The 144,179-nt window shown below is 37.2% G+C and overlaps 7 protein-coding genes across 20 annotated transcripts in view; 6 read left to right on the plus strand and 1 right to left on the minus strand.

Moving 5' to 3' along the window:
• Nucleotides 1–4,314: 4,314 nt before the first annotated feature.
• On the plus strand, nucleotides 4,315–9,227 carry LOC115435339 (C-type lectin-like). The gene is made up of 4 exons (XM_030157667.1): nucleotides 4,315–4,397; nucleotides 6,610–6,960; nucleotides 8,949–9,150; nucleotides 9,197–9,227. The coding sequence occupies exons 1-4, from the start codon at nucleotides 4,343–4,345 to the stop codon at nucleotides 9,225–9,227; spliced, it is 639 nt and encodes a 212-aa protein (XP_030013527.1). The 5' UTR covers nucleotides 4,315–4,342.
• Nucleotides 9,228–34,820: 25,593 nt separating this feature from the next.
• dcst2 (DC-STAMP domain containing 2) lies at nucleotides 34,821–53,322 on the minus strand. Its single transcript, XM_030157668.1, has 15 exons — nucleotides 53,294–53,322; nucleotides 51,470–51,729; nucleotides 50,905–51,075; nucleotides 50,520–50,621; nucleotides 50,109–50,303; nucleotides 49,416–49,481; nucleotides 49,123–49,336; nucleotides 48,871–49,028; nucleotides 48,618–48,782; nucleotides 48,374–48,541; nucleotides 45,638–45,738; nucleotides 41,905–42,068; nucleotides 39,755–39,879; nucleotides 36,810–36,903; nucleotides 34,821–35,001 (listed from the first exon to the last, which is right to left on the minus strand). The coding sequence occupies exons 1-15, from the start codon at nucleotides 53,320–53,322 to the stop codon at nucleotides 34,821–34,823; spliced, it is 2,193 nt and encodes a 730-aa protein (XP_030013528.1).
• dcst1 (DC-STAMP domain containing 1) lies at nucleotides 53,321–63,256 on the plus strand. The gene is made up of 15 exons (XM_030158384.1): nucleotides 53,321–53,333; nucleotides 53,917–53,991; nucleotides 55,913–56,041; nucleotides 56,288–56,427; nucleotides 56,660–56,825; nucleotides 56,904–57,047; nucleotides 58,041–58,162; nucleotides 58,245–58,405; nucleotides 59,271–59,370; nucleotides 59,466–59,561; nucleotides 59,659–59,785; nucleotides 60,540–60,656; nucleotides 60,887–61,029; nucleotides 62,983–63,087; nucleotides 63,171–63,256. The coding sequence occupies exons 1-15, from the start codon at nucleotides 53,321–53,323 to the stop codon at nucleotides 63,219–63,221; spliced, it is 1,689 nt and encodes a 562-aa protein (XP_030014244.1). The 3' UTR covers nucleotides 63,222–63,256.
• A 3,631-nt stretch (nucleotides 63,257–66,887) lies between these two features.
• On the plus strand, nucleotides 66,888–95,871 carry adam15 (ADAM metallopeptidase domain 15). 9 transcript variants are annotated; one of them, XM_030157814.1, is made up of 26 exons: nucleotides 66,888–67,418; nucleotides 68,976–69,064; nucleotides 73,600–73,676; nucleotides 74,291–74,369; nucleotides 74,459–74,535; nucleotides 77,000–77,258; nucleotides 78,599–78,664; nucleotides 79,324–79,395; nucleotides 79,474–79,643; nucleotides 79,728–79,812; nucleotides 79,894–80,042; nucleotides 81,948–82,125; nucleotides 82,246–82,338; nucleotides 83,087–83,282; nucleotides 83,724–83,832; nucleotides 85,066–85,255; nucleotides 85,372–85,449; nucleotides 86,612–86,723; nucleotides 86,803–86,956; nucleotides 87,526–87,579; nucleotides 87,856–87,964; nucleotides 89,642–89,710; nucleotides 91,298–91,366; nucleotides 93,117–93,182; nucleotides 93,569–93,717; nucleotides 94,161–95,871. In XM_030157814.1, exons 1-26 carry the CDS (start codon nucleotides 67,247–67,249, stop codon nucleotides 94,225–94,227), a joined length of 2,988 nt encoding a protein of 995 aa, XP_030013674.1. In that variant the 5' UTR covers nucleotides 66,888–67,246; the 3' UTR covers nucleotides 94,228–95,871. The 9 variants fall into 9 exon arrangements, with proteins under 9 accessions (XP_030013674.1, XP_030013675.1, XP_030013679.1 ...); XM_030157815.1 differs by having other exon boundaries at nucleotides 66,888–67,412; XM_030157819.1 differs by lacking the exon at nucleotides 89,642–89,710.
• A 6,156-nt stretch (nucleotides 95,872–102,027) lies between these two features.
• Nucleotides 102,028–126,965, plus strand: LOC115435423 (semaphorin-4B-like). The gene is made up of 14 exons (XM_030157836.1): nucleotides 102,028–102,254; nucleotides 109,589–109,749; nucleotides 109,840–109,902; nucleotides 110,496–110,594; nucleotides 110,824–110,914; nucleotides 112,050–112,172; nucleotides 114,575–114,702; nucleotides 114,917–115,098; nucleotides 116,842–116,980; nucleotides 118,351–118,537; nucleotides 119,274–119,389; nucleotides 120,182–120,342; nucleotides 122,567–122,637; nucleotides 123,530–126,965. The coding sequence occupies exons 1-14, from the start codon at nucleotides 102,170–102,172 to the stop codon at nucleotides 124,246–124,248; spliced, it is 2,325 nt and encodes a 774-aa protein (XP_030013696.1). The 5' UTR covers nucleotides 102,028–102,169; the 3' UTR covers nucleotides 124,249–126,965.
• Nucleotides 126,966–128,625: 1,660 nt separating this feature from the next.
• Nucleotides 128,626–137,308, plus strand: LOC115435445 (membrane-spanning 4-domains subfamily A member 15-like). Its single transcript, XM_030157867.1, has 7 exons — nucleotides 128,626–128,717; nucleotides 130,971–131,228; nucleotides 132,828–132,929; nucleotides 133,229–133,285; nucleotides 133,944–134,129; nucleotides 134,249–134,374; nucleotides 135,787–137,308. The coding sequence occupies exons 2-7, from the start codon at nucleotides 131,004–131,006 to the stop codon at nucleotides 135,862–135,864; spliced, it is 774 nt and encodes a 257-aa protein (XP_030013727.1). The 5' UTR covers nucleotides 128,626–128,717; nucleotides 130,971–131,003; the 3' UTR covers nucleotides 135,865–137,308.
• Nucleotides 137,309–139,903: 2,595 nt separating this feature from the next.
• nudt17 (nudix (nucleoside diphosphate linked moiety X)-type motif 17) overlaps nucleotides 139,904–144,179 on the plus strand; it is a 7,755-nt gene continuing 3,479 nt past the window's right edge. The window contains exons 1-6 of one of the 6 annotated variants that reach the window (XM_030157863.1): nucleotides 139,904–139,977; nucleotides 141,851–141,952; nucleotides 142,033–142,149; nucleotides 143,564–143,747; nucleotides 143,838–143,863; nucleotides 143,957–144,049. In XM_030157863.1, the coding sequence (XP_030013723.1) occupies nucleotides 141,887–141,952; nucleotides 142,033–142,149; nucleotides 143,564–143,747; nucleotides 143,838–143,863; nucleotides 143,957–144,049 (486 nt within the window). In that variant the 5' untranslated portion in view covers nucleotides 139,904–139,977; nucleotides 141,851–141,886. Of the gene's footprint in view, nucleotides 140,048–140,557; nucleotides 141,953–142,032; nucleotides 142,150–143,563; nucleotides 143,748–143,837; nucleotides 143,864–143,956; nucleotides 144,050–144,179 lie in introns of those variants that run through there. The other 5 variants (XM_030157860.1, XM_030157864.1, XM_030157861.1 and 2 more) reach the window with 5 other exon arrangements.

The following is a 144,179-nucleotide window of genomic DNA, read 5'->3' on the forward strand; positions in this document are numbered from 1 at the left end:
AACAGCAGTGCTTCTACATTTTATCACTTTGTCACTTTGACTTTAAAAGTTGTTTCTTTGTGGTTCTCGTCCCATCTGGTCACTTTCTCATGCTTTGGTCAAAGGCCCTGTGGTGTTAGTTTTCTTCACCATGTGAGACTAGCAGAGTGACTCACTACTCCCTCTAGTGGTCACATAAATCCACCTGTCTGTGTAAATATATTAATTTCATCTCTCTACAATCCAATACATCGGCATTGGAAAAACTTCAGAGCTCTTTATTCTAAACAACCTTGAGATAATTAGGTCATATTTGAACATATAGCTCCTTTAATCTTGTCATTTGACTTCAGGTGACAAACCTGCATTTCAGCCATATGTTAGTGATAACACATTTCATTCCAGATGGAAGTAGAATGTGCTGTACAAAGTATGAGGTATAAGATGTGGTCAACAAGCTTGAATCATACCATAACTGAAGTGAAATTTTGCTTACTAGAAAAATAAAACCTAGTCTTTACAAAGAAAACTGACCGAAACTATGTTGTTTATTCTCAAAACAAACACAAATAAAGTCTATTCATCTCAAATGTGTTTGTTTTTTGTTAATTTGTTTCATACGTTGGTCATGTATTTTAGTGGCTATTACATCTATGTTTCAGGTATTTAGCTGCTGCAGTTTTCCACCAGCAGCTGGCAGTACATTACATTAGTGTTTCCAGTCTTGCATCAAAGAAGAGAAAGAAAATAACTTTGAATATGACTGTTGAATAGAAGAGTCTCATAGTGGAAGGTGATAAAATCTATGAAACATTTCTTAAGAGTGAAAATCCCATATGATGTACCTGGAAATTCCAAAACCATATTTCCCATGAGCATCACCTGTTTATCTACATGTTCAAGACATGGATGGATTTGATTTTAAGATTCCTCAAATATTAATGGTTCACAATGGGCAAGAATAAAATATCTTTGCAGAACATGGACCTTCAGTAAACAATAGTTTTGTGAATTAGATTTAATATCATGTATACTTTCAAACTGATCTTTTAGAGCTTCACCAAATAACCCGAGGAAGTGAATTTAACTCAGTTCAACCAAATAGAATAAACTGGACTCAAATCATAAACTAACTAATGTAGTGAAAAACATACTGAACATTTCAAAACTATAAGAACTACTTGTCAAAAATAACCACCCTGGTAGTTTGTAGAAGAAAATACTTGTAAAATGACAGTATTGATAGAATTATCTAAAATACAGGAAGAAACTGTATGTATGATACAAATTCAGAAAACATAAAATAATACATTGCAAAGAAAAAAATCAAAATAACATCAGCTGAAATAAGATCAGATGTGCTTTTATGATGACACAGCTAAGAAGGATTGTCTCATAGAAATATCCAGAGGTGAAAACATACTTCAGATGGTCTCCCATGCAAGATGCTGAGGAAGAAGAATTTTGATTTATGTATTAAATGCTTCCATCTGGAATGAAATATGTTATCATCAACATATGATATAGGTTTGTTGCCTGAAGCCAAATTACAAAATTAAAGGAGCTACATGTTTAAATATGACCTAATTATCACTAGGTTGTTTAAAGAGCTCTGACGTTCTTCCAAAGATGCCAATGTACTGGATCGTAGAGACAGAAATAATAAAACCACACATGATGAGGAAGTACATGGATCACGGTCTGTGCTCTGAAAGTCTGTTTCATTGGCTAAGCAAGTTGTCAATCAGACCTGTCAATGAAAGCCCAACATGATATCAGCAAACTGACATACAAATGTATTGCCTCCATGACTTATTTAATTGTCAATTCAGTTGTCTTCTAATTACTTCCTGTCATTGTCAGGAGGTCTGGTGTGCATGACAAGATCCAAGCACACAGGAAAACCTGCAGCCAAAGAACAAGTGGTTCCAGGCACAACAAACCCCGCCCCTCGTACGTATTGTAGCTTAGTTTGGTATCGATCCAGCTGATGTCATCATGTCTATGCATGTGCTGATGTCAGCATATCAACTGCCTCTATATATGTGCCAAGTTTGAAGTCAATTGAAACAAAATTGATAATATTATTGATATTTGAAATTTCGCCCATTCTAAGTAAGTGGGAGAAGAAAAAACATGTAAAAAATTCATTACAAAAGTTGAACTTTGACCTACTTTTCCCAAAATGTAACCACATCTATCCTGAGTCACTGGCAATCTCTAAAACCAAATTTGGTATGAATTCAACTAATAGTTTTGCTGCTACAGACATTTGAAATTTCTCCCATTATAAGTAAACGGGGGAAAAAAAGTATATTAAAAATTCATTTAAAAAATTTTAACTTTGACCACCTGTTCCCAACATGTAATCAGATCTATTCTTGGTCACTGGCAATATATGAACCCAATTTGGTATGAATTCAACCAATAGTTTTTCTACTAGAGTGTTAACAAACAAAGAAATAAAAACAAACAAACAAACAAACCAAACCCAAAACAATCCCCCTTACCTCCCCTTCAGGGGGTGGAGTAATAAGAATCTGCACAGAGGGCTTCAGCTGATGGAGGAGGAGGGACTGTGGAGTCTGATGGGAACCAAACAGATACATGGAAGACCCACATCTGCAGTGTGACAGAGATGGACAGGGTATTTAGGAGAAACAGTACATCAGCAGGACTGTTGACCTGCACAGGAAGTCCATCAGTCCATCCACTCAGACAGAACTCATGTTTATCACACCAACACTCAGAGCCTGTGTATGTGGACAGGACTCATGATTGTACAATAAAACATTAAACGTGTTACTGTGACTCTTTATCTGTCTACCAGCTGAGTGGTCATTTTAACAGGCCACATCTGACTGTTATTATGCTAATGTTCGTACTGATCATCTGGATTACTGCAATAGCATGTTAGATTTAAGGCATCACCACAACACCATATTACAAAAGAATACCACCGTGACTCTCACCATAAACTAACATGAACACAATATGAAATACTGAGCTTTTTAAATATGTATACAACAATAAATCAGTGCAGCAGAAAGCACGTTCTATATGTAAAGAGAAGTCTTTTGTGCTGGTGGTGGTTTGTTTAAAGGGTGAGCTGATGAGAACTATAATGACACCATTAATCAAATAACACTGAACTCATTCAGGCAACGCATTTGAGTAAGAAATTAGATTGAACTGAGAAAGCACCATCCAAACTTAATTTGAAAAGTCTCTTATCTTTCTGATCCAATTCCAAGTAAAAAAGAGAAGGGATCACTTTTACTGATGGATGTTTATAGAGTAAATCATTTAAAGTGGATACAGAAACTGTCATTAAAACTATAGCATGGTGTCAACTTAGTCAAACCAATAACCAAACAGACTTAAAAACTTGTAAACACTGCAAAACCATAAGAATTCCATGACCAACCAACTGCTGTCATCATGCAGAAGTAGCTAATCAGAGCTGTAGAGAATTGTGAACACTGTGGCGGTTTAGAGCAGAGTTTGAAGAAACAATTCTTAATGGGGCGGTAATGCACCTTAATGCAAGGTGCCACCCGCCGTAAAAACAAAAGAAGAAGAAGACGAAAATTCTTAGTGAATTGTGAGTCTCCTCCAGTGTTTATGTCAAACTGGTACACTTGACTTTTTACCACAGAAGCAGATATTATTGAACACAGCTGGTGATGTCTTTGACGCTGCTGTAAAGATAACCTTTCTTCATGGTTGAGCACTTTAATCTCATTTTAGCATTTTTTTTTTTTTTTATAGCACAGGTGGGTCCTATTGCTGGTTTGCATTCAGTATTTAGTTTGTTTGAATAAATCAGGGTCAGTGCTTTCTATGTGTTTGCATTCAGACATGAGTCCTCTGTATTTTAACCAAAGTGACTCTAATGAGGCTTTGATGCAGAAGAAGAAACAGGCTCAAAAGATGAACACTTCACTGACTGTGGGACAGTTTCACAGACTGAACCTCTTCATATAAGGTATGTTTTCTGTTTGAGACTGATCTGCTGTTTATTGCCTATTTATAATTTCAGTATCAAATGGATGAAACCACAGAGTTAACATGTCTTATCTAGATTGGTTAAATCAAATGTCTACTGTGTGATTGTTATACAGGTAATGAATTAAATTTTTTTTTTTTTTTTTTTTTTTTTTTACAATTGCTTCTTTTCATCTATACATTATTTCCTTCCTATAAATGTCATTTCTGTCAATGTATAAATTCATATTTCATTCTATAACTGTTTCTCTAAAATATCACAGCAGGCATTTAGAAACTTTCACCATATGCTTATGACATATTCACATTTTTGTTTCAGCTTTTTCTGCTGCTGATATTTCTGATGATAATATAAATGATATTTCTTCTGTCAGACATGAAGACAGGACTGTTTTTCCTCCTGCTGTCAGGTGAGGACACCTGTATGACTCATGTGTAGTCAGTGTATTTGCAATGAATATTCCTAATTGTTGTGAAATACAGTTGTACTGAAACGTTTTCTGACCCACACTAATAAATTTTACCGTTAAATAACAGTAAAATACTGGCAGCTAGAGTTGCCAGCATGCTACTGTTATTCTACAGTATCTCTACTGTAATCTACAACTACAGTTTCTTACCGTAAAAAGTATTACGGTACTGGGCTGTATTTCATATTCCTTTTACAGTAAAATACTGTTAGCCACAGTTGCTGCATTTTACAGTAACTACCGTATTCCAAGAAACAATATATTACTGTAAAATGTATTTAATGTAATATTTACAGTATAACACAGCAAAAAGCTAGGATTTTAACATTTCAAATTACATTTTAAAAAACAAAATCATGAACATTGCTAGAAAAAGCTCAAACAAGAGATGACCTTATAACATTGAGCTTTTATTAAATTCACTGCAACAGCAGCAGCATTGTGATGGAGCTTGGTTGGAGGCCTTCACACACAACATGGCTTTCATTGCTCATCATCCAACTTCCAGATGTGACTTCATCACCTGCAACTGATGGAGACAAGAACTGAGGTTAATGTCCCAAAACAGTATCAGATATATTGTTTACCAAGAACCTATGTAGTCACTGTAAGGTATGAAAATTGGTTAGGATGAACCCAAAATTCTGAGGGATACATTTATTCTATACTTTTTTCGTACTTTATTTAAATTTGGTATCATAAGTTATACTGCTACCACTTACGGCTGTTTTTGTCTTACAGTGGCAGACACTGTCATGGAAGGGCAAAAGCAGTTATTTTATTACTCAGATACAGACAGACAGCTAATAGGCAGACTGAATGACAGACAGACACAGACTGACACACATCCACACATAAACACATACATACAGACACTTCCAGCAGTATTAGTCTGGGACTGGCTGGAGGGTCAGGGTGAGCTCAGTATCAGCTGCAGTGGAAGACATTTGGACAATGGTATATCAGTTATGAATGACACTGTGTTTATAGAGCTATAAAGCATACACACATTAAATAATGCTACACATCCTATACAAACTGCCCAACAAAGAGGGAAAAATTAGCCTTAGTCACTTACTTTTATTAAAACAGTGGTTAATTATAGCAGTTAATATGGATGTCCAAGTTTGTAAATTCCACTTTACAGATTTAATGTTTTAGAAATGTAATCCTGGGGCAGTGAAAACCACGCAAATTGACACGCTGTTTAGTTTAACTGCGTCCACTTCACAGCTAGCTAGTACGCTTCAACTTAAATTAGCTGCATGTTAGCTACATAAGGCTAACACCCCCAAATATGAAGCAGTATTACACCGCCTGTTACACTGCGCAAGTTGCGTCCAGTGTGAACGCGGTTTATGGAGGCAGTTTAATGTTTAATGAACCCAAAATGCCACAGCATGGTGACAGTTCCACTGATAAAATCACATTTACCTGATAAATGAACAACTGGAGCAGGATGGAGCGATGGCAGTGTAGGTAGAAGGATGAAGGATGTGTTCATATTTTTAAAAGTAAACTTAAAACTTATCTTTTTAGGCTAGCTTTTAATTAAACTCTTACTATAAATTTTACTTTGATTGCTTGTATTTTTATTTGCAACTGCGGGACTGTGGGGGGTTTTGTTGTGAAGCACTTTGTGCTACATGTAACATGTATGAAAAGTGCTATAGAAATAAAGTTTGATTGATTGATTGATTGATGAAAGCATCAGGTGGCCTCTGTTCCACTGCTGGATGGTCCGGGAGAAAAGAGTCATTTTTTCTGTATTTATTTTTTTCCTTCTGTTTCGTAAAAGAACCACTAACCTTTGATGCAGTAAGTCTATAGTTAACATTCATTAGATTGAATCTTTTTCTAAAGGAGCTGGTGGGACTTGATGCCAGATGACTTTGTTCAGAGCAGTTCTGGGCGGACAGCAGTGGAGGAACTGAAGAAAATACTGGAGAATACTGTACAATTTTACAGTAGCTTACTGTTTTAAATGTCCTCCTTAAAGACCTCATTATTTACAGCATTATACTGTATTTACAAATAACAGTATGATACTGTACAAAATTTACAGTTTTTTTTTTTTTTTTTTTTACAGTAATTTGTTACAGTGTAGTCTTATCCACATGTCTGAGAACCGTCTTGTGTTTGTGTCGTTCAGGTGTGGTTCTGGTCTCCTGCAGCTTCACGAGACACTTCCGCTATGTCAATAAGCGGCTCACCTGGTCTGATGCTCAGCTTTACTGTAGAAAGCACTTCACAGACCTCGCCACCATCCAGGACTCTGATCAACTCGCCAAAGCCAACGTGGTGGCAGGGTCTGGAGTGGTCTGGCTCGGACTGTACAAACACTGGGAATGGACTGTGGAGCATGAGGGTGGCAAGCCGTTGACAGGGTTCAGAAACTGGGGCTCTGGAGAACAATTTAATAAACCTTTTGTGGTGATATCTGGAGATGGGAAGTGGAGCACCAGAGGACAGGACCAGCAGTATCCAGTTATCTGTTACAAAGGTGAGCAGCGTTCAATAGTTATCAATATTTTATCTGTCAATTTAGTTTTCATCTATTGACTACACTTCTAAATTTAGTCAGCATGTATTTGTATTTTTTTGTCTATTAATCTCAAGTGAATTATTTTTATTGATCAGGGATCTGATTCCTTGTAGATGCAGATCATCAGTCACCAGTGTTGGGAGTAACATGTTACAAAAGTAATGCAAAACAGTAATGGATTACTTATTGCTGTAATGCAGTAGTGTAAGGCATTAATCAATTTTCAGTAATATTTGACTCAGTACATGTTCAGTAGCACTTGTGTTACAACACACATTTTGCCCGTAATTTAATCAAAGGGAAAAAAAAACAAAACAAAACAAAAACAGCAAGACCGCGAGACCCTAGGGAGTCAAGAATGCAGCAGGAAAGTTGTGTTTCCTGTTGGTGGTCAGCAAATGGGTGAAGATGGCAGAGGATAGTACAGGACGTATGGTCTGTCAGGGGACGGTTTGAGTCTCCGGATGATATGAGTCATATATGAGTTTTTGGGTTTTTTTAAAAAATTTTTATCATCATTAAGTTGAATGTACAAAACATGCATGGCGTAAATTTTTTTTACAGATCAGAACAGGAAGGGGTACAAAGGGCAAAGAAGGGATTAACCCCCCCCCCAAAAAACCAAACAAATTAAAATGCTCCCAAAAACCTAATTCATAACACAAATGAAGATAAACAGAGGCTTGGGCTCATTAATTCGCATTTACTTAAGTTTTAATCCAGAGGCTTTAGAAAAAAATATCAATTATTTGAAGTATCTTTGGGATCTCAGATAGCTGCCTTATAAAGATGGTTGTATCGTCAGCTAGCTGCCTGATGGTCACAGGAATACCAAGCACATCAAGGGGAGCCATGTTTGAGTCTCTAATGAGAATAGAAAGCATTTCTGTAGCAGTTATAAAGAGAAAAGGAGAGATGGGGCAGCCTTTTTTGACCCTACGATGAATTGCAAAATGCTGTGTTCTGCCTCCAGGTAAAGAAATTGAGCTGTTAGCATTATCATAGAGGGATTAGTAATCCACAGTAGTACTGTTGTGTAGATGTTCTGGTATAGTAGGAACTGTGACGTTTTGGCACCGGTCAACACTAAATGATTGAATCACAGCCCTATGTTGTAAACACCTCCCTGTAACTCAGTCACTCATTCTGATGTACTCTGGCCTACTCAGGCCGTGACTCTGCTCAGGCTGTGAATGTGCGACAGGCTGCAGCCGGTGCTATTTAGTGGAATTCATTACTTAGGAGACACATTTCAATTTCAAAGAGCAATAGATGATCAACTTACCTCCCAGTAACATAAACACAAGGAAGAAGTGGGTTTAGCGCAGAAAGTGTACCCAGCGCTGGAGCCAGGTCAAACCCACCAATAGAAACTCTTCTCTCATCCATCATTGTAGGCCCCGCCCACTAAGTGCAGTTTAACTCGGCAAAACTTTTGATCTTGCAAGAAAAGAGGACTGATTTTCAAGCAAAACTTTTTAACTCACAAGCAAAGAGGACTGACTTATGAGCAAAATGGGTTTTTTTTTATCGCTACTTGTTTGTTGCTCTCAAATCTCTTTTTTGGTTGCAAATCTATTTGAGTGATTAATAAAGAAACAAATGTCTCTCCATACAGGCAAGGGGTATAGTTTTTGGTTCGGTTTGCTGGTAGATTTGGAAATCTACAAGCCAAAAAAATAAATAAATAAATTTACCGCCCTGACATGTTAAGTGTCCTGACAGTTTTATTTTAAATATAAGTTACAGACTTTGTCAGATGCATAAGAAGCCTGTTTCTCTTTTATTGTAATTAATGACATGTTTAATATTGTAAAGGATTGGATTAAACTATTCAGTGATTCAGTGGATGAGGTAGAGTAGTTTACATTAGAAAAGAACAAAATGTCAGACATCAAATTTGAACCTTTTGTGTCTGTTTTTGGTCTGTTTCTGTTTTCTTTCAGCAAAGACAGATTCTCACTTTCTGGTCCCAGACCTGTTGAACTGGGGTGATGCGAGGAGACGCTGCAGGAGCATGTCCGCTGAACTGAGCATTATCAGAGACCAACAGGAGAACATGATCGTGGCGGCACTGCTGACCAATCAGGATAAAGGTTTTAGCTACAGCCAAGCCTGGATCGGTCTGTCAAGATCCCGTTGGAAGTGGTCAGGTGGGGGCAGGGTGTCCTACACGAAGTTGGGGGGATATCAGGCAGATGTTCAACTACCACAGTGTGTGTTGATGTACTATGGCAACTGGTACATATCACACTGTGGCTCGAAACGCTATGTCCTCTGTTACACAGGTGAGTGACACCTGTCAGACACAAGTGACGTCTCTTTGTCCTTCACTTTATCCATTTCTTGTGCTAATTTGCTCAGATCCTTGTATGCTTATTTCAGACACATTATAAATGAACTGTTATGTTTTGAGTTATTTGTCGACTTGACCCTCAGTATTTCAGAGTACAAATTAGAGAGTAGATGATGAATGGGAAAACTGTGGGACGTCCCTCCAGAAGGAGGACCAGAAGGATCTGGACTCAGTGGGTTGTGTCTTGTTGTGTCCTCAGATGTCCCACACATGGATGTTAGGTCTGTGAAGATTCAGATGAGTCAAGGATCTGCAGATCTGAACGATCCAGCAGTGCAAGACTCCATCCTGCAGCAGGTCAGAGGTCAAGCCATAGTTTGCATAGTTGAGAAATTCTCATGTGTTATTTTTATTGCGGATTTCAGGGTTTTTCATTATTTTTTTTAAAATTGTAGTTTAGTTTTTGTTATTTTAATGAATATATATGTTCTTTTATTCATAAGAACTGACTAGTTTTTGTTGAGTTTTTATCTAATACATCCTGTTGGAGGATGAACTGAGTTTCAGAATCAAATTAGAGCTGAAGTTGATCCAGTTGATATAAACACTTGTGTTGATGCTTGTGTTTGTAAATGTTTCAGCTGAAGCAGAAGCTGGAGGAGCGAGACCTAAGAGCGGTGAAGCTGAGGTGGAAGATTCAGCCTGATGGGAAAGTTTTCCACAAAGAGGAGGAGGAGGAGAGGGTGTCCCCCAGTGGTGACTGTGAGGACATAATCTGAATCATCAGCCTGACGACTAAAAGCAGCAAACACTTATTTTTACACTTTGGAAAAACTGTAATTATTTTTATCAAAACAATGAAAACTACTATAACTTTTTCATCTTATTCTTATTTTATATTTAGTGTTAAATAGTGAAGTTTAGAAATTAAATGTGTAAAAGGGTTTAAAGGTTTTGTTTTGTTCAGTGACATGTACATTCTGTCTTGCACCTCAGTGTAGATCAGAGGAAAATCGCAAAAAAGAAAAAAAGCATATATTGTACGTCCAGATCAAGGTTGTTAAACTCATTTTAGTTCAGGGGCCACATTAAGTCACAGTTTGTTCTAAAGTGGGCTGGACCAGTAAAATAATTGCCTATGAATAATATTGTTCTCTTTGTTTTAGTGTGAAAAGTAAAATTAAATTATTAAAATGTAAAAGTGAATAAACTGAACAACCATGAACAAACTCGAATTTCTTCAGAAAAATAAGTACAACTTTAACAATACTATGCTTCAGCATATTGTGCATTACGACTCACAGATCACTGTGACTCTACACTGTGGCATATTACTGCTAACAGTTTGGAGACTGGGTTTGGCATTGCCATTATTCTTAGGTTCTTTTGCTATTACCTTACTGGTCTGACTCACTTGGGATCACATTGGGATGTATGTGGCCACTGAATTAAAATGAGTTTGACACTCTGGACCAGTGGTTCTCAAATGGGGGTACGTGTACCCCTGGGCGTACGTGAGATTTTAAAATATATTTAAAAAGTAGCATCCATGCAAAAATCCTTTAAAAATAATTATTAAATTAATTCAGCATTTCAGGAAAATACATAAGTTCATAAAATTAATTTTATATTCAGTAGGTTATTCAGTTTCATCGTCCTAAAAACCCAGAGTCTCCCCCATACCAGAATGGTTCCACCCAACCTGTCATATGCCACCTAGCATCACCTGTCAGTCACTTGAAAACTCAAACATTGGAGTCGTGGTAGAAGCGTAATTCTTTTGAAAACACGGAGGGACAACTGGCAAAGAAGGCCAAACCAGAGCCGGCAAAATTCCAGCTGTATCTTGAAGATTATGTTCTATTTGGATTTACGCCCCCAAGTTGCACCCCACCCAAGGCACTGTGTTTTTTCTGTGGGGAGAAACTAGCTAACAGTAGCATGAAGCTAGCACATCTGCAGCGTCATCTGAAGACAAAACATGGACGTCATGTTGGTAAGCCACCTGACTTTTTTAAGAGGAAACTGTCTGAATTCAGATCATCTCATCTCATGTAGACAAATCTTTATTTATAATTAATTATTTCTTTTTGAGAACAGATCTTTACTATGATCCCAAAGGAGGACACTTTATGTTGATAATTATTTTTATGGGCACAAATCTTTATTTATAATTAAGTTGATTATTTCTTTCTTTTTTTTTTTTAGTTATCTTTTTTATTTCCAAATAGTTCAAGAGAGACCACTACAAATGGAGTTCCAAAGTTGAATAAATCAGATACTGATGGCACAGCACTCTGTTTTAAGTCATTTTTTTCAACCAAAAATTCTTTGTGCTGGTTAGGGGGTACTTGGCTGAAAAAATATTTCACAGGGGGTACATCACTGAAAAAAGGTTGAGAATCACGGCCCTAGACCATATTCAGTGTAATTTTTGCACTTTGCAAATTTATCCCACAGCTGGATTGGAACTTTTGGTGGGTTGGTTTTGGCCCACATGCCGTATTTTTGACACCCCAGGTCTAGATCAAACTCATGCAGACATTTGTGTCCAGTGGTGAAAACAACAGCAGTGCTTCTACATTTTATCACTTTGTCACTTTGACTTTAAAGTTGTTTCTTTGTGGTTCTCGTCCCATCTGGTCACTTTCTCATGCTTTGGTCAAAGGCCCTGTGGTGTTAGTTTTCTTCACCGTGTGAGACTAGCAATGACTCACTACTCCCTCTAGTGGTCACATAAATCCACCTGTCTGTGTAAATATATTAATTTCATATCTCTACAATCCAATACATCGGCACTGGAAAAACTTCAGAGCTCTTTATTCTAAACAACCTCGAGATAATTAGGTCATACTTGAACATATAGCTCCTTTAATCTTGTCATTTGACTTCAGGTGACAAACCTGCATTTCAGCCATATGTTAGTGATAACACATTTCATTCCAGATGGAAGTAGAATGTGCTGTACAAAGTATGAGGTATAAGCTGTGGTCAACAAGCTTGAATCATACCATACCTGAAGTGAAATTTTGCTTGCTAGAAAAATAAAACCTAGTCTTTACACACAAAGAAAACTGACTGAAACTATGTTGTTTATTCCCAGAACAAACACAAATAAAGTCTATTCATCTCAAATGTGTTTAGTTTTCGTTTTTATTTATTTGTTTCATATGTTGGTCATGTATTTTAGTGGCTATTACATCTATGTTTCAGGTATTTAACTGCTGCAGTTTTCCACCAGCAGCTGGCAGTACATTACATTAGTGTTTCCAGTCTTGCATCAAAGAAGAGAAAGAAAATAATTTTGAATATGACTGTTGAATAGAAGAGTCTCATAGTGGAAGGTGATAAATCTATGAAACATTTCTTAAGAGTGAAAATCCCATATGATGTACCTGGAAATTCCAAAACCATATTTCCCATGAGCATCACCTGTTTATCTACATGTTCAAGACATGGATGGATTTGATTTTAAGATTCCTCAAATATTAATGGTTCACAATGGGCAAGAATAAAATATCTTTGCAGAACATGGACCTTCAGTAAACAATAGTTTTGTGAATCAGATTTAATATTATATAATCTTTCAAATTGATCTTTTAGAGCGTCACCAAATAACCCGAGGAAGTGAATTTAACTTAGTTCAACCAAATAGAATAAACTGAACTCAAATCATTAACTAATGTAGTGAAAAACAAAACATACTGAACATTTCAAAACTATAAGAACTATTTTTCAAAAATAACCACCCTGGTAGTTTGTAGAAGAAAATACTTGTGAAATGACAGTATTGATAGAATTATCTAAAATACAGGAAGAAACTGTATGTATGATACAAATTCAGAAAATATAAAATAATACATTGCAAAGAAAAAAATCAAAATAACATCAGCTGAAATAAGATCAGATGTGCTTTTATGATGACACAGCTAAGAAGGATTGTCTCATAGAAATATCCAGAGGTGAAAACATACTTCAGATGGTCTCCCATGCAAGATGCTGAGGAAGAAGAATTTTGATTTATGTATTAAATGCTTCCATCTGGAATGAAATATGTTATCATCAACATATGATATAGGTTTGTTGCCTGAAGCCAAATTACAAAATTAAAGGAGCTACATGTTTAAATATGACCTAATTATCACTAGGTTGTTTAAAGAGCTCTGACGTTCTTCCAAAGATGCCAATGTATTGGATTGTAGAGACAGAAATAATAAAACCACACATGATGAGGAAGTACATGGATCACGGTCCGTGCTCTGAAAGTCTGTTTCATTGGCTAAGCAAGTTGTCAATCAGACCTGTCAATGAAAGCCCAACATGATATCAGCAAACTGTCATACAAATGTATTGCCTCCATGACTTATTTAATTGTCAATTCAGTTGTCTTCTAATTACTTCCTGTCATTGTCAGGAGGTCTGGTGTGCATGACAAGATCCAAGCACACAGGAAAACCTGCAGCCAAAGAACAAGTGGTTCCAGGCACAACAAACCCCGCCCCTCGTATGTATTGTAGCTTAGTTTGGTATCGATCCAGCTGATGTCATCATGTCTATGCATGTGCTGATGTCAGCGTATCAACTGCCTCTATATATGTGCCAAGTTTGAAGTCAATTGAAACAAAATTGATCACTTTATAGACATTTGAAATTTCGCCCATTCTAAGTGGGAGAAGAAGGAATATGTAAAAAATTCATTACAAAAGTTGAACTTTGACCTACTTTTCCCAAAATGTAATCACATCTATCCTGAGTCACTGCCGATCTCTAAAACCAAATTTGGTATGAATTCAACTAATAGTTTTGCTGCTACAGACATTTGAAATTTCTCCCATTATAAGTAAATGGGGAAAAAAAGTATATTAAAAATTCATTAAAAAATTTTGAACTTTGACCACCTGTTCCCAACATGTAATCAGATCTATTCTGTATCACTGGCAATATATGAACCCAATTTGGTATGAATTCAACCAATAGTTTTTCTACTAGAGTGTTAACAAACAAAGAAATAAAAACAAACAAACAAACAAACCAAACCCAAAACAATCCCCCATGCCTCCCCTTCAGGGGGTGGAGTAATAAGAATCTGCACAGAGGGCTTCAGCTGATGGAGGAGGAGGGACTGTGGAGTCTGATGGGAACCAAACAGATACATGGAAGACCCGCATCTGCAGTGTGACAGAGATGGACAGGGTATTTAGGAGAAACAGTACATCAGCAGGACTGTTGACCTGCACAGGAAGTCCATCAGTCCATCCACTCAGACAGAACTCATGTTTATCACACCAACACTCAGAGCCTGTGTATGTGGACAGGACTCATGATTGTACAATAAAACATTAAACGTGTTACTGTGACTCTTTATCTGTCTACCAGCTGAGTGGTCATTTTAACAGGCCACATCTGACTGTTATTATGCTAATGTTCGTACTGATCATCTGGATTACTGCAATAGCATGTTAGATTTAAGGCATCACCACAACACCATATTACAAAAGAATACCACCGTGACTCTCACCATAAACTAACATGAACACAATATTAAATACTGAGCTTTTTAAATATGTATACAACAATAAGTCAGTGCAGAAGAAAGCACGTTCTATATGTAAAGAGAAGTCTTTTGTGCTGGTGGTGGTTTGTTTAAAGGGTGAGCTGATGAGAACTATAATGACACCATTAATCAAATAACACTGAACTCATTCAGGCAACGCATTTGAGTAAGAAATTAGATTGAACTGAGAAAGCACCATCCAAACTTAATTAGAAAAGTCTCTTTTTTTTTTTTTTATCAAATTCCATGTGAAAAAGAGATAGGTATCACTTTTACTGATGGATGTAAATGGAGTAAATCATTTAAAGTGGATACAGAGCTGTCATTAAATCTATAGCACGATGTCACCTTAGTCAAACCAACAATCAAACAGACTTGATAAATAATAAAAACTTGTAAACACTGCAAAACCGTAAGAAATCTGTGACTAATCAGCTGCTTTTGTCATGCAGAAGTAGCCAGTCAGAGCTGTAGAGAACTGTAAACACTGGTGGTTTAGAGTAGACTTTGAAGAAAAGTTTATTAGTGAAGTGTGAGTCGTCATTGATTTCTTTCGTCAAGTGTTTATGTCAAACTGGTACACTTGACTTTTTACCACAGAAGCAGATATTATTGAACACAGCTGCTGATGTATTTGATGCTGCTGTAAAGATAACCTTTCTTCATGGTTGGACACTTTAACCTCATTTAGCTAATTTCTATTTTTTATTTTTTATATAGCACAGGTGGGTCCTGTTGCTGGTTTGCATTCAGTATTTAGTTTATTTGAATAAATCAGGGTCAGTGCTTTCTATGTGTTTGCATTCAGACATGAGTCCTCTGTATTTTAACCAAAGTGACTCTAATGAGGCTTTGATGCAGAAGAAGAAACAGGCTCAAAAGATGAACACTTCACTGACTGTGGGACAGTTTCACAGACTGAACCTCCTCATATAAGGTATGTTTTCTGTTTGACACTGATCTGCCTTTTATTGCCTATTTCTAATTTCAGTATCAAATGGATGAAACCACAGAGTTAACGTGTCTTATCTAGTTTGGTTAAATCAAATGTCTACTGTGTGACTGTTATACAGGTAATTTAGATATACTGAGAAAATGTGATTAAAATTGTACATTTATGAAAGATATTTGATGGATATTTCCATTTCTGTTATAACGTCATGCATTTGCAAAAAATAAAGTAAAAATGTAAACACAATAACTTGTCATTGATATGCCTATAAAGTCCCATTCTGAAATGAAAGATGAATTTAATTTTTTTTTTTTTTTTACAATTGCTTCTTTTCATCTATACATTATTTCCTTTCTATAAATGTCATTTCTATCAATGTATAAATTCATATTTCATTCTATAACTGTTTCTCTAAAATATCACAGCAGGTATTTAGAAACTTTCACCATATGCTGATGACATATTCACATTTTTGTTTCAGCTTTTTCTGCTGCTGATATTTCTGATGATAATATAAATGATATTTCTTCTGTCAGACATGAAGACAGGACTGTTTTTCCTCCTGCTGTCAGGTGAGGACACCTGTATGACTCATGTGTAGTCAGTGTATTTGCAATGAATATTCCTAATTGTTGTGAAATACAGTTGTACTGAACCGTTTTCTGACCTAGTCTTATCCACATGTCTGAGAACCGTCTTGTGTTTGTGTCGTTCAGGTGTTGTTCTGGTCTCCTGCAGCTTCACGAGACACTTCCACCGTGTCAATGAGCAGCTCACCTGGTCTGATGCTCAGCTTTACTGTAGAAAGCACTTCACAGACCTCGCCACCATCCAGGACTCTGATCAACTCGCCAAAGCCAACGTGGTGGCAGGGTCTGGTAGGGTCTGGATCGGACTGTTCCGAGACTTCGAATGGACTACGGAGCATGAGGATGTCAGACTGTTCACAGGGTTCACAAACTGGCGCTCTGGAGAGCAATGGAACTACAGGAGTGTGGTGATATCTGGAGACGGGAAGTGGAACACCAAACAATGGACCAATCAGAATCCATTTATCTGTTACAAAGGTGAGCAGTGTTATCGAATTTTTATCTTTCAATTTAGTTTTCATCTACTGACTACATTTTTATAAATTTCTGTAGCATGTATTTGTGTTTTTTTGTTTATTAATCTCAAATAATTCATTTTTGTTGATCAAGGATCTGATTCCCTGTAGATGCAGATCATCAGTCACACATTCAGAACAGCTGCTGTGAGGCAAACGGTTTACATGGCTCATTAGAGACAGAGAATGTCAGTATTTTCATCAAGTTTAATATTTATTTTATGTACAGTAAATATGTTATTTACCCAAATAATTAGACATGAGTATTGCATCCCCTTATATTAGTTCCAATGTTAACTTACACACTGCTTGGTGGTTCAAACAAAAACTTTCTCATAACAAAGAGTAGCTTGTAGATTTGCAAATCTACTTGGCAGCAAAAAAATGTACAGCCCCTGTGAAGATTTCTTCTAATTTGCAAGTTTGTTCACACGTTGAGTGTCCTGAAAGTTTTATTTTAAATATAAGTTACAGACTTTGTCAGATACATAAGAAGCCTGATTCTCTTTTATAGTAATTCACCATATTTTTAATATTGGTAAGGACTGTGGATTACATCAGCTGGATCGATGCCAAAATAAGCTACAATATGTGGACGGGGTGGGGTTTGTTGTGCCTGGAACCACTTGTTTTAAATATAAGTTACAGACTTTGTTAGATACATAAGAAGCCTGATTATAGTATGTCATCAAATTTTTAATGCTGGGACTGGATATTTTTAATATTGGTAAGGATTGTGGATTAAAATGCCCAGTGATTCAGTGGATAAGGTACATAAGTTTATTTTAGAATAGAGCAGAATGTTAGACAACATCACTTGTGGGTTAAAATAGGCAAACTGAGCAGAACTTGCATGGAAAAGTCTTTATTTCTCTGAATTTGACCGAAGACTACAAATACAGTCCAGACTCTTTTGCGTGTATTAGCTGAATACATCCTTTAGCGTATTAGGATGGACAGACAGATGATTATAATGCACATGTAGGAGGTAAAAGAATACACTCAAAACAACGTGAGAAGAAATTGTAGCTTCTTTTTTTTTTTGCTCCATTTTCCAAGTGATCAAAACACAAAAGAAGTGAAGAAATGGAATAAATCATCTACTAGGAAGTTTTTTCAGGGAAAGTTGGGGGTTTAGGGATTGTTTTTTTTCTGCATGTAATTTTGTTGAAAACGCACCAAACCCTTTCAAAAGCCTGGGTAAACTTTAACTTCCTGGTAAAGTACCTGCGGTGGAAAAGGGGGTATTGGCTTAAACTGCAAACTTTCATGTCTGCTCTTGGTCTGTTTCTGTTTTTGGTCTCTTTCAGCAAAGACAGATTCTCACTTTCTGGTCCCAGAGCTGTTGAACTGGGTTGATGCTAGGAGTCGCTGCAGGAGCATGTCCGCTGAACTGAGCAGCATCAGAGACCAACAGGAGAACATGATCGTGGCGGCGCTGCTGACCAATCAGGATAAAGGTTTTAGCTACAGCCAAGCCTGGATCGGTCTGTCAAAATCCCCTTGGAAGTGGTCAGGTGGGGGCAGCATGTCCTACACAAAGTGGGGGGAAGATCAGGTAGATGTTCAACTACCACGGTGCGTGTTGATGTACAATGGTGACTGGTACATAGCCCACTGTGGCTCAAAACGCTACGTCCTCTGTTACACAGGTGAGTGACACCTGTCAGACACAAGTGACGTCTCTTTGTCCTTCACTTTATCCATTTCTTGTGCTAATTTGCTCAGATCCTTGTATGCTTATTTCAGACACATTACAAATGAACTGTTATGTTTTGAGTTATTTGTCGACTTGACCCTCAGTATTTCAGAGCAGATGATGAATGGGAAAACTGTGTGACGCCCCTCCAGAAGGAGGACTAGAAGGATCTGGATTCAGTGGGTTGTGTCTTGTTGTGTCCTCAGATGTCCCACACATGGATGTTAGGTCTGTGAAGATTCAGATGAGTCAAGGATCTGCAGACCTGAATGATCCAGCAGTGCAAGACTCCATCCTGCAGCAGGTCAGAGGTCAAGCCATAGTTTGCATAGTTGAGAAATTCTCATGTGTTGTTATTTTTATTGCGGATTTCAGGGTTTTTCTTTTTTTTTTTTTTTTTCTTTTTTAATTTTTTTTTTTTATTGTAGTTTAGTTTTTGTTATTTTTATGAATGATAAAAACTCAGCTATAACAAGTCAGTTCTTTTGAATAACAACTGACTACTTTTAGTTGAGTTTTTATCTAATACATCCTATTGGAGGATGAACTGAGTTTCAGAATCAAATTAGAGCTGAAGTTGATCCAGTTGATATAAACACTTGTGTTGATGCTTGTGTTTGTAAATGTTACAGTTGAAGCAGAAGCTGGAGGAGCGAGACCTAAGAGCAGTGAAGCTGAGGTGGAAGATTCAGCCTGATGGGAAGGTTTTCCACAAAGAGGAGGAGGAGGAGAGGGCGTCCCCCAGTGGTGACTGTGAGGACATAATCTGAATCATCAGCCTGACGACTAAAAGCAGCAAACACTTATTGTTACCCTGCCCCCCGAAGGGGAAGCACGGGGTATTGTTTTTAGCTCTCTTTGTTTGTTTGTTTGTTTGTTTGTTTGTTTGTTTGTAAACACTCTAGCAACAAAACTATTGGTTGATTTCATACCAAATTGGGTTTATAGATTACTAGTGACCCAAAATAAATGTGGTCACATCTTGGGAAAAGTTGGTCAAACCTCAAATTTTTAATGAACCTTTTAAAATCTTTTTTTCTTCCATTTACTTATAATAAGGAAAATTTAAAATGTCTATAAAAACATCAATTTTGTTTCAATTTACTTCAAACTTGACACATATATAGAGGCAATTAATATTGTGACATCAGCAGAGCCATAGACATGATGACATCAGTTGGATTGATACCAAAATAAGGTACAATGCGTAAAAGGGGCAGGGTTTGTTGTGTCTGGCACAACTTGTTTTTGTTATTATTGGAAAAACTGCAAATACATCTATCAAAACAATGCAGACTACTAAGACTCCTTCGTACCATAGAGACAGTGTGTATTCCCTGTGGAATATCTGATGCTTCCTAAATGGTGATCTTTAGAGATTAAATATCATTTTAAAAAACGTTATTTTCTAAATATATTTGATTAGATTTTCCTACATTTTGTATGTTATATAAGAAGTCAAATTTGTGAGCATCTCTGACCAGGCTTTTGCACTTCAGCTACTGATTATTCTTAAGCAATTAATCTATCGGTTAATATATAATAAACAAATCAGATAGCATCTACAGACAATATGTGCACTGCAAGTCTTCAACAAATTGTTGTACCACTAACTCATGAACAATTAAAGGTGTAACTAACAAACAACCTAAAAAAATAAAGTCAAATATTTTTAATGTTTGTGTGAAAGCTAAAAAGTTAAAAGGAGTTAAGTGATGGTTGCAGTGAAGAAAAGTGAACATATAGATTTTTTCTGCCTTTTCATCCTCGTCTCTTCTGAGCTACGCTCCATGTTGTTTATGTTGACCCTTAGTCGTCTGCAAGCATATGTTTGTAACACTGTTAGTCTGTCCACATGTTTTGCTCTTACGTACACTTTTTGTGGGTGTTTGCGCATCCTTGATTCTGAATACATGAAATTATCTCCTTAGATTTAGCCTCAAATTCCATTCTTTGATCAAAACTGTAAAGAATAAATAACACAGTAATTCCTTTGTATAGACCAGTTGTTTTCAGTCTTTCTGTTGGGCCCCCCTTTGGAGGATGAAAAATCTCCAGGCCCCCCTCAACTCCAGCAACATTGTAACGGTAGCGCAATTATAACTGTCATTGAAAGAAACATATTGTAACAATATTTCTTGTGTTTCCTTTAATAATTTGTGGTGCAAATTAAAAATAACTGATTTTTGCGTGAATAATATAAATAAACTCTCTCAGTCTTACAACTATGACAATAAAGTTACTTTTTTTTAGAACAACAAACTAATTTTGGTAAGAGAGATAAACATTTAAACAATATCAGTGGCTGCAGTGGTTCTGTTTACATTGCACATCTCAGAACCTTAAAGTGCAAACTGTACAAAAACAGAAACATTGCACATTTTTCATTTCCAGTCCAATCCTTGTCCATTGTCCAAACCTTAACTCTTTGTCTAGTCTAGTGACAGATCACCATGGCAGTAGATTTGTTTGGTGTACATCCCTAAAATAAGTCCATGGTGCTCCAGCGCTAAAACATTAGATCCTCCTGCTACATGTTCTAACCTGAAGAAAAAAAAAAACACCCAGGAGTGATCCCATGCCCCCCCTTCGCATCCCCCCTGGGGGCCAGGCCCACAGTTTGAGAAACACTGGTATAGACCAAGACAAAGGATGGGACATGAGACTTTTGAAAGACATCTGACTGAAACTATGCTGTGTGTTTGCAAAATGAATTATTTATGGTTTCATCATTGTCCATATACAGGGGTTGGACAAAATAATGGAAACACCTTTAAAAAATCAACAAAATATAATTTAATATGGTGTAGGTCCGCCTTTTGCGGCAATTACAGCCTCAATTCTCCGAGGTATTGATTCATACAACTTGTGAATTGTTTCCAAAGGAATTTTAAGCCATTCTTCAGTTAGAATACCCTCCAACTCTTTTAGAGACGACGGCGGTGGAAATCGACGTCTTACTTGAATCTCTAAAACTGACCATAAATGCTCAATAATGTTGATGTCTGGGGACTGTGCTGACCATACGAGATGCTCAACTTCATTAGAATGTTCCTCATGCCATTCTTTAACAATTCTAGCTGTATGGATTGGGGCATTATCATCTTGAGGTGAAGGTGTTTCCATTATTTTGTCCAACCCCTGTATTTCATACATAAGCTGTGTACGTGGATGGATATTACATCTATATTCTAATTGTTTAGCTGTTTCAGTTGAAAAACTATGAAGAATTTTAGGAAAACTGATTTGGTTCAGGTGTGGTTTAGGACCGCTGAGAGATACTGTCTCATTATAAATGTGAAGGAAGAAATGTGATTTATGTACTAACTGTTTGTATTTTTGTTATTCTATTTATATTCCAAGGTTTCAGTGGGGTCTTAAAAAGTCTTAGAAGTCTTGAATTTACAAATCTGCATTTAATACCTTAAAAAAAGTCTGTAAAAGGTTTTAAATGGTAGGTCTTAAGTTATGTTGCCATAAACATGTTTGCTGTATTGTGAGTAAATGTGTCTGTTAAATGTCCAGACTGGAAAGAAAGTAACATTAGTCTACTCAGTTCCAGCTGTTCCAACCTGACATTTCATATTGAAATTAGGAACCAATTATCTCTAACTTTGCAGCCACCAGTGAGAAATGACTTGGAACGGTGGGAATCAAGGCATTGGAGGAAATAAGTACATTTTCATAAATTCTAGGAGTCATGCATTTTTGCCAGTATGGCTGTGAAATGGGCATTGAATTCTGTTCTAAATAGTCATAAAAATTCTTAAATTTAACTCGTAGAAACCTGTAGGAACCCTGATATTAATAAATACATGTTACCAGCAGCTACTAAAAGTTAGCAAGTTTTCTGTTGCTGCTTGTTGTGTCTCCTTCCTCCTCCCTGTTCTGTTATTCCAAAACTTTTTTCCACTATTATACCTCCCATATGCACTTTAATAGGTTAATAAAAAATGCACTGACCAAACATTGAATGGTTTTTATCAAAACTGGAAACAACTTTATTCACATATTAACTGCATCATGAGAAGGTTTAACGCAACATTCAGACTGTTAGTATCAAAACATTTTAATGATGAGATGATCACATGTATAATAATGAAGGGTTATATTTCACAAAGGTCTAAGTCTGAAAGAAAAGATGTTTCTGTCATCATTTCTATATAAAAAACAAACCAAAAAAAACATGCAGTCATTCATTAAAACATTGTTTAAATTCAGCAAAAAGTCACTTTTCCTTTTAATTCACAAGAAAGTTGAATCTGTGTACAGAGGACCAAAGGTGACAAAAATGAGCAAAACAGGCAAATAATGTGGAAAAACAGTAAAAAAAAAAAAAAAACTTATCAAGAAATAATTTTGAAATGTGTATTTTTGTACAATCGATTTTTCATGTTTTATGAATTCCTTGAATTATATTTCATTGTTGCATAGGTATAATTACTCATTTACTTCATTACTTCACGTCTTAGATTATTCTTTTTCTTTAGGTATTTGTGCATTTCTTCTTTTTTTTTTTTTTAAATAACATTTTTGATTAGTTTTTCATTTGTTTGTCATTTTGCCACCACACAGTTGTGTCTAGGGGATCACAGCATTGTAGATACTAATACATTTACTTACTGTTTTTGGAGATTTTTTTTTTTTTAATAATCTTGTTATCCTGCAGAATGCTATTTGTAAATTGTAATATCATCTAAATTCATTTTATTTATTGGATATTGTTAACAAATGCCATAAGAAGTTTTGCTCTTACTATTTGTCTTTTGTGGATTTATTATTCTCATTTATTAAAAGCAGCATAACACAGTGTGGAATCATGGGAGTTTTTGTTTTTGTGATATGGTAGAGGTCATGTTCACAGACAAGGTAAATGTCGTTCATTCACATTATGTCTTTTCATTCTAATAAAAGAAAATAGACGATTCAGTGAATATTACAGATTTCTCTGAATTTGAAACATCATTGGAAATATTTGATGAAATGTCAATGCGTATCAATAAAAAAACAACATAAAATAGATCTGGTTGATTTTTTATATTTAAATGTGGAAATATGACTTAAAATGTGGCTTTAACTTGTTTTGTTCTACATTTGATAACATTTTAGGGATTTATTTTTAGATTATTTAGCCATTTTATCAATATCTTTAAATCATTAATAATTAACTTCTGTCTAACTTAATGTAAAATTACAAATTATGGTAATTAGCCAAGATTTTTAGTTGTCATATTTGTTTTTGATTTCTGAGTTCTTTCTTGGTTTAGTTCAATAATTCTTTTCCACCTTTTATTTAATTATTCCGAAATTATTTGAGTATTTTGTGTTTATTTCTTTATTTTATCTGGGCTGACTTGTTTAACTGATATATTTATATATATTTTAATGCATCCTCTTTGGTCCTCCATACATGCAGACTCTAACAGCTTCATAAACTAACTGAGGAGTGAGACTCTGCTGTGTTCCCGGGCCTGGCGGTCCTGGTTCTGGTCCCACAGCACCCCCTGTGGTGCGTTCAGGTTCACTGCAGAACACAGTTGCACTTGATGCTCTTGTCTTTGTGTGTGGTGTCGAACAGCCCGACGGCCTGTTTGTTGATCAGATTCCAGAAGTTCTCGAAGGAGATGTCCTGACCGCTCTGGACCCCCATCTGCTGCAGGACCTGACCCAGACCTTCCTCATTCTCCACCGTCTGCAAACAGGAAACACAGAGTCAGTCATCACATACACATGGATACAGTTAGAGGAAAACACTGGGGACAGTTACATCAGACATGAAGCCTTTCACAAAGCACCGGCAGCCAAAACCCAACCATGGAAAACTTGACCGTCATCATCGGACACTGTGGTTCAAACCCAAAGCATCCATTTATGTTTCCTTTAGACCTGAATTCACAAAAACACAACATGAAATACCATAAAGGCTTATCCTCCTCAATATAATGTTGAATTAAATACACTTTGTTGTGTCTGAAAGGCTCTTTTTTGTGCATTGTTTTACATATTTTTACATATTTTTTGTCATATCACATTTTTCACATCAATTCATCTTATTTCTTTTACGTTGGTTTTGTCTTGCTACTGTTTGACGACTGAGGACTTTCATCTGCATTCCCCAACGCTTTTCCACTGAACTAAAGATAAGATAAGGTAAGAAAAGAAAAGATAAGACTTTATTTATCCCACCATGGGGAAATTTCACAGTTTACAGCAGCAAAAATACAAGCAAGTGCAGAGAAAAAGGTAGAAAAAACCACAAACAAGTGGAAAAAATGAAAATATAAAGAGAAAAATAACACATTTGGTATTATATAAGTGTTTATATAAATAAAGAATTAGAATTAAAAATGAAATGAATATCATTTATATATTTACATCACCGTGACTGCACATGTACATGGTCTGATGGCTGTGGGGAGTAACTTGCATTTAGAGATAAAAATATCAACATTTGCAGATCTTTACAGTGTTACCTAATGCATCGTAAACTTTACTTCCAGAATTATTTCTTTCATTTTTTTGTTAAGATGCACTATCTTTGCAAACCAGGTTATTTAGTCTGTGTGGATTCGAATCATTGTTTGTCAAGACATGAGTACTCACCACAGGCTGTGAATATTATGCAGGAAAAAAGCAACATTTAATTGTTTTCAGCACTTTTTTTTTTTAGCTTTCTGCAAATAAACACATCATCTCATCAAGTTGAGACAACATCATGTGACAATGAAGGACACATTTCATGTTTATTAGTATCACCACAGATGAAGATGATCAACTGAAGGATGATGTGTGGAGCATCTTCACTAAAAAAACAGATGATCAGGAATGTGAGCATCACATGAATCAGATCCACTTTACACTGTGTGAGTTTATTTATCTCCACAGTGTGACTATGTTTTTGCTGTCATTTTTTACAGCCAAAGAAGGAAAACCTGTTGAACATAACAGAATCAAACTGGCAATTTTTAACAAACTGAAACTTCTGCCCACATAGTAGTTCTTTCCAATTAAATATCAAGTTTGTCCATGCTAAGATTGTGTTCAGCTGTGATAACTCGTTGCTGATGATGGGTTCAGGTATGAAATTTCCAGCAAGCTCTGAAGTCAGTGAGTTCTTGGGACTATTATCTTCTTCAGTGCAGTATGTTGATGTGAGTCATTAATTTAAGAGATGATTAGAGTGCTGATAATATCCCCACACAGATTAAAACCCGGGGAATTCCCACTCACACATACTCCAATACAATATGCATAAAGATCCTACAGTTCCATGTGAGCAGTAGAAACAGTATGAATCAGAAACCAATGCCTGGACTAAATAAAAGCACCATTCATATAGACGTGAAAAGCTTGTCTATCGTAAATCAAAAGTGTCTTATTGTTTTGTAAAATGTGTCTGTAGCATAAATACTTCAGCATCAACATGCAGATTATTTTATGACAGTTTCTTTTCTAGGATTGTGTTAAATCTTGTGGTCATGTCCTCCAATCCAAAGTGATGAGTGTTTTCGTCTGCCTGTGACCACTAGGGGGCAGCAGAGGAGAAGACTCATCTTCAGTTTGATGAATCAGTTCTTTCACACTAAGTTAGTTTCATATTTCATCACATACATTTCATCACTATCAGTACAACGCCTACTAATCCGATTAGAGGCGTTATATCCCCGTATTTTTATTTTACTACAGCTTCATACGTCGACTACATTTATCAGCTTTAGTTCCTTTTCAGATTACAGTTTTGCACTTTTAATAAAGGAAAGCAATTGGAACTCCTCTTGATAATAGAACATAATACATTAATATTAATTGAAATATCAGCTAAACAGACACATAAATCTACAAATACTTTGATGATAAATTGACAATTTTCAGTCATTTTTAAGATAACATAAGATAAGTAGACAGAAGAAGAATATTATTTATATTACTTGTTCTGTACATACTGTACATGCATATTATTTACATATTTGAAATGAAGTAAAAGTAAAATGCTCAAACTTTGCAAAATGTTGCTTATCAAACATGAAAAACCGCTGCTTATCAGTCCAATCTGCGACAAAATGGACTAAATTATCATTTTTGCTTGATGAAAAAGGTAATTAAATGCACACGTTTGGACTGTGGGGAGTTCCAACCAGCATACTGTAACATGTACAGCAGTAATATACAACGCACATGACACTTAACAGCAAAACTAATCACAAACATGAGATAAACGACTAAGACACTGACAGAGGATAATACATGCATGCTTTCACTGGAGGCAGGTTTACTCTTTTTAGCTCTGCATGTTGTAAAAACTGAACAAACAGGCCTGGAAGCAGGTCTGAACCTGCAGCAGGAGAGGGGGTTGACGGGACTAAATGTGTTATGGGTGGGTGGGTGGGTGTGCTGTGATTGGTGGACGGTACCTTAGCGAATGCAGGCAGCTGTTTGGAGACCATGGTCTGGAACTGGGTGGTGTTCATGGTCGGGCCATTGTCGGCTGCTTTGTGGAACTCTGTGACCAGTGAGTTGATGGCCAGCTCCAGGTCTGAGTACTGAGAAAACACACAAAAATCCACAATCAATGCACAACACCACACCCAGGATTAGGAACATTTCCCAGCTCAGAACATCAAATTCTTCTGTATTTACTCAGTTTTAAGCTCAGAGTGTTACAGTGAAGGTTTAGCGCAACAAAAGTTCAATAAATTGTGTGACTGTGCAGTAAAAAAACATTTAATTTCATCTTCAGAGTGTCCTCTGTCCCATTTTTAGATAAAATATTTCAGTGTTTCGTTTCACTTCATGTACATTTTGATACTGACCTAACATTTTATCATTTAAAGGTCTTGAATGTTCTACATTCTCTAGATTTGTGAGATGTTCTGTTTGTCATGCTCTGACCATAAAGAGGAATTTAAAACCCAAGTAGCTGTCTTTGATGTCATTTTCATCTCGTAGAGTAAGAAGGCAAATTGTGCTCATTCTTTAATTGATTTAATTATTGGAGAGGAAATCAGCAAAAAAGCAGTTGACAAGAAAATTAGGAACAACTTTTTATCTTGTTGTATCTTTTGTATTGCTTGTGTCTTGTGTGTTTTATGCCATTTTAATCTTTTTGTATCACTTATATTATTTTGCCTTGTTGCATCTTTTGCATTGTTTTTTGTTGTTGTGTTTTTTTGTGTCATTTTCATCTTGTTTTTTTCCTTTTATCCAGTTTTGTCTTGTTGCAACTTCTATATAGTTTTGTCCTGTGTCTTTTACATCACTTTCATCTTGTTCTCTTGATATAAAATAAAAATAGTGGATAATTCCCCTTAAATGCGTTTAAAACTAAAACTAGAAACTTATCATCTCTTTTCAATAAGCTAATTTATTCAATAACCTCTCAGGGCTTAAAGCACTCAGTGTAAACGGTCCTGATTGTTACAAGACACTGAGGTCATGTGAAAAGAATCTACAATAGTGTTCGTAGATACAGACTGACGGCTCCTGCCCTGTCTGTAGAGTTTCAGTTGATATGTTTGTCACATTGCTTGGGATGCCTCCACCCCTGCTTTAAGACCCCAGACCCTCAGACTATGCGTCCTAAACATGGGTCTGCACTGTGTTTCTGGTTTCCACATGTTTGTCTCCAGCTGCAGACACTCCCTCAGCTGGAATCTCTGGAATCTGGAGCAGCGTTGGACGTCTCCAGTCTGAGCACAACGGTATTTTTACAGCCGGAAAACCAAATCTCTGATAAATAAAACATGAGAGTAGAAGACGTCTTACTCTGCAGAATGGGTGCTGCCTTTTTCAGTTTAACAGACTACACTTCCCAGAATGCCCCTAATGACCTGTGGTTTTAGTTCAAACTTTACCAAATGAAAAAACAAGAAATATATGTAGGCTAATTATGCTGGAAGATTATCATCACAACAATCTGATTATCTTGAAGGTGGAACCCTTTTTTATTTTTTTTCACCTGGCAACTCCTTATGTTAACACAGGGTCTTTGTTTTAATTGGCTGCATTGCAGTTTGGCAGCCAATCAGAATGCACCATGATAAGCGGTTAGATTTGTCTTTATTTGTATTGTTTTGATCTCCAGTTAAGTGGAAGAATTGGCAGTTAATGATTTACTTAAGTCTTAAGTTCTGAGCGTTACAGTGAAGATTTGTGGGACCAAAAGTTAAAATAAAAAAAGTGATAATAGACAAGTTTAATAAATAATAATTAAATAAAAAGTAACAGATGTTTTTATCCAAGTACAAGATAACAATTTAAAAGTTTAATCTGTCTGGTTGTTCGTCTGTATCTTATGTCAGTCCAGTGATAACCTTTGTCTGACGGTAGCTGGGATAGGTGTAATTAAGGCTTTAATTATCAAATCAATGTAGTTAAATGGTAAATGGGTGAACTTATATAGCACATTTTCTACACCTTAATGGTGCCCAAAAGTGCTTTTACAATTCCTCACATTCACCCATTCCACACACAATTCATACACCAGTGGGCGGCTGCTGCCCATGCAAGGTGCTGCCAGGCCCTACTGGGACCAATTTAGGGTTCAGTGCCTTGCCCAAGGACACTTTGACATGTGGACAGTCAGAGCAGGATTCAAACCACCGACTCTTTTGGTCACTGGATGACCGGCTCTACCAACTGAGCCACAGTTGCTTAAGATCACAATTCATTGAGACCATATTTTAGACACTCCACGATTTATTTGTACCACTCTCACTCTACTTCACTCTTTAAAAAACCTATATTTTGTACCAAATAATGTTATTTTTTGTTTTAGAATGAACAAAACTTAAGACAACATTAATTTAATTAAATGTAGATGACATTTATTTTAAGTGCTAGAGAAGGGCACAAAAGTTTCTGTCATCCATTGGTTTCTGAACCGTTGTTTTGAAGCCTGTAGTTTCCATTTAGCCATCACCATCATTGCTGTTCTGAGCCAAAGGTGACCATATTTGGACAAAAGGGGCAGGACAACAAAAAAATTGACTGAATATTTTTAGAGAAATGTTTGATCTAAGGGCAATACGGTGGTGCAGTGGATAGCACTGTCACCTCACAGCAAGAAGGGTTAGATTCCAACCAGGGACCTTTCTGTGTTGAGTTTGCATGTTCACCCCGTGTCTGCGTGGGTTCTCTTCGGGTACTCTGACTTCCTCCCACCACCCAAAGACATGCACTGATAGGTTAATTGCACAGTTAAATCTGCCCATAGGTGTGAATGTGAGAGCGATTAGTTGTTTGTCTCTATAGGTCAGCCCTGTGATGAACTGGCGACATGTCCAGGGTGTACCCTGCCTTCACCCATAGGAAGCTGGGATAGGCTCCAGCACCCCCTGTGACCCTAGTAAGAATAAAGCGGGTTCAGAGGATTAATGACTGAATGCTTGATCTAAGTCTGTGAGACCAGAGTTGCTAACACATGTTGGCTAAGGACAATACTTTATAAGCAGATGTTACCAAATGTTAGCAACGGAAATGCTGGCAAAAAAATAAGATCTTGTTGGGCACAACAGGGGTGGTTGTTGACTGTGTTTTCCTCGTAAATGCAGAATGTGCAGTTGGTGTAATCAAAGTAAAATACAATGTTAACAGCTGCTGAGGCACACTACCAGTAGTACTCAATGTTTACTTTGTAGGTGGAGAATCAGTTGACAGTTTGTCCAACAGAAAACTGAGTTCTTTACAAAACAAAACAAAACAAGATTTTACTTTTATTTCAGTTGCTAGATACATATTCTGTTGCACCCCTGTCCAAATTTTCAATACACTAAACAGACAAAAACAGAAACAAACTACAGACTATGGATTAAAGTCATTATAACCTAAGGCTAATGTGAAGACCTTTTTGGGGTGTTGTGAGATTATGTCCTTGACTTAAAAGAAAATAAATAAAAAATAAAAAATAAAAAAAATCTCTGAACAAGAAAGCTATTAAAATTAAACACAAAATGAAAAACATATGATATATTTCAGAGGCACTCCCTGCTTTTGTTATTGACCCCTTGATCCCAAATTCTGGCACAATACTCAACATATCTGTCAGATTTGTAGAGCACTCTCAAATCCACAACGCTTTCCAAGCCAAAGAGAGTCAAATGTTGGAACACTTAACAAAGTAGGGCGTTATCTTTAAACAGTGATAGTCATGGCAGGAAAATGATGATAGTTTTTAATGCCTGGGCTGATTTAGTCTGAGCATACAGTGAAACAGCTGAATGAGATCAGGGCTGTTGTTGAGAAAGAGGGCGGTGGCTGCAAAGCTGTAGTCTGCTCCCAAACTAATATCCTCATCAAAAACTACCACAAAACAATTTGACTGTTTGTTTTCATCTTGATACAGATTGATGCTTTGTCTGCACATGCCACCTTGTTTTTACTGGGCATTTACACCTCAGCTTCTGTTACTGACAGCTGACTTAAATGTTTAGAGACTGTCTTGGAGATTACAGCAGAGTTTTAAAGAGATAATGTTTGTTTTAAAGGCTAAATCTAAAATAACACCACTTTCACTGATAGACAGGAGTTGTGATTAGCCCTCTACCATTAAGTAAATTAAATGAAGGGAACTCAGTTAGCCTGTGCAATTATTTAAGGGCTAAAATTATATTTTTTCAGACTATATCTTTTGTCAATGCTAAAGTCATGGTTGGAAACTCTTTATCAAAAGTTGATAAAGATAGTCATTAGCTAGAGTGCTATAGTCATGGTTAGCTAGTTAGCCCTCTATAGCAGTAGCGTAATAATGAAAATGGAACACTGACAAATTACAGGCTGTAAACACTGTAAAATACATATTAGTTAGGTAAGCTATTATTAAACTGTACATTTTTGTAAACCAAATGTTTGTTGAAGCAATGGCTTGTTAGGGATCAGCTATACTTTAGCTACGACTAAAGTCATGGTCAGCTAGGTATCCTGTACAGTTTTGTTAAAGCTAAAGTCAGGGCTATATATTAAACTAATGTCAGAGTTATGGTGAGCTTCTTAGTAAACCTCTTAGAAAAGGCTTCAGTTGTAGTTTGTTAAGCTGTGCATCACTTTGCTGAAGGTTAGCAAGATTAGCCTCTGCCAAGAAATGCTTAAGAGGAATACTGATGGCTTATAAATTACTAAAAGTGCTTCATGTAAGTTGTATTGGAGGAAGCTATATGAAAGTTAACTGCGCTATGTACATTTAAAGTTAAAGTTGTGGTCTGTTAACATGAGCATTTCTTTGCTAAAGTAATAATTTTATCCTCTATTGTCTATACTTTAAATGCTAAAAATGGTGGCTAACTAGTTAGCCACCAAACCTTATCAATGCTGCAGATGTGGTTAGCTAGTTAGCTGATACACTTATCATTTATTGCAGAAGGAGGAGTTTTGTTAAAGTTAGCTACCCTTACAGTTTTCATCCCTTGACCAACTGGCTGAAGGGGTACTGTAATTGTTTTATCGTCTGTCTATTCTGGCCGAGGGGTATTTGCACAGCACCTTATGTTTAAAGCTGTGACTCACTTTTGTTTATGCTAATGTTATGTTATTATCTATTTGCTAGTTGGCCACTATATTTATGTTAATGATTGGTCAGTCTTTGTGTTGTAGAGCTGGTAAAGATGGAGCGTTGACAGCTCATGTACACTATAATAATTAAAGCTATGTTTGGTAGAAGTTGTAGATGAAGGTGTTTGGAGCATTGCAGTAAAATGACAGTGAAATGACAAATCCAGGCCAGTCGAACCGCGCCCCTTGGCTTCAGGTAAATTGTCTCTGTATGAGTAAAGATGAAGGAGACCCAAGAAGAAAATCAAACACTGCACTTAGACTAAAAACGTGTCAATAGGTTTGTACTCAAAAAAACCACATTTAATACAAACAAACAAACAAACAGATCTTTGGTGGAGCATTTTTGGTGACATTACCATTTGTATTAAATTTAGTCAACCAGTTTTAACCAGTTACGATGTGATCTAGTTGCTTATGTATGGTTTAATGCTTTAAATATATTTATGGGTTTGTTTGTTTATTTATTTTTACAGTTTATCTGCATTGTTGTTAAAACAGCCAACTGCTTGAGGCATCATTTATAATTACTACAGCTTACAACTGCAACATGAAAACATGACTATCACTGAAATCCAGGGCATTTAAAGGAAGTTCAACAGTTTTATATCTATTACTAGTGTAATTTTGGCTTGAGCATTCAGAGCTGCTTTCAGTTTTACTTAAAACATGACACGAAAATGCAAAAATCCACCCACATAATCAATAAACCTTGACTTATACCTGTGACTTCTTACACTTGGATCAAACAGATCACGCCAAAGCTGCTTCCACCGTGTTCAAATCTGTCCACTGTCACTCATACGAACATCACGAATCACTCGGGTGTTTCCGCTCATTTCCGTCGAACCGATGTCCGTATTTTAAAATCAATTTTAACTGATCGATATGCGATCGATTCGTGTTCAGTCCTCTTACCTTAGTCGCCATCTGTGCAGGTTTGGTCCCCCCAAAAATTACCGAAAACACACGGGAGGAGAGCGACGGACGACGAGAAGACACTGACAGAGTTTAAGAGCGGGTCCGCCCGAAGCAAAGGTAGAGAGACACCGAGAGAGAGAGAGAGAGAGAGAGAGAGAGAGTCCTCCCACTTACACACACTGGAAGCACACAAACACACATACACACACTCTGTTTGCACTATCTCACTGTTTGTAAACTTTGTCACGCTGATCTCCAGCTTTGTTTCTGTTTTCTGTAAAGTTTCTTTGTGTTTTAGGCTGTTAACCTGCCACACCCACACACCCACACCCACTGGGATCTGATCAGTACAACCACTCCACTGCTGGACAACATCTGGGAACACCTGGACAGGTTCAGGTCCCTAAAATCCAGGTTCATTCAGGTCTATTGGGGGTCACTGGGAGACACCTTTAAATATGTTCTTTCAGGGTTTCTGTTAGTCATTAAAAAGCATTAAATAGATTTTGTGAAAATTAAGGCTTTAAGTGGTATTAAAAAGCATTAAATTCAATGTCCAGAGGCATTAAAAAATTAAATACACTTTATGGAAAAAAACATTGTTATTCACGATTTATTTTGATTACATAAACATTTAATAATTTTGATTGGAAGTATAGTGTGATGATTGGCAGGCGGAACCCTTTCATTGTCTATTGTTTATGGCAGATACACAAAGTCACAACACCAGATGCTTGGAATGCAACATGCTGTGAGCATGTTCATGCCATGGTGAAAGAGTGGAGGGAATATTAGCAAATGTCGAAAAAATGGGAAAAGGCAAGTTTCAGCAGAAGTGATAAGAGGAGGAACTATTCAGAATCTGGTTAAAGCCTGTCAACGGTAAACTGTCATAAACTATATATAAAACTGTATCTGTAGTTCGACATGGACATTAAATTTGTTTGAAGTGGCATTAAAAAGCAATAAATTAGATTTGCTGATACCTGCAGAAACCCTGTCTTTAAAAAGATGTGTTGATTCTACCATTCCCAGAGGGTTAATTGTTAACCTTTACAGTACCTCTGAGGAACATTCACTGAATGTTCCCAGATCTGGGAACAGGTTTAAGTCAAACTTTTCCAGCATGAGACCCAAGAGGCAAATGGCAGCGTTTCACAGGGTCTAGTGTAACATCTTTTCCACCCTTAGCTAATGTTAAAGATGTTAAACAATATTCAGAGTGGGACATTATACATACATATCAGCACATTTTTCAAATGTATTTTATCTCTTTCAACTGGCAACTGCATAAAAACAGATTCAAGACCCATTTTGTGTCCACACCTGGTTCCTAGAATGGTAGCTCTAACTCTATGGAACATAACTTGAACAGTTTCTAAAGATTCCTCTTGAATTAAAAGGCCTTTTGGACAAACTCTAAAGTACCTGTAGGTAGCATTCCTTTAGTGTGTGAATCTGTTTTTATGAATTTCCATGCTGATGTTTGGGATGAAAATCTATGTCAGACATTCTTAGTTTTCACATAATTTTAGACTCATATGTGGTTCTCTTCAGGCTTAAGTTACAAACATTGGATGACATACTTTTGGACGTATAGTCAGTTTTTTTTTTTTTTTTTTGACATAATGATTCTTAGACCATAGCGTGTGTTGAAACAGTTTAATAGAGCTTCAGGTTCTGCTGTAAATAAAGCCAATTTCAGGTTTTTATTTCATGCTTTAATGTTAGTATTTCTGCAAGAGGATCCTAGACATAGGAACCTGGTGAGTCTTGGTGGTCTTGGAGGGTTTGAGAATTCTCAGGTTGGTCTATGATGACTGTGATAGGGAAGTTGTTCTGGAAGTTTCTGTTCTCTGATGAGGAGTCTGAGTAGGAGGCATCACTGTCGTCTGAGTCCGATGTGTCCTGATATGCCATGTCTGCTTCACTGACAGAGACCAGTGTGGGAAAACACATACTCAATGTCTGAGACTGGATTTAGACTACACTTACCTGTTTATATAGTCAGTAATCATGCTTCCATTAAATTTTTTATGCACATTTTGAGGTATCATATGTTTTGAAGTAACATGTGAAAAAACTTCTCATAATGTGAGATGGGAACACTTTTAGATCACATGACTGATCAGCTGATGTGGTGCAACAGGTGATGTGGAAAGATGAAGAGATTGAATTATTCCTCAGCTTCATCTATGAAAACATTCTTACGTAGAACAATAACAGAATGCTTGACTTCTTGCTCTACTTGTTTACTCCACCACTGCCTGAAAGCCAGTTTATGGAAATGACACTAATCCACATTTTCTTTTTGCAGCAATTCAAAAGTTTGCTTCTAAAGGATGGAGATAATAAAGTACACATAGTTTGTAAGAAGAAAAAAAATGACACGAGACAAAAAAAGCGTGACAACAATGTGTTGATGTCCTGATTTTACCTGAGGTCAGAGTGTTCGTCGACCTCAGCTCTGTCATTTTCATCATCTGCGTTGGCGCTGCTGTGTGAGCGCTGAGTTGTCCTGATGCATGTTGCCACGGTAAGCTTCCTCTCCATTGGGCCACTGTTTTTGGGGTCAGTGATGTGCGGTGAGTACAGGGCCTCTGTCCCTAACCGCAGCTGCTCGTCATCACTGGAGCCACTAAAGAGAAACAAATGGAGCCTTTAACCACCGTAGACCTGAAAAGAGTCACAGCTTTAACCCCTTGTAAACCATTGTTGCAAATTTGCCTCAGTTTTCCACTGTTTTTGTAATGAGGTGCTGCTCAACACTCTTTATGAATGTACATATGTGACCTGATTTCTACGATCCCTGACATTTATGGATCAATTTCTCTAACAGTATTATTAATTTGATGACATTCTACGGATTTTTGGATCATTTTTGTTTTGTTTGGATTGTTGACTGGAGGAACTGATCAATAGTAGCATCAATAAAATAATCTACATACCCCAGACTGTTTAATTACTATTATGACAATAACGCCCAATGTCACTAATTTGCATCATAGCTGTTGTATGTGCTATATTCAAATGAACAATCTCCAGTTCTTTTTAGCATCTCGGTCAATCAACCAGTCAATCAAATTTCATTTGTATAGCGCCACATCATAACAAAACTTATCTCATGACACTTTACATTTAGAGCTGGTCTAAATCAGACTCTTAACAAGCCAATTCACAGACATCCAACAGAATCCCCCTTGGTAACAGTGGTGAGGGAAAAAAAGAAGAAAAAGTGCTTTTACTCCTTAACAGCAACAGCACAAATTTTTTTTTATATATATAGTAGTAAATAAATGTAGGCAATAAGGGGTTAAGACTGCACACGGTGATGGAAATCTGTTTGAACCTTATAATGATCTGTAGAATCTGAAACAGACTGGTAACAACTTATCTTTGAAACACACACTAATAATGTGAAACAGGAGCATAAACGTCATAATTTATTCTCAAATCAGCCAACACCTGTACAGATGAGTGTCTTCATGTGTGAAGTTTCCTACTAAGCCTCAAACTTATCCTTTGTCATGACTAATTGATTTCTTCTGAGTCAATGTGTAAAAACAGAACCAGGTTTATGAACTTCAAAAACCCAGTGATTTAAAAAAAAAAAAACACTTCAAAAGCTCACTCTAAATGTGTGAATCCACATGAAATACGCGAGATTACAAAAAATCTGCAGGTATCTTATGAGAAAAAAACCCAACAACTGTTCAGCAGGAAGTTGAAAACACTCACAGCTCCTCCTCGCTGTCTTCCTGGAAGGTCAGAGGTCGCATGCAGACGACACATGTGTTTCCCAAACTGTGGAAACATGGCCGACAGTACAGGCCTGTGAAAACAAGACGACAGCAGCAGCTCGTAAAACTGACAGAGAAGAAGAAGAAGAAGAGAGGGGAAAAAAAGGACAAAGAGATAAAGAACAAAGATGAAATGTTCAATATGAGAAAAATATGAGCGAGAAATCAACTCAGGGACAATGCAGGAAAGTACTGTCTGTATATGAGACACTTTTAAAAAGACTCTATTAATAAAGAACTTACAAGGCCAGAAAACTACAGTAGGACAGACACAGATGAAAACCAGGACAAGAAGAAGAGGCAGGTGATGAGTACACATGGACAATGACAGAAAATTAAGCACAAACCCTGGACATCACAAAAAAAACTCCTCCAAAATCTGTTTCCTTAAAGTCTGGACGTTTTGTATTATGTGTATTCTTTCACACTCATTTTTCAACTTCTATAAATCAAGGCTTTGCTCAAAATAAAAATAGTATTTAACAAAAACCAAACTAAAAGACAAAACTATTAAAAAAAAAAACTTTCTAAATTTACCATATGACCCTGGCTTTACATTTCTCCACACCTTGTTACTGAGAAATCTGTGTGAAAGAACTACAACTCCCAAGGTGCATTTCACCCTGAGCTTCACAGTGTTTTCTGTCTGTTCTGTCTGTACGGTGTGTTTGTGTCAGCTTTGTCCTTGTAGTTTAAGCCTCCTCAAATTAACCAAACTGTGATGACCTGTGTTTGACCCCGGACAGCGACTGATCACAGTAAACAAACAGCTGTTTGAGGCTCATGTGGACATTGAAGGGTTAAACCAGAGCGACGCCTCAGGCCACAGCTCAGGTACAGTTACAGTGTGTTATCGGAGAGACTTCAGCTGAGTCAACAGGAGGGAGACGTACCACACTCCCTCTGGACACACAACCAATACACCATTCACATACACAATAAGCACACACAATGACTATACACTGAACACACACCCACACCTCCACACTGAATACACACCGAAAGAAAAACACACTGGATACACACTAAAGTCACTGTGCGACTCAGCCCTCAGTCACTGCAGGAATTTATTTGCTGACAGTAAAATCTGATTTAATATGAAACCCAGACAAACTGCTCAACCACAGAGGACACAAGAGTTTCGTTCCAACAAGTTTTGAGTGAAAACTAAATTGTCTGTGAGAAATAAAGATTAATAATATATACCTCGACCACACTAACACAAACATTTCACAAAATAGACATTAGCGTTTGTATTTTGGCTTCTCATCTACATGAACAGTATGGATTGCATGTGTGTAAATCAAGGAGTTTATGAAACAATGGACCTCATGCAGCAACATTCTCTTTCTCTAAGATCTACAAATACACTTCTGCCCTTGACACTTTAAAAAAGGTTCTATGTATGTTTGTGTATGTGTGTAAACAGCAGTGGGAGGTCACATACCAGAACGCACTTAGGCATAACTAAACCACCAACAAATCAACACTATGTATCCAAAGACTGTACCACTCATTAAAGAAGTGATATTTTGCTTTTATTTTAAATGGAATTATGCATTTTAAAACATTTCCCTGCAGTCTACATTAACTGTAAATGCTATGCTTGGGTCTGAATTCTTTATTAATTCACCTCCACAGGTCCATCTTCAACCCTATTTCTGAGTAATGACACCAGAAAGATCGTTTTGAGCGCTGGCCCTTTAAATGCAAATGAGCCACTTCTCGCCCCACCCCCACCAGGTTGTTGGCTGTGCTGCTCTGTCCCGTTCAACCAACAACTGAACATTTTAAGTAGTTTGCTCGAAGTTTGGACATATTTTCGGTATGGACTACAGCTGCTGCTGCTGACAGACAATTATGTCGTACTCAGAGAACTGTTCATCAGAAGTCTTGACCTTATATGTGCAAATGTTGTCATGTAACTAGTTATAGACGTAACAAATTAAGCAGGAATTAAAACGGGTTGTAGAAATCCACTCGGTTTTTGCCAAAATGAATATAAAGATAGCTTTGCAGCACCTGGAGGGTTCAAATTCAAACTTTATGAACTGTTAGGGTCCAAATACACAAATAAATGAACCAAAGACTAATAAAAGTGGGTTTAGCTAAATATGAGCCCTTTGAAGTATAAAGCTCATTGTTTACACACATCTGTATCATGGTATCATCACATTTTGTTCTTCTTCAAACTAAGACTCAAAGATCACAGCTTACTTTCTGTGTCTTATAATCTTCACATTGCATCAACTGATAGTTTACATTATAGCTCTGTTAGTTTGGCTCTGTTTTTAGACAGAAAACAACCACAGTAAAACCACACACTTAGCAAAGATAATAACATTACGTAATAACTCCATTCTTTTCATTTAGAGCTGTGTCCAGTGGTGAAAACAACAGTCCTTCTAGCTTTTATAACTTTGTCACTTTGTTTGACTCTAAAAGTTATTTCTCAGTGGTTCCCATTCTATCTGGTCACTTTCTGATGCTTTGGTCAAAGGCCTTGAGGCGTTAGTTTTCCTCACCCTGGGAGAGCGGCAGAGTGACTCAATACTCCCTCTAGTGGTCACATAAATCCACCGGCCTGTCTGTAAATAAGTTCAACTCATATCTCTAATATCCAATACATTGTTGTCTGTGTCACTTCATTGCTCTTTATTTCAATTCCAATTGTAATTATTGAGTTTATCATAATTTTAGGTCATTTTTAATGATTGAAAGTAGAAATGCTACATATAGCTCTAAAAAAAATCTCTACATTGAGGACTCTGTGACTGCAAATTAATGAACTAAAGCCTCTCATGGATTCACCTATAATTGTTCTGGTCTGAAAACAATTTTAGTGTACAGGTAGCATTAGTTTATGATTCACAATGAGTGTACCGGTGCATTGTGGAACGCTGCATGTGACCACATTCTCCTCATCTGGACTGAACTTCTCACCACAGGCCAAACAGGTGACAGATGACAGACCCAACAGGTGAGACAGGTGAGCACCTCCAGGTAACCTGACACATGACATAAAGGAGAGGTCATAGAGAGTGAACCACAGCTCTGTTTGTGGTTTTTATTGTATCTGTAGGAATAAACACAGGTCCAGTTCTGTCATGTCTGCTCCCAGACTGTGTCTGGATTTGTCTGTCTTTTCTGTTTTGTCTGTCATTTCCTGTTTTATTTTGTTAAGTTTCCCTCATGTGTCATGTCTGGTGTCTTTACTTCCTTTCCCTGATTGTTCCACCTGTGCTGATTACCTGACTCCTCCCTGATTGTCTCCACCTGTGTCCAATTGTCTTCCCGCCCTCTTGGGAATTTAAACCCTGTGTCTTCCCCTGTTTGTTTGCCAGTTTGTGTTCTACAACTTGTTGTGCTCACTTACCAGCGTTTTGGATCCTGTTTGTTTGTCTGTCTGCCGTGTTTGACCCATTTTTGTCCTTCGACCACTGATTCAGCTTGTTCCTATCCTGCCTGCTCGTCATCGACCTGGTTCGTGTACCCGACTCCGTCTCTGCCTTCTCCCTTTAATACCTCAGCCTCCACCGATTACCTGTGCTTCGACCTTCGCCTGGATTACTACCGTGAGTCTGCCTGTCCCCCATGTACCGTTGCTTGTTTGATTGTTTCCCCGTGTATGACCTGGCTTGTTTTTTGACCACCCTCTGTTTGTCCCTAGTGGGGATTCCGTTGGGGTTTTCCTGGCTCGGCCAAGCCGGTCGTCAGCCGTATCCACCCGCAGCCCAGACGTTTATTCCCGGACTCAGTGACATCACAGAATTAACATTCTCTCTGTGTTGTATTATTTCACCTGTTAAAGTGTTTAATAAAAACACTCAACTTTACTTGTTTTTTGTGGTCTTGCTTTTGGGTTCAGCCTTTGTACTTAGCCTTTCACAAGTTCTTTCTCAGAAGAGGTTGAGACAATGGTTTATAGCGGAAAACTCTAAATAACAGATAAATCTACTGCTATCATGTTTGGAATCTTTCACTTCTAAATTATAAACCAGAAAACTGTTGAAATGAGCATCCGAGTCAAAGAAATAATAAATACATAATTACCCAAAATAGAGGGGGGGGGGGAAGCAATCCTCAATAAACATAGAACTGAAGATGAAACTGTGTCTGACTTAATTTTTGTAAAATAAATTCTAATGCGTCAGTCTATTTCAACTCAGCAAAGTAGTCAGTAAATTAATATATTAGTGGTGTTCAACATGATGCTGTGTGTTTGGTGTTAGGCCACAACAACTGGATGACATCCTGGAGGTTATGTCCATTTCTGTATAGACCAGGGGTGTTGAACTCGTACACATACAGCCCAATATGACCAGACTAGTAAAATAACATAATAACCTATAAATAATGTCAACGCTAAACTTTTCTCGATGTTTAAAGTGGAAAAAAGTAAAATTACATAAAAAAATACTGCATAAGATTTTGCTTCAGTTTATCGTTCACACATGTACCTTACAACTCACAGTGGATCTACAAATGCACAAAGTATTTAGTAACAGGCACAACATTCTGAAAATTACACTTAGCTCTCTTAAAACATTTCAGGTTGTTCATATTTGTTCAGGTTATTCACATTTTTGTGAAAGTATAGTTTGTAAATGTAAACATGTTCATGTAATTTTACTTTTTTAACCTAAAACAAAGAGATAAGTCTGGAGTTGTCATCATTTACAGGTTATTATAATAGTATTTTACTGGTCTGTATATGGCCCCTGAACTAAAATGATTTTGACACCCTTGGTTGTTAATATCTTCTGTGCAATTTTTGCATTTCACAAATTCATTCCGTAGACCGGATTGGACCATATGGTGGGCTGGTTTTGACCTGTGGGCCACATGTTTGACATCCCAGGTTTAGAGTGTATGATCTTCTAATAGTATGACCATGGGAGTCTTTCCCTCAGTCACTGTAGGTTCTAGTGGACATGAATAAAGCATTTGTTCCTCTGATTAATCTGTATAAAAGAAAGCCTCTAACCCTGAGACCAAAAAATGAGAACTTCAGCCTTGTTCTGTTTCTGCACCTCTGCAACAGAAGCTGAAGTCTTCCTCCTCCTCCTCCTCCTCCTCCTCCTCCTCCTCCCCTTTCTACTCCATCAGCTCGCCTCTTGGCTGCTGACCTCCTCAGGGCTTTTCCCGCAGTCTTCCTCTGGTCCAGGATCTGCTGATGAAGGAACTGAATCCTCTCCTGAGGCATAAACAACAGCAATAAAAATGAAAAATGCATCCAAGAGGAGATACAAGCCCTGCATGAAGACAAAAGTCCACAGTGAAGCTGAGCCCAGAGTGAAAATCAGAGTCAAACTGAGAGTTCAAGAGGAATGTGAAGTGTTAAAGGACTGGAAAGACATTAAAATCACAATTCATCCGAGATTTTCAGATAGTATCAACAAGTTTTCTGTGACAATTTCCTGTTGTATGTTTCACAATAAAAGCCTTGTGAAGAAATGAATAAGTTCTGCCTGAAATACAATGGTGTTTAACTACATTTATATATATATATATATATATATATATATATATATATATATATATATATATATATATATATAAATAAAAACCTAACAATAAGACATGATGCAACAAGATGAAAAGAATAACAAAATCAAAGATAGATAGAAATTATGTTTGTCAATTTCTATCTGTGGTCAGATAGTGGATTTTCAGACCCTGTTTAGTTAAAGGGGTCATATTTTGTAAACCCACTTTTATTAGTCTTTGGTTCATTTATTTGTGTATTTGGACCCTAATAGTTCATAAAGTTTGAATTTGAACCCTCCAGGTGCTGCAAAGCTATCTTTGTATTCATTCTGGCAAAAATTGAGTGGATTTCTACAACCCGTTTTAATTCCTTCTTAATTTGTTGCGTCTATAACTAGTTATGTCATGACATTTGCACATATAAGGTCAAGACTTCCGACGAACATTTCTCTGAGTACAACATAATTGTTTGTCAGCAGCAGCAGTTGTAGTCCATACTGAAAATATGTCCAAACTTAGAGCTGATTACCTAAAATGTTCAGTTGTTGGTTGTATTAATGAACACAAGTGGCTGAACAGGACAGAGCAGCACAGCCAACAACCTGGAGGGGGCGGGGGCGAGAAGTGGCTCATTTGCATTTAAAGGGGCTGCGCTCAAAACGACCTTTCTGGTGTCATTACTCAGAAATAGGGTTGAAGATGGACCTGTGGAGTTGAATTAATGAAGAATTCAGACCCAAGCAGAGCATTTACAGTTTATGTAGACCACAGAAAAAAACAAAATAGAGCTTCTTTAAGTCTTCAGGTAAATGCAAGAAAATATGGCTCTGATTTTCACTCAGTCAATATATGAACCCAGTTTCATGAAGGCTGATGTATCACACACACCCTGTTCATTTTCAGCATACGGGTTAACAACAACACACCTTGTCAGTGTCATGTTTCCTTCTTACTCATTCAGCCAATGTTTAATGTGTTGTAACGGCTGCTCACGAGCCTCAGAGCAATGCACTGATCAGTTGCACTAATCACAACCTGCACAGACTGTATCTGAATGAATGAATGAATAAATGAATGAATGTATGATTGAACTGACAGTCCATGCAGAGTTTGCTCTGTTAAACTGAAGTGAGAGATGAATGAAACCTGATCGTGTTTTGTACGTTGTGTCACCAGCCTCTGTTCACTGTGTCCTTTTTGCTTCCAGCGCTTTCTACTGAAACTTGAATTCTCTGCACTTATTGTGCCAAGAAATATAAAACCCTGCACTGAACCACAAAGCTGCTCTTTACTGATATTCTGTCTTATAGCTAAAACTCATTGGCTATGTTTACAGGCACAAGTAAATGTTCAAATTATGGCTAGAAGACAATATTCCTGCTAAGCTGTTTGCATGGGTAATGAAAATATCAATTACAATCAATTTTCCATTTTCATGTATCTGTGCACAATCCACTTAACAAGAACCATTTAATTCTTTGCAGCTAAACAGGATTTTGCGACGCCTCTATGTTTATTCCTTCATCACCTTAAGACAGCTTTATGATGTTTAGTCCAAGTTTCTTCAGTGAATACAATGACAAATTCAATTTTTAAAAAAATTTTATTTATAAATTGTAGCATTTTACATATCACACAGTAAGACAAAAATACATAAAATGAACTAACATAAAAGAAACTAGCACAAGATTTAAACAAAATACTTATATGACAAATTCTATTTTAATTAATCTCACTCAAACACACACAGTTTGAGGTCTGTACTGTAATGTTTTTAACCCACACTAGAATAATACTAGTGGTGGATGGAAATAATACATTACATATCACGGTCTGACTTTCACTCTAACAGCCCTTTTGTAAATATTTCTTCATTTGGATGGTGTTTCTCTTTCCTGTTACCTGTCAAACATCTCTCACACCTGAGTTTCAGTCTCAGGTGAATCTGTTCAGACCCGTCTACTGTTTCCTCTCACTCCATCATTCTACACATTCTTCTGATTCTTCTGCTCTGTGACCTTTCACCTACAACAGCTGCTCACGGTTATTACACATTTATTATACTACTAATATACAGCTAATGATGTTAATTATATTGTCAATATATAGGATTGTTATGTTAATTATACCATTAATAAACTGGTTAATATGTCAACAAAAACAAGGCTAAAACTAAATAAAAGATCAAATGTTTGGTACAGTATGAACCTTGAATAAACAATGGTTTTGTAAATCATATTTGATGTTGTTCATTCCTTTATCCAACCTTTTTCAGCTTCTGTAAATTAAGGCATTTCTCATAAAACCTGAAAAATTCAAACTAATGGTAAAACTAAAGAAAAACTTAACTAAACCTCATTAGTTCATTTAAATAAAACTACATATGAAAATTGCTACTACCACAATTTATGAAAACTAGTCTTGTTTTAGAGATGAAAAGACCATTTTCACAGCAGATATTTGGATTTAATTCCATTTGGCAGAAAATGAACAGGTGTAATGTTCAGCCATTCTTTTACATTGGTAAATAAATTCCTGGTAATAAACATTCCTAGGAATGTTGGTGGAAAAGTAGCTGATGTTGTATTTTATTGTATTTTGCTGGAGGGTTCTATGGTACTGATGCTGTCACTTCACTCAGGGGTATGTGTGTGTGTGTGTGTATGTGAGTGTGTGTACTTTCTGGTTGTAGCTGATCAGCTGCCTGTTGTTATTGTTTATACTCTGGTGTGTTGCTGAGTGGTGTTGTTAGCTTATCAGCAGAAATGTATGTTTTGTGTGAAAGGTGCAGTTTGTTACTTATAATCTTGAATGAAATCCTACATTTCACTGTTGATACGTGATACAAGTGTCTGCTGTGAAAAAAAGTCTGAAGGAACTATTCATATACATACAGTGTATATTTACTCCCTTTTTATGCCAAGCACATACAGTCACTTCATTATCTTTATCTTAGTTAAGAGGTCATAATTTTGTCACTGCTGGTTTTGGTTTTCATCACATGTAACAACCCTGATGACAACTTGGTGATTTCGATCTCTGGAATCTGTCACCGCAACTTCATAACTGTGTGACGAATCTCCACACCTTGGCGTTTACAGCACAATGTGTTGTTGTTGTACAATGTGTTGCAACACTTACACTTGTTATATGGGAGTGAGTGTAAAACAAACAGAAATCACTAGATGAAGTGGTTTCAGTTTATGCTGTTCATCACCTGTTTGTGGTTATTATTGTACCTCTTTAAACATTGTGTATGTGTGTATGTTTGTGTACCATCTCTCTCTCTGGATGAAATGAAGCACAGATGAGTCGTCTGCAGCGTTGAACAAGTCCTCCAATCAGAGACATGAGCAGAGCCAGACCCAGTAAGAACCCTGAAAACCAGAAAAACCAATAGCACCAGCCCAAAATAACCAGCCACAATAAATACATTATATCTAGTTTTCATCTTGTTGGGCTCAGCTTTTCTATGTTACCGTTTCCTCTATTTGGACTGAAATCAGTCATGATGATGTGAAGGTGCACAGTGATGTAAAAAATAATAATGGATAACTCATCTCAAATGTGGTAAAACTAAAGCCTGTGTTGAAAAATATGGAGTAGTGACATTACAAAGAGTAAAAACTCTACCATGCAGTACAAAATAATGAAGTAGGTAGAGATTTTTCAGTAAAAGCATCATTAAACATTTGTAAAAGGCTGATTTGTGCTGAAATTTCTGCCCTTGACTGTCAACTCAACTACTCTCAGAGCATAAACTCACCTCTTTATAAGGTGTTCTCACCTAAATAAAAACCCTGAGACAAAGAAAACAGAAAGTCAGCCTGAGGAAACAATGTAACTAGAGCTGCAATAGCTAGTTGATTAGTAAGGAAAAGATGAATGAACATGCTTGATAACTGTGTTATGTTTGATGTTCTGTCAGAGAAACACCTGTAAAGTTTTGACTGTTGGTTAGAGATAAAAGCTCTGATTACTCTGGGAGATTATAACTAGAGGCACTTAGTTGTTTTACCCTCTAGGCAGAAAGTTATTACCTCAGTTCAGTTTTACTTATATGCCATCAATTATGATTCATGATTACCTCAAGGCACTTGACAAATTCAGGGATTTAAAAAGACTATATGGAAAGGAAAACCAACAAATCCTCCAGGAGAAAGCCCTAGGCGACAGTGGGAAGGAAATACTATTTTACAGAGGGAAAAACCTCCAACAGACCCAGGCTCTGGGTGGCGTCCATCTGCCTCAGGTTAGTGGACAGAGAAAAGAAAAGAACATCTACAGCCAAAAAATAACTTAAACATTAATCCAGAATGAAAGGAATGTGTATTTTCAACCCTTATTTCAAACATCACCGTCAGCGGCTTGTCTTTAGTAGATGATGTTTCTTCAGTCCAACTGAGATTCCAACTTCAGTGATCAGTTAAATGTCAATCATCAAATGATTTATAAATTGTATTACAACTTTTTGACAAACATAAAGTTATGAATGACCTAATCTGTAGGAAATAGAAAGTACTTTCTTCTCATTGCAGTGGTAACGTGTCACATTTACATTCTGACTGGACTGTTTTTATTTACATATACATGTATTTGTATGTAATTACTTGTATTTGCATTATTTGAGGACATGGAGACACAGATAATGTGGCCTGTTTTCTAATTCAAATGCCTGGAGGTGTATTTCCGATTAAAGTTTGTGGACACGAATTGTTTGTAAGTATCGCCCACCCGGATGCTGTCATCAGTGTTTTTGTAACTTTTGTAATGTTGGTTTAATCTGATCTCAACGTCATGTTCAGACCTGATCTGCCTGAGGATAAACCTCCTCAGTCAGTCTGACTCTCAAACCAGTCACTGAAATTCCTGGAGAGTTTCTTAAATCCACTACAGTACAGCGCTGCCACTGCTGGACCTGATCCAGCACAGAGTGTTACCACAGGAATCTGCTCTCAGTGTGAGTTCCATTCCTGTCTCCTGTAGGTCAAAGGTTACACGCTGTTTATTTGAAAACAATGTTGAAGATCCACTTGAGCTCACTGACAACGGGCAGCTCAGTTCTGGTTACACGGAGGTCATTTCAACAGTCACTCAACCTGATGGATCATATATGTGGTTTTTCTCCCTCGTTGTCACCCACCCATATCAGTGTTAAAAGGATTAGGGCCCCCTACAGGCAGCAGGAGGAATGACACCAAATATAATGTTTGCTGCTTCAGACTGTGACAGTGACAACATAAGGTTTGTTCAGATAAAACTCTTACCAATCAAATTCCTTTTATCCTATTTATCTTCTTCAACATTGGTCTTTCTCAATCTTAGAATAACACCCTAAATGTTTTGGAATTGTGGGGTAATTTTGATTACAGAGATCTGATTAAAGCTAATTTATGTTCTACATTAGCACGCATACAGATACACATAGAGCCGTTCGTCCATTCGCTGCTTTTATTTCATCTGTGTTTTCTGTCCATCTCCTGGAACCTTACAGGTACCATGCAAATGGAGAATACAGAGCAGTACCACTGGGAACCATGGGGGGCAGTATTGAGATTTAAAGCAAGGAATTTCAAGAAATGGCGGAACTTTTTGAAGAGCAACTGTGTGAGTTGGTGAGAAACTATCAACATAATTATGACAGCTAACCCTTCTCACTATCAACGTTAGTAAAACCTCCTCGTTTGGCACCATGTTTGTTTTTAATGACTTTCTTCAAAAAAAAAAAAAAAGAAAATCTCTACTCTTGGTTGTGGTACCTGGCCAGGTTGTTAATTCAGAGCAGTGCTCTCTGGTGGCTCTGGTAGATTGATTAACAAATGCTGATTCCAACAAAAGGGGCACATGCAAATAGCAAGTAGTAAGTAGGCAGTGACATTTACTTCATTTGAATTGCACACATCTCTTTTCGTATGTACCTAGAGCATAAATGAGCTCTAACTTTAAACACCAACCAGTCTGATAGCAGTTTATTATTGTTGTGATGGTCAGGTCACTTGTGGTGAGTCTTACCCAATACGAAGCATGTGGTTTGGTTTGGTGCCAATGGTTCCAACAGACACTTCCTGCTGATCACAGTGACGTTCCCTCTCTGCAGGACGTTAAATGACGCCACCAGATCCCTGTAGATGTCAGAGGCGTAGCCAGACCCATTCACCTGCAACGCCACCGTGATGGGTGCTACCAGGGAGAATGTCACTATGGTTACCACTCTGAATCCCTCACTCTGACTGAACCACTGGTCTAATGGTCTCACCTCTAGCCACGATGTCCCCTGTTGCCTGGTGGTGAACCTGATCCAGCATCCAGAACACGAGGAAGTCCAGCGCCACTAACAGCCCACCTGTTACCAGGTGTTTGAGGACGGAGGCCACGCCCATCAGCACAGCCTTCTGTTCTTTGTTCGAGAGGCGACATGACACTGTGAAACGCACAGAGACACTTAAAGTCAGGTCTCACTGGTGCACATCATATCACTTCAGTTCATTTTTTCCCAAAGGTATACTGACACCCTTTAATGTAAGTCTTGGCCTCTTGACGTGTGATTGGCAGGACAGAGGCTGCACCCACAGAGGCCATCTGTTGGTCGAGATCTTCGAACTGAGTGCTGATGTAAACGTTATCGAAGGAGAGGTCATGCAGATACCTGTGCCTATAGCGCATAGCCCTGCATATGAGAAAAAAACACAAACACAGAAGGAAATCTAAGCATTTAAACATCAGAAACATTAACAGAAACGGATGCATATCAGTGAAGAGACCTCAGGAAGGAGAAGGCGAGCAGGACGAGGCCACCGTACATCAGTGGTTGGGTCAGAGTCTGAAGCACCTGCAGCTCTGATGAAACCTCCTCCATGATGGCCTGAGTAATCTCATGCAGTGACTGGCTGTTGTTCACATCCAGGTCAAAGTTCATTGAGGCTGTGATGTTGAAGTCAAACTCCTGCTTCATTCGTTCAAATGCTGCAACTACAGCTGATGACAGAAAACGTCAAATTCAGCAGCAAAAACATTTAGATAGAGCTCAACAATAAACCTTGAATAATAAACTTACGAGCTGCCAGACGTTTCTTCAGGTGTTGAGCGATGTAAGATGGGATGGTGCAGAAGAACTCACCAGCTGAAAAACACATCCAGTTTAGCTGGAAACTAAATGTGAACAATATACTTATGTCTCACGAGCTGCACACACACACACACACACACACACACACACACACACACATATATATATATATATATATATATATATATATATACAAAACAAGTCAAATGACATCTACAAGCAATATGTGCATGGCAGTCTCCAACAAAATTGTATCTGTATTTGTAACTTACTAAGAACTTAAGATGGAACTAACATACAACTTCAAAAAATTAAGTCAAATATTTTTAATGTTTGTGTGAAAGCTTAAAACTTTAAAGGAGTAAGTGATCATTACAATGAAGAAAAGTTAGCATAAATAGACATTTTCTGCCTTTTTGTCCTCATCTCTTCTTCACTTCGCTCCATGTTGTTTGTGTTGATCCTGGTTTCATGTGCGTCACAATAATCATCCATGTGAAACACAACAGCAGAACCAATGTTTAGCGGCAGCGAAATTATGGAAATGAAGCTTCAATTCAGGGAAATTGTAATTTTTTTTTTAAATTGATTTGAGTAAATTGAAGTAATTTGATTAGTTGATTATTTGTGTCAGTTGTAAATGGAAAATGGAAACAGAGGTGAAGGTGTCCTTAAACACACCACGAGCAAGGTTGCAAAGTGGCATAAATCCATCCACGATTTCACACAGGAAGTTGAAGTCTCCCAGCAGCTCAGAACAGTCAGTCCGAGCCTCAGTAAATAGTTTGCGGCACTTCCTGTAAGGGGAGCCCAGCTTGGCATTACAGATATCCCCAATGTCCACCAGGAAGTGGAGGACGTTCCTCAGAGTGCGAGCTGGAGGGACAGAAGTCAGAGGTCTGAGGTGATTTTACACAATGAAACCAACAGAGTCTTTGAGGGTTGGGGATCACAAATTTCACTGGATATCTACAAATACATTCATATTTTTTAATATATATTTCACAATGTAAGAGTAAGGCTCGGTAAAACTGTAGGTGAAATTTAGTTGTGTTTAAGCACCCCTAATGAGTCTAAAATGCATGTCCTCACCAACATGGCGGATGCTGTCAGTCAGAGCATGGATTAGGTTTCGGACTCGTCCTGCTGCTGCATAAGCGTTACTGGTGATTTCTCTGATTCTGTCCAATGCAGCTGTAAACACAAAAAGCAAACAGCTGCTCATGTCCACATTCAGCATACACAAATGAACAGCTTCCTTTTTTTCCCTGCTTTGGTCTCCTCCACCTCCTGAGGAATATTTCTGCCTCTTTAGGTGCTACATGTTCCATCAATGCTTAAATTAAAGACTTATGGAGTTATAGAATAAAATCTGAAACCTACAAATACTTGCAAAGTAAATAAATGAATTTCTGTTTGCGGTTTGAAAGTATTGTGACTGTTTCTAAATAAAGAGGTGGAGGTGGGTGGGTCTTACAGAAGAGGGGCATGGCTGCTCTCTGCATAAGTTGGTGCGTCTGATTGGCCGCCAGCTCAGCTCCACACAGCAGGCTGGCAGCGGCTCGCTCTGTGTTTTCCAGTATGTTGGTGACCGGACCAGAGAAAAGCATTGACATAAACAGGAAAAGAAAGAAACTCCTGCCATGAGCTGAAACACAGATGAAGACTGATTATAATACATGTTTTAATATCTTTTACATTGTTTTTGTCCTGTTATATTTGGTGTATGGATTTGTAATGGGTAACAGTAATGAGTCTGTTAAAAATGCAGAGGAGACAATACCAATATTTGAGTTAAAATGCAAGGAGAAAAAGGAAAATAAACATCCTGGTAAAGCACAAATACCTGAAAATGATACTAACTACAGTAATCCCTCATTAGTTCAGTGTGAGCTGCTTTGTAGCTGCTTTGATTAGTGCCTTTAGTAAAAAGAAAGATTTCTAAGAAAAATTAAAATTCACACAAATCAGACACTTGAAAATTATATACTCATAATATGTTACTTACTATGTCTGCACCTGAATGCATCACTGCACCTCACCTGAGCACAGTGAAGGCATCATGACCATGAGATCAGCCCGAAAACCAGCTGACAGACCCATGCCAAACGCCGCCACACAGGCCAAGCCCACCGTACTGTAAAGGCAGAACCAGAGTGGCTGTTTCTGTAGGAAGAGAGCCATGGCACCGTACAGAGACGCCAGCAGCAGGCCAGACACAAACGCCACCAGGCTCCCACCGGCCTCCAACAGCTGACCTCTGACCTTCCTCCAGCAGAGGTGATGAGAACGTCTGACTGACCTGAAGAGAAGACAAGAAAACAACTAACAAATAACTCCCTAAAGGATGTAAAACATGCTTACAGAATATCAGTACAACTTTGTACAAAAAATAATTACATTTTCCTGTGATTTTAAATATAAATTCAATATAAGTCCATCAAGTTCTTTGATGATTTCTTGAATATTGTTGATTGTTGCTGATTTTCAACAAAAGACACACTGAAATTTTGTCATTTACTTTGACATGACTGGGCCATTTTTTTCCATTCCATCCTGATTTAAATGCAGAAATTGGTCAGACAGTACTTTGTTTAACATTGGTCTGTACTAAAAACATTGAACAATTATTAAACATTATTACACAAACATGAGTTATATTTTCAGCTTTGATATTAGAATGTGTTTATTTGGCATTAGCTCTCTATTGCTATGTTAGCCACCTGATTAGCTCGCTTATGAAGATAATTTTGTGTGTTTATTATGCAAGCCAAGGGGAAAAAGGCAAACAGAAAAAAATATAGTTTTGAAACAAAAAATTAAGATTTGAAAACAAAAATAAAGGTTTAAAAATTTTTAAGCTTAACAAAATCGACTGTTGTAATTTTCTTTCGTTTCAAATCTTAAAACCCTGCTTGCAGGCCAAAATATTTAAAAGTTTAGTTTTCAAGTCCAAATGTTTTGCGCCTCTACTCCCTGCTATGTGCTGTGTATCTTCCTCATTCACACCTCAATGAATTTCTGACTAAAGGTGATTTTTCAGTCATAGTATCTTTGCTTATAGTCCATTGTTGGTTCCCCTGTTGACTCACTGTCATCTACTACTTAATTGCCCGTTAGCTCTCTGTTATCCACTCTACTAGCTGCCCGTTAGCTCTCTGTTAGCCGCTCTGCTAGCTGCCCGTTAGCCACTCTGCTAGCTGCCCGTTAGCTCTCTGTTAGCCACTCTGCTAGCTGCCCGTTAGCTCTCTGTTAGCCACTCTGCTAGCTGCCTTTTAGCTGACTAGCTTTGCCATCTCAGTTACCTGTTCAGAACTCCTCTGATGGTTCGTCTGATTCCTCTTCTTCCTCTCACCTGAATTGTGACCATATGTGTTTTCCTCTGGCTGTTGCACTTCATCTCTTTCTTATATTTGTGTTTATTTCACCATTTTTTGTGTCTTCTTCATGTCACGGGTTTTATGTCTCCTGGAAACCAAACTAGAATCCAGAACGTATGTTTACGTTAACTGAACAGAAAACACCAACAGGTCAGTTTTTAGAGTTTAAATGTGCTGCAGAGAAGGATTTGACATGGATAATATTCACCTGAACAGGCCTTCTCCTCCTGACAGCAGTAAGTGTAAAAACGAATGAGCCTCTCAGTGGTTTTGTTTATTTTATTCACTTTTTTCAGCAAACATGTAGCAGCACTGTGCATTTTTATTGTTACTTGGCATAGAAACTACATTTAGCTAGCACCTCCTCCTCCTCCTCCTCCAGATGTTCTAGGGTTTCCTCCAGTTGCTCAGAGGATACTTCATCTACTTCCTTCACCTGTCCATCGGTTTTTCTTCAGCCAATCAGAGCAGTTTCCGGTGTCTCACCTTCTCTTCAGAGCTCTGTTTGGAGCCATGAGCGGCGCAGGTAACAGAAATAGCACTATTTATGTGCTTTATTTACAGCCATTCATTGTCAATAATTATAGTGTTTTATAATATTGGAATGTTTTATAATTGTAATTTTACACCATTTTCACTTGTCGTTTGTGTAGTTTAGCTGGACATATGGTTGTTATTGTGTGTTTTTATTGCAGTAAAATGCAGTGTTTTATAAGTAATGAGTATATTATTTTATTCACATTTTCATGAAACTATGACCTATTATTTGCAGTAAACAGATTAAAATTGTATATTTCCCAGAACCTTTAAAATCTTACATTTATGTATTCATTTATTCATTTTGCCTGTACTACTTTATAATTAATTTGATTATTTAACAATAATACAGTATATTATTTTTGTATAATTTTTGTATTACATGTACATTTTCAGGGAACTACTACTATTTTTCAGTTAGAAAAAAATAATGAAAAACGTTTAATTACAATTAATGGTTGTATTTCATATTGTATAATCTTTTATGTGATAAATATAAAAAACTTGTTTTACCATACCTTTCCTTAGATTTTTTTTTCTTTCTGCAATTCCTCCCTCTTTCTGTCTCTCAGTTTTGTTTCTTGGGATTGTCCACAACCTCCCTCTGACCTTTGACCTCAGATTGGCAGCAGGATGTGTATTTGTTGGTGAGATTTCATGTTGACCTGTGTTATTTATGTATGTACAGTACAGGCCAAAAGTTTGGACACACCTTCTCATTCTTTGCATTTTCTTTATTTTCATGACTATTTACATTGTAGATTCTCACTGAAGGCATCAAAACTATGAATGAACACATGTGGAATTATGTACTTAACAAAAAAGTGTGAAATAACTGAAAACATCTCTTATATTCTAGTTTCTTCAAAGTAGCCACCCTTAGCTCTGATGACTGCCTTGCACACCCTTGGCATTCTCTTGATGAGCATCAAGAGGTAGTCACCTGAAATGGTTTTCACTTCATAGCTGTGCCTTGTCAGGGTTACTTAGTGGAATTTCTTGCCTTATTGATGGGGTTGGGACCATCAGTTGTGTTGTGCAGAAGTCTGGTTGATGCACAGCTGACAGCCCTATTGGACAACTGTTAGAATACATATTATGGCGAGAACCAATCAGCTAAGTAAAGACAAACGAGTGGCCATCATTACTTTAAGAAATGAAGGTCAGTCAGTCTAGAAAATTTCAAAAACTTTGAATGTGTCCCCAAGTGCAGTCGCAAAAACCATCAAGCGCTCCAACGAAACTGGCTCACATGAGGACTGCCCCAGGAAAGGAAGACTAAGAGTCACCTCTGATGCTGAAGATAAGTTCATCTGAGTCACCAGCCTCAGAAATCGCAAATTAACAGCAGCTCAGATTAGAGACCAGATGAATACCACACAGAGCTCTAGCAGCAGACACATCTCTACAACAACTGTTAAGAGGAGACTGCGTGAATCAGGCCTTCATGGTCAAATAGCTGCTAGGAAACCACTGCTCAGGAGAGGCAACAAACAGAAGAGATTTATTTGGGCCAAGAAACCCAAGGAATGGACATTAGACCAGTGGAAATCTGTGCTTTGGTCTGATGAGTCCAAATTTGAGATCTTTGGATCCAACCGCCGTGTCTTTGTGCGACGCAGAAAAGGTGAACGGATGGATGCTACATGCCTGGTTCCCACCGTGAAGCATGGAGGGGGAGGTGTGATGGTGTGGGGGTGCTTTGCTGGTGACGCTGTTGGGGATTTATTCAAGATTGAAGGCACCCTGAATCAGCATGGCTACCACAGCATCCTGAAGTGACATGCCATTCCATCCGGTTTGCGTTTAGTTGGACCATCATTTATGTTTCAACAGGACAATGACCCCAAACACACCTCCAGGCTGTGTGAGGGATATTTGACCAAGAAGGAGAGTGATGGAGTGCTGCGCCAGATGACCTGGCCTCCACAGTCACCGGACCTGAACCCAATCGAGATGGTTTGGGGTGAGCTGGACCGCAGAGTGAAGGCAAAAGGGCCAACAAGTGCTAAGCATCTCTGGGAACTTCTTCAAGACTGTTGGGAAACCATTTCAGGTGACTACCTCTTGAAGCTCATCAAGAGAATGCCAAGAGTGTGCAAAACAGTCATCAGAGCTAAGGGTGGCTACTTTGAAGAAACTAGAATATAAGAGATGTTTTCAGTTATTTCACACTTTTTTGTTAAGTACATAATTCCACATGTGTTCATTCATAGTTTTGATGCCTTCAGTGAGAATCTACAATGTAAATAGTCATGAAAATAAAGAAAATGCAAAGAATGAGAAGGTGTGTCCAAACTTTTGGCCTGTACTCTATGTATTTATGTTTATGTGCATTTTTATTTGGGAGGTCACCTGAAAATAAGATACTTAACTGTTGAATGTCATCGTAAAGAAAAAAGATTCTTTCTTTGCATTTTTGTGTCCTATGAAGGAGTAATACTAATCAATGACCCAACAGTTTTTTTTAAAATCTCAGCCTCTAAATATCTGATTTCCAGCTGTAATTATTGATCGCAGTGAATCAAATATAAATATTTAACATCTGATTTTGTGTATGTGTTACAGCTCTGTGTGCAGTGGGCGGGGCTTTGTCCTCCTCCTTCAGGTGCTCAGTCCTCCTGACATTTCCCAGCATGCTCGGCTCTCGTGGCAGAGCGTATCTGCTGCTGTTCATCCTGTCTGTGTTGTACGCAGGTAAACACACGTTTTAATACCAACAAATACAAGTGACCAACAGTGTAGGTTAATGTTTGGCCTGAGGAACAAAGTTTTACATCTATTACACATCCAAGTAGAAATCACTTCTCTATTTTGCAGTGCTGTCAGAATGTACGTGTAATTATTATACTCGATATAGTCTGAACTGTTGATTAAGTGTAATGACACAATCTTTATATATGAACCAGTCCAAAGAGTTTGTGTTTGTTGTGTTTGTTCCAGGTCCAATATCAAACATCCAGCGTAATGTTGAGACAGCAGCACTGACTTTGAGCTGTAACCTGGACCTGCAGGTTCATCACGGCAGGTTGCTGTGGAGAGACACCGTCAGACCATTGATACTCATTGCACAAGAGCTCAAGGTGACAGAACAAAACGATGCAATCAAAACGTCTTTCATGTTGTTTTCATCTCATTGTGTCCTTTATATTGTTTTGTCTTATTGCATTTTTGTCATTGTTTTTGTCTTTTTACGTCTTTCACATGTCCTGTTTCTTTCTTTCTTTCTTTTTTTTTTTTTTTTTGCTGCATTTTCAACTTGTTACATCTTTTGAGTTTTTCTGAATTCACTCCTCTTTCCTTTTTTGTGTTCAGGGTGAAAGCGCTGGTTTCCAGGTTGAGACTCACAAAATCAATGGGGAGTTTCAAAACATCAGAGATGAAGTCCTACATCAATATGGATACAGCCAATTTGAACCTGAACACACCACCAACACCACACAGGAGCAGTTCACTGCAAAGACCATGATGCAGTGCAACAGTGAGTGACAGGAGTGTAAAATCTGGGAAAACGTATAATCATGTTATACATAATTATTACACATGTGACTGTTTTCAGGTGTGGTGGATCAGGGTGTGCAGCGCTGCTCTGATTGGTTCAGCCTCAAGTGGGTGGAGTGTATGGAGGCCATTCCCGTTCCTGTCATCAACCACATCCTTTGTGTGTCCATGAAGTTTAACTTCCTGTGTGACATCATGAGAGGTGAAAGGTCACCCTGGCTCTCTGTTAATATCTAGGGATGAGGGAAAAGTATCTCACTGATTTCAAACACGTCACCCTCTTACCAACTGTCATACAAACAGAAACCTGGAAACATCAACAGCTTTCTAATCTAAGTCTAATCTCGTCAGATATTTGCATGTGCCAGGAGGGCAGAACTGTTTATCTAAACCACACACGAGTAAAAAGACTAGAACTGAATCCAGATCACAACAAACAACTCTTGAACAATAGTCAGCTTTTTGTTTATAAACTTGAAGGAGAATGTCCTAGAGCATGGGTGTCAAACATACGGCCCACGGGCCAAAATCAACACACCAAGGGTCCGTGGGATGAATTTGTGAAAAGCAAAAATAATGCTGAAGATATTAACAATCAAGGGTGTCAAAATCATTTTAATTCAGGGACCACATATAGCTCATTTCAAGTGGATTGGACCAGTAAAATTCTATCATAGAAACCTATAAATAATAATTATATAATAATATTAATAATAATAATAATAATAATAATAATAATAATAATAATAATGATAATATCAATTTGTGTAAAAAAAAGTTACATTACATGAAAATGTTTACATTTACAAACTATCCTTTCATAAAAAATGTGAATAACCTGAACAAATATGAATAACATAAAATGTCTCAAGAGAGGTAAGTGCAATTTTAACAATATTCTGCCTGCTACTAAATGTTTTGTGTCTTTGTAGATCCAATGCGATCTGTAAGTTGTAACGAACATGTGTAAATGATGAGCTGAGGCATAATATTGTTAAAAATTGCACAAATTTTTCTCAAGAAATTTCAGGTTTTTCGTGGTTGTTCATGTTATTGACATTTTTTAAAAGATAGTTTGTGAATGTAAACATATTTGTAATGTAATTTTACTTTTTATGCTGTTATTATTTTACTCGTCTGACCCACTTGAGATCTTCTTTGTCTTCTTCTTCCTCCTCCTAATCTTCCTCCTCAGTCATGACTCCATGGTGCAAGGAGCATATTCCTGTTGAAGGAAACTTCGGTCAACTGTTCGACCAAGTAAACCGTTCAGTCGACCTCCTATCCAGAGAATTCAGCACAGAACTCGTCCTCCAGGTCAGAATGACCTCTGACTTTTCTATAATACCCTGTCTCAATATGTAAGTGAGTATAATTGTTGACCCTTGACCTCTTGCAGGAGGAGGAGCAGCAGTCGGTTCTGGGAGGTGGAGTTCTGTTAGAGCATGAGTTCACTGAGGCTGTGAAGGAATCCTTTAAACAACTGACAACTACGATGGAGAGTGTGATGAATCTCCTGCAGCTGCTGAAGTCATTCACCTTCCTCACCATCTTCATCCAGTAAGATTCACGTATTCATCACTCACGCCTTTATCACCAGACACATTCATCAGTTGTGACCTCCAATATGCAAGACAACTTCCCTTAATCTTTACTTAAACCTAAGCAGGGTTCCCACGCACCCTGGAAAACCTGGAAAATGATTGACCAATTTTCCAGTCGTGGAAAACATATGGGATGAGAAAAAAGCTCAAATATCCTGGAAACAGTTAAGTTATCATGGAAAATTATTTATCCTCCCCCTGCCTTGTGACCTTGTGTACCTAAACTGAGATGAAACAAAGGAAATAGTTTTTCAGTGATTTACTGAAAATATACAAATATTTTTAGAGGAAGTGCAGGAGAGGAAGTAAGAGAGCAGAGAAAGTAGAGTTGGGAATTGTCCAGTTGAACATTGTAACTCCAGTTTGTCATGTTTGTCATGAAGTGCTACGTCGTAATCTGTGGGTGTGTTTGCATTATTATATGATACATTTGTCATAATTATTTTTCATAGATAAATTATAGCCATAGACTGCACATCAAATGTCTGAGTAATAAACACAGAAACAATCTGGGTAAATGAAAGTTACAACTGAGGTAAAGAACACTTCCAAAGAATAAGGGGGACAGGGGACTTGTCTCTGTAGTGGCTGAAAATGTCCTGGAAAAGTCCTGGAAAATAATTTCAGGAAATAGTGGGAACCTTGTTAACTCAACCTTAAGTTAAACCAATTTTAATCTAATTTAAGCTTAGGTCATTGCTAACATAAACATAGGTCAACCTAAACGTAGCATAACTTAACTTTTTTTTATTGTATAACAAAAAAAAGCAAAATTCAGTCCTCCTCCGCCTCTTTGTCCTCCTCCCCCTCTTTCTCCTCAGAGCTTTGACTTACCTCCTTCACTACAGGAGAGACATTCGATTTGATAATGTCTACATCACGTCCTACTTCAGGCAGATTGACGCCCATAGGAGGAGAGCGGTAATTCCTTCCTCCTTTTCTTCCTCTTCATCATCACCTTTTTCTGTGTGACATGTTGAGATGTGAATCATTGTTAATCTTTTTTATGTTTGTAGGGTAAACGCTGTGTTCTACCTTTGAAAAAGTCTGGAAAAAACACACCAATTAAGCCCTGCAGTCTGAAGATGCACTCTGAGGAGATCCAACAGCTGGTAACGTCTGAACCTCAACTCAGATCTGATCTGTGATCTGTGATAAAACACAGGATTCATGTGTTCATACCTGTGTTTGTTCATGTGTGTGTTTCAGACGTCTGGCGTGTTTCAGCTGCTGTCCATCTCTCTGCTGTCCATCATCCTCTTTGCTGTCGACTTCTTTCTGCTCCATGTATTGGACATCATCAGCAGACACACTGTGACGCAGTTCAACGTGACTGGTGAACATACATGAACACACACACAAACACACACATGAACACACACAAACACAATTTGTACCCTCCATGCTCATGAAATGGCTGTAAAAGATCAATCAGAATAACAGTAAAGCAGCTTGTGGATGGATGTGGCTCAGTGAGAAAAGCAGATCATACACAGACCATAAGGTTGGTAGTTCAATTCCTGACCAAATTACTCCTAGTAACTTTTGTCACTGGTGTATGAATGGGTTAGTGTCTGTGCATACAGGTGAATGTAACAGGGTGTAAAGCACTTCAAGTACCATAAAGATAGAAAGGTGCCACATAAGTGCAAGTTACAGTCAACATGGAACTACTCAGTGTCTTTCATATAATAACTTAAGACCTGAGCTGTTGCTGGAGGAGCTGATAGCTTTTTTGATCTGGATCATATAATGGAAGTAAATCTGGATCTTATCGAGTTCCGCCTCCTCCAGCACAGAATGGTGATGTTTGTTGCATTTTGTGTGTCATAAAAGTCAAATGAAATGTGACATGACCATTCAGACTAAAGTCACAAACATCAAACATCAGGCATGTGTCCGATTCAGGACCACATATGAAAGTAGTGTGGATTTGAATTTAAAAAAATTAATTTGGGCCCATTTTACCTGCTGTATGAACATAATGTTTGTCAGACCAGAGACCAGCTCTTCGATTTGGGGGATGGTTCAGATCAAACCAACAGTCTGGACCAAATGAGACAGGTTTGTAAGAGTCTCCTTCTTTACAGGTGGTCACCAGGTGGACATCAGAGTGGGTGGGGACTCGCTGATGGCCCGCCTACTGAGGAAGACAGTGACAGCCTTCAACAGCTCGTCCAGTTTTGACATCCACACTGACAACCAGGGTAAGTCTCACTTTCTCCCTGCAGGTTTTATTCATGTTTAATAGATCATAGATTTATTAATGTGTTGATAAAAGGTTAAAGTGAAACAGCAGATCACAGATGGTCAAACAGTTCAATATGAATCCGAATCATCTGGGTTTGTAAATGCATCGCTGGGTCTCAGGAGGATATGACTCATATTAAAGTGAACCAGCAGGGGGCGATGTTAACACTCTGTCTCTGTGTCTCAGTGTGTGCTTCCCCTCCCTTCCGTCTCTCTGTTTCTGTCTACATGAGCTGTGTTGGCTGCGTCCTGATGGTGGTGCTCCTCAGCTGTATTCAGGTTTACACCAACAGACTGAGACGACTCATCGCTGCTGTGTATCATCCAGAGGTAAACACACACAGTAGTTTTACTGAGTCAAATAATGAAAAATATCTTTGTGCTCTAACATAGAAAACTGAGGATACAATGCAGTGAGATGTGTTGAGAATCTTTGTTGATTCGGATCTTTGACAGATGAATGAGAATGGATTAAATAATGAATAATCAAACATCTACAATACTTTAACAGTGCAAACAGGAAAAAATCTAAATAAATCTGTTTTTCAAACAGTGGGAACTAAAAGTAAAGATCTGTTTCTAATATAACACTATACCTACACCTTCTACAGCTGAGAGAAATAAAGGTCTGAGTACTATTGAGGATATGATATATGGTAATTGGTAACATTACTGCTGAATAATAATGAGAAGATGTGTGTTCTGAGTTACTGCTGTAACACACTCCTTCTGTACATATAAACTACTCATTCTTTGGCAATGAAAATGCAACAATTCTCATTTTCAGCTGATTAGAGACTGATGAAAACATAATTCAGATTATTATATTCCATTTGTGCAGTTAGAGCCTCCTAAATCTCATACCCTGGACTTTTAATATTACTCATAGAGAGTAGAGTTTTTATGTTTTATTATTTTTATTATTTTATATGTCAGCTTTCTACTCCCACTCCCAAAGACATACACCTTAGTGCGTTTACTGATCACTCTAAATGCAGGTGAATGGGAGGATGAATCTGTTTTGGCTGAATGTTTGACACCTGCTTTAATTCAACATTTGTTTTTATTTAATAGCCTCAATACAGGTTCATATTTACACTTTCACTAGGAATGATTTGGGCGTTTCTGCACCACTGTCCATGCTCCCTCACGGGTACCCACACCACACCTTAGGAAACCCTGACATAAGCAGTAATGTGTGTTAAATCTCCTGAACTGAGGATCAGCAACTTCCCCTTTATTCCTATTCATTGTTTTTCTTCATTGGTGCTGACTCCTTGTTTTGATCTGAACATATGTTAAGGCTGTGATGTCACTTCCTGCCTTGTAGTGATGAGGAAGCAAACGGCTCAATCTTATTAACACACAGCGTAGTGTAATGCAGTGCACTGAGTGTAAAGCCCGTGATCTGCGGTGAACCTGATCTGCAGATTAATCTAAGAGCCTTATCACAGAGCTGAGCTGTGGTCGAGAGACATTCACAAACACACAGAGAGAGAGAGACTGGCATGAACCATCAGTTTCAGCTCATTAGCATGTTTTCTGTCATCAGCAGAGAACACAAAAATGCACATGTCATATGACTGAAACATTCCTGGTTTGAGTCCAGAGTCCTCTTTTCCTTCATTTGATATGAAATCCGCATTAATTGCTGAAACTAGAAAAGAAAGCTGTGTTGAAGTTCAGTTGCACCATTATGACATAAGCCTCATCTTAACTGCTCAGCTGAAATTTACAAAAGTATTGTCATAGAAAATGACATGTACACTTCCTCTGACCAGTCAGTGAAAGCCATTATTTTAACTTTTATTTCAAAAATATAGATGTCTTCAAGTCCTTTAGCTTATTATCATGTTGTGGTTGAGTAGTTGAAGACTAACAGTGAAAAAGAGGTCACATTAATCACAAAAAAACACAAAAAGGATCACTGAAGTACTGAACTGACTTACACATTAAGAATTTATTTATTTTTATTTTCACCCTGTGCGACACCAGATTTGTGTTTTATGTACAGCTGTAGCAATCAGGTAAATAAAATCAAACACAGAACACAACATTCCACCAGACATACTATTTCAGTGACTTCATTGAAGGGGTTGTGGGGTTGCATATTAATGTCCATGGATCTGATATTAATATTGATAATGATATTGTCATAACTGGTGTAAGAGTGAAGTGTCCCAATGCTCTCATCCACATGGTAAATATTAATAAAAGCAAAAGGTGACAGAAAATATGTTCATTCACGTCAAAGATAAATAATAGAATATGTTCCTCCATCAGAGGGAGAAGAGACGAGTTCTGTTCCTCTACAACCTGACACTCCAAAGGCAGATTTCCTCCTCTAACAGTAAAAGCACCAAGACTCGCCAACACAAGAGTAGGATGGTGGGCGGAGCTTCAGGTCTATGTCATTATTTTAGTCTGATTCCAGGTATTTGACATAAATAACCTCTGTCATCTCTACTCAGGAGCGTCTGAGCAGGTTTTGTTGTCATCTGTGTGGAGTCCAGGGACAGTAAGAGTCCACCTCTGTGGAGACACAATACAACCCTGGATGGACTTGACAGGAAGTTTAACATCTGACAAGACGTTCAGATTCACCTGCAGTAACAAACATGCATATAGAAATCCACTGCTGCCTCATTCAACAAAGTACAAATAAAAACTAACAGGGTGATCATTAGTGAACAGTTTCTGTCTTTTTCCAGTATTTATACTAATCTAAGATACAGTTTTAAGAACAGACACTTAAATTATTATCATATTGAAATAGGGGGGATGTGAATTAAATGTTGGGCTAAATAAGTTCATTTATACGCTGTTAAATGAAAAGTACAAACACACATTGCATCAACACAAAACTATACACCTTACAATTGAGAAACATACAGGTTAGGTATAAATCATCATCACATAACGTAAAACAAAAAAAACTTCATTTTCGTTTTACATTTTCCAAAATGGTATATTCCACCTCGATATTTAAAGAAAATGTCCACACAATCTTCATTTTACAATTATCTATGTATATCTGAGGACCCAAAATATCAACAGACGTTCATACAGACACTTGAGTTGGGCTTTTAGCTGTGGATCAAATAATAAAGATAAAACACAAAACTGTGAGTCTGAAACTGTTATTCATTCATTCTATAGTCAATAATTATCATCATATTTCATTATTAGAGTAAGAGGTAGTCAAATTTAAAGCTGAAAACCAAAACCATGTATAAAATAATTAACCTTTAATTTTCAGAAAAGATCCAACATCAGTAATCAATTAGTCACCACAACTCTGGTAATAATGTTGACCTGGTTGAGATTGAGGTTTTTGTTCTTTAGTTGACTTTTTGTACATATTAACCACTTTACACTGAGAATGAACAACATGATGTGGAGATGCCCATCATAATTTCTCCCTTTTTTAAGTTGCCTAGACCCTTACTCTTGCCCATTTTGCTGTTTCCAACACAAAACATTCAGGGTTATATCATTTAAAAAATATGAGGCTGCAAACACCCAAAACCTACCAAAGTAATGTCCTCACCTGAAAGAACAATGCTTCTTGGGAATTTAGCAGTTGTGAATGCAGTGAACGCATCACAGAACCATACTGGTCTACCCCAATAATCACTAAAATACAACAATATGTGTTCAGTCATTCACAGGAAAAACCTCAGCCTGGCTCTCCAACCAGGTCAGATGCATTTTTTTTTAAATGATGTGATGTGTGTCTGTCATTACACAGCTGCCATGCACAAGGAAATCTTTTTCAGTAAATCACATGAATCTCTGGCATAATAACATTTTGTGGCACAAGCAGAATGTTCACTAAAGTTTAAGAGTGGAATGAAATTCTGAGATTTCACTCATTCACTCCTGAAGATTGAGTTCATGGGACAAATTTGTTCAAATCTCATTAAATACAATTTTTCTTATCTGAACCACAGTAAAATTTATTTCACTCAAAACCAACATTAGCAAATCACTGTTGGAGGTGTCAAACGTCCATGAGGGAAATATTCAGGAAAATAAACTGCAACTTTGATCAGTGGTGAACATAGTGTATCGGTATTTCTTTTGGGCAACGTCAAAAGTTAATTAATGAGGTAACATAAGGCGATTTTGGTCATCAGAGCCTGTATGTTTGCTTTTTTATGTCTTTTAAATTACTTTCATGTTATTTTCATTTCTTTTTGTGTTTTGCATTTATTCATTTCGTGGTTTTTTTTGCATCTTTCACATTGTTTTTGTCTTGGCACATGCTTCAATTGGCTTTTAATAAGAGAAACTGATTGAGGAAAATAAACCATATCAGCGGAAAATGTAACTAACAGTGAACAGTAGGTGAACATGTATCAGTGATTATTCTGGTCAAACAGTGAAAGAATGTGAGGTAAATAATTCATGTTGTATGTTAAGTATGATCTGATAATCTGTGTTGTAGTTGTGGTATTTCAGACTTAACTTGTTTACAGTTTACCCTGCGCTGTGGGTACAATGTGATCAGCTGATCAGATTAAATATGTACTGATCAGTTATGTAATCAGTTGATCTGCAGCAGCAGCAGCACGTGCAACCTGAGCTTTACACTGATCCAGAATCAGTTTACTTATCAGTTTACTCAGCATTCCTGTGAGTGACATCATGACAACACCTCCGTAACCCCACGCTGACCCCAGATAGAACCTAAACTTTTGAAATTTTCTCTTTGTTGTAGTGTAAAAAATGTAAAATTGTATGAAACGCTTTATATTTGCAAACTATCCTTCCAAAAACTAATGTGAATATTGGATACTTTGTGATCACATTACATCCTGTTATTATCCTGTGTATGTGAAGTTAAATTAACCCAACCTATGGTAGAGCTGCTCAGAAAAGTATGAGAAAAGTCTGAAGTGATCATCTGATGTCAGTGAGTTGCAGCTGCAGCTCTACTGGTTTCAGAGGTTATTGGTTCTAAGTCCGGCTCTGTCGTGTGTTTTTGTGTATAGGTGTGCGTACACAATTGTGTGGACTGCATATGTAGTTTGTATGTTTATTTTAAATTTCATCCTAACGCACTGTAATGTTAACAGCACATTCCAAGTTTCTCCCAAAATGAATATGCATTATGACTGATATGGTTAAGAAAAAGTGTGTGAACCCTAGAAATTCATATTTTTCCGAATGGACAGGTTATAAAATGAGATCTGATCACCATCTAAGTCACAAGTTCAAGCATAATGTTCTTACCACATTCATGTAACAGGTAAAGTGTTCTGTTCATGAGTCTGTAATAGATAAAGCACTGAGCATGGTGAATATGATAGGGCACAATGGTGGAAGCCCCTGCTTTCCAAGAACATCACTGCATGCCTGTGGTTTGGCAAGGAGCACCGTAATCCTCCACAGCCCTACTGGGCAAATGATTACTGAACTGATGAAAATATGGCTGAATTGTTCAGGAAGAACGTGCAGGTCTTTCTGTTGTTATACCCTCCATCCAGCCCGTAGTGTGTGTGTGTGTGTGTGTGTGTGTGTGTGTGTGTGTGTGTGTGTGTGTGTGTACTAGGAACTCTAAGTTCTGCATCCTGTTATGTCTCTTCAAAACAAAAGCCGGGTAAACGTTCACGCTACAGACAAAAATGGTCGAAATGTATGTGATCGTACATCAGACACATATCTGATGCTAATAGAACATGACCAAGATCCAGAGTAAATGTATAAATCTGTATCAGTTGCACAAAAGTAATCAGTCAAAAATACAGCTTTGACTTATAAACCTTTAATTAGAAGAACCCTTTGCATGTATGTAAAGAGAAAAAAAATCGATTATGCTGATTAATCTGAACATTAATTTAGTTTCAAGTACTTTCAATATTCTTCAGGTGTTGTGTGACAGGAAAAAATTCTGTTGGGAGTCAAATAAATTCATACATTGTCCACCACAATTACACTTTATATGAGAGAACACTTCATATAGTTGTGTGATTTTTTTTTGTGTTTTTTTGTTTTTTTGCGTTATTCATATTGTGTTTTTCATAGTTAAATTTTTCATACATTTAAGAATTTACACTTCATGTGTAAAAATGTCTAGATACATTCACACCATATATGTGAAATTATTTATTACAATGTCAATAATACTTTTGTTTTACTCGTTGACTTTTATTTTGAAGTCCACTTCAGATCTTCTGTTTCCTGTTAGCTCCGTTAGCTTAACTCTGTGAAATGACGTATCCGTTAACTCTGGGTATAAACACAGATCCTCCGTTCTCCTGTAATGAGTCACTTTGGAGCTTTTGAGGACGGATAAACTAGTTTGACTGGAGTCAGACCGACCACACACCGACAGAGACCCGGACTCTGACCCCGAATCCCCGTCCTCTGACCGTGCTGTAGCCCGGTACAGCCGCTGCTCTGCCCCGCAGCTCTCTGTGGATGTTACCGGGAAAAGTGGCGTCATGGAGTCCCACTGGAGCCTCCGCTTCTCGGACACGGTGAGGTAACGTCCTGAGGCTTCAGACTACCTGTTGCCGGTGGTCGGTGACGCAGACTGAAGATGAACAGAGCCGCCGCTGCTCTGGTCCCGGTGCTGCTGCTGCTCAGCGGCCGAGCGGCGTTCACTGCCGCCCGGTCCCTGAACCCACCGCAGGATGGGGATGGAGGGGCTCTGGCAGAGACCGGACAGACGGACAGGACCGACAGTCTGACCGCCCCGGTGTCAGGTAAAGGTGAGCAGTCACGTGTTCAGTCTATAAATAGAAGTTTTAAAGGGATAGTTGGACTAAAATCAATTAAAATCTGAGCTGAAGTCAGGTACACTATAGGTGAATGAGTGTGTGTGTGTGTGTTTGTGTGTGTGCGTGTGTGTGTGTGTGTGTGTGTGTGTGTGTGTGTGTGTGAACTTTGACCTCTGGCCTGTTGCCTGGAGACAGAATAAGGCTAATCTGACAGTTAGCCTGTGAGCTAACTGCTGTAGAGTAAACCTGAAATCTAATTAAAGTTTAAAAAAAAAAAGGCCTGAGGACATTCAGTTAGTGTCATGTTGAACAGTACGAAAAACACGAGTTTAATTCACTGAAGTCAGATCTGACACATTATTACATAACATTAGAAAGTCAATATTTGATAATGAAGTGAAAAGTATTTGAAAAGAAAAAAATCAATAAAATTAATGAAGTTGAGTTTATCTGACCTGAATGTGAGCCCAGACATGTGCAGTGATTTACAAAATTGGATGCAAAGTGGTAAGGTTGAATTAACAGACCAGAGGATTGCTTATGTTTCCACTCTTACTCTAAACACTGATTTTACAGCACCGTGGTTTTATTGAGTTTGAGACAGATCTAATAACAGTCAGAAGTTTTAATCTGGTTTTAACCTTTAATGATAAACTGGGATAATTTAAGAGAAATTTGTACATTAGATTTCCTTTGAAGGGGAACATCTGTTACTTTCTGTTTTTAATAACCTATGTGAGTGAAAAACAACCATAAACTTGAACCTCAGTTCATTAAAACCATAGGCTGTATATAAAGATGGTTCTTATAATGCTGTTTCTTTCTTCTGTGTGAAAATGAAGCTCATATTCAGCGTGACAGGAGCTGCCATGTGGTCTGTGAGATATAATACGTAGCCAGAGTCTGAGCAGAGGGGATATCATATCCGCCTACTGGTTTCTGCCCATGTGTCTGCCAGATTCAGTCATCAGTTTTTATAACTTAAAAACACGTTTTAAAAGCAAACTGATCAAAAAGATGATGATTTGATGTCTACGTGATGAAATCTACCTGAAAAGACATAAATCACATTTGTGGTAAATGTTGACATGTAGGCTACTTTTTAGTTTTGCCTTAAGTGTCATAGTATAGCCCAGACAATGTAGAATTTGACATGTTCTCACATTGTCTGTCATTTTATACTGTCCATGATTTAAACATGGCTTGAATCTAACCCTAAGCTTTACATTTCATGCTGGCGATGTCATGGACATAAAGGAGGTAAAATTGAGAACTGTGTGGAAAGACTAGAGGGTTTTGTGAGTATCATAAAAGAAGAGACTGTCAGTATCTCCCACTTAAAAAGCTCACTGTCTCAACTGTCAGCTGCAGAATGAGCCAGAGATTAACTGATTAGTCATTGCTGTAAAACCAATATTGTTCCTACATTAGTTCAAACTAAAGTGAAACAAAGTCTGGCAACAACATAGGTTTTATGACACTTTTCACCCTCCGTGTTGCAAAAAGCATCTCCCAGTACTCCCAATAAACATCTGACTGTTTTCTCAGGTGGTAACAGACGCCGTTTCCTGCTGCAGAAAACCCGTCCTTTCATTCTGATCGATGGACGGAGACAAAGCCTCACCGAAGCTTTACAGGTGAGACACATACCAGAATGAGACAAACTGGGTTTAATGGTTGATTATAGTGACTCTGCTGCTTCATATCTAAAGGGAACTGGAGCTCATGGGATTATCACCATAGTTATTGATTGATAATAGTTTTTTCAAGACACAATGTTACAAAATTTTTGCTATCAGTTTAATTATGTGCGCCATACAGAGATTAAATTCACTGTCTTGTTCAGTTGACTGTGCCCGTCTCCTAAATGTATACTCTACTGTGTCATCTACTGTAGGCCACACACAAAATTATACTAATCACTGTAATTGAGGTAAATTAGTAACTGCAGCCCCTTCTCCCCTTCTGGTACCTCACTAATGAAAGAAGTTGAAATAAAAAAGTCAATTTTGTGGCACCATGACATTGGACTTTGCAAGTGGATGATACTTTATTATTCACCCAGTTTGTATAGTAACACTGTCAGTCATTTGGTGCTCCCACACTCTGAATGTAAAAGCATTTGCTGTTTTCCACTGGCATCAGCAGGTGCCTCTGGTTGAGCTGATGTCAAGTACAGAGTCTGACCACAACAGAATAATAGCATCTGCCTCTAAACACAGGAGAGAATGACCATCAGACACTTTTAGATCTCAGTACGGTTGGAAAATGAAGGTGATCCCTCTGTTAAATTCTGATGAATGTGTGGATCATGGATGTGTCTGTGCTTTTGTGCTTTGGATATGTGCTGTCATATTGGCGGAATGAATGAGGAAATGAAGCGGCCAATCACAGAGCTCCTTTGGACAGCAGCAGGAGGAGACACAGGGTCCTAGCTAGTTACTGCTGTTGTTCTGGTTCTGTTCTGCTGTTGTTATCACATGTTTACTAGTTCTGTTCTGGTTCTGTCATGTGGTTTCCATCAGTACAAACTGCCCTGCATGTTTCTTCTGGGTGGGACACACTCACTCCCTTCCCTGAAACGTATGTAAGAAACAAAAGCAGAAGTTGCTGCCCCACCTGTTGCCATGGTTACCGAGTGGGTGTGTCTCTGCCTGCCTGTGTCAGGGTCTCATGGGAGTCGTAATAGTCGGAAAGCATGAAGTATTCAGACAGTCACTATGCTGCGTTCAAGTGTAATGAGAGAAAGAGAGGAAGTTCGAGCGTTGGCAGGTTTCACCAGGAGCTTCCTGCAGGAACACAGGCTGAGTGGGGGGTGTTAGAGGACGGACCTTCCTGTGCAGCTGACAGACGGCCTGAGATCATTTCCTGTAGAAACCCCCACCCAGAAGAGGAAGAGAAGGAAACGAGGAGAAAGTAGATGAGCTGTGATGGCGTGTGCTCGGATAAAGGAGCAGTACGTCCAGATAAAAGCCCGTACTGTTGATATTATATCTCCTCTGATGCTGTTTACTTCCTACCCCCCACCCCCCCACCCCCACCCTCCTCCTCCTCCTCCTTCTGGTCTGTCGTGGTCTCAGCCTCATCCTTCAGCTCTGACTTCGTCTGGGTAAGAGACACGACCTCACCACAGAATCAGAAAGAAGAGAGAAAGTTCAGAGACCAACAACAGGAGGAGGAGGGAACAGATGAGGAGAAGTGGGTGAGAAAGGCTCCCAAAAACAGTGAGAGGGAGAAAGAGAGACCACTGAAATACATGAAAACAAGAGACACCATACATGACCCTGCACATGCCTTCATACGGCTAACCTGATTCCAACTGTTTGGGCGTCACAGTTTTATGGGTTGCCAGGTTGAATCCTTGAAGTTGCCTTTAAAGGAGCTTTCCATGGTTTTTCCCTGTAAACCGTATGTGCTTCAAGACGCTATGTCTGTAATGGAGTTGTTGTGAACTTAATGCCATATTGGGCCAGAAATCTACTTTATGGAAGCCAGTTTTTATTTGCTCCTTCACAAATTGTTTTATTTACCAGTTGACATCAAATAACACCAAAGACTAAAGTTAAACAAAACAAGTGGTGCCAGGCACAACAAACCCCGCCCCTTGCACATATTGTAGTTTATTTTGGCATCAGTCCAGCTGATGTCATCATGTCTATGCATGTGCTGATGTCAGCATATCACTTGTCTCTAATATATGTGCCAAGTTTGAAGTAAATTGAAACAAAATTGATGTATTTATAGACATTTTAAATTTTCCCATTGTAAGTAAATGGGAGAAGACAAAAGATTGAAAAAAAATCCATAAAAAATTGGAACTTTGACCTACTTTTCCCAAAATGTAACCACATCTATTCTAGGTCACTGGCAATCTATAAACCCAATTTGGTATGAATTCAACCAACCAACCTTTCAAATTTGGCTCAAATATTTAGTTGGACTCTAAGATGAGCTGATTCAATTTTGGCCAAAGGTCTTTGTGATCTCACAGAGCATATTTTGTCCATTAATTGTTAGTTATTGAGATAACTGAGCTCAGTAATCACACTTTAAATCTTTAATTATTCAGTTTAGCATAATTGAGGATGGATGTAAACAATTCAAGGCAGCAATGTGTTCTAATCCAACTGATGTATAAATGCATTGTTACAGCTCTTTTACATGATCTTAATGGTTTCATTGAACAGTAACATTTGAGTCAAATGAAGCTCCATCATGAATTTGACAGACAACTGAGTTTGAAACGATCATTTAATGGTTAGAGATAAAGACATGTGTCACCTGTTCACAGATCACTGGCCACATGGTTTCAGTTTGTCAGCTGGATCAGTTTCCTGTCTGTTTGTGTTTTACTTTGACACACCTTTGTGAATCACGCCCTCTTTTCTCTGCTTCCTGCAGTACAATTATCCAACAGCCCCCCCTCTGCTTTTGGGTGGAGAGACGGGGAATTTTGTTCATTAAACAAATAACACCCAAAATCTGGGTTTGATGGAAACTCTGACCTGCTGAGCTGACATAACTACACTTACTATCGTCACTAATCTTAACTTTTAAATGTACTTTGTAAATTTGTATAATTATGTATGATCAGAGGTGGGAAGTAACACAGTACTGATACTTCAAGATTATCACTCAATTTTTAGGAAAAGTTAATCTGTTAGTGGATTTATCAGTGCATATCACATATAACACAAACAGAACAAGATATTAAAGATGTAACAAGACAGATGCACTGTAAAGTATGCAACAGGATGGGAATGATACAAAAGACAAACAAGAAAAAAATGACATGAAAGATGCTGAAAAGCTGAAAAAGGAGCAACAAGAAAAAACTGATGATGAACAAGATGAAAATAATGTAAAAATTGCAGCAGCACAAAAAGAATAACATGAAAGATGCATCAAGATGAAAATGACGGAAAAGGTTCAAGGTGACAAAAACATGATACGCATAACATGACAAAAATGATGTAAAGGACACAAAAGGATGACAAAATGAGACAAAAATGACATAAAAGATGCAACAACCTGGCCCCACATTAACTTTTGTATTTACACTGCAGTAAAGAAGTTGAATCAGTTCTTCTGTTTTATACCAATATCTGTTCTTCTACTGTAGAAAATGATTCATGGATTTAAACACAATCTTTTTATGAGGTTTGATATAACCTGTTATAATGCCCAGTAGAAACACTCTGTAGTGAATAATGACGAGTATCTGAAATATTCTGTTCAAATACAGATGTAATCCTCAAAAATCCAGCCTAAGATTATTAAACTAAATCAGCACAGTAATGTATAATATTGTAATAATGAGCAGAAATGTCACCAAACCTAAACACATGATTAAAGGAAACAAAATGAGGAATCAGACAGGAAGTGTGTGCTCTTCAAACGGCAGCTCCATTAACAGACGGAAAGAGCCATTGATTGGATAACGGATGCACAGCCCCGCCCACATCCTGAAGGAACAGAGACAGGAAGTGACAGAGCGAAACTTTAGGAAACAGAGGAGCGAATGTTTGAACCAATCAGATCCTGGTTTGATGTCCTTTACCTCTTTGAATTGGAGTGATTGTTTGTTATTATTGGCTCTGTTACATCAGTTTGACCTCAATCTTTTCAGATACACACCCAACCAAAAACACAGGCCAATTCCACAATGATATCTGATTTGGTACAGGTTTGATATGAAGACTGACAATTGAGGCATTTAATCTGAATCTGCTCTCACTTCAATATTAAACTCATCCCATCTGGTCACTTTCTGATACATTGGTCAAAGACCCTGTGGTCATAGTTTTTTATCTGAGGCCAGCAGAGTGACTCACTACTCCCTCTAGTGGTCACATAAATCCCCTGGATTGTCAGCATAAATATATTTAGTTCATATTTCTATAATCTAATACATTGGTGTCTTCAGAGCTCCTTATTGCACTCACTGTAATGATACTTTTTGTAATTTTTTTTTTGATATTTGAAAGTATAACTATTACATAAACTCACAATATTTAGCCCTAAAGTCTACATGTAGTTGATTATATCAAATGTTTCTAACTTTTCTAGTCATACTTAATTCATATAAATGTTTAATTATTTTGCTTAACTATTCATTTCATTTAGTGTCCATCAGTGGAGCCGATGTAACAGATGGTTGTTGTGTTTTCAGGACAGTCATCCTGACCGACTGCAGTGTGGTTTGGAGTTTGGGGGACGACTCTACATATTGGACCTGGAGAAGAACCGGTGAGTCTGATTCACCTTCTAACACCAAAACGTATCATGGGTAGAGTCCAGTCTGATCCATAAGGTGTTTAGAGTTTTATTTTAATTTTAAGTCTGAATTGCTTTTGTAAGTCAGTTTATCTTTGACATTAGCATTTTAGTTTGTATTCATGCCAGTGTTCAAGGCTGTCTACATTAGGAATAAACCCGTAACTATAGTGAGTACAGATACTCTGATATAGTATTATTTGTTATTAATCATTCTTCCTTTTTGTGCTCTACAAAGATATCTCATTATCAGACTTTTTTTCTGCAATTACTGTAAGACTTAGGCACAGCTTGCAATCTGCATCCATTCTGGTCACCAGTGAAACAAAACTAAGACTTAATCTGAATTATTTTCTCTAGATTTAATGGACTCAGTTGCTCCAAAACTAAAATCTTTAGAGATTTTCTTACTTTATAAAAATGTGTCAAAACCCTGGTAATCACAGGAATTCTAATCACTTCTGTTGGATTAAAAATGCTATTTGTAAATGTTCATATTACTGCCTAATAATGTTTTTTCCACATCTAGTTTTCATCATGTCATTAGGTTTTGTTCGTCTGTATCTGATTTGTTTGTGTTTCTACAGAGGTCTGCTTCCCAAACCTCCAAACATCTTCTACTACCTGCCCAATGGCACTGGTGTGTCTGTCAGAGCTCATCCTGTGGTGAGTAGGTGAACACACCTTCATCCTCCTCTGTGTTGTCCAGCTGCTCCAGATATTTATTTGTTTTGTTTGGTGTGTTTTCTCTCCAGACTCACTGTTACTACCATGGCAGTGTCCGAGGATTTCCTCAGTCCAGAGTAGCTTTGAGCACCTGCTCCGGCCTCCGGTCAGTTACCATGACAACAGCCATGACAACAGCCATGACACTATTATGTAACATATACATGTACATACCTGCAGCGTCCCGATTATTATATTTTTTACCAGTTTTAACCAAGGTTCATGTTTTTGTTCCAGTATAAGGCTGTCAGGAAAAAAAAACAAAAATTGGTTGATGTATCACATTACAATGTGAAAAATTGATTGCAATCACATATTTTTCATTTTATAAGAAGATAATTTCACATATTTTCACAACATACAAACTTATCACGTTATATATTGTAACACATTATCTTGTTAAAATTTGGAACTCATATTCTCATCAGTGGAATTTATCATTTATACAGTTTCATATTTCATGCCATAACATGATAAATGGTGTCTCGTTATAAGAGGAAATTACCTTAATACATTATTATGGTAAACAACATGATAGTATGCCATAATATGGTAAAAAAAAAATCTTAATGTGAAATATCTTAATGTGTGTTTTAATGTGAAAAATCGTGTCATTACAAGAAACATTTCACATTACAATGTGAATACTGATCCTCATTTTTTTCTGATGGGGCAGAAATGGATCTTTGGATTTTTATACATTTGGTTCAGTTTTGTTTTCATGCTTCAGTTTTGTGAGTCACTGAAGAAATTTGGAGACAAACCTACACCCTGTTGACAGGTTGTTAATCCAGTGGGCAGCCTTTTCTATTTGAATGTAGAGAATTACATAAACAGAAAACATCAGAGTTCATTTATCTTCAGGTGACATTTCTCTTTTATGTTCCTCTTATTCTCTGTAAGAAAAGAATAAACTAACTAAAATGATACCAGTAACCAAATTGAAAGACTCAGAAAGAACAACTTGTGAACATTTCTAAACTTCAAGAATCTGCCCAAATGTGGACTTTAAACCCCCCGATCCGTTTTATTGGAGTCCAGAGCAGAAAACGTGAGTTCTTCAGTATGAGGACGTCATAAGCGTCCCTCCGCAGGTTAAACCGATCCAGATTATCACGCTGACCTTCAACCCATGTAGCACAGAGCTGAGGCCCCTGCTGTGGATTTGCAGATTTATGTGTGAGTTCACGTGAAAGGATCCAGTCGAGTTTGAGGTTTTTAGGGTAAGAGGGTCGATCTGCAGCCATTAGCACATGAGTGATTAACACGATTACACGTTTGATTAATCCTTTTAAAAAGAGCTTAATCCATAAAACACTGAATCAAAACAGTCACTAATGAGCAAGAAAAACAGCTCAAACACAAATAACAATATTTATGAAGCCTGAGATTTATTTCAAATATCAAAACAGGACAGGAAAAACCTCAGAGGCAGGAATGCTATGATTTAGGAATAATAAATGAAGCTAATAAATCACATTTTTTACATCATCTAAGGTATTTGCGTGAAGACTACGTTACAACTGCCACCAGTAACACTAAAAAATATTAGACTGTCTGCGACCTCCTCAGACTCACCTCAGACCTTCTCAAACCCCCCAGGACTCTTCTCAGACTCACTTCAGACCTCCCCAGACCTCTTTAAACCCCCCAGGACTTGTCTCAGACCTCCTCACACCTTCTCAAACCCCCAGGACTCTTCTCAGACTCACCTCAGACTTCTTCAGACCTCCTCAAACTCCCCAAGACTCTTCTCAGACTCACCTCAGACCTCCTCACACCTTCTCAAACCCCCCAAAGACTCTTTTCAGACTCACCTCAGACCTCCTCATACCTTCTCAAACCCCCCAGGACTCTTCTCAGACTCACCTCAGACCTCCTCACACCTTCTCAAACCCCCCAGGACTCTTCTCAGAATCCCGTCAGACTTTCTCAGACATCCTCATATCTCCCTACATTCCTCTTAGACCTCCTCAAACCCCTTTCAAATTCTTCGCAGAATTATATCAGTCCTCCTAACATCTCCTCTCAGACTCCTCAGACTTCTCTCAGACCTTCTTGAACCCCCTCAGAATCCTGTCAGAATCACCTCAGACCTCCTCACCTCTCCTCAAATCCTTCTCAGACCTCCTCAAACCTGTTTCAGATTCCTCTCAGATCTCTTTAGGACAATTTTTATGGGTATAGGATGGGACATAATTGAAAATCCACTCCTGTATGACTGTCTGCTACAAATCCAGTGCTTGTAATATATGATTACAGGTTTTCATATTAGACAACTACCTTTAACCTGTTCCTGGATGAATATGGACACATGAGTCCCAGACCACTTGAAAATACGTCCTGAGACATTGTATTTGAATGCGTCTGAGTGACCGTCCAACTGACAATGCAGTCGTGTTAGCTCTCCACTTTAATAATTCTCTGTATGCCTGATACACACCTCACTTTCTCCAGGTGTCACATGATACATCATAATTTAGGGGAAAAAAAACAAAGGGTGTATTTGCAAGTGTTGCTGCTGCTCATAGTTATAACACCGTCTTCTTTTGCTGTGTTTCTTCCTGCAGTGGTGTCATCGCCATCAACTCTACTCTGAGCTTCGAGCTGCAGCCACAAGAGGATGAAGAGGAGGAGGAGGAGAGGGGAGGGGACATTGGAGGAGCAGGAAGTGGAAGCAGCAGTGGAGGAGGAGGAGGAGGAGGAGGAGGTGAAGATGGAGTCCACCTGTTGTACTCCACTAGTCCTCTGGAGGGTGACGGCGCTGGAGGCTGTGGGGTTTCACACACTGCTGTCCCTCCCATTCACAGCTCCACACATTCACACAGGGTGAGGTTCTGGACACTGGTGGCTGTAGAATAGTTCTGCCTATGAAGGTTCCAGACAAAACGATAGAACGAGGGTGCTGAACATACGTCCGAAGGGTCCAATCTGTCACATAGGATGAATTTGTAAAGTGCAAAAGACACTGACAGTCAAGAGTGTCATGAGTCTTAAAAAGTTGTTGTGATCATATAGTTAAATGCCATAGTTTTCAATTCCAGATGCCTGTTACTAAAAGTTTTATACATTTGTAGATCCACTGTGACCTGAAAGTTGTAATGTACATGTGTAAATGAGAAGCTTAGGCATAATATTGTTAAAATTTCACACATTTTTCTTATGAAATTTCAGGTTGTTTATGGATATTTTGTAAATGTAAGATCTGAAGTTGTCATTATCTATAAGTAATTATGCCATTATTTTACTAGTTTGGCCCACTTGAGATCAGTTTGGGCTGTATGTGGTCTCTGAGCTACAGTGAATATAACACCTATGCTTTAGTATCTGAATGTGAGATATTGTTAGCACTGTTTGAAGTCTCTGTAATTAGCTTCAGTCCCTCCTTTAGCAGAGGAAACACTGGTTGATTCTTTAGCAAATGAGAGAAGACAATGACGTCCCACATTTCATGAAAACAAATGAAACTTAAACATGTTGCTGAAAGCTTAAGGTACGGAAGCATATCGGCAAGTTAAGGAAAATATATGTCTCATCCATTGCATCATTTTGCATAAGTTTTGTCTTGTTACATTTTTTACAAATATTTTACAACAAATAACTGTGTGTGTTTTTAACATTCATTCAGAACAAAGATCTGTGGTTTTGTCCATGCAGATATCTGTGGTATTCTGACTTTCACGTTTCTTCCATTTTGGTTTTATTTTAGGGAATTCTTTCACAAGAAACCTTGAACAAAGGTTCAGGTTTTTGTTCTGTTTTCTATGTCTGGTCCAGCTGGTTTTAGTTTTACATTGCAGTTTAGTGAAGAAACTAAAGGGCTTTTGCAAACTTACTTGTAGATCTAGGGGATGTGGTCATTCATGTCCAGTAAATTTAAAATGCTAATTTATTTACAGTTTAAAGGCTGATTTTGATTGTACAAAACCAGAATGTTATTTGTGGTTTTAAATTATTTGTAAGATAAAACAAAATGGAAACAGCAAAAGGGCACAACAAAATGAAAATGGTGTAAAAAACATAAACTTTAAACAACATGAGAGATGCAGCAAACATGAAACAACAGAAGGCATGTTCACCTCCTCCTGTCTGATGAGACCCATTCTGAGGTAACATACTGGAATATTTGTTGACCTCTGACTCTTGTCCTGTGTCTATTGTGTCTGCAGAGGAAGAGAGACATCCTGTCTGAGACCAAATACATCGAGCTGGTGCTGGTGGCCGATCACCAGGAGGTCAGTGTGCGTCTATGAGAATGTACATTTCATCAAACGCATTTAGTTTTTTTTATCTGGTATTTACTGTGCAACAAGCAGCTCCACTGTGTCCCTAATGAGATGAGGTTGTTTGTATTGATTTGTTTATTCATTCTGTTGGAATAGCTCTGCATAGCTTAAATGCTTTCAGATGATTAGTCCAGAGTTTAATCAGCAGATTTACTTCAGATGAGTGTGAATTTTTCCACTTTGTACCATTTCTGGAGTTTGTAGGTCACCAGGCTGAAGTAGAAGACTGTAAAATCTGTTTTTTGCTGTCGAACTTTGTTTCTATTAACTTAAAAAATAGTGTTTCAGTGTTTTTCTAAAGCAGAAGGACATCATGTAGTTTCACTTTAAGATCAGTGATGTGTTTTCAGGTCACTTATGCACAAGAATTATGACTGGAGGTGAATTTGACTATACAGAGGATTTAATGATTTAATCCTTTAGCATCACTTGTCAACATGTATAAAACCAGTGCAGTACAGCTTTAAATTATTTTTTAATCTTCTGACTATGAACAGTAGTGAATATAAATATGTGATGAATGAAAACTTGCTTATTCATTGTTTATAATAACATCTCCTTCATATGTTTCACTGTGAAACCTGACTGAATGTGAAAATGGTCCTCAGTTTCTAAATTACCAGAAGAACAACAAGACCATCATCTACCGCATGCTGGATGTGGCCAACCAGGTGGACTGGGTGAGACCTATGACCTCTGTAACCATGGCGATGTAGGATGTCTAGTTGTGCCGATTGTCATCACTGTTTCTGTTTCAGTTTTACCGTTCTCTTAATGTTCGTGTGGCCTTGACGGGTCTGGAGATCTGGAGCGACCGCGATAAGATCCAGGTTGAAAAGAATCCAACGGACACGCTCAACAACTTCCTGGAGTGGAGAACCAGAGAGCTGCTGCCACGCCTTCGCCATGACAACGCCCAACTCGTCATGTAAGACCGTAACACATTACAGGACACACACAGGTTCAACTTCAGACTGACTGTTATCATTGCGGATCATGTGATTTGTTACAGGGGCGGGTCTTTTGATGGGACCACAGTTGGAATGGCATCGCAGTCGTCAATGTGCTCCAGAGACAGATCAGGTGGAGTCAATGTGGTGAGTTTTGGTTCCCACTGAAATTAAACCATGGGCTATATACAGCATACAGACCAGTTTCTGTTTGCCTGTTTGTGTCAGGATCACCTGGTCAGTGTTTTAGGCGTGGCCTCGACCGTTGCTCATGAACTGGGTCATAACCTGGGGATGAGCCATGACACCGCAGAGCGACACTGCTCCTGTCAGAATGAACCACGGCTCGGTGGATGCATCATGGAACCTTCAACTGGGTCAGTACCAGAACCAGATCACTATCCAAGACTGTTTACGTGATCGGTTTAGTCAGACCGACATGAGGTCAGTAGAATATACAAGGTGACACAAAAAAACGGGAACTTTTTAACAATCCAATAAAACCAAGAGTGATGGAAGAAAAATATTTTATTCATAGTAATTGAAACCTTAAAACATGCCATTTAAGAAACAATGATGGAATTTTCATTTTTTAAAAATTACTTCCTGTAGATGGCATCCTCCTGTACGAATGCATTCTTGAAATCTGCTGTTGAGATTCCTCATTGACCGCTGCAACATCTCAGCAGGGATACTGTGAATTTCATCCTGAATTCCCTGTTTTAACTCATCCAGAGTTCTTGGCCGAGTCGTGTACACTTTATTCTTGAGGTAGCCCCACAAGAAAAAATCACAAACGGACAAATCTGGTGATCCAGGGGGCCAGGGAACGTTACCGAACCTTGAGATCACATGGTTACCGAACAATTCTCGCACAGCCTCCAATGATTGCCGTGCAGCATGTGATGTCGCTCCATCCTGTTGAAACCAGGTTTCTTGAACGTGTGGAAAATTGTTCAATTCAGGTGTAACGAAGGATTGTAGCATCTTCACGTAACGATTCGCAGTGACAGTGACTGAGACCCCCTGTTCATTTTCAAAAAATCCATGGTTACTAAAATGGGGGTGTGTTTACTTGCACAAGGTCACTGTCTCACAGTGCTGCCACTTGCTCATGTCTGCCAACACGCACTTCAAAAATTCCCATTTTTTTGGGTCACCCTGTATAATTAGATCACTAGAACAGTGACACGGACCACACTGATACAGATGGAGACTCTGTTACATCTTGAAGAAAATGTATCAATTTAAAATCAATATTATTATTATTATTATTATTATTATTATTATTATTATTGTAAAATCACTATTTAAAATCAGAGACAATCCTCCAGTCAGAGCCAGTACAGAGAATTTATTCATCACATACTTCTTAAACCACCAGTTACGCCTCTGAATGTTAACTCTCTGCCTTTTAATCTGCAGCTGCTATATTTTATCCAGACACATGGAGCAAAAAACTGCTGAATAAACTGAACTGTGTAAAATTTTGCGAAGTGTGCTGACTACCAGCAAACATGCACAGCGGAAGGGGTCGTCACTAAAAAATTAATAATGGAAAGTTAGTATATCATAACATCACAGTAGAGTGGAACATCAGAGGTACTTCTCCATTTTGGATTGAATGTTTCTTGAAAGTCATTTCCCTTTTATTCTATGTTCATTTTGTCTGCTACCAACAGACAATTTCTATTAATAAGAGCTACTTACATAATATACTATTAATGCTAATAACAGCTAATTTTTGTTCCATCTTGTATTTTTAATTTAATAGAGACAACATCTGGCAAAAGAATTCCTTGTATGTGTTTACATACTTGGCAAATAAAGATGATTCCAATTCTGATGCTGGTATCAGCAGAGGGACACCTTCACTTAATTGGACTGGAAACTAGAGTCAAAACCGCCAGAGTTTGACCCCTTTGCTTCTGTAACATTTAAGAAGACTTTTTACTGGGATGATTTTCTTCTCTCCTGCGTTGATGTTTTCACTGTTTGTGGATAATTCCATAAATACTGTGTTCTTGAGAACTTTGATCCTTAAATGTTACCAAATACCACAGAAGTAAAGAGGTGAAACTCTGGTGGTTTTGACACTAGTTTCCAGTCTGATTAAGTGAAGGTGTCCCGATTCTCAAGAACACAGTACTTATGAAATTACACACATAACTAATATTGAAAATATCAACTCAGCAGAGAAGAGTATCATCCCAGTCAAAATGTCAGTGTTGTCAGTCTTTAAAGGATCTCAGCAGGTCTGAGCTGTGACCTCTGACCCTCAGGTTCATGCCAGGGCAGCAGTTCAGCAGTTGCAGTGCTGCAGATCTGTCGGTCAGTCTGCTTCACGGAGGAGGGATGTGTCTGTTCAACGTACCGCAGCCTGAGCGTCTCCTGGGAGGACCGCGATGTGGAAACCTGTACGTGGAGAAAGGAGAGCAGTGCGACTGTGGCCTGTTAGAGGTATCACCTGTTACTACACTCGTCGGTCTCCATAGGAACCATAGATTAGGTTCTGTCCGATTAGGTTCCTGTGTGAGAGGGTTTTGAGTGATGTTCTGTTGTTGCTCTGTGATTGGTCAGGAGTGTGAGGATCCCTGCTGTAACGCCTCCACCTGTCAGCTGGTACCTGGAGCTCAGTGCTCCTCCGATGGCATCTGCTGCCAAGACTGTAAGGTGAGACTGACCAACATAAACACAAATACAACATCTCTGTAATATAAAACACACCTCCACTGACACACACCTAGCTGACAAATGTCCTACATAAATAAAATCAGAGGTGTCGAATATATGGCCCGCAGGCCAAAACCAGCCTGCCAGAGGGTCCTATCCAGCCTGTAGGATGAATTTGTGAAATGCAAAAATGAGATTTAACAGTCAAAGGTGTCAAAATTCTTTTAGTTCAGGGGCCACATACAGACCAATTTGATCTGAAGTGGATCTGACCAGTAAAATAATAACATATTCTATAAATAATGACAACTTTCTATTTGTTTTCATGTAAAAAAAGGTAAAATTACATATGTCTTAAAAAAATATGTGCAATTATAACAATATTATGCCTGTTATCAAATGTTTTGTGCCTTCAGAGATCCACTGTGATTTCTAAGTTGTAGTCCATGTGTGTACATAAGAAAACTGAGGTATAATGTTGTTACAGTTGTGCTTATTTTGACGAAATTTCAGGTAAATTGTAAATTTGAACATTTTCAATAATGTAATTTTACTCTTTCACTCCAAGACACATAAAATTTTAGGGTTGTCATTATTTATAGGATATTATGTTATCATTTTACTGATCTGGCCCACTTGAGCTCACACTGGGCGGTAAGCGGCCCCTGAACTAATATGAGTTTGACACTCACGCATTAAACACATTACTGACATCTCCAAAATCTGATCATGACTTTGTGGTCCTCAGCTTCGGTCCGCTGGCTCCATCTGCCGTGAACCCCTCGGAGAATGTGACCTCCCCGAGTTCTGCACTGGCTCCTCCCCTTACTGCCCCCCCAACGTCTTTGTGCAGAACGGAGAACCCTGTGAGGACAGCGCCTCCTACTGCTATGGAGGAGTCTGCACCAGCATGAACAGCCAGTGTCAGACACTGTGGGGACCCAGTAAGAAAAAAAAACTTTATACTAGTCCAGTTACTTCATAATTAAACCTATATGTAATGGCAAAGTATGCACTGGTTTAACGTGAGTCTTGTGGTGTCCCTGAAAAATGTAGATCATGTTCTAAGGAGATTTACAAGGTATAATGCAGACAGGAACATCTTGTATGATTGGATGCATTTGTCAGGATGAACATTTTAGAGCGTGGGGAAAACAATGCAAGAATCCTGTTTGTTTGGCACATAATGCTCTGATGTTAGGCTTCTGATACTGTAAGTGGCAGTAATAATAAAACCACAGAAGAAGAATAACATTCCTAAAACTGAAGATATATTAGTTTATATGGAGACTAAAAAGTTCAAACAGAGGGTAAACCACATATTTCTACACCAAATACTTTTCCCACTGTCCTCACTCCAGTTTGACTAGTATGTCTGCCCTCAGATGCTACCAGTGCTCCAGCCGTCTGTTTCTCATCAGTGAACAAACAGGGAAATAAATATGGAAACTGTGGTCAAATGGCCAACGGATCATACATCCCCTGTGCAAACTCGTGAGTAATATATTAAAGGAATCTATACTGTGTGATTTAAATGAAATAATTATCTTATCTTTGGTTTCATTCAGCATGAAATTTAAGATGCATGCTATGTCTTTTAGATAAATACATGCTTTTGTGTTTTTGTAAGGGTTGTCTAGTACATGGTGCTAATATTCTTGCAATTACACGTATGCTGTCAGGAGAGAATGGAGAGAAAATCTATAAAAGAAAATTTCACATAAAAAGATGGGTTTTTTTTGTCAAAACTTGTCATTTACAGGCTGTAGTTGAAGCTCTGATGTTTTCCTTTGAAGTAGCAATTGGATGCGTAGATAAGGAAGGGAGGAAAAAGATGACCATGACAGTACACAATTATTGTGAGCTAAACCAGGGGTGTCAAACGTAAGGCCTGTGGGCCACAACCGGCCCATTAAAGGATCCAATATGGCCCACACAATGCAAATTACACTGAAGATATTAGTAGTCAAGGGTGTCAAACTCATCTTAGTTCAGGGGCCTCATACAGACCAGTTTGATCTCAAGTGGGTCAGACCAAAAAAATACTAATGTAATAGCCTATAAATAATGACAACTCCAATTGTTTTCTCTTTGTTGTAGTGTAAAAAAGTAAAATTACATGAAAACTTTGACATTTATAAACTATCTGATTCCTTTTACAAAAAATGTGAATGACCTGAACAAATATAAACAACCTGCCATGTCTTAAGAGACGTATGTGCAATTTTAACAATATTCTGCCTGCTACTAAATATTTTGTGCTTGTGTGTAAATGATAGGCTATGGTATAAAATTGTTAAAATTGCGTTTTTGTTTTGTTTTTTTTCAGGTTGTTCATGGTTGATCATGTTATTCACATTTTTTAAAGGATAGTTTATAAATTGAAACTTGCTTATTCAATTTTATTAAATTTTTTTCACTATAAAGCATATATTAACACAATATTATTATAGGATATTGTGTTATTATTTTACTAGAGATTATATTGGGCTGTATGTGGGCCCTGAACAAAAATGAGTTTGACATCCCTGAGCTAGACTATGATGCAAGTGAATTGATGACGTAGCCACACTTACACACAGGTGAAGGAAATTCACAAAAAGAGTTTTCATGAAGAGTTTCAGGTACACATCAGGTACACACCCACATGGTTGTTGCTGGTATACAGCCCTGTGCAATGACTGAAGGATCTATGACTGTGTGTGTGTGTTTGTGTTTGTGTGTTAGTGATGTGCATTGTGGGAGGATCCAGTGTCAGGGAGGACGTGATCGCCCCCTGCTGGGCACTAACGCAGAGATTATCACAGTACGCTTCAACAACAGCGACCTAACCTGTAGAGGAACTCTCTTCCACCTGGGAGACGACGTGTCTGACCCGGCCATCGTAGCCCAAGGCACTGCATGTGGACCAGGAAAGGTCAGGGGAGACAAATATAAGTAAAATACACTGCCACCACAGAGGAACAGTTTTACAGTTATTTTTTTCCCTTTGTCTCTCAGAATAGTTGTTTTAAGGCGTTTGCTCATTTTTAGGCCTGTTTGAACCAGAAGTGTCAGGATATCTCTGTGTTCGGGGTGGACGAATGTCATGGGAAGTGCAACAGTCATGGGGTGAGTAAAGAAACCCTGTCTGGGGTTCATCGTCAGGGTTCCATGTCCTTCCAGAGGGTGGACGCCATGGTCTTTCACTTCTGTTGATCCATTGGCATTTTTCATCTGTGACAGCTCCTCAATGTTTCCAATCCAGATCTTTCTTTTCCTCTCACAACCTCTTTTTTCCTCCAGGATTTTTTTCTGTAGTGAGTTGTGTCGTCTCGTATGTCCATAGTGTATAAGTTTTTGTTTTTGTATGCTCTTTTGTTGCTCTTCCTGCGCTGATATGTTGGTCCTTTTCTCTTTCCATACTATTCTACCTTTTCTTCCGTATGACAACATCTTGAAAGCACTGATGTTTTTCTCTAAGCTGGAGATAAGAGTCCACGTTTCAGAGGCATATGTCAAAATTGGCCATATGTGGCACTGCAGCAGTCGTATTTTTATAGGGTAGTGTAGCCTTTTGGTAGTGGGCATTTTTTCCATTTTGTTGAACGATGTCTGTTGTCACATGAGCTTTATTTCCTGCGTCTGATGGAAATATTCTCTTTTATTTTGATTCCAGCTTTAGTTTCACTTCAAAACATATGTCTTTACAGGCTCAGAGCTTTTTTTTTTTTTATACATATGCAAAGTGATTTCATCCATTCCATTACTGAAAATGACCAAGTTGGACCCAAAATATTGTCTTTCTCTGCTATTTTTTGCTGCTATAGTGAACCATTCAGCAATCATTATATCTTTTAAAATCTCCATTAACTTATTTTTCAGCCACAGTTTCGTTTCAGTCCCTTCCAGAATCTCTGATAGTAACTTATTGAACAGATTATCAAAGACTAACACCACACCCCTCTGTGTGATTGAAAGTCATTCAGTCAGTTCAGAGGGCAACACTAAAGCAAGACTCAGATTTTTGGACTAAAATTCCACACCAGAAAGCTTTGCTTACTGGTTAATAAGTTAGCTCCTTAATCAATGACTCTGGTTTTTGTTTTTGTTTGGTTTTTTTTTTCAATTAAAATTTGTCTTACATTTGGAGATGCAAAGAGACCCCTCATTAAAGTCAGTATATTTGGACTGGGTCGTCGTCGTACAGTGACCATGCAGTGTATGAGGGTGTGTATCAAAGGTTTCTGTTGGTGCTTTGTGCTGGTGTGATGTGTGTGTTTTTCTGTTTCAGGTGTGTAACAGTAATAAGAACTGCCACTGTGACGTGGGCTGGGCTCCTCCTGACTGCAGGTATTCAGGTCTGGGGGGCAGTGTGGACAGCGGACCGGCTACTGCTGCATCAGGTAACAGACCTGACCCAACACCTGAACCATCCAATCTGAATTCATCTGGATTAACCCCACCCCTCTGCTCTGTGTTCAGAGTCGGACCCAGTTCGCGTGGCTCTACTGGTCATCTTCTTCTTCATTGTGCCTGTGGTGCTCCTCTTCCTCGCCCTTCGCTTCCCTCGGTTTCGGCGGTGTCTGCTCTGTGTGGGAGTCAACAGTCCGTTTCATAAAGCACGGCAACACAACCGGTAATGCACACACAATAGCCCCTTTTCTACCACAGGTACTTTATCGGGAACTTTAACTTTATCTGGGAATTTGACAAACCTTGGCGCATTTCCACTAGCTGAGTAAAAAAACTATCCCTCAACCCTGATCTTTCCTTGGACAAAGTTTCTAGTCAGGGGTAAGACTTTTCAAATTCCCCTGAATTCTTACAGGTGTGGCTGAATGGATTTTATCTCATAATTTTATGTCTACCAGTGTTTTTCATGGTAAGTCAGACAAAGATAAAGTGAAAGGAGTTGGATTTTTTCAAGCTTTCTCATGTTTTTAATGCCCTGGAATTCATGTAAATTTTTATCATTAGTGAACATAAATAAATATGTACTGTAAATCAAAGTCCAATATAGGTTTAAAGGCATTTTTGAAAGTAATGGACACTTCAGCACTTAAACATCCTTAATGGTTAATAGAAAATGACCACATTAGAAAAGTTTTTTTATTTATTGCATTTCAGACGAAGGTAGTTGTTGAAATGTGTTTGTGATCAGTACAGTCATTCTGATCCTCATGTATTTTCTTACCCACAATGCAGTGTGACTCACTGTGAGATGTGGGGTTTGCATTTCGACCCGGCCCACGTCTCCAGGTAACGCCGTAGTCCAACCCATTAAACTGTAAAACATCAACTACACCTGCAGAGTAAAGACTTAAAGCTGCACTATTCACACATTCCAGAGAGACTTCTGGGTAATGGAGTCCATAGAGTAGGTGCAGCTTTAAGGACCGTATGGTGTTTAGTTTGTGGACGTGGTAGTCCCTCCCACAGTCTGTAACATCGTACTGATCTGTGGTCAGCTGACAGACCATCCTCACTCCTGACTGGTCAGTTTCCTCAGCTTTAAAGTATTTTTTTTATCCTCAGGACTCCCGCGATGGAACGAGTCGATGATAGAAATGGAGAGCAGGTCCGACCGCTGAGATACCACCTGAACACGCAGACTGAAATCCCTCTGACCCCACCCCAAAAAGAGGTAACCATGCCACCTAACATGTACACACTCTCTCCTCCATGTGTCAAGTCTGGCGTTTGTATCGGAGGCTTAAGTTTCACAATAAAAGTCTCAAAAACCCTAATTTTTCTTATGTCAACTGCGGATCTAAAAGATTCTGTGACATAAGGAATAAGTTATCACTTAATTCTTTGTCACTCATTTTTAACCAATTTCAAATGAACTCACTAACACAGTTTTTACACAATTTTACTGGAATTACTGGTCAGTAGATTAATTTATCTAAACTTCTACCCGTTGTTTTTAAATAAATAAGATGTGCGGCTTATATAAAGGGTCACTGTATTAAATTATTATTTGTATATCTGCTGTTATTCATTGGATGAAATTCTTCATGCTGACCATAAATTCCAATATATTACTGTGCAAGTTCAGAAGTAGGTGATAATTTAACCTTGATACGTTTCATAAAAAAATAGAAAAAAGAAAAAATGCAGAATTCTTCAGAAGGGTAAATACAACTGTAAACCACTGCGATTCTCTGCCTATCTAATCTATCTAAACTCAACTATGACACAACCCAATCTGTGAAAACTCAATGACACCTCTTACCCTTTGATTTGAGTGAATTTAATTACCATAAATTACAGTTAAATATTGCAAAGGTTGTGTGAATGAGTTGGAATTTTGTAACAATAACCATAGATCCTAATATAGATTCTACTCATCCCAACAATATAATTTTGTAAAAAGTAGCTCTGGTCGTGTCTGAGCCTAAAAGAATCCTGATCACATATTGTAGGATGTAAACTAAAAAGATGCAAACTTTGTGCTGACAATTCCACAAAGTTTATACTGTATAAAAGAGAAAAAAAAATATTAATCCACCTTATTTCGTACAAAAATAGATGTGTGTTAATGAATATTTCAACAAAAAAGTTCTTAGTTATCTCAAAAGGTTCACAATAAATAATCCAAAAAGTGGGAGAACTGTCGCTTCATCTGCCTTCACCATCACGAACTGATCTCAGCTGATTCATTTACTTCAATATTCAGTATCAGTCGTGGAACAACAAATAAATTCGATTCCTTGTTGTAAATTCACATGTATTTTCATTGTCTGTCGGTGTTTTTAGTTTAAACAAATGACCATGGAAGTAGAAATATCATTCTCCTCTGTTATAGTTGTGATGAGTTAGAAAATTTTATGCAAACTATATAGTTGTAGTGATATTTAAAGTGCTGGGTCTTGACCTTTACACAGAATTTGATGATAACATATACTTTATGTGTAGTAAACTAGTAAATCAGACACTTGGTCAGTTTAATCCATGAGGACAATGTTCCAGATATGAATAAAATACCCATTATAAATACCTATTAAGAAAATGCATACTCTGATTGGATTATTGGAGTACACTGTCAACACATACACCTCAACCTCTTTTTAAGGATATACTGTATATTAAATGTGTCTCAGTTTTGAAGTTTTAAAGGTTTGTTTGCTGTTGATGAGAAAAATGGAGTGAGTTTTATGTGGATTTTCATTAAATATCAGAACATTCAAGTTCTGATCGTTTCTTGGACATGGTTCATATATAAAAAGGTTCTTTCTGCTCACCTTAACACACTGCTTGTTTGACCTTTGACCTGCGCTTCGGTCCTTTGCCTCTGCTGCCTCCTGTTTTCTCTCTTCAGGTTCATGACAGACCTGCTCCTCCCACTAAGCCACTCCCCCCTGACCCCGCTCTAAAACCCCCTCAGCAGGTAAACTCACCTGAGGAGTCTCACCTGTGTCGCTCGGAGTCTGCCTCTCAGATAACATCCTGTCTGTCTCTGTCTGTGTCGTCTTTTCTGCTGGTGCATGACGTGTCTGAGTTTGAGTCCAGTCGTCTGTTATAAATGTACAGCTGAAGTCCTGACATCACCTCTGGTCTCTGTTCCATCAATAACCTACTTTTAAAAACTACAGATAATACGCACTAGTAACACCAAAAACTACAGCTACCATGATGCTTTGTCACAGTTTGTAATAGCTTTTTAGAGTTATATTTTTAAAGGTGTAGTAATATATGTAATACTCGTGTAATACTGCTGATGGCCACTAGATGCTGCTCCAAAAAGCTTAGACTCTTGTTTTTTAAATGTCCTTTTTCAAGGGGTTTTTCTGTTCGTATTTGATTTACTTTGATTCGCTATTAGTGTCCTGGTTGATCTTCAGTATTTCCTCTGTTAATCGGATTTTGTGGTGCATATAAGTTTTAGTGTCTACTTTCATTGACAGGTTTAACTCATGGCTTGTTTGCTTTTGAGCTAATTAAAGACCATTTTTTTCTTAATAAACAGCTTCACAATAATTAGAGTTAATGAGTTACATTAACGTGATGAAGTTTAAGGTTCTACTGTGTTAGTAAGTTAGCATTTAGCATTAGCTCACCCATCACCTCTCATTTTAATGCAGCTCTGCCTCTTTTGTCCAAATATGGGCATTCAGAATCCAATGGGTAACATAAAAGTGTGTCTGTACATTTCTTTTATATAGTTTACAGTTTGATTTTAAAAAGTCTCAGAAAAGAAAATGCTAATTCTATGTTTTATTACACGTTTCCATAAACTAATTTTAGACTGTATCATGCTGTCAAAAGGTGGCACTGTAGGTTATGATACAGATCTATTTAATGAAGTAGTTTTGTGACATTTTTCCATCCATTTTGCATCCATTTTTCTGGAACCTCTGCAGAATGTCTAAAACCTTGTGTCAGGTCAGACAAATGAAGACCTGGGATAATGTTTGTTTATAATGTCCTTAATCCAAATCTGGCAGTAAAACACTGGTTACTGTCAGATCAGGTAGGCCAGATTAAGGTTAAATCTACATTTAATCTATTCTCTACCGTCTTCTGTCTGGTGTCTGGCTGTTGGTGTTTCAGTGGTGTGGCTTTCATGGGATATGATATTCTTGAATGGTTGTTACAAGGAAAATGTCGTAACTGTGATGTTGAATGTGATGAAGCTCAGCTCATATTCTCTGAAGTTTGAAATGCAGGTTTCTGATGCTAGAACAGAACCTGGATGATGTCACTTCATCTCTCTTAAGTGTCCAGAATTTCAGGAGTAGCTCAGCATCTTGGGAAATGTTCACATTTGTCTACTTTCCTGGTCTGGACTGTCATACTCAAAGATAAAACACCTCCTTATCTCCTCATAAACTGACTCTAGTATTTATGCATCACTTACATATGAGTCTGACGTCAATCTTTCCCAAACTGCTGACCTGTTCCTTTACTGACAGTGTTTTCATGTTGAAACATGGCTCAAACACTGACTCTTGTGACTTTTATCTCTGCTGTTCAGTCGGCTAAACAGCGCCCGGCCCCCCCCACCAAGCCTCTGCCCCCTGACCCCCCCACCCCAGCCAATCAGGTACAGTCACTGCTGCCTGAAGCCCCGCCTTCTGCCTGTCTGCAACCAATCAAATCACTCAGATCAATCCAAGAGTGTTGACAAGTATTAGTCCTTAATTTGAGTTATGAGCCGGATGCTTTCAGTTCTTTTATTTTTATGTAGAGGAATTCATTGGTTTAGAGTTTGTTTTTTGTATTTGTTTTTTTTTTTTATATGTAAGTAGACTTTGATTCACAAAACAGAGCTTTATTGAATAATAAAAGTAGCACATTTCACTTTTCACTATTAGTTTTAGTTTTTGTTCAGCTTTAGTAACCTTGCAAAAGAGATGGTAGATCTAATTCATTGCTGATTTTAAGTCCTGAATGATTCTTATTAAGGTCACAGCTGAACATTTTAATAAATGTAGGGTCCAGACTGCACAGATCTCCCAATGTCAAATGGTGACAGTTAGAGATTAAAAGCTAATAATGTTCATCTCTACTAGTAGTGAAATAATAATGTCTTATTTTTGTTATTATTATCTTTTTTTGTAGTTTCAGGGTAAAAGTATAAAACAAGAGGCACCAGAACTAAGCCTTGAAGCACTCCTCACATCACAGACAGCTACAGTGTAGGAATGTCAGTCTATCTGAATCAAAGAAATCTAGATTTTTCATCATAATAATAGTGTATCTAAACAGTGTAACTCGCTAACAACTATACTCACCGCAGGCGAGTTATGATACTCCATGACACCAAGCGCTGAAACACTAGTAAAATACCTGAAGACCATAACATCAGATTTCATAATGTCTTATTATTATAGCACCTTATTCTTGCAAGAGAGGAAATGGTAAATGGTCAAATATTGAAAAAAAAAACAACCTCATTGTACTGTTATGAAAAAAATACATTAATTTCATTTCATTAATTTCAGTCCTGAGTAAAGATTGAAGAAACAGACCATTATATGTAAATTGAATTTATCAGTAAAAGTTGGAACAAGGTGAAAACTATGAAAAAATTCAATAATACAAAAGTAATTTAAAGGACACAACAACATGAAAATTTAGTGTTTATCTTACAGTGTGAAAAAAGTAAATCTCAGAGGAAATGACATGTTTTTCAAGATGAGCACAATTAAGTCAATGTAGAACTGTATCACAGTAATTATCAGTTCATCACCCAGCTCCAGATTAATCAGCCCTGTTTCCTTCATAATGACATATTGCAAGCGGTAAAACATACCTAATTGTGATTGGTTGATACAGCTGTCTGTCATGGGTTTAATCTCCTATTAGAGAGGTGAGGTCCTGCCCCCTCCTGTTGTGTGCCATGGGACACAGAACCATTGTGCAGTCTGAACCCAACATTATTTTAGCATGTTTACCTTGTATCTGCATCTATTACTAACAGTATTCAACTAGTTCTTCATCTGTTTGTTAAAGTCCAACTGAAGATTAACATTTATGATATGAAATTCTTAAAATGTGAATAAAAACTCTCATACAACTTCATTAAAAAGTCAAACCTTATGGACAGAAACAGGAAAACAACCTCCAGGGTGCATTTCACTGGCATGTTCAGTCATAGATCTTCAGATTGTGTTGTTGCCACAGAGGGCTCATGGGTAATATTGTCACTGCTTCGGACTCAGTTGGACTTTATCTTAGCGCTAATCATTTAGCATCCTACCTCTAAAGTAAAAGCAAAACGCTGCATGTTTTCCCCCTCGTCTTTCTGCTGCTGAAGCTTCTCTTCTTCTTCCTCCTCATTAACCCTTCAGCCGCTGGTGAGTCGACCAGCCCCGCCCAACAAGCCACTCCCCCCTGACCCCGTGTCACCTGCGCAGGTACACCTCCATCTGCATGCTGGTAGCTGTTAGCATGACGCTAACATGTAGAAAGTGCTATAAATACTAGAAAAACCCCCAAAAATGATGGTGGTGATGATTGATCTGATTGATCGGGGTAATCTGGTTCCTGATTGGTGAGTAATGATTGGGTTAAAGATTATTTAAATCACATTATTAAACTAGTTTGATTTTTAAGAGTCATTAGGATTTGGTATAATGAGGCTGATTATACTGATTAAATGTGTCAGAAGCATAAAAAAAATGACTAGTACAAATAATATTCACACAATAACGGTGATATCCTATAAATGGTTAATAATCCCAAAAAAAATCAAAAATGTAGTTTTATCCAATAAATAAACTTTTGCATTTCATCTCCTCAGGTTCCTGTTCCACTCAAACCCATTGTGCCTAAGAAGCCCCGCTCACTGGCTCCTCTGGCCCCGCCTCCTCCCCCTCATCACCCAGGTCACGCCCCCAACATCAAACCAACGCAAAACGCCGCTGTCGCACCTGCAGCTGTCCCAAACAGGTAACAACCAGTTAAAGTGGATAAACTGGGCTGCAAATACATGTTATGGCACAGTTGAATGTATGAAAATATATATTAGCTCACTGCCTGTAATTATTAATCTAAACTGAATATAATTAGGGTCATATGTCTTTACCACACCTTTGGATTTTATTTTATATCCATTCAGGTAATTTGATTTTTATGTTTTAGTCTCATTTCCTAACTTTTGTCTCATACTTTAAAAATTCCATTGTTTCTTCATCTGTTTTTAATATTTACCTTTTTGTTTGTGCATGTATTGTGTATCTTGAACAATCTTCTTCTTCTTAGTATTAGTAGTAGTAGTAGTAGTAGTAGTAGTAGTGGTAGTTTAATAGTGTCAGACATTGTTAACTGTAAATGTAAAATCAGAAATGTTCATCCTCAGCTTAATTCTGTGATTCTTCATCGTCTCTCTGCAGACGCCCTCCTCTTCCTCCCATACGACCCAGAATGCCTTGCAAAGTGGACTCGTCTCCGCCGCTGTGAGCTCAGGATCAACGGCCGCTGCTTTTTTAAATAAACTGACCTGTCCTGCTGTTGGAGTGGATCCAGAGTCGTCAGATTCCCCAGTGTACATAAACGTAACACAGCGGTGCCTTGCTCAGCGGCTCCTCAGCAGTGAAACCTGAGGAGTGGGCTTTATCTGAACCGAACAGTGCTCCCCCCCTTGCAGCGACAGAAATGGAGGGGGCCAGTGCCTTGATGAAGGGCCTCGTACAGGAAACAGGAAAAGACTAAACGGTTGTCAAACTGTGGTGTGCGGACCTGTGGAGGACCCTGAGGAGGTTGAATGTGGACAGATGAACCGTTCATCTTCACAACAAAACTTTGACTCAAACTTTCAGCCAATGATCCAGCTTGAGTTAGTCTCTGTTACGTTTCAGCTCCGTTTCACCAAATGTGTTGTCAGATTTTAGCAGACAAACCTGTTTTCACAAATCTGCCAGACAACATTTAAACTATCCTCATATGTGTCGTATTTTTGTTCATTTCTAGATTATTTATGTTTTGTTTTTTTTTTTTATCCTGCCTTTTAGCATCTGGCCCCGTTGGGTAACTTTGACTCATTTACAGTTTCGCATGTTTGTGTCCTGGTCAAATAAAGCAATAAATACAAATATAATACAAAAGTACAACCCAAAGCAGAAAAACTTGGACTGTGTGACAAGTTAAGACTGAGAAACCTGATCTGTTTTACACACTAGTACATTATCTGACACGTTGGCTCATGAAGGTCATGTTTTTGTCAAAAAGAAACAGATTCCTGCAACATATTCAAGAAAAAGTTGACATGGTAAAGCATTTTCTGTTTCCATTTCTTAGACGTGATCGGGGACTAAAGGCACCACAGAGGCTGAAAGGCTTACAAGTCCCTGTTCACATCACCTGTCTGATTGTTATTTAATTATTTTGACTGTTTGTATTTTATTTTTCCGACATTTTCTGGAATGTGTTGTGGCCTGAATGTATGTTTACAAATGAAGTTGAATTATTTTGTTCATATCATTTGCAATGAAATATAAGTCAAAGGATATTTCTATATCATTTCTGTCTGTTGCGATTACCAACAAATGAACTCCTTCAGATGTTAGTGCTGCCCTGGTACAAATAAATGTGAACAGAGCTGAAACGTGACACAGATTCAGATGAAAAACCTTCAGACTTTGAATCCTCCATTGGCCTTTTACCTTCGATGTAGAGGAAAGTCGCCTTCTCCAAAGTGGCCAAGAATCGAGGACTCCGTCTGGATTTTCTCATTCAGATTAAATCGTCTCAGCCGTAGGAGGAACTGGTTTGGCCCCAGTGACTGCTGGGAGATGTGGTTCAGGGTTTTACGTTTTTGTTGACAGTGAGGAATGTACGTCAGCTCTTCAAACGCCAAAGCTGTTCGACATTTAGTAAAATCACTTAATCTGCCTTCTCACACAGGACCAGAAGAGCCCATGTTTGAGAAAAAGTGTTTTTCGCTGCTGAAAATGACGATCCTTACACAACGCAAACTCCTAATCATTCAGCCTCATGGACTGATATATTGACAGATTATTGGCTGATTTATTGATTTGTGCAAATGCTGGTAACTTCCTAATGCTGCTGGAAAATGTCCTCAATAAACAGACTGTTTCTACTTAAGCCCTGGTTTGGGTTTTTTAGATTTTTGTAAATATCAAACATACTTAACCCATAAAAACCCAAACAGCCACTGGTGACACAAACCATCTACAAATATGAACTGTTTAATACCTGTTGATCCACCAATCCTATCAATACATGTAAATGACTGATGTGAAATGCAGTTATTCATCTTTTCATGGTCATCAGAAATGACCCATTTGGACGTTCAGAGGCTCCATAGTTACCATGGAAACACCGTCATCTTCTACAACATTTATTCACCAATAAAACCCACAGAGTTGGATCAATGACAGTGGATGGACACACTTGTTTTTACATTCAGTTAGCAATATCTTTGCTGAAAAAGTCACTTTTTCTTAATTTTTTTTCTGTTTTGATATAAGTTTTAATTTAATCTGAGTTTTTATGAACATCTACATGATCTGCGAATTAAATATAGGAAAATACATGATTTACACCCAAAAATGCAAAATACAGAGGATAATACTATTTTCAAAAAAATTGGTGATAAATCAGTAAAAGGTTAAAAATAGAGAAAAATTGATTTGGGAACTGCAACAAAAGTAGCACTGGGTCTTTATGGGTTAAAGCAGAACATGAAACCAAAATCACTCATTTTAATATATATTCAGGTCCATAAGTATTTGGACAGTGACACAACACAAAGCAATTAGGTTGTGATGGAAGTGTGGACTTTGAGCTTCAATATAAGGGTTTTAATGAGAGAAAATTGAACAGCTGATGATCCAGATCAGACCATATCACATATCCAACATGGTGGATCAGTGTTGGTGTTTATTGCACACCCCCCCCCCCCCCCCCCCCAAGGCAGGGGTATTGTTTTTGGTTTGGTTTGGTTGTTTGTGTATTAACTCTCTAGCAGCAAAACTATTGGTTGAATTCCTACCAAAATGGGTTTATAGATTGCCAGTGGCTCGAATAGATCTCATTACATTTCGGGAAAAGTAGGTCAAAGTGAAAATTTTTTAGAAGTTTTTAAATCTTTTTTTTTTCCCCACTTACGGGCAAAATTTCAAATGTCTGTTAAAACATCAATTTTGTTTAAATTTACTTCAAACTTGGCACATATATAGAGGCAACTGATATGCTGACATCAGCACACACATAGACATGATGACATCAGCTTGATCGATGTCAAAATAAGCTACAATACATGTGAGGGGCGGGGTTTGTTGTGCCTGGAACCACTTGTTGACGATGTGATGCTGATAGAAATAACAGGATGCATTCTGAAGTATACAGGATGATCCACTGTGCACAGACTCAGACAAATGCTGCAAAACTGATCAGAATCAGAATCCTTTTTTTGCCAGGTACGATAAAGAACACTTTTACAGTACGAGAAATTTGTCTTGGTGACAGGTTCAAACACTAGTAGAAAAGGCAGAAGAAAGAAATAAAAGGTGGTAGAATGCTCATATTGTAGATGGATAATGACCTAAAACATACTGTAAAAGAAACCTAAGAGCTTTGGAGGTAAAGAAAAGTCCTTCACTTAATCTCAACTCCACAGAGCAGGTTTTCAGTTACTGAAGACTAAACCGAAGGCAGAAAGATCCACAAACAAGCACCAACTGAAGGCCTTAAAGGCCAAATAAAGCATCTCCAGCTGACTTCAGTGGGTTCCAGACTTCAGTCACTGAATGGGTCATCCTCATATTTAATGATCTTAGTTCGTCCATGACCTTTTTAGTCTCTGAAAAGTAGAAGGGCTTTATTTAATGAGTTATATTTATTGGAAATGACCCTTTTTTAAAGTAATGATGCTCACAAACACTTCAACTAATAATAAATATCATTATTTATTGTTTTATTTATTAATCAGTTTGTTGTTTGATCTATAAAATGTCTAGAAACAGTGAAAAATGTTCAAAATGATGAATTAAAATGTCTTATTTGATCCAAAACCTACAGTTAAGACAGAAGAAGTTAAGAAAGGCACATGTAGGAAAGGTCTAGAAAAGCATCTCCAGGAGGAAACTCAGAACTACTGATCTAAAACGTTTAATACATTCTGAATCAGTCATCCTAGCAATACATGTAAATAATTGGTGTAAAATGCAGTTTGTCATCTTTTCATACTAGGCCTGTAACGGTACACGTACCGAACCGACCCGTTTCGGTACACACCTGTTACGTTCGGTACACAGCTGTACCGAAACGGCACAGTATGATGAGATTAAGAAAAAGGAACGAAAGGCGTCGTTCGATGCGGAACTTTAAATCCGCGCAAGTTTCACACGGACATATGGAACTAGTGCACAACGACTCGAAATATGAAATAGCTGCTTCCATAAAGTTAAAAAAAACAACAACAAATATGATGTCAGCCTGAAGGGAAGAGACTGAAGACCCTCCACCATCAGTACAGTCCTGTTTGGATCAGTTCAGGTGAAAGACAACAACGAGGAAAGAGACGTTGAGAAGACGGACGTTGTTTGGCCCCGAGGAACTACGGTATTTGTAGCTCTCTCTCTCTCTCTCTCTCTCTCTCTCTCTCTCTCTCTCTCTCTCTCTCACACACACACACACACACACACACACACACACACACACACACACACACACACACACACACACACACACACACGCTGTATAATAGAGGAATAGAACCCGGGAGTTGGACGTTGTAAATGAATTGAAACGATGTAAAGATTCACTTTCGTTTCACGCCAGCGTTAAGCTGCAGTATGTAGGAATTATGTTCTAAGTAATTGTAAAATTGCCTTGACTGTCACCAGACATTAAGGAATCATGTTCATTTCAAATACTGATCTCACTGACAGTAGTAGTCCAGCCAGAATATGTGCAGTTGAAAAGCTCAGTGTCAGCCCTGAAATGATGTTTATGTTGACATTGTGTGTTTTGGTCTGATGCCCCGCCCATCACCTGTCTGCTAATCACAGAGTCAGAAGCCTTTCAGCATCCAGGTTGCCAGATCCCCGTGGGCTGCAGCTGGAACATTTCTGATCACAAATGTCTGACGTTATTAAACCTAAAAGGACTCTTATTATTCCCAAATACATCGTGACAAAGTGAGAAATAAAACAAGGAGATGTATATGAGATGATTTAGAAACATGGAGACGGCTGAAAGAGGAGAAGGATTTGAAGACCGACGCCGGCCCTGCCTCAGTCTGACCACCGGTAAGAGCCACTCAGAGCCGGGGTCGCGGCCTCTTCACCTGGTCCCTTCTTCCGGGGCCGGGCAGCAGTCTCTTCTCCTGGCCCCGGTGAAGAGACTGCCGGTCTGGGACTGGTGAACAGACCAGGTACCGGTGTAGCACTTGTCTCTTGCCATGGTAGCTCCTTGTAGTTCAGTGTTTTCTGTGGAAGTGACCTGTTCATTTAGCGGTGTGTAATCCGAACGAGGGGGGGGGGGGGGGGGGGGTGTTCGGTCCGTGGTTCGGTCGGGGGGATCGGTGGCTCGGTGTCCGTCGTTCGGTCGGGGGGTTCGGTTGGTAGTTCGGCGTCTGTGGTTCGGTGTGTGTGGGGGATCCGTAGTCCGGAAAGTGTGTGTGTGTGTGTGTGTGTGTGGGGGGGGGGGGTTCGGTAGTTCGGCGTCCGTGGTTCGGTCGAGGGGGGGCGGGGCGGTAGTCCGGTGTCGGTGGTGGGGGTGTCGGTAGTTCTGCGTCCGTGGTTCGGTGGTGGTGGTGGGGGGGTTAGAGCTCCTGAATCTTCGCAAATTTTCATTTGACTGTGCAGGACGTTTGTTCTGGCCTTTTATATATTAGACTTATGTAGAGTAAGTCTGGTGATGATTTTTTTGTATGAAATTTATGGTGTGGTGGCAAGGATTAGAGGAAACGCTAGTAGTGGATGCTCATGCGGGATCTGGCAACCCCTAGCCTGGGCGGAGGAGGAGAGGATACCACGTTCTACAGTATTTTGAATGTAATTGCAGTACCAGTTTTGGCCGCAATCCTACATACTGCAGCTTTAGTTATTACGTTAGTTATGGACCGAACCCCCACGTATAACGCCCCCCCCCCCCCAAAAAAAAAAAAAAAAAAAAAAAAGAAATCCCCCTGTGTTTTTGTCAAGTTGCACCCTGCATGCGCGCGCGCACACACACAAGTACACAAAGTGGCCTAAACAGTTTATCTGTCCTAAAATAAATAATAATTAGGTTAATTTATTTGTCTCTTCAGTTTGTTTAAACAGAATACCAGTTTGCCCTCTTGTTGCACTTCATGTGGAATTTTTTTTTTTGGTTATTTTAAAGCAGAATGTGAACTGACAGAACTGTGATTAGATTTTTGTTGTTTGTTCAAAACTTCCTTTCAGGGAAAAGTGCAATACTCATGTTTAAAATACGTTTAGTAATATTTTATTTTCTATTTGATTTATAGCAGCAGAATTATATTATTCCTGTTTTTCTATATTCTATTGTCTCCAAAAATTGGTAGAAGAATATTCAAAAATTCATAAATGCATTAAAGACATTTTGAGGGGTTTTCTTTCTTCCCGTACCGAACCGAAAAAAAAAAAAACGAAATGTGGCTTTCAAAACCAAAAACGTACTGAACCGAAAATTTTGTGTACCGTTACAGGCCTATTTCATACTCATCAGATATGACCCATTTGGAAACATCGTCATCTTCTACAACATTAATTCACCAGGAATTACTGACAGCGCATAGAGACACCTGTTTTTATGTTCAGTTAATGATGTATTTTGCTGGAAAAGTCCGTTTTTCTTCAGTTTTCTCTGTTTTTACTATAATAACCATCAGCTTTAATCTGAACTTTTATGAACGTACACATGATCAGTAAAGTAAATGTGGGAAAATGCCTGATGCTCACAGAAAAAAAGTGCAAAATACAGAGGATAATGTCATAATAGTTGCTGATAAATCACTGAAGAAAAGTTAAATATAGAGAAAAAAAATATTTTGGAATGACCACAAAAGGAGCACTGGGTCTTTATGGGTTAAAATGGAGGGACTTTGTCTACTATGATTTTAATTCCGTTAACAGTTAATGCAATATATTTAAAAATTAAAGCTCAAAGTCCATACTTAAATCAAGAATGGGTGGAGGGAGGCGTGACCGGTAACGGGTGGCGGCATGGGAGGGGGAACCTGGCCACAGCGCGAGGTCCCGCCCAATGCTGCTTGCAGCTTTAATTATTCTATCATTTCAGATCCACTGTGGTTGTAAACAGAAGGAAAACTAGTGGGTGTCACTGCCTAAATACTTATGGACCTGACTGTATGTTTATTTTCACAGTCCTATTTGTTGAGAGTTGAGTTTTGCTCATTCACTGCAGAGCATTCTCTCTCTAAATGTTGCAATTTTGAAATATGTTCCTTTCAGACAATATGGATAATCATCAGAATAAATGTGAAATTAATGTCTGTTATGTTTAAAGATAGGACCAGATGAAACAGACGTACAGTGGGACAGCATGAGGCAAAAGTGACATTTAAGATGAATGAAGATGAAACTGAAAAAAATGAAGTAAAAAACAGGAACTTGGCAACACATGCAAGAATAAAGAGACAGAAAAAAAAGACATTGAAGATTTTAACCAGATGAAAAAAATGCAAATTGAATCCTGGAGAAGATGTTTCTAGTTTTGTTGCTGATGCAGAAAAACATGCACATTGAAGTGAAGTTAATATTCATTATTTTCAGTCAGTTGTTTTGATGTGGAGTTAAAATGGTTAAATCATCTTCACATTATATTAATATGACATGAGGTTTAGTTTAATAGAAATATCCTGGTCACTTTTACTGCAGGAAAGAAGTTGAATCAGTTTGTGTGTTTTAACCACAGCTCATTTCTACCCTATGATCTGCTCTTCTACTGGAGAAAACCATGCGAGGACTTGTACTTTTTCTGGATAAGGTGAATCCTGGTGGTTCAGGGTTCTTTTGGCTCCTGTAGGTGTCATCCTCTGCTCAGACGTTGGTTCAGTTTCAGTTCAGTTTGTGTGAAATGTAAAACCGTCAGATGGAGGATGTGAAAGATGTGAAATGAGACACTATAGTGTGAGTAATAAAAGCCTCTTTGTTGTGAAAGCAGGCCATGTAACGTCTCGTCTGCAGGACTTTGACTCTGAGTATCATCACTGCTGTTGCTTTTAAATCTGCAGACTGTGATGGTGGTGATGAAGCCCCGCCCCCTCCTCTGACCTCGGACCACAGCTCACAGGAAGCTGCGGTGACTCGTCGTCTTCTACTTGTGTCTCTTCACTTTCAGACTCTTTTCAGCTCTGACTGTGGTGGGCTCAGACCTGATCTTCATCTCCTCCTTCTCTGTCGTCGTCATGGCAGCAGTTCCCCTCTTGCTCCTCTTCATCCTGCTCAGCTCCTCCAACTCCCTGACCCCTCCTCGGAAATCCTACACCCTCAGTAAGTCCAATAAAATATCACTAATATCATCAGGTTTGATATCAGGGAAAAGAATGAGTCATATTTATTGGAAATTAACCTTTTTTTTAATCATGATGATCCTCACAAAAAATCTCCTAATCATGAATATCATTGTTTATTATTTTGTTTATTAATCAGGTAGTTGTTTGAACAATAAAATGTCAGAAAATGCTGAAAAATATTCAATCTTATGAATTAAAATTCTACAGTTAAGTCAGAAAAAGTTATGAAAATAAAAAATACTCACATCTCAGGAGCTGGAATCAGAATTCTTCTCATATTTTTTTCCTTAAAAAATGACTCAAACTGAAGAATCAATTATTAAACATGGTAATAAATATAATTATTTGCAACAAATATATGATAAAGTTCATAACTGTTTCAGCTCTAATGCTGCTGGTGTTTGGACTGTCAATAATATTCTGTAAAATGTGGTTCTTATGCTGAATGAGTGAATGAATTTTAATCCTTAATGTCAGAATATATCAAATTAAAGGCATTTTCATCAACATTAAAAACACAAAAATGGTTATGACAGGATGAAACTCAATAAACGATAAAATCTAATGAATAATGAGATTACATACAGTAAGAAACCTGAGCAAAAACAGTAGAGGGAAGCTCAATAAAACAACAGAATCTTTAAGAATAATTATAACAAATTTAAACACTAGAATCAGCTGAAACAAGAACAAATACAAGTGAAATGTGATGCAATTACGCATTAAAATTGTGAAACAGAAACAAATGATGCAACATGAAGCTGTTTCTGTGATGACAAGTGTGTTTCTTGTGTTAAAAGAAAAACTACTAAAAAGTAAAATATGCTTCTGATCATTTTTGTAACTTTTATATACATTAAAAGTGTTATTTTACATGTGAAATACACTTCAGAGATTAAAAAAAAAACCTTATTTTGTTTCAGAGGAAATTCTTCAGTGTTTGTGAGTCACTGTTACAACACATATCTGTCACATGTTTGTCTGCAACAACAGTGAACTTTAAGCCAAAGTGAAGAAACAATGCATGGAATCAGGTTTAATTTGACAAAAAGAGAAAAGCCTTGAAGTATATGTTCAGCAATTTTTGTGTCGTTATGTTTGGAAGTTCATCAGGTCAGAAAAAGAAAAAAAACACAAGATGAAAAAATATAGTATATCAGGAAAAGGCTTATGTTTTGTATGTTATTCAGTGAAAATGTCATGTTTTTGCACTGTCAAACATTAGCACACTTTGTCAATCAAGAGAAATCTCATTTAAGTATTTAGTTTAAGTATTTAATGATCAATACAATAAATACTACAATTAAGAGTAAAATAATAGATAAAAAAAAGTGTAATTATTGTCTCGATGTTTCAGTCAACCAAAAAGCAATTGGATTTATTCCTGTAACAACGCTTTTCCAAACAAACAACTAATAAAGCAACCACCCAAATAACTAAACAACAAATGGTGTCAGGCACAACAAACCCTGCCCCTTACACATAATTTGCCCATTATAAGTAAATGGGAAGATTTTTAAAAAATTCATTAAAAATTTGAACTTTGACCTACTGTTCCCAAAATGTAATGAGATCCATTCTAGGTGACTGGAAATCTATAAAGTCAAATTGGTATGAATTCAACCAATAGTTTTGCTGCTACAGACAAATGAAATTTTGCCCATTGTAAGTAACTGGGGGAAAAAAAGATTTTAAAAATTAATGAAAAATTGAAACTTTAACCTACTTTTTCCAAAATAAAATTACATCTATTCTGGGTCTCTGGATATCTATAAACCAAATTTGGTATGACTTCACCCAATAGTTTTGCTGCTACAGACGTTTGAAATTTTGCTCATTATAAGTAAGTGGGGGAAAAAAAATCATAAAAACACTGTAACTTTGACCTACTGTTCCCAAAATGTAATAAGATCTATTCTGGGTCACTGGCAATCTATAAACCAAATTTGGTAAAAACAGCATTTTATTACCTCCACCACGAGGTATTGTGACCGCTTTGCTTTGTGTGTTTGCGTGCGTGGTTGTTTGTTTGTTTGTTTGCATGTTTGTTAGCAAGATAACTCAAAAAGTTATGCATGGATTTTCAGGAAATTTTCAGGAAATGTTGATACTGGCGCAAGGAAGAAATGGTTAAATTTTGGTGGTGATCGGGGGTGGGGGGGGGGGGCAGATCTGTCTTGGCGGAGGTCTGCACTCTCCAAGTGCTTTTCTTGTTTTTATTGGGTCCCCAACAGGCAGAGGAAAACATACAGCAGTTATATATGTGATTTCATTTCCTTATTATAGAACAAACGTGGTCTCCAGAAGAGTTTTAAAAAACACTGACTTCAATAAAATGAAAAGTTGAGGAGAGACATCAGCTGTAAAAGATGTAATCAGAGGAAAATTATGCAAAAGATGCAACAAGACAAAGATGATGCAAAAAAGACACAAAATTTAAAGACAAGAATAATGCAAATTGACACAAGAAACAAAAACTGTCAGAAACAATTTTACAAACAGTATCTGACAGTGGATGAGTCAGTAAAAATGTAGATCATTGGCAAATTGTGACATATTTTATAAGTTTGGGACCTGACGGAGACCACAATAAATATATTTCGTAATAAATGCTGCTCTATCAACACTGATAACTACCAGCATAGACTGCATGTCAGATAACTCTATCTTTTATGGGTTTAGACTCTGCGTTCTATCTCTAGAGAAGGAAACATCTGCGATGACTGTTACTGATACAACATACTGACCTTCTCCTACTAAACAAACAGACTAAAACCTGTATGCAGATATGGAAAATTACAGTATATACAGATAGTTATTGTTAGAATTAGTCTGTTATTATTGCTCAGCCCTGATCTGTTTTAATGCATCCACTGAAAAATAATACTTTAACAGGTGTAAAACCCATCAAATCCAATCCATAAACAAGAAAAGCACTCAGAGTGCAGACCTCCGCCAAGACGGATCTGCCCCCCCCCCCCCCCCCTGCCCGGATCAGCACCAAAATGTAATGATTTCTTCCTTGTGCCAGTATCAACATTTCCTAAAAATTTCCTGAAAATCTGTCCATAACTTTTGAGTTATCCTCCTAACAAACAACCACGCAAACAAACACACAAAGCAAAGCCATCACAACACCTCCTGGCGGAGGTAATCAATCATAAAAACATGAACGTAATGGATAGAATCAAATAAACTCCAACACACAACACACACTGGTTAAAACACTGGAGTGGACTTACCAGCAGCATCCAACACCATTAGACACAGTGCATTAAGTGCATTAAAACATACACAGAGTCCTTCAGTTCAGAGTTCATCAGATGAACAGTTTCAGACCGTCTGCTCCTCTGGAATCTTTAATATTAACTCTAAATGGTTTCTGCCCTGATGAGATGGTTTGTTTCCATGTGTTCCATTCTTATTCTTCACAAAAAGCTGCTGATGGAAGACTGTGCTTATTTGCTTTTTTTTTTTTTTTTTGCTTTTTTTTTTTTTTACAGAATTCCCTTAAAAACATTGATTGAATTTTGCACTTCATATGATGGAAACCTGAGTGGATGTATTATAAGAACATGAGGTTGACCAGTGTGTCTGTGTGTTTAAAAATAAAAGCACATGTTATTTATTCATTTATTTATTTATTTATTTATTTTTCTATGTAGTATTGATAGTCTAGACTCTCAACAGTAGTGGGAAGTCATGTAACAAAACACGCTTAGGACCAAAACCACCAATAAATCAACACTACGTATCCACAGACTGTATCAGTCACTGAAAAAAGTATAAAGCTCGTTGTTCATTCACATTTATATTATGGTATTATCATGTTTTCTTCTCCATCATAACTCATAGCCATGTATTTTGACAGTCTGTAAAATAACACTGTCTTATAATATTCATGTGCTGCATCAGCTGATAGTTTACATCATAGCTCTGTCAGCGCAGCTCTGTTTATAGACAGAAAACAGTCACAGTAAAACCACAAATCATCTCTGTTTTCTTTACGGTTAGTTACACCAAAGATCTGTTTGGAATCATCCAAACAAGGTCAGAAGTGTCACAGTTTAGTCTGAACCTTGGATCAACAAATGGCAACTTAGCAAAGATAATAACATCCCATAATAACTTTATACCCTCATAAGCCTCATAATCAAACTCCCCCATGTAGAAGAAACACTGTTTTTTCAGCATCAAACTCCATTCTTTTCATTTATTGCTGTGTCCAGTGGGGAAAACAATGACTCATTTTATTACTTCTTTTCTTTGACTTGGACAGTTGTTTCTTAATGGTTCTCATCCTTAACTCAGCCTTGATGTTACCAACAGTGACTCAGTACTTCCTCTAATGGTCACATAAATCCCCTGACTGTCGCTGGAGATAAATTCAACAGAGCTTCTAGTTTTTATAATTGTCACTTGCTTTGACTCTAAAAGTTGTTTCTTAGTGGTTCTCATCCCATCTGGTCATCTTCTAATACTTTGGTCAAAGGCCCTGTGGTGTTCGTTTATGACCAGCAGTGACTCATTACTCCCTCTAGTGGTCACATAAATCCCACAGTCCATTGGTGTAAATAAATTCAGTTCACATCTCTACAGTCCAATGCACTGGTGTCTTTGGCGGAACTTCAGAGCAATTCATTCTCTTCTCTTAATTATTTTAGATGATTTTTTTTAATATTTAAAAATAAAAATATTACATGTAGCCCCATTAAACATCTTCAACATTTAAGTTTACAGAAAGGAGAATCATTACTGCAGGAAAATAAAATTGCACAATGCTGCTTCAAGAGGACTGTACATGCTGTCCATTAGCTGTTTATGCTCTGTGTGAACAGTATCAATCAATCAATCAATCAATCAAACTTTATTTCTATAGCACTTTTCATACATGTTACATGTAGCACAAAGTGCTTCACAACAAAACCCCCCACAGTCCTGCGGTTACAAATAAAAATACAAGCAATCAAAGTAAAATTTATAGTAAGAGTCTAATTAAAAGCTAGCCTAAAAAGATAAGTTTTAAGTTTACTTTTAAAAATATGAACACTCGCAGCGGACCTCAGGTCCTCAGGTCCTCAGGTCCTCAGGTAGGCTGTTCCATAGTTTGGGGCCATAAAAGCTGAATGAGGCCTCACCATGAGTCTTAGTGTGGACTCTAGGAACAGTTAAGAGATTACTACCTGAGGACCTGAGGGTCCGAGAGGGCTCATATGTTGAAAGCAAATCAGATAAATAAATAGGGCTAAGACCATTAAGAGTTTTAAAAACCAATAAAAGCACTTTAAAATGGATCCTAAAGCTCACAGGGAGCCAGTGCAGAGACCTGAGCACTGGTGTTAAATGCTCTCTCTTTCTGGTCCTCGTCAGCAGTCGGGCTGCAGAGTTCTGGAGCAACTGCAGCGGTGCAATAGTCTTCTTGGGAAGACCAGAAAGGAGAGCGTTACAGTAATCAATTCGACTTGAGACAAAAGCATGTATCAAAGTCTCTGCACTGGCTCGAGAGAGAAATGGTCGTACTCTGGCAATATTTTTTAAATGATAAAAACCAGTTTTGGTGACAGACCTGATGTGTGGCTCAAAGCTAAGCTCACAATCTAGTAAAACACCCAGACTTTTAACCCTCTCAGAGGAGCCGAGTGAATGGGTTTGGAGCTTAGCTTTGAGCCTCTCCCTCTGAGCCTCAGGACCAACAATTAAAACCTCAGTTTTGCCCTGGTTGAGCTGGAGGAAGTTTGCTGCCATCCAGGACTTAATATCTAAAATGCAATTATAAAGGGTGTCGATGGGGCTGAGGTCATCTGGAGACACGGCAACATAAAGTTGAGTGTCATCAGCATAACTATGAAAGTTAATGCTGTGTCTCCTGATGACCTGTCCTAGAGGCAGCATATAAAGGTTAAAAAGGGTTGGACCTAAAATTGACCCTTGGGGAACACCACAATCCATTTTGCACCTTTTTGATGAGTGTTCCCCAATACTAACATAAAAATCCCTGTTTGTTAAAAATGATTCAAACCAGTTAAAAAACAGTAGGGATGTTTATATCAGACAACACATGATTAATGTTTGTATTTGAACCTGACTGTTGATCTAAGACTGGGACTAACCTGCCCTTTAATTCAGGTCTAATAGTCTCTTTAGATTCACTGTGTTTGCAGCGTTGTTTTTTGTGTTAAAATCCCCTGTTCGTGTTTGGTTTTATTATAAGCTCTGTTTCGCTTGAATACTGATGTAGATGTGAACCACATCCGTTCCAAAACCCAAACCTCAGAGACAGGAAGTGGCGCTGGTCAGCTGACTGAAGCTCAGTGTCGCTGTTAAGCCTCGGTTTGCTGAGATCAGTTTATGTTTGGCTCTGACACTTTTACTTTAAACAGGTCTATGTTAAGTCTGGGTCTAAATAAACTCAGATGTGACTGAGACCACAATATGTAAAAAGAACCAGGGTTCAGCACAGATGGAGAACAGGTGCATGATGGGAAGGCAATGACTCAATGACAAACTGAGGAAAGTGAATATGGTCATTCTTTATTATTCAATTACATTCTCAATTATCTTTGAAAGACTCCATCCAGAATCTTTTCAAATTACCAGTTAATCAACCAATGAACCAAACAAATAAACAAACAAAAAACAAAGAAATGAGCAACTAATCAACCAAAGAACCAAATAAACAACCAAACCCACAAGCAACCAATTAAAAAACAAAACAAAACAAAACAAACAAATGACCAACTAACCAACCAACCAACAAACAAACAGACAGACAAACGCTGATCAACCAAAGAACCAATCATCCAAACAAACAAATAATCAGCTAATCAGCCTATGAAGCAAAGAAACAAACAACCAAAGAAACAACCAACTAATCAACCAAAGAGCCAAACAAACAACCAAACAACTGAACAAACACTACAGCATCCAATTACACCAACTACTAACCAACCAACCAAAAAAAATAAACAAACAACCGACTGACCTACCAGCCAACCGACCAGCCGACCAACCAACCAACCAAAAAAATAAAGAAACAAGTGACCAACCAGCAAACCAACCAAAAAAAAACAAAAAACAAAAAAAAAAACTGACTGACTAACCAACCAGCCAGCCAACCAAAAAAATAAAGAAACAGCCGATCGACTGACCAACCAACCAGAAAAATAAATAAACAAATGACCAACCAACCAACCAACCAACCAACCAAACAAACAAACAAACAAACTCTCTTCAGTCTACACCACTCATGAATGTGTAAAACTAAAAGCTAAAATGTTTGGAAGTGAAATGCTCCATGTGGTTCATGTTCAGACTCTGCAGACAGACCTCTGGTTCACTTCAACCCACCCGACGTCCAAAACACCACCACGCTGTTACTGAGCAACGACAGCTCCACTCTGTACGTGGGGGCACAAAACGCCATCCTCTCATTGGACGTCAGTCGCAGTGACGTTATCCAGCTCAAGACTAAGGTCAGAGTGGGTTTTACTCCAGTTCTTTTCATGCTTTATTCCACTAAAGTTAACAACTAATGCATTTGTTGGTTTAATCTGTCTGTGTAGATGCAGTGGAGTCCATCTGAAACTGAAATAACTGAGTGTACAGGCAAAGGGAAAAGCACCACGGTAACATCAACATATCTCAACGCTATTATTGTATTTAACCCTCAAAGACCTAAACAACTGCCAGCAACCAAAAGCATCCACTGGTCTAAAATGTTTAAGAACTTTTTGACCACTAATCCTATCAATATACTTAAATAATTCAGTTAAAATGCAGTTTCTCAATTTTTCATGGTCATCAGATATGATCCATTTGGACGTTCACAGGCTCCGTAGTGAATGTGGAAACACTGTCATCTTCTATAACACTGATTTGCCAGTGAAACCCATGGAGTTTGACAAATGATAATGATTGTAGATGGTTATTTGATGTTCAGTTAATGATATATTTTACTGAAAAAGTCACCAGTTTTCTCAGTTTTGATATAACTTGTGATTTTACTCTGAGCTTTTATGAATATCTACGTGGTCTGTAAGTTACATATGGGAAAAATATGTGATTGTCACAGAAAAATACAGAGGATAATATTGTAATAAATGGTGATAAATCACTTGGGAAAGGTTAAATGTAGCTATGAAAATAGTTGTAGGTCTTCAAGGGTTAATAGATATAAAGTTTTCAGTCTTCATGGTTTGGTTCACCTGTCTGTCTGCAGGTAGACTGTCCAAACTTCATCAGTGTGTTACAGCCCATAAACTCCACCCATCTGTACGCCTGTGGCAGCTACGCCTACAGCCCCCATGATGCCTTCATTGTAAGATTATTTACCTCTTATTCTGTTACAGTTTAACGCTCTGCATCTATTGTTTAGTACAGGTACAAAACTACAAAAACGTTTGTCTGTTCCAGTAACATTCACAGTAATGAACTTATAGAAGTACTTTGTATTATTTTACTGGAAAAATACAAAGGTATGTAGTAAAAAATAGAAATCCTCCATTAAATTGTGTATCTGAAGACTACTGGTGTGTTTTCTTTGTCAGGATGCTGAGAGTTTGGCGATGGTCCAACATCAAGGAGCTAAAGGTCGATGTCCGTTCAATCCATTTCAGAGGAGCATCACCACCACCGTTGGTCAGTCTGACTCACTAACTAACCAACAGAAGAATATGTGAGCTTAATGTACTGTCAGAGTTTAATGGAAGATGAAACAGAGTTAATGGGACTCGGACTGTGCTGTTCACTGATGCATAGAGGAAATGAATGGATAGAAATAAACTTCCTTTGACTTTAACCCTTTCATGCATGAATTATGAAAAAATGTATCTAGATTTTTTTTTTTTGTTTGTTTAGATTGATTTTATTACTCAAAATTAAGCTGAAATTGAAATGCATTTTTCTTTTTTTTTCAAATATGGTTTTATTAAGAACAAAGGGGTAAAAATGTTAAAAAGCAATAAATAGCCTTTGGACAAAAATAATGTCTTTATAGGATGTACAAACACATACAAGAGAGAAATAACTGATTTTGCATGTTTAGAGAAGGAAAATCCTCATGGTGGTATGAATACTTGATGCATGGTGTCCACATGCGTCAAAGGAGTGAAAATACCTGTGATTATGCACCTGCTAGTTTGATTTAAATTGTTGAAAAATTGATTTATACCCAAAGATATTAACATTTCAGACATATAAAGATGCCTAAACCTTATAAATGAGAAATTTAGTATATTATTACTTTTAATGAGTATTTTAGACTTTTATTTGTTGTATATTTATATTAGTGTACATCTATATTTTAAAAGCCAAGTGGCCTCTTTGTGTGCATGTATGTCTGTCTCAGCATTCACACAAAATCCATAAAGAGCTGACTGCTGCAGTTTGTCATACTTATGTGTTTTTGGTCAACGAAGAGACTAGCGAAAATGGTAAGTTGATAGGACCAGTAGCATATTTTGGGAGATACTAATAATTTTGGAATACAATAGCCTTACAGTCACGTTGCTATACCCAGAACGCTTTGACAATGACTGCTGGACAAATGCGGTACAGCATGCACGAATACACAACAGCATTGAACTACCACATTTAGAACCATGAGTCAACGCACTAGTATAATATAAGTTATGATTGGACAAACTGTCATAATGAGTATGTTTATCATTTATAAATCATTAATCCTAAATAGTGGCATGGTCATAACTTTGATACTAATTGCTGTTAAACCTTCAGAGGTAAAGTCATGTTAACTGTTACTATCCTGATTCAGATGGAGAGTTGTTCACTGCCACAATGTCAGACTTCAGAGGTGTCATACCACAAATTTCACGACATTTCAGTAAAGGTGGTCGGCCAGACATCAGCCAGGACTCGTCTGTCAGCTTCCTGGAAGGTGAGAGGAACCACATTTCAACTTGTTTCTTTTTTGTAAATGCTAATAATTAAAGCTACAGAATGTTAATGCGTACTGTGAAGTTCAAGGTTTGTCAGTTTGAGGACCTACTGCTTTTTTCCCCTGGTTTTTGTATTTTTGACTTGAAGAAGCAGAAATAAACACAATGCTGTGAGTCAGCTAAAAGAGGAAGATAAAGTAAAAATGTCAAACAGAGAGAGACATTAATACTGGAAGTTGAAACTGTCATGACACACTGTTAATTTATTTTATCACATTAAATATTGAAACAATCAGTTAGTTTTGAAAGCACTCAATTAAATAGTTTAGGAGATGAAAAAGATGGTTCAAAAGGTAATTACAAAGTTAAAACCTAAGTAACATGAACTTGACAAGACAAAATAAGGAGAGTGAAAGGAAACACAAAACCCTGTGTGTTTTATAGTGACTACTTTTTGTTGTAAATCATGACATAAAACAGATGAGAGCCTAGAGAATCAACCCAAACAGCAACAACCTCAAAGTGGAGTAAATCGACATTAAGTTAAGGGAAAACACCTCTAAGGGTTCATTACTATGAGGGAGAACCACAGTTGTCTGATCCACTTTGACTGTAAAATATTAATCAGAGCCACTTCACAGAATCCTTGCTGTCATTTACTTTCAGCAGAACCATCTTTGTGGCGAGTTTTCAGAAAGTGGAACTTGGTGTTTCTCTAGCACCAGCGATTCATTTCCTTTTAAAAAAAATACTGAACGAAATGTTCACCCTTAAGTCTCTGAAGGGATTAATTAATTAGTTAGTTAGGAAGTTAGTTAATTAGGAATTAATTAATTAGTCACGTACTAGAATGTATTGTTACGAAATCCTGTGTACTTTGTGCTTTACATTTAACAAACTACACTGTATGATCTGAATGTATGGATTAAAAAAAACTAATATTGCATTCAATATTTCAAATAAATGTTACGTTTATTTCCGTAATGCGCCCCACCCCCCCAATTAAACAGAACATTAGCAATCAATAATGTTAGAAAAACAATTAAAATTTACTAATTACTAACTAATTTACAAATTTACTTTGAAATAGTAACAGGACATAGGCACAATATGGAACAAACTGTGTTTCTATTGACAGTGACAATGGGAAAGGATTTCACATGTTTAGCTTCCATAGTTCAGAGCAGTTGGACACAAAATACTAACCTATGTAACTAACTAATGATTAGCTATAATATACAGTTTCATTCGGTGCATTGACAGTAGCTGCTCTGTACTTTCAGTGGTACTTCAATACAATCTGTAAAAGAAATCTGGTTAATCTTAAAGTTGGTTTAACTAGTTGTGGAGTAGAGATTGGTTTTATTTAAATTATTACCTCCGCCAAGGAGGTTATGTTTTCATTGAGGTTTGTCTGTTTGTTTGTCTGTTAGCACGATAACTCAAAATGTTATGGACAGATTTTAATAAAATTATCAGGAAATATTGATACTGGCACAAGGAACAAATAGTTAAATTTTGGTGGTGATTGGGGGGGGGGGGGCTGATCTTCCTTGGCGGAGGTCTGCACTCTCCGAGTAATTTTCTAGTTATCTATATATTATTAATTGTTTTCACAAAGAATACCCATTTATGTTGCCACTAAAATAGCCTTTTTCCTAGTGTTCCTATTATTCCTATTATTGCTAGAATCAAAGGTTTTGTGTGTAAACCAGGCTTAGAGAGACTTATCCACGCATTAATCTCTAGCAGGTCAGACTACTGTAACGACCTTCTTACTGGACTCTCTAAATGAGCTGTAAATCAACACTTTGTAGGGAAGCTAACATTAGCTACTGTCTAACCTTAAGCATGACTAGTCTTTTAAAGGTTTAAAGTACTGGACTGACAGGCTGTGGTTCACTTGCAAACATTGGCTGATTTGTCTGTTTAAACAGAGCTGTCAATGCCCAGTGTCAAACATGTATTTATTGACAAGAAAAACATGAATATTCAGTTCCATAACTAAATAAATATAACATTATTTTTATTCAAATCCCAGCAAATCTCTGCAAAATGGTGACAGGAAGTAGATTCTCATACATGTGCAACATATCAGATTTCCACTGTAAGTGGATTTTCTTCAATACATATTAAGCCAACACAGTTAACAGTCAACATTAAGTTTTATGCAAAATAGCTTACTGTGAAAATCACTCTTAACACACTCAAAATCATAGGCTCTTCGAGGCAAAAATAACAAGTGAATATAGTTTGCATCACAAAGATAGGATGTTCGCCTAAAACACCGAATTCTCTGCTTGTTCATTCAGCTGAATAGTGTTGCTGTCGATGCTCTCACATCCTTTTCCCCCACATTCTGATCTCATGGCATCGTCTGTCATCACTTCCTGTATTTCAGAGCCAACATTTGTCAGTTCGTCGTCAGATGCCACAGAGAGGAAACTCTACTTCTTCTTTACTGAAGTTGGGAAAGAGTTCAGCTTTGTCAACAAGCTGCAAATTGCACGTGTGGCTCAAGTCTGCAAGGCAAGTAAATAAAGTGCATTTCTACAGCATTTTTAAAACCAGTTTAAGCTGACCAAAGTTCATCAAGTAAAAAAAAACAAGTGAAAAACAAAACAAAACAAAAAAAAAACAGTTGTGTTTGTTAGAGCTTCTGGGCTAGAAGATGACTTATATCATATTTATATTTATAAGCTGAGTGGAGATGATATGTGTGATGCATTGCTCTGGTTTTCAGGATGATGTCGGAGGAGAGATGATCCTGCAGAAGAAGTGGACATCGTTTGCCAAAGCATCGCTGCTGTGTCAGTCTCAAAAACAGTTTCCATTCAACATCCTGCAGGACATGTTCACCCTCCATCCACCAGAGGGCAGCGGCTCCCCAGACACTCTGTTCTACGGCGTCTTCACCTCTCAGTGGTAGGAACTCAAGAAAAAACCCCAGACTGTAGTGGAATAATCCAAAAGACACTGCAGTACACCATGTCTGCCATATTCTGTCACCTTTCACACTGAATGTGAGTGTGTGACGCTTAAAGGGTTAAATGGCTTCAGTTAATTTTGTTCAGTGTCATAAATATGTGAATGGAAATTACAGTTCCATTGAAACTGAAAATAAGTGGTGTTTACGTATACTGCTCGTGGTCGCATCAGTAGGTGAACGTAATAAAGAGCAAAGTTGATCAGGTGACATCAGTAAAACAGTAAAAACATCAGAATGAGAAGGTTATATGAAATAAGGATGAATAACTATTAACAATGTTTGGACAAAGGAAATGAGTGTTCTTGTCCTGTTGTAACATTTTCCATGTAAGTTTTTCATTTAAGCCCCTATGACGACTTTTCCTAACTTTAACCAGTTGTTTTTGTTCCTAATGTAGGAGGCAACAACTATGGCTTGAAAATGAAGCCAGTTCAGATGTATGACTGTTAATGTAGTAACATTAACAGCTACTAGATGCAGTCTCTTAAAATCGAGTAAATAACAAGTAGTGCCAGGCACAACAAATCCCGCCCCTCGCATGTATTGTAGTTTATTTTGGCATCAATCCAGCTGATGTCATCATGTCTATGTGTGTGCTGATGTCAACATATCAATTGCCTCTATATATGTGCCAAGTTTGAAGTAAATTGAAACAAAATTGATGTCTTTATAGACATTTGAAATTTTGCCCATTAAATGGGAGAAAAAAAGATTAAAAAAATTCCTTTAAAATTTTTGAACTTTGACCTACTTTTCCCAAAATGTAACCACATCTATTCTGGGTCACTGGCAATCTCTAAACCCAATTTGGTATGAATTCAACCTATCGTCTTGCTGCTAGAGTGTTAACAAACAAACAAACAAACAAACAAAAGAAGAAAAAAACAAACTGAACCAAAAACCATACCCCTTGACTCCCCTTCGGGGGGGCGGGGGGTAATTAAGTCAATATTTGCCCTATTTGGACCCTCTAGTAAGTGTTTGGATCCATCTGGAAAATATGGCTCTTTTAATACAATTTTTAGTCAAACAAAAGGTTTATTGTCTGCTGTGTTGGACAGCATACAACATATTGTTGTTGGCAAACAGCTTAATGTATAATTATTGTCATACTAATGTTTTGACAAACTGACAAACTTTACTGTTTTACAGTCAGAAACCTAAGGCCAGTGGCCAAAACATGAACTCGAGGCTTCACATGAGCAATGTAAAAAAAAACAATGGTTGATGCCCTGATAACTTTGCCCACTACTCTTTCTCTAATAATTTTCCAACAGTATTTTATGTTTGCAAATATGCATGCATTTATGAAAGAAAATCTGTGTATTCTATTGTGTGGACAAAGTGATTCCTTCTGTTTAGAGGTTGAAGAGTGGAGAAACAGCCCAGTGCTCTGTCAGTTCTTCTGGTCATGTATGAGGAATTAAAAATGAAAGTGATGAAATGATGTCAGTTACAAAATCTAAACTGTCAGATGAGTTGATAACGTTGTTTGACATTATACTTAATACAGCACTAGTGACATTTAATACAGAAATGACAGGTAATATTTACAGCTTTTGTGTTATCACTACACCCACTCGAGAACTATTGGACTAGTGCTCAAGTCATTTTACAATTCATCATGAGTGTGGGTTGTCATGATGGTGTGCAGTGATGTTTTCTGTGTTGTGTGTCAGGTCTTTATCTGCAGAGTCTGCGGTTTGTGCCTTTAGGCTGCAGGACATTAGAAACGTGTTCAATGGGAATTACATGACCTTTGACATGAACACAGACCTGTGGAGTCCACTGATGAATAAACACTCTTATCTGGGGACGGTAAGGGCTTTCATTTTTACTTTATTTAGTAATCATATAAATATACAGTAGTTTTTCCATGTCCATGCTATAACATGTAACGTTTCAGCATTAACCCATAAAGACCCAGTGCTCCTTTTGTGGCCGTTCCACAACATTTTTTTTCTCTATATTTAACTTTTCTTAAGTGATTTATCACCATTTTTATGGTAATATTATCCTCTTTAGTGTGAGTTTTTTCTGTGTAAATCCTGTATTTCCTATATTTAATTTACTGATCACGTAGATATTCATTAAATTCAAAGGTCATTCAAAGTAAATTCATAGTTCATTATATCAAAACAGAGGAAACTGAAGAAAAAGGGACTTTTTCAGTAAAATACATCATTAACTGAACATAAACCCAGTGTCTCCATCCACTGTCATTGATCCAACTCCATGGGTTTTACTGTTGAATTAGTGTTGTAGAAGATTACGGTGTTTTCACATTCACTGTGGAGCCTCTGAATGTCTGAGTGGATCATATCTGATGATTATGAAAAGATGACAAACTGTATTTTACACCAATTTTTTACTTGTATTGATAGGTTTAGTGGATCGACAGGTATTAAACATTTTACATCAGTAATTGGTTTTGGTCACCAGTGGTTGTTTGGGTCTTTATGGGTTAAAATATATAAAAATGACCAGTAAAACAAACCTCCCATGGTTCCATACTATACTACCATGTCTTTAAATGTTTTTTATTGTAGTTTTGATAAATAGGCCCCTAGTGGCAGACATTACAGTTTACCTTTAATTTCCAAAACAGAGCTAAGCTAACAGAGCTATAATATAAACTATCAGCTGTTGCAGCATGGGAAGATTGTAAAACGTAGCGTCAGCTTGACTCACAGAATTAAAATAATTGGCTATGAGTTTTAGTTTGAAGAAGAAAACTTGATATTACCATAATACAGATGTGTGTAAACAATGACTTTATACATTATTCAGTGAGTGATACAGTCTGTGGATGCATGGTATTGATTCTTCGATGGTTTTGGTTCTAAGTGTATTCTGGTAGCAACAATACATAGATTAAATAGCTGTCACTCTATCTATACTTATATACATCCTTAATACATACTTTTTTTTTTATTTAATGTATGCTAATTTGTACTCTGTGCAGCCCTTTGGAGGCTTTGTGTTGGTAAAATGTGCTATACAAATAAAAGTGAATTGGATTGAATTGGATTCTCATTTACAATCTTTTTTAAAAATGAAACTCATTCTTCAGGGTTGGATTCTAGGCCAAGTTTTGTTTCCCCTTTGAGGCAGTTTTATTGAAAATATTAGTTTAAAATGTTCACTAGCTGTTTGTCAGAGACTCTTCTTCTTTGTTCTCCTGACAGTGTGGACAGGACAAATCGACAGAAGCATTACTGGAGGTGAAGAAGTCCTTCCTGACCAGCAACAGCGTTCAGCCGCTCGGAGACAGACCTCTAATTGTGTCATTAGAACAGCGTTACAGTCGAGTTACCGCCATGAGGACGACGGCAGCGGATGGGAAAGACTACACCATCCTCTTCCTCCTCACAGGTCTTAATTCAGTGTAGAAATGTTTGTGAATTTTTAGTTCTATGGAGTAAGGTTTTGGGTTTTGATTACAGTTTAGTTTGAGTTGAGTTTCATAAGTACTTTTAGCTGCTTTTATTTAAATGAATAGATTAGTTTGGATTGAATCTCTATTTATTTAAGTTATTTTAATTTTGTTTTGCTTTTATAAAGAAATTATATATAAATATAAAGAATGAGCGATAACAAATATGATTCACAAAATGAATGTTCGGTTATTGTGCAAAGCCATTGCAAAAATTATTATGCAATGACTTTGCACAATGTCCCATATTGTGCAAAGGACTTTTATTATTGTACAACATCTACTTCTACTATTGTTCACTGCAGAGCACAGTACGTAGTAAACTTTACATTCTCTGTATTAATAGCCAGTAAAATTATAGAAAAACATTTTCAACAAACTGAAACAGTCTAAATGTGATCCTTTAAGAGCAAACCAAAATACTCTGTGTGACATTGCTTAAAAAATTTAAAGTCAGCAGTTCATTTCCATAAACCACAACTTCAAGGAAAAATCGAGGGGGAACTAAAATTAAGCAGGTTTTACCAAAAATGTTTTATCTGTTTAGTTTGGGTTTCATTGTTCATTGTAGTTTTAATAAAAAAGAAAAGGATTTATTCACCACTTGTTTTAGCTTTTTCGGTTATTCATCATCATCATCATCATCATAGTCATTGTGGTCTCTTGTGATTCCAGAGTCTGGATTCCTCCATAAAGTGGTTTTATTGGATCAAGGTCCACGGGTCATCGAAGAAATCCAGGTGTTCACCAAACCTCAGCTTATCAAAAACATGGTCCTTTCAACCTCAAAGGTAAAATAATAGAAGAAGTGTGTGGTGATGATTTTGGCTGCTGGACTTTAAGGGTCAGATTTACCAAGGCAGCACAAATTAATGAGTGCATAATAAATAAAAAACTGTATTTATTCATTTCTATATCAGGGACAATGCATTGACACATAGTGGACATATAGAACATATGATGTTCTTTTTTTGGTGGCAGTTTACTAACATTTTACAAAATTATGAACACAGATGCAGCCACTGCATTTCAATAATGACTTGACCTGTTCACTGGACACTAGTGCAAATTAGAGTCAGATTACACACAGTCACATCTGATGAGGGTCTGTGGATCCTATTATGGACACAGTGAAGGTTATGTGTTTATATTGATAACTTTATTGATCTGTAGTATTTGAAGAACCTGTTTCTTAGTCCCTGGTTCTGTATTTAATCTGATACAACTTGAATAACTTATACTTTTAACAATTTTCAGTCAGCTTTGTTTTTGTTGCTTGTAATGAGCAAAAGTTTTTTTTTTTTTTTTTTTTTTTTTTTTTCTGGTTTTAGGCCCATTATGATCTTTCAGTGACCAGACTTTTATTGTGGGTTATAAATAGGCTCAATTTGTTGTGTTTACTTCACATTTTTTTATTTATTATAAGTCAGTTTATACATATGTAAGAGTATAAATATATTTGTTTATATATACATATCTATTCTTTTTTTTATTCCCGTTTTCTTTTAGTGAGGCTGTTTTTGGTGTGTGATGTTTTTTGATGATGATTAAATCGGTGGTCCCTGTGTTTCCTGTCCCTGTAGGGTGTTGTGTTTGTGGGGACATCTGAAGGTGTGACCAGCGTCCCTGTGGCTCAGTGTTCTATCTATAGAACCTGCAGTCAGTGTGTTCTGGCCCGAGACCCTCTATGTGGATGGAGTCGGACCAGGAGCGTCTGCACCAGGATGAATACCTCTGAAAACCTGTAAGAGTCCAACATCCTCCTGATCCCAACAGGGTCCCCACTCTAATACCTTTAAGTGTTAAAACATTGCATTTACAACAGAGTGTTTTAGGATCCATTAACTGAGATTTTTTACATTGCATGGTGTACCTCAGGGTTCAATTGTAGGCCCACTTTTGTTTATTCAAACATTGATTATTTAGATTCATTGAGTTTTAGTTAGATGTATTGACTCTTTGTGATTACATTTTTGTTAGTTTTAGTAGATTTTTTTTAACCTGATGTTATATTCAGTTTAATTCAGGTTGAACTGTTCTATTTCTATTTGACATTTTTATTTTAGTTAATTCAACTATTTTGCCAAAACTACGGTAGTTTTCGTTATAGTCTTAGTTTTTTGGGGTTTTTTTTGTAACTCTATTATCCATTTGTACTGATGGAAACATTCAAACTAAGACTGTTTAGAAGAAGTGGAGCAGACATTTGTGGTGAGATGTGACCTTAAATCTACCGTTAAACACTGTTACACCTCCATTTTGTGTTTTTTCTCACTCATGCCCCCATAAATATCTCATCAATGAGATGTCAAAACCGTCTTTTGTGGTGGCTGGTTATGCATTGTGGAATTTCCTTTGTGCGCAAAGTTAACCAACAGAAAAACCCACCAAGGTACCCTCAGCCCAATGATTCAGACTGAAGATAAAGACATGAAAATGTTCTTTGTGAGTGCACGCTGGGTTTAATATATAATAATATATTTATTGAATAGAAAAAACCACTGAAGGACCTGATTAAACATAATTATTAACTTAAAGTATAAGTTGAAATGTCTTAGTTAACATAAACTAATAAACTTACAAATGATTAATGGACACAGTAAGGCAAATTTACTCTTATTCTTATTTTTATTCTTATTCTTATTCTCGTTCCCTTTCTTATTCTTATTCCCTTTCTTATTCTTATTCTTATTCTTATTCTTATTCTTATTCTTATTCTTATTTTGTAAGGTGGCTACTATCTAAACCTCAACCTCAAAAGTGTCAAATATGTGTCCTACAGGCCAAAACAAACCAAAGGGTCCAATTCAGCCCATGGGATGAATTTCCAAAGTGCAAAAAAAAACAAAAAACAAAAAACTGTGTCCAACTTGTTTTATTTCAGGGGCCTCATAGGATCGTCACTGGGTCAGACCAGCAAAGTAGAATCGTAAAAATTTTAAATGACAACTCCAAATTGTTCTCTTTGTTTTAATGTGAAAAATTGTGTCTTTGTAGATCCAGTGTGATCTGTAAGTTGTAATACACATTTATAAATAATAAGATGAGGTGTAATATTGTTTTTAAGAAATTTCAGGTTGTTCGTGAATGTGCAGGTTATTCACATTTTTTTATGAAAGGATAGTTTGCATTTATAAACATGTTCATAAAGTAATTTAGCTTTTTTGTACTAAAACAATTAGAAGAATTTGGAGTTGTCATTATTTAGAGGTTTTTATCCATTTGTTTGTGGCCCCTGAACTAAAATGAGTTTGACACCTATGGTCTATGTACATACTTTTAATATCTAAATATCTAAATACTTCACAATATTAGGGCTATTACAGTATAAGGGAAGGGGTGGAAGTGGGTCAGTCGGGAGTAATCACTGTTTGTAAATAATTAAAATTTTAAATAAAGTTGTCCACTGATGAGGAGGGTGGTGGTGTGTCGAAATAAATAAATAAATAAATAGAAAACCAATCAGAGAGCGCAGACCTCCGCCAAGGCAGATCAGTCCCCTCCCATCACCACCAGAATTTAATCATTTGTTCCTTGTGCCAGAATCAACATTTCCTGAAAATTTCATCCAAATCCATCCATAACCTTTTGAGTTATCTTGCTAACAGACAGACAAACCAACAAAAAATCTGCCCCCCACTCCCGATCACCACCAAAATTTAGTCATCTGTTCCTTGTGCCAGTATCAACATTTCTTGAAAATTTCATGAAAATCCATCCATAACTTTTTGAGTTATCTTGCTAACAGACCAACAGACAAACCCCGATGAAAACATAACCTCCGCCATTTCACTTGGCGGAGGTAATAAACATCATGAGGTGAGACAATAAAAATAAATAAATAAATACTTCTAAAGAGCTGTGTCCAATGTGGTAAAATGGTCTGAAATTGTATAAAGGTAGCGGAGCCCAGTGGATCTAGTTTTTGCCCTGTGAGTTGACTGACAGGTGTGTGTTTTAACCTTCAGGGTTCAGGACTTGGAGAACGTCAACACAGCAGCTCAGTGTGATGGACAAACAGTGACTGTTGTGGATAGAGGTAAAGCTCAGTGGTAGCATCATCTGTACAACATAACTAACATTTGACAGCCTTTGAAATCAGAATATATGGGTCATTACACCTCGGTTTTTGCTGTGTCTACATTTATGTCTCAGTAATTTAGGTAAATAAACATCCACACTGGTATTATTGCAAAACTTGAGGGTCCAACTTGGCAGACAGTTCATTTACTTGAGTGTTAATATCAACAGCCAGACTTACAGTATATATAAATGTGACTAGTTATACAGGGTGGGGAAGCAAAATTTACAATATTTTGAGGGAGGGATTGAAAGACAGTATATGACCAGTTAGTTTATTGAAAGTCATGAGAATTTATTTGCCACAAGAAAATTTACATAATAGAAAATGTTTTTATTCTATGTGTCCTCCTTCTTTCTCAATAACTGCCTTCACACGCTTCCTGAAACTTATGCAAATGTTCCTCAAATATTCGGGTGACAACTTCTCCCATTCTTCTTTAATAGTATCTTCCAGACTTTCTCGTAATAGTTTTGCTCATAGTCATTCTCTTCTTTACATTATAAACAGTCTTTATGGACACTCCAACTATTTTTGAAATCTCCTTTGGTGTAACGAGTGCATTCAGCAAATCACACACTCTTTGACGTTTGCGTTCCTGATTACTCATATGGGCAAAAGTTTCTGAAAAGGTATGGATAATAGTGTTAGGTATGATTATGACATCAATATATGTTTGTTTTCAAAACAATTGATGTAGTGCCTGCTGAGAAAAAACAACTAAATGTTCATTGTAAATTTTGCTTCCCCACCCTGTATGTATTGACATATTTGCCAAGTTGCAGTTTCAGTGATATATGTCCAGACCAGTTAAAGTTAGGGGTTAAAAGTGATTATTTCTTTCCCACAGAGGTGAATACCAACATGAACGAACCTGTAACGCTTCTATGTTCGAAACCGTCCAACCTGGCCACTGTTAAATGGTCCACCCATCGATTCACAACCCTGCCAGAGGAACTTTTCGTCCAATCAGCTGATGGCAGCCTCAGGTTCTTTGCCACTGCCCGCACCTATGGGACCTACATCTGTGAGGCAGAAGAAGATGGAAACAAGGAGATCGTTGTCAGATACACCGTCCAACCTGGTGTGTTGCCACGCTCGAATAAAACCCCCAACTGGACGACCAACACCGAAGAACCCTACGAAGACATTGAAACCCATAAACCTACAACACAACCTGCCCCAGAGCCAAAGGAGACGGACCAGACGGTGACAAATGGACAATCCAACGATGAATCCACCACGATTTCTGAAGACACATTCACATATGACTACTTTAATAATATGGATTTGACCTCGACCTTGAAGAGCGGCGTCCAGCCCTTTAAGGAACAACCCAAAATCACAAAGATATTGAAGAGCTACCACAGTGAGTTGATCGTTGTTTCCCTCCTGCTGACGATCTGCATCTGCATCCTGATGCTCGGAGGGTTTCACATATGGCGGCAGATGAATATGAACCAAACGGTCAGCCTTGAGAACGGTGACACAATCACCAAATGTATGGAGAGCACGCCATCCCTGAGCAGCCCAGAGGACGCCGGCCCGGAGCTGAAGGTGGTCGAGTAAACAGAGTCACCTGGTTTTATATCAACATCCAGACTGGGCTGAAAAAACAGTCCAACGTTTTCAACAAATGAGACAATACATACTACACAAAGACTGAAGTCTCACATTGTAGCATTTTCCTGACTTTGACAACAACTTAACTCTGGTTCTTATAGTGGTTCTGTTCAAGATTCTCCAAATATTCCACCACGTGTCCACTAGTTTTACCACAACTATTGTAATTAAAGATATGTTGGCAAAGGGGAGAGTTGCAGAAGCAAAACAGGTCATAATATACAGTAGTGGACACTCTTAAAATTTTACACAATGTCAAATATTATCATGAAATATTTGTGGGAAAAATGTTTTTTGTGTTTTCTAAAGGTGTGGCTGCATCAGACAGACACAAACAAATGCAAATGATTATTGTTGTTTTGTTTTTTGTTTATTGTTAACAAGAAACTAGATTCTTGACAGGTGATGCATTGGATAGCACCCGTACCTCACAGCAGGAAGGTCCTGGGTTCGATTCTAACGTTAGTCGATTGGCGGGAGGAGTTTGCATGTTCCCCAGCTTCCTCCCACCATCCAAAGACATGCACTGATAGGTGAACTAGTTTATCTAAATTGCCCATAGGTGAGAAGGGTTGGTTGTTTGTCTTTATATGTGAGCCCTGTCCTCCATAAGTATCCCATAAGTAGCTGGGATAGGCTCCTTAGTGAGGATAAAGTGGGTTCAGATGATGAATGAATGATATTTGTGACAGTTTCCACATGTCATGCCCTGGATGTGTTTCATTATCTTACTGAAACATCCAGTTTTGACCTCGATGGAACAGAGCATGTGCAGAAGGGAGCATGTGGGTTTGGAGAATGAAGTTCAACGACTTAAGAGTGATTCTGCACCTTTTGACAACATTTTTAACAGTTTAACCGCCTGTAGATCACCTGGACCTGCTTAAAGGTTCAGATAAGACTTACACCTGATGGTTAGGGTTCACTAGAACTTATTTCTTTAGTGTTTGGGTTCTGAGCGGGCTAAACTGGTTAATACACCTAAAAAAAAGTGAATAGTTTAAATTTCCATCGTCAGTTTTTTGCCTGCATTAGACCACAGTCCACAGGGGTTTATTGAGGAGATGACAGTAAAATTATTACTTTATGATAAATGAATACATACATACATACATACATAAAATTGCTGACATTTTCTTTTTTTTTTTTTTTTTTTTTTTTTTTACTTTTAAGGTATCTAAAATACTGTTGGTCTATTTAGGAGTTCATCCCTTCTTTTCCTGTTCAGTCTGTCTCCTAAATGGGTCTGAGTTGAGAATAATCTTTACTTTATTTATCATTTCCTGAGTTGGGCAAAACGTGTATGGAAATGTGAAACCATAAAAGCTGTGTTTTACATGAAGGGAATCCACAGAGACTTAATTAGCTGAAATGCTAACATTATCTAGCACCAATATTTTTTTTTTTTCTCATTTGCTTAACAATTGTAAAATTAGATGTGAATTGAATCCACCTCCTCTGCTGTTGATTAACACATGTAAAGTGGAAAAAGTGTTTTATGGACACAGTTCTGCAAAAGATGGGAATTTTAATTTTATTTTTTAAATAAATATTTACCATTCCCATTGCGTTTATGACAGTTAGCCTGGTGGTTCAGCAGTTTTTTGGGTTTTTGTTTTCTTAGATAAAGGTACGAGAGATTAGTAACATGTTTGTTGTTTTTTTTTGTTTTTTAGAAGAAAAAAGGTAAAAATGCATGTATGTTATAGACCAAACATACATGCATTTTTATCTTTTTTCTTGACTGTATAGCTGCTGTAAATAAACCCTGCCTATCATTGACTTTACATTAGATTTGATCAGCTAAAGTTGTAATTTGCTCATCTATAGATATAGTGTTAAAGATATGATTGATAACGGTCATGTGACCTCTTTAAAGTTTCATCCATGTTTCTTCATAACGTGTGACAAAGTGGCTCCAAACAGGCCTGGGTCTGGATGGTTTTATAGTGACTTCTCATTGCTTTTCTACAACACTTTCTCACAACATAAAATTCTCGCAGTTTCCATCACCGTGGTTACCCAAATTGCCATGAAAATCCATGCACAGATATTTGATTTAGCTAAATATTGTCTAATTTGTGAGGATTATGTGTTGAAATCACAAACATGTCGAATTGTATGTTTTTATATTTTTTGTGCTACTGTTTTGTCTGAATCTGAATGTAAGTAACTGATGTGAATGTAACGAGGAATCAAATTTTTATTTTTTTAAGATTTAATTATTTAAAGAGAATTTATCTTTTATTTTCTGTGTTTTTCAGTTATCATTACTGTGACCGCCTGCAGCACAAATTTAAACAAATGTGAACATGTTATATTTTTCTGTGCACTGTATTGTATACTGTCAGTAAGTTAAGGTTAAAGTCTGTTTTATTTGTCTTTTTGTTTTTTGTCAATCAGACCTAAATGTCGTTTTAACTCTCACCTTAATGGTTCAATGCTTCTGCTATATATGTATTTATTAAACAAATCTTTTTCACAACAATTTTGTGTTTGAAACATGGCAGGGATTAAAACACATCATTTCACCTCTCAAAAGCGAATTATACCTTCCCTTTCATGCACACTGTGTTGAATATGCTTTTCCTTAACGAATACATCCTGCCACCTGCTGGAGAAATAATGCAATAAATAAATACGACTTAAAACATGAAAACTGACACATGAAAACTGACTGGATTTAACTGTGTGGATCATGTTTTTATTTAATCCAAATTACATGACATGTGCAGATTTTACAAATTAAATCTTATTCTTATTATTAATTTTCCACTTTACATTTTACAAGTCAAGTGCATGTTATTAACATTACAAAATGAAGTAACAGCCATTAACTATGAAATATATAAGGTGTTACTCTAAAATTCTTCAACATGTAATTATGTAAGAGTTTCATACTACTAATAACATTAGTCAAAACCGCACCCATTAGTTACCTGTTTTTGTCAATGCATGAACTTCTGTTAATTAACGCAAATAAATAGATCAGCAAACAATAACTAGACACATTAAGAAACTATTAATCGCTAAATTATGCTCGTTACTGCAATGTTAATGTTAACTAAAGCTAATTATCTTTATTGAAAATAAAAACTAAAATGAACTACTCAGTATTTCTGAATTCTATGCTATCACGTTCATAGAAAACTTAATTCAATTTATATATAACTTATCACAACACTTTCTAAAATATCAGACTATTATTATAAAATAACACTCGTATTTCTATCACAAAAAATGTTAATCACACATTATATGCACTGACATCTGTGACCATAAACACATTTTAAATGAACAGAATGATTATTTTAAATAAACTTCTGCTTTTAACACTATCTGACATAGTTTTACACTTTTCTGTGGATCATGTTGGATGGTACAAACAAAAATATTTGGACCAAATTTACACCAAAAAGACTTTCTTATGTTTCTGAAATGTTGTGTTGTTTACAGTTCAAGACAGAACTAATAAATAATATAAAAGAGAAAAGTGAGACTTTTGTGTCACATGTTGTGTTGAATGGTGTCAGTTTTCTTCTGTCCTGTTTTTATGATCAAACTTCGTTAAACTGGTTTATCCTCAACTGTAGACACAAAAACACGCCCCGTGGGTGTCAAGTGTGGATTCTGGGAAATGATGCTGTGGAGTTTACAGCGCTGCCTTCAAGCTCTGTTGGAATTATCAGAACTTCAACCGAAAAAAAGGAGGATGAACTCAATTCTTTGTGATTTAATCACGATCAAGAAATACTTACAAAGTGAAAAGCTTGAAACAAAATCTAAGACACTGAGTTTTATGTGTTTAGAAATAATAACAGACTGCATTTATTTTAGTTTTTTTGCAACCAATAAAACGACTGCAAAATACAAATTTATATGCAAATAAACATGTAGACAAAGAAAATAAAAATTATTTTAAACTCACAATGAAGACAATATTTTAAGAAAAACATTGAAAAAGTGGCCACAGAGTAATAACATTAATGAAAATAAAAAATAAAAACAGTTGCATTTAATTTCATCTAAATAAAAATTATAAACAATGACAAAACGACATGAAATAGTCTAAAATTTCAGACAAAAAAAAATGTTAAAAGGATTTATGCTATTGTTGCATAAATAATACATACTCCTAAATATTGATGTTTTTTGTTGAAATATTTATTTATTTATTTATTTATTTTGACCTTTTCGTTTAAATAACGAAACACTGTTCATACCTCACACTTTGTCAGTCTTATTTCTCTGTTTTCATGTTTAGTTGTCATATTTCCGAGTTGAGAGGCTGTCCCTGAAAGCATCATGTTTTTCTTTTTTTTCTTTTTTTCTTTTTTTTATTGAAGTTCATGGTTCATGTTTAACTTCCGCATCTCCAACTGCGAAGTGCGTATTTATCCACGAATTTCCTGCAGGTAAGCACACTTTAATTCGTGATTACATATGTTATACATTATTTGAAAACATTTCCCAGTTGAACTGACATGTAGAGAATGAAACGTCCCTAATGACAGACTGTATATTTATCTGTTATTGATTATTCTGTGATCACCATAATACAGCCTACGTCATTTCACCTTTTTGAATATTAAAGAGTTTAATGTTTCCTTAAATGAGCTTTTAAAGTAGAGAATAAGCACTTTTTGTTGCGGTTTGTAACCGGACTTCAGACTTCATTCAACCAGACTTCATTCAAAATGTTAAATTTCAGCCTAAACAGGTTAAAATTCAGTTAAAGCTGAATTAATTAAAGAACAGACATGAAAACAGAACTTGTTCTGGCACATCTATAACTCATGATACTATATTAGAATGATTTTTAAAATGTGCATACTCATGCTCCACATGTTGATCTAAGCACTGACACAGATTATTACAGTAGGAGTACTAATACTACACCACAAGTAAAAGTACTGCATTCAAACCGAGTATAAGTATAAAGTGTCAGTATGTACATATTCTGATACAAGTGAAGTTCATTCCTGTCAGTTTTTATTGTAATATCTGATTTTTATTTATTTATTTATTTAATTTTATGTTTGTTTTTTTACTGTAAAAGGCTAAAAGGGGTAATTCAAGCCACATTTTATATTTGATGATTTTTGTGCAAGTATATTTATTTCAAAGTACATGTACTGTGCAGATGTCTGTGTGTCTTTTTATCAGGTTTTATTGGCATACATAAGCCATTGTCTGTATCAAAACAGAGCTGAAAAATACAGGAAATAAAACTAAAACCACAGAAAAAATATGTGTTGAGTTCTTTTATTCCCATAATATTAGATTTACTGCACTGATCTAGTGCAGTTAATGTCTAGGAGACTTCATGTCGTGTTAACACAAGTTGCACTTCTGTTTTTTGTTTGGTTTTTACTGTGCACAAAATCCCTCTATTTCGGTTGTATCCGAATGAAGAGAGAAATGAAAGTAATGTTTTGTCTTTACAAAGCTGTAAAAGCAACAAAGCTAAAGGTAAACAATGACCTTTTCACATTACTCTGCTTTATACCATGAAAATAGGATATGTAATTATTTTGGTATTCTGTAGAGGTAAACAACACTGATGTAACTATGGAAATCCCATCTTCCTCCAAATGCTTTTATTAGATATATTACAAGTTCTCTGGTCTATAGTTTATTAATGACCTTGTCAAATGTCATGTTATCGTCAATAATCCGATGAGTTTTTGTCAGTGGTAAAACCCTGTTGTGTGGGTGTCCTTTACCTGTTTAACAGTGGAGGAAGTGCTCATTTATTGGAATAGTTGTACAAAATCACACAGTAAACATACCCAGTTACCGTCCAACTTTACTTGAAATAACAGTCAAGCTACAAAATGTGATATCATAGAATAACACATGTACTGTGTTAGAACTGTTTTTAACACTCATTTTGTTACTTGTTTATCAAAACATGTAGACATGTAGAGTTAGGGTTAGAGGTTAGAGGTCAACTATGAACTAAACTTTACTTTTCAATACTTAGACACAAAATATTTTCAGTCACCACTTCCTGGATGTGTCTCATTCAGTTAGGTTTATACATAAATAAATAAAATATATTCACTTTTTTCCCCCTCATTTGATAGTGATATCGCTATTGTCACAATAAAACAAGAAATGATGCATTACATTAAAACATAGTTAAAAGAGATTGAATAAATAAAACATTTAATTAAAAAAAAAAAAAAGAAAAATGGTTTATATCAAGCAGTTACAAGCAGTAGGGGGGAGGTGTAAGATCAGATTTTAAAATGGCTAAAAGGTAAAACTGAATTTCTTTGGAGAATCTTCCTTATATGAGCTGCTCTCTGTTCAAAAGGTGATACTAGCCACATTTAGCTCATGACCATTAACTCATTTAAGCTTCCTAACACTAGATATAGTTATGTTGTTAGCTAATAATAGCTACTTTTAGCTCATTAACTAATGTGGAAAAACTACAAAACTTTATTCAAGAAAGTACTGTAAATTACTTGGAAATAGTGGTGACAGGAAGTTTTTCTCATGTGTAAAATGGATCGTATAAAGGCGTCAACAAAGTAGGAAAGGTTTTTTGCTTGTCATCCATAAAAATGTGACCGTTCTCTGATTGGATGGTTCTTCTTGCAGGTTTTCAGATTCTCCTTTAATGAACAAAAGTCTTTGACTGACCTGTTTTGTTGTAGTCCCAGATTTACGGCTGACCTCTGACCTCTACCATGGCGACTGCTTCCATCACCAAAATGGGAGGGGTGGTGGTCGTCACTCAGGTCATTCCTCAGGATGAAGCGGGGCAGATCCCCATGCAGACTCCTGGAGTCCCGCCCACTGACACAAAGGCCCCACCCACTGCTTCACAGGCCCCACCCCCTCAGTCCTCCTCCACAACAAAGATGGATGACACAACGGCCACCTTCCTGAAGGGGGAGCCGGAGATCCTCGGGGTGAGATTAATAAAGAAAATATTCAAAAGAACAAAACAAAGAAAGTATGAGTAGTTTTACTGAAGTTTTCCATTAGTATCACTCTGACTTTGACTTAGTTGTGTACAACAGAATATGTGACTTCCCCCTCATTTTCATAACAATTCACGTTTATTTTAATTTCCAAGTAAGTGTAAACAGCACAAACCAGGGGCATGCTGGGAAGTTTTTAGTTGTGTATCTTACAGGGTTACCATGGGGTCTTAAAAACTCTTAAAATCTTGAATTTACAAATCTGCATTTAATACCTTAAAAAAGTCTTTAAAAGGTATTCAGTCTGATATGGTAGGTCTTAGGTTGTGTTGCCATAAACTGGTTGGCTGTGTTGTGTTTAAATGTGTCTGTTAAATGTCCAAGCTGCAAAAAAACCTAACATTAGTCCACTCAGTTCCACTTGGCCCAACCTGAAAATTTATATTGAAAATAGAAACAAATTATTGCTAACTTTTCAGCCCCCAGTGAGAAATAATCACAGAACATTCAGTTGTGTGTATAGTATGTGTGTAATATTCAATCTCTGTTATTGTAAATAAATACAGGGTGGGGAAGCAAAATTTACAATGAACATTTAGTTGTTTTTTCTCAGCAGACACTACATCAATTGTTTTGAAACCAAACATATATTGATGTCATAATCATACCTAACACTATTATCCATACCTTTTCAGAAACTTTTGCCCATATGAGTAATCAGGAAAGCAAACGTCAAAGAGTGTGTGATTTGCTGAATGCACTTGTCACACCAAAGGAGATTTCAAAAATAGTTGGAGTGTCCATAAAGACTGTTTATAATGTAAAGAAGAGAATGACTATGAGCAAAACTATCACGAGAAAGTCTGGAAGATACTATTAAAGAAGAATGGGAGAAGTTGTCACCCGAATATTTGAGGAACACTTGCGCAAGTTTCAGGAAGCGTGTGAAGGCAGTTACTGAGAAAGAAGGAAGACACATAGAATAAAAACATTTTCTATTATGTAAATTTTCTTGTGGCAAAGAAATTCTCATGACTTTCAATAAACTAATTGGTCATACACTGTCTTTCAGTCCCTCCCTCAAAATATTGTAAATTTTGCTTCCCCACCCTGTACATATTCCTAAATTCTAGGAGTCACAAATTTTTGCCAGTATGACCACAAAATAGGCATTAAATTTTGTTCTAAGTAGGCTTAAAAAGGTCTTAAAAAGTCTTAAATTTAACTTATAGAAACCTGTAGGAACCTTAGCGTCATCTTCCTAAAATAATTGCCCATATCATAAACTTTTTTGCCTAAATCAACTCTTCATGATGCGGGTCTCCTCTGGTAAAGCCACTACAATCTCAGACGAACAGATCAGGCGATTCTACCGTGTAAGCTCATTGTATATGGTTAAGTTTTTTGTGTTTCCTGAAAAATCTGAAAAAATATCATAGGTAATTATTTTATGAAGGCGGCAATAGGTATAAAATCACTCCTCTGCAGTTCACATATAATATTTAGATGAACATGAATAGTTTCTTATGTTTATGAGCAGATGTGTTGTTCATGTCCTTTAATGGTGTGTACTGTCTTCATATGCAGGCGATCCAGATCCTCATCGGTCTGTTATGTATCCTCTTCAGTCTGACCGCCATCTTCTCTCCAGTCCTGATCTACCACGCTCCACTCTGCATCGGTGTCATTGTACGTAAACTGATCACTGGTCAATCACTGATCAGAGGCTGTGATCGATATGTCCTAAATAAACCCAAATAAAAGAAGCTAGGATGGGGATCATTCATCTGATTAATTCCAGACCCAGTGATGGTTTTACTGCTTCATGTTAAAACAAATGGCTCTGTAATTCCCGAATCAAGGCTTGAGTTCAAGATGATTCTCACTAATCATGTTCATAGTTATTTCCTGCTGTGATTTTAAAATGTCTAAATCCATTCTGAATGAATGAGTGAATGTCTGTCTAACCCTCTGTTCTCTTTGTTCAGTTTATCATCTCTGGTTCAGTGGCTCTGAAGGCAAAGAGGAACACTTCAGTCGCTTCGGTGGGTTCAACCCTTAAAACTGTGTAACTGTAATTATTATTCACACACAGATTAATCTGAAATGATTAATGTCGATATTCAGGCAGAAGGAAGAACTTCATGGTACCTTCTGTTTCTGGTCCGATTGTGGTGTGTCTGATCTGTTTCCAGTTTGATTCAGATCTGATTGTAGCCTGGTTTAGGTGGGATTTTGACCTAATGGTGATCTTGTTTGGTGAAATTGTGGTCTGATTCTGGTCTGATTCTGATCCGGTACTGGTCTGATTGTGGTGTGTTTTCTGGTCTGATTGTGGTGTGTTTTCTGGTCTGATTGTGGTGTGTTTCTGGTCTGATTGTGGTGTGTTTCTGGTCTGATTATAATCTGATTCTGGTTCGGTACTGGTCTGATTGTGGTGTGTTTCTAGTCTGATTGTAGTCAGATTCTGGTCTGATTCCGGTCTGGTACTGGTTTGATTGTGGTGTGTTTCTGGTCTGATTATTGTCTGATTGTGGTGTGTTTCTGGTCTGATCGTGGTGTGATTCTGGTCTGATTATAGTCTGATTCTGGTCTTATTCTGGTCAGGTTCTGGTCAGGTTCTGGTCTGATTGTGGTGTGATTCTAGTCTGATTGTAGTCTGCTTGGTCTGGTCTTATTCCTGTCTGATTCTGGTCCGTACAGGTCTGGTGGACTTTGATACTGAACCTGCTCAGTGTGATATTCAGTCTGGGGGGCGTGGCCTATCTGTCCTGGTGTTTTGCTGCGGTCCTGCCCACTGTGATAGTCTGTGGAGAAGAGATGAACCCCCAGCCTTATGACCCATACGGGAGGCAATTTAACTGCAATGAACGGCTATGGCTCCTCGACGTGAGTGTGACACAGCAGCAAAAACAGATTCAAACCAGTTTTTATTAACATTTCTACAGTTTTCATGAACACATTAAAGGTGAGTTTGTGAGTCCAGGTCCTGATTGTCTCTGTTGTAGGTGGTGGTTCATGGTCTGTGGGGGTTCTACCTCGTCCTCCTCGTCTTCCAGGCTTGTGTCTCCATCACTTTGGTTGTGTTCTCTGGAAAAGCAATCAGGCACAGTGTTCACTATGGACCTGTTCAGGTAAACACACACACACACACACACACGCACGCACACACTTTTCTTAGTAAAAACACACTTGTTTCCTCTGCAGAAGTTTCCAAAAAACAACCACAAATAAAACAAGTGGTGCCAGGCACAACAAACCCCACCCCACGCACGTATAACAAATTTTTTATTTGTATAGACATGTGAAATTTTGCCCATTATAAGTAAAAAAGTAATAAAGCAAAGTTCAAGTCATTAAAAACTTGAACTTTGATCTACTTTTCCCAAAGTGTAATGACATCTATTCTGGGTCACTGGCAATCTATACACCCAGTTTGGTATGAATTCAACCAATAGTTTTGCTGTTAGAGTGTTAACAAACAAACAAACAAACAAACTAGAAAAGCACTCGGAAAGATGTCCGCCAAGGCAGATTAACCCCCCCACACCCCCTGACCACTAAAATTTAATCATTTGTTCCTTGTGCCAGTTATCAACATTTCCTGAAAATTTCATCAAAATCCTTCCATAACTTTTTGAGTTATCTTGCTAACAGACAGACAGACAGACAGACAGACAGACAAACAATCCCTGATGAAAACATAACCTCCTTGGCGGGGGTAACAAACCAGTCCTAAAACAATACCCTTGCCTCCCCTTCAGGGGGCAGGGTAATAAGATAAAATAAAATAAAAACATATTTGTAGAAGCCAATAATGTAATAACGACAGATAACGTAATAATGGCCGATGACGTAATAAATTTGCCATTTTTAAAATGTAATAAGCCAATAACGTAATATCTGGCCAGTACTGTAATAAAAGTCCTGAACTGATAACGTAATAGGTTTTGGCCAATAACGTTATAACTTATTACGTTATTGGCTCAGTTATTACATTTGCAAAGAATTTTTTTTTTTTTTTACCAGGCCAATAACATAATAGCCAGCCAATGAGTTGTAACATTATTGGCCAAAAGTTATTACGTTATTGGTTCAGGACTTTTATTACATTGTTGGCCAGGTATTACATTATTGGCTTATTACATTTTAAAAATGGCAAATTTATTATGGTATCGGCCATTATTACGTTATCGGCTGTTATTACATTATTGGTTTCTACAATGTTCCTTTATCACAGTCAAATAAAGACTAAAATAGCTCAAATTTGAGGGAAACAGGTTCTATTACGAAGTTAAACCTCATAACCATCTGAATATTATCAGCTTTAAAACTCATTTCAACTAGTAGTTCCAAATGTTACTTGTCATTGGGTGAAAATGATAAGAAACATCGCTAAATTCCCCTTTAATTCAAGTTGGCTATTTTTAAGTCTAATCATCATCTACTACAGTATCTGAACCAACTCTGACTTTTCCTATAAACATTTTGTCTTTGTCTAAAATTAAAAAAAAATAAATCTGTGGCTATGACCTTTGACCTCCAGGTGCTGGTGTCGGACTATGACAGTGATGTTGGTCTGTTGGATCCAGAGCCATCCACACCCACCCTGGACTCACCGTGAAAGGACGAAACAGCTGATAAACACCACTAAAATACAGTAACACAAATCCCACTGAGCAGAAGTACTACATATACAATGAATACTCCATAGAGTCATACTAATACCACTGTAATACTACATAAATTTTCTGAATCATGAGGGAATGACCTCTATCCAATCATCTTTTTGGCCGTTTCAGTTGTTTTTCCTCAGTATATATTTTTTTGTCTTGTAGGTTTCAGCTACATATATCTTGCTGCATTGTATTCTGGGTATAGCAGAAGTTAATCTGACGTGCATGTTGTAATTGAACTGTTTCTGTTTTTATGTGAATCGATACAAGTAGGAATGAGATGAACTGATACATGAGATGTAAAAAGGGGAATTTTTCAGGAAACGCTAAAAATTGAGAAATTTAGGTGACACATTCAGTTGTTTTCACATAGATAAAAAGAAAAATTTAAAGTGAGCAGTCTGAAGACTTTATGTTTAATTTTATTTTTATTTTGTTTTGTAAATGATTGATTTAATTGAAATGATTGTAAGTCCAAACACTCAGTACAAATACATTAATATTAACCTTTAAAAGACCTGCTATTATTATAGTGTAGTGAATTTTTCTGTGAAATTCAAGTATATTCTTACATTTAATTCACTAATCATGTAGATGTTCGTAAAAGCTCAGAATAAACTCAAAGGCTTTTATATCAAAACAGAAAACTGAAGAAAAAAATTTTTTTTCAGCAAAATCTATCATTAATGGGGCATAAGACGAGCCTTTGCAACCACTGTCATTTGTCAAACTAAATGGGTTTTATTGGTAGTAGGAGATGATGCCACTAAAAAGCTGAGAAGCTGCATTTTACTTCAGTTATTTCATGTATTGATAGGATTAGTGAATCAAAACATATTAAACCTAATACATTAGTAGATGCTTTTGGTTACTGGTTATTATTTGGGTCTTTGAGGGTTAATATTTCTGTTTATATCATACTTATATCTTAACCATAAATAAAACTCAAACCACTACAACAACACTAACTATATCAGTTACATTTGGAGAAGGTTACCATGTATTCACTTCTATTAAAGCTGTGTCTACAACTGTAATTTTTAATTCTATATTGAATTAATGTGAGCTAAAGGGTGAATATCAGATTTTTTTTGTTTAAAAATCACTTTTTTGGTGAAAAGTCACAAAATAAACCTAATCCTATGGTAGAGGAATGCTGAGTTAAAACCTTCTGTTTTTATCTAAAGGTACAAAGTTCTGCATTAAATAAACTGTAGAAGGTTTTACTAGAGGATGAATGTCTGTAAAAATAAATCTGCTGCTTTGGAATGTAAGTGAAGTTAACATGTAAATGTGTATGATTTCTTTTTGCACTTTATGGAGTTTTGTTGGCTTTCTTTCTTTTTTGCCCTTTTTATCATGATTTTTCAATAAATTGTCTTATTTCCCTAATGCTTGTTTTTTTTGAGCTACAAAAAGAAAATCCTGTAACCAGACAAAAATCAATACGACACAACAATAACAGAGGTAATCTGCTGTTTCTTCCCACATTTTTCTATTTTTCATTTTCATCCACAAGGCTTCATCATACGGAGGGATATTTACAATGTATAAAAAGTTGGATGTTTTCACTTTTTGTTGCTTTCAGAAATGTGACTATAGTTGATATACTTTGACTTTTACAGAATTTACCCAAAAATTTCAGAGTGAATTTTTTTTTTTTCACCTAAAACAATGCATTAGATATTTGCATAAATACAGTCACGGGGAAAAAATGATTAGACCACCCTTGTTTTCTTCAGTTTCTTGTTCATTTTAATGCCTGGTACAACTACAGGTACATTTGTTTGGACAAATATAATGAAAACAACAAAAATAGCTCGTAAGAGTTTAATTTAAGAGCTGATATCTAGCCATTTTCCATGGTTTTCTTGATAATAACCAAAATCACTTCAGTTCTTACATTAATATCTATGGCATTGTACTGATAAAAACAGTGCTTTTAGCCATTCCATGTTTTCTTTTCTGTCTGTTTTAGTCACATGATACACACAGGAGTTAGTACTTGATTGCATAACCATTGTTTCTGATGACTTTTGATGGTCTAATAATATTTTCTGTGCCTGTATGTGCGCCTTTCAAGTCAGTGTTTGAGAATTGACCTTTGGCCACAGTTCCAGTCCTGACTCTGGAGATAAATCTGAATCAGTCGTGAACATCTGGACTTCACTCCATTCTTTTTGCCAAACTGCTCAAACACAGGTTTCACTGGGATGAAGTATGAACAGGGTGTCTGCAGTCATACTCTTCAGGTTTTCTAGTACTTTTGGTGTTGCTGATCTCACCAGTGGGTTCTTTCTTTATAAGAACTTGCTGTTTTTTCCACTCCTAAAGTGTTTGTTTCCTCTCTGACAGATTTGTTTAGTTTTTTCTTTTTCAGCTGAATAACAGCCTCCTTCACCTCTTTATACCTCTTATTGAAAATTCCAGTGAACAATGACCAAATGTAAATTCAACATCTGGAATCACCTCCAGAACGTTAACCTGCATTTTTCATAGATTAACCAGAGAACGGGACACATATGGACATGAAACTGTTCAATCAGTTGTCCAATTACTTTTGACCCTCTGAAAATGGAGAGACTTCTTTAATGAAGCTTTTTTCAAACTGGGTCTGTTTTTTTTGCTTCAGGTCAGAACATGTAGAAGGTGAAACTAATATTTTGGCATCAAAGCACCCAAAATAATTTATGAGATGTACAACAGATAAATAAATCCACTGCCATGATAGTCTGTCACTAGAAAAAGAGTGTAAGTTTGGAAAATGGATAATAATGGAAGGTCATTCTGACTAGTCTGTCACACGTGATGTCTGAAAGCACACAGGTATGAGGAAATAAAATGAGATCAAGTCTATTTTTTTCACTTCTTCCACTCCTGATTAATCTGTCTTCAATTGTGACCCAGAAAATGTTGTTAAAATGACACTTGTTATTAAGAAATATCATGTTGTTCATGTTAATCACATTTTTTTATAGGGTAGTTTGTAGAAGGATGCTTGTATGAAACTGGTCCTAAAAACAGGACATGTGGCTAAAAATTCAAACCAGATGTAGACTAATGTTATGAAGCAGGTTTGGAAGCACTTTGGATTTATTTTAAAATAAATATTTACTGAGAAAAAATAGAAACTATTTTTCAGATAAAATAAATTTTTCTATTATTTTTAGGCATAAATCTGTATGTAACACAATAAAAAGGACACAAAAATTATGCGCTATTTTTTCGAATGTCTTTTTATTCTCTCACAGGTACATTTTGGGAATCGAACTTATTATGCAAGGCAGAGTGTTTCACAAAAATCGCTGCTGTGGCAAAATCACTCGCAATTTATTTGTGTTTAAATGGGCAGATTCCGCATGTAACACAAGTGGACACAATGGGTTACACGCAAAACCTGGAATGAGACTGAGATTCATGAAAAACCTGCCTGTCTGGATTAGAAAAACCACTAGGATCCTCAAATTTAACACTGTCTTTATTCATTGTGGTATATAAGACCATTTCAAGCAATGTTTTCAAGATAAAACGCACTGACATCTAGGTAGATTTTTCTGTCCTAATTTTGGTCCAATTTTTGGCCCTAATATTTTATTAAAAATGTATTAATTTTGGGATGGCTCAGACCAAGAGTATAATTTTCTTTGCATTTATCTGAGGTCATCATTAGGTACATCCTGGGGGGAAATATGTCAAATTTCTCTTTTATTATTGGGTCTAAAAAGCTGGCAAAGTGTCAGATACCAAAATAATCGCACCCAGATGTTAAACATTTTCATAGTTTAATTTTCCCTTTTTTTAACACTGAAAAAAAGATAAAAGTTTGGAGTTGACATTGTTCATCGGTAATTATGTAATTATTTTACTGGTCCGGCCCATTTCAGATCGTATTGGGCTGTATGTGGCCCAAATGTGTTTAACAGCCCTGGTCTAAGTGGGCAGGGGGAGTACAGATGAAAACCGTTAGGGGGCAGTGGTGCGTCCAGTTTGAACACACGAAGAAGAAGAAGAAGCGGAAGTAGCTGCAGCTGTTAGCATGAAGCTCGGCTAACAGTAAACAGGTTTCTGCTGTTTCTTTCTACTGTGTTTCTAATGCTTTTTTTGTTGTAAAGTCACCGGTGTTTGAGGACGATAACTCGCACCGTAGTCTAATATATTGAAACAGGTTTAATCACCGTAGATTTGAACCGTATTTGTCCTTATCTGTAGTGTTTGTTTAGACATTGGTTTGTTTAAACAGGAAAACACAAACAGGACAAGTCAATAAGAAAATGTTCTAGCACATTTTATATTTATGTGCAATCATCAGTTTAAAAATTCAGTGATGTTTTACACTAATAATTGAGTATGGAGAGAAAAAAACCCTCTAAATGACCTGTTAAAGACCTGTGTCATTGTTAAAATTAAAGTTTTTACTTATTTACATAGTGAGACACTGAGGAAACCACAGAATTTACCACATACAAGAATATTTAGGCTTGGTTATATGTATTATGTATGTTAATTACAGCTACCCTTAAAGATCTAGATGTGTTTTGTGGTAATTCTTAATTATTTATCTACATTTAACCTTTCCTAAGTGAGTTATCATTTATTCCAAAATTCATTGCATTTCATGGAACATCAGGTATTTTCCTATATTTAATTTAGTGATCATATAGGTATTTGTAGAATATTAGTAAATTCCTAGGTTATTGGTCGTTGTGGTTTAAAATATACTAAGTGAAGGTTAGTTTAATGTCTCAAACCAAATTTAGGTCCACATGTAAATCTACAAACAGAACAAAAAATGTAGAACACACTTACAAAAGATAGAATAAACCTGTGTCTGACCAGTTTAATTTCTGTTACTTTACCATTCATTTTCATCCTGAGATATTGAGGATGATGACCATATTTCATGAATTTGTTGCCAAACTAATTGGAAAATATTTGGACCTCCTTATGTGAATATTAATGACATCTAAGTTTATGTCAATGTTGTTGGATGTAATGATTGCATTTCATCAATTTATCAATTACCAAATATTTTGTTTAATATGATTTGCTCCATGTTTAACAAAATATTTGGTTTTTAGCTTTTTCAGGAAACACAAACTCAAATCTTAACATGTGAGACACTGCAACATTTGAAAATCTTATGGAAAAATGACCGTAATGATTAACAGTTGTCGACTGATACCAAGATGGTTACATAACATTCAGCAGCAGACCTTTTCCACGTTTATTTATGTGCAAACATTAATTTTACTCCTCATTGCAGAACCGTGTTGAATGAAATGACAAAAGCAGTTTCTAAACAAACTCATCAAAGATAGAATATTAAAGTGTTTGCCACAGTTTACATGTTAACAAGAGATACCAACAGTTAATTATAGCTAAAGAGTTTACTACTTATAATTCAATAACATTAGACATAATAATATCTCCTAGTTATTTTTATTACATATAAAATGTCCACAGTGATGTCAGTGATGTACATTGGTCTGCACAATGCAAGGCTGATGGTTTGATTAAAAAATGTAAAGCACTGAATATCTTGTACCTGAATATTCTTGTGAGTATGTCAAGGTGACATTATATTTGGTATCAGTTTTTTTCAGACAAAACAAGCTGATTTAAGTATTATCCAGCAGCAAAAAAAACAAAACACAGACACTCAGTTTATTATCAGATAAAAAGATAAAAGAAAAACTTCACATTTGAGAAACTGCAACATGTGAAAACAGAACTTTTGTTGATTAAGTAATTGATTAAACAGTGAATCAAGATAGACAGTGTAAAATAGAACTGTTATGCACCTAATAATTGTCTGTTTGTGGCACTTTTTCCGATCTATTCATTATATGACAGACTGTGACACTGATGCTTATTGTATTTATAATTATTACGATTTCAAAACAAATATCTGTGAACTCAACTAATGTTTGTCAGGTGAGCAGGTGTCCAGCTCTTCAGATCAGTGTCAGTATGAGGAGGATCCTGGTTCACGTCTGTAAAGACAGAGCATCTCCACAGCGAGCATCATTTGTTCAGGTCAGCCCAGAAACAGTTAAAGACCCAGTTCAGCTTTTGGTTCTGTGTGGTTTTACATTGTGTTGTTTTTCATGTATCAGAGTGTTACAGGCCAGTTTAGTGATGGAGGTGATGACGAGGTGGAGGTGAACTGTTCCCTGGAGAAAAACCAGTTCATCCTGTACAGAGGAGACCAGAACCAACGAGTCCCACTGAAGGTGAAGAAAGAATTAATGAGGATAGTTGTGGGTATACATTACTGCATTTCAGAAATTAATTATGATGATGAAAATGTTTAAAATACACATGAGGACAATTTGAAAAATGAAGAAATACATGTGCATGTGTTTTTTGGAGAAATACAAAAGAAACATGAAGACAAAAGATCAAAAACAGCTACAGTGCAGTCAAGTCTTAGGCTACTTTTAGTTTTGCTGTTTTTTTAGGGTTGAAATTAACATGCATTTTTTTCATTCTATTTTCTTCAGCTATGATGACAAAATACAGGAAATACTGTATGTGCATAGCCTTAAAAGGCACACCAAAAGTGAACTAAATGGGCTGTAAAGGATAAAGTTACTATTTAATGTGACCTCTGACCCCATGACAAGAAGCAGCACAAACAGTTAGAAACATCTGACGTGTGCTGAATGAAACCTGGTATAAAACATCAGAAAAGGAATGGAATAAATCTCATATTGTCTGAACTCAGGGTTAAAGACATATTAAGTGCAAAGAGAGGTCACAGTAAATATAATCACTTTGGTTTAGAGAAGATGATCTTCCCCTGAAGCTGTTGTTTTTACTGCTGTATATACTTCCCATGTATCCAGATTGTATCTTAATACAGAAACTGAGAAATGCATATGTGTCATCATTAGAACTTTACTAAGCTAACAAACCTAGAGGTGGCCTAAGACTTTTTAACATTACTGTATACATAGGTTTATCCTCCTGATTGAACTGGATTTGGTTCCATAGTAAATAGTAAAGTCATATTTATTTATATAGCACTTATCGCAAAGAAAAACTCACAAAGTGCTTTACAGATTAAAGGACAGAGGACAACAACACACAAAAAATACAAAATGCAAAAATGTGAAATCCTGTAATACCCATAAACACAGTAGAATAAAGAGCACCTTCAATGGCAAATCACTGCTCCTAACATGCTAAGTGCTAACGCTAGGTTGTATGTGTTATAATCGATAAAAAAGTGATAATAAAGTGACTATAATTGATTAATGTTAACCTTTAAAATAACATAAAAACATCAGCTTAGTTTTTTTCATCTAATATTAATGGCTCTTGATGAACTGGAATAGAATGTCTTTTCACCATATGGATGTTTAATAGACAAGGCTTTTGTAAATCATATTTAATGGAATTTTCATCCATCCTTTTTCATCTTCTATTTTTCAAAGCAGGACTCATAAAACTCGAAAAAAATGGAAAGACTAAAACTAAATAAAATCTCGACTAAAACTGATCCATTCATCTAAATAAGAAAAAAAAATCAAACTAATTCTTCTTCACTTTATGATTAACTGAATCTAACAGCAAAAACCATATACAAATAAAAACTTCTACCTCTTATCTACTGTATTTTGTCTTGTTTTCTGTCTCACCCAGAGACCTGCCTTCTGTCCAATCAAACACCTGTCAGTCACAGAGGCAGCTGCAATCCCATTGGACGTACAGCAACGAGGGATAGATGTGGGCGTGGCCATCCTCCTGCAGTCAGCCAATCAGAGGGTTTTACTGACACGCCGTGCCAAGGAGCTTCGTATTTTTCCAAATGTCTGGGTTCCTCCAGGTCTGAAGCACAAAAACACGTCTATTAAACGCCTGTGGGAGGTTTTTCTGTTTTGATTAACACTGTTTCACCTGGTTCTGGTTTTAACAGGCGGACATGTTGAACCGGATGAGACGGTGAGGATTTTAATTCATGTCTGCTTCGATTCTTGTGACGATAATGTTAGTGCAGAGTGAACTAACAGAGCTGTTCTTATTTAATGTGTTCAGCTGCTGGATGCAGGTCTGAGGGAGTTAAAGGAAGAAACTGGACTCAAACTGGATCCCGTAGCAGCTTCTCCAAAAATACTGGGTCTGTGGGAGGTGAGAAAGACACAACACTTACACTAGATTCAATGTGAGATAATACTTTATAAAGCGAAATTGTTCATGTTATTATGTGATAGACTAACATGTTTTAACAAGTTATCACATTATTATGTAATAACTTTAT

This window comes from Sphaeramia orbicularis, chromosome 16 (assembly GCF_902148855.1).
Source record: "Sphaeramia orbicularis chromosome 16, fSphaOr1.1, whole genome shotgun sequence".
Lineage (NCBI taxonomy): Eukaryota > Metazoa > Chordata > Actinopteri > Kurtiformes > Apogonidae > Sphaeramia > Sphaeramia orbicularis.

Excerpts from the sequence above, each read along its gene's own strand:
- adam15 (XM_030157814.1), top strand. The coding sequence starts at position 67,247 with ATGAACAGAGCCGCCGCTGCTCTGGTCCCGGTGCTGCTGCTGCTCAGC. Across the intron at positions 74,536-76,999 it reads AGCACCTGCTCCGGCCTCCG|TGGTGTCATCGCCATCAACT; the intron begins GTCAGTTACCAT and ends TTCTTCCTGCAG. Across the intron at positions 83,283-83,723 it reads TCAGACACTGTGGGGACCCA|ATGCTACCAGTGCTCCAGCC; the intron begins GTAAGAAAAAAA and ends GTCTGCCCTCAG.
- dcst2 (XM_030157668.1), bottom strand. The coding sequence starts at position 53,322 with ATGGCTCCAAACAGAGCTCTGAAGAGAAG. Across the intron at positions 51,076-51,469 it reads GATGCCTTCACTGTGCTCAG|CTCATGGCAGGAGTTTCTTT; the intron begins GTGAGGTGCAGT and ends TCTGTGTTTCAG. Across the intron at positions 36,904-39,754 it reads CAGCGTTCCACAATGCACCG|GCCTGTACTGTCGGCCATGT; the intron begins GTACACTCATTG and ends TTGTTTTCACAG.
- dcst1 (XM_030158384.1), top strand. Across the intron at positions 56,428-56,659 it reads TCATTGCACAAGAGCTCAAG|GGTGAAAGCGCTGGTTTCCA; the intron begins GTGACAGAACAA and ends TTTTGTGTTCAG. Across the intron at positions 60,657-60,886 it reads CATCCACACTGACAACCAGG|TGTGTGCTTCCCCTCCCTTC; the intron begins GTAAGTCTCACT and ends TCTGTGTCTCAG.
- LOC115435423 (XM_030157836.1), top strand. The coding sequence starts at position 102,170 with ATGGCAGCAGTTCCCCTCTTGCTCCTCTTCATCCTGCTCAGCTCCTCC. Across the intron at positions 115,099-116,841 it reads GGCGTCTTCACCTCTCAGTG|GTCTTTATCTGCAGAGTCTG; the intron begins GTAGGAACTCAA and ends GTTGTGTGTCAG. Across the intron at positions 122,638-123,529 it reads AGTGACTGTTGTGGATAGAG|AGGTGAATACCAACATGAAC; the intron begins GTAAAGCTCAGT and ends TCTTTCCCACAG.
- LOC115435339 (XM_030157667.1), top strand. The coding sequence starts at position 4,343 with ATGATATTTCTTCTGTCAGACATGAAGACAGGACTGTTTTTCCTCCTG. Across the intron at positions 6,961-8,948 it reads TCCAGTTATCTGTTACAAAG|CAAAGACAGATTCTCACTTT; the intron begins GTGAGCAGCGTT and ends GTTTTCTTTCAG. Across the intron at positions 9,151-9,196 it reads TCAAGATCCCGTTGGAAGTG|GCAGATGTTCAACTACCACA; the intron begins GTCAGGTGGGGG and ends GGGGGATATCAG.
- LOC115435445 (XM_030157867.1), top strand. The coding sequence starts at position 131,004 with ATGGCGACTGCTTCCATCACCAAAATGGGAGGGGTGGTGGTCGTCACT. Across the intron at positions 132,930-133,228 it reads CACTCTGCATCGGTGTCATT|TTTATCATCTCTGGTTCAGT; the intron begins GTACGTAAACTG and ends CTCTTTGTTCAG. Across the intron at positions 133,286-133,943 it reads GGAACACTTCAGTCGCTTCG|GTCTGGTGGACTTTGATACT; the intron begins GTGGGTTCAACC and ends TGGTCCGTACAG.